Source organism: Cygnus atratus, chromosome 5 (assembly GCF_013377495.2).
Source record: "Cygnus atratus isolate AKBS03 ecotype Queensland, Australia chromosome 5, CAtr_DNAZoo_HiC_assembly, whole genome shotgun sequence".
In the NCBI taxonomy this organism is placed as follows: domain Eukaryota; kingdom Metazoa; phylum Chordata; class Aves; order Anseriformes; family Anatidae; genus Cygnus; species Cygnus atratus.
Genome location: NC_066366.1, coordinates 56,843,809 through 56,961,054, shown reverse-complemented (window position 1 = coordinate 56,961,054; position 117,246 = coordinate 56,843,809). Strand labels below are relative to the sequence as shown.

General features: G+C 44.5%; 2 protein-coding genes across 3 annotated transcripts; one reads left to right on the top strand and one right to left on the bottom strand.

Moving 5' to 3' along the window:
• Positions 1 to 29,940: 29,940 nt before the first annotated feature.
• AHNAK2 (AHNAK nucleoprotein 2) lies at positions 29,941 to 94,640 on the top strand. Its single transcript, XM_050710804.1, is given in 25 exon segments — positions 29,941 to 30,123; positions 76,376 to 76,446; positions 77,235 to 77,324; positions 78,054 to 78,110; positions 78,704 to 78,845; positions 79,603 to 79,784; positions 80,532 to 84,071; positions 86,268 to 86,381; positions 86,383 to 87,412; positions 87,415 to 88,175; positions 88,177 to 88,368; positions 88,370 to 88,502; positions 88,505 to 88,666; positions 88,669 to 88,970; positions 88,972 to 89,244; positions 89,246 to 89,494; positions 89,496 to 89,924; positions 89,926 to 89,988; positions 89,991 to 90,050; positions 90,052 to 90,090; positions 90,092 to 90,359; positions 90,362 to 90,478; positions 90,481 to 91,209; positions 91,212 to 93,218; positions 93,221 to 94,640. Coding segments are annotated over 25 exon segments (11,463 nt in total). The 5' UTR covers positions 29,941 to 30,068; the 3' UTR covers positions 93,619 to 94,640.
• Positions 94,641 to 97,811: 3,171 nt separating this feature from the next.
• On the bottom strand, positions 97,812 to 115,107 carry PLD4 (phospholipase D family member 4). 2 transcript variants are annotated; one of them, XM_035551222.2, is made up of 12 exons: positions 114,623 to 115,107; positions 112,310 to 112,479; positions 109,560 to 109,649; positions 107,522 to 107,727; positions 106,651 to 106,834; positions 105,740 to 105,860; positions 105,229 to 105,356; positions 104,853 to 105,053; positions 104,329 to 104,468; positions 102,546 to 102,711; positions 100,377 to 100,473; positions 97,812 to 98,940 (listed from the first exon to the last, which is right to left on the bottom strand). In XM_035551222.2, the coding sequence occupies exons 2-12, from the start codon at positions 112,370 to 112,372 to the stop codon at positions 98,738 to 98,740; spliced, it is 1,599 nt and encodes a 532-aa protein (XP_035407115.1). In that variant the 5' UTR covers positions 112,373 to 112,479; positions 114,623 to 115,107; the 3' UTR covers positions 97,812 to 98,737. The 2 variants fall into 2 exon arrangements, with proteins under 2 accessions (XP_035407115.1, XP_035407116.1); XM_035551223.2 differs by having other exon boundaries at positions 98,091 to 98,940; positions 112,310 to 112,439.
• Between the last annotated feature and the right edge of the window lie 2,139 nt (positions 115,108 to 117,246).

Sequence of the window (117,246 nt, the reverse complement as noted above, 5' to 3'; positions counted from 1 at the left end):
ATCTGAAAAGAGTATGAGTCATGGCACTGACCCCATTGGACTTGTATAAGCTAAAGGTTATCCCAAAGGAATATGAAGGTACAGAAAAAATGTCTGCCCCCTATGTCCACCATGTATGTGCCCCCACGAGGCAAAACAAAAGTTGGGATATTTTCAGGTTTATTAATATTACAGCCAGGCAGATGAAGGCACATGTATAAGAATATGAAAATATTAAAAAGTTACGAATACTGATAGCTGTAGATGAGCCCTTAAAATGGTGTTAGAGGTCTGGCAGCATAACTGACCCTGATGGCCAATGACAGAAAGACTTCAGGCCTGAAGTTTGATATAGGAATTTGTTCTCCAGAAATGATGGATCGAGGTTACAGTGAGATAACTAACTACAAGGGAATCTGTTACTCATCATAGATATAATCTCTGGGTTGCAGTGTTGCTGCCCCTAATTTGTGCCAGTGCAACGGTGTGCTGAAGGAGTTCTCTGATGCACGACTGGTTGTGTAAACAAAATGTGATGTGTCACACCAGCTATGTCAACACTGAGCTCCTCCTTTATTAGGTCAGATGTTCCCCAGGAGGGAAAGTTGGGAACAAGGTCAGAAGGGCTCCGTGGTGCCCACACAGGTCTCCAGCTCCGAACAACGTGGGTTATGGTGGTGGAGAGCCACTGACCCAGCTACGGCACAGCCTGGGCACAGCCCTCGTCCCAGAGCTCCCGGCCCCGATCTCTGAGGAGCTGTCACCACCACCACACAGCTAACACCCGTAGGTGGTTTTTACCTTAATCAGCAAGCTGCTGCTGAAATCCTCGATAGGGAGGATTTCATCTCAGAGCGAAACAGAGTGACTGGGGTAGAGAGGGGAGCTAGGGGCAGTGCTCAGATGGCTTATTCTATGGGATGGTGAGGCTGTTCTCAGAAACACATTGATTTTTGCACTTCATACTGTCTAGACTTAGTTTTTCTGAGCCTTTCTATGCACTGTCAGCGTGTGGCTCTGGGCAGAGGGAGAGGAACTTCTTTAGTTTTCCAAAAAGCAAGACCAAACTCTGCCCAGTGCTGGGACCTGAGCATATTGGTCACGATCATGCTCCTGGTAGTCAGTGGAGCAGAGCTAAGGCCTGTCAAGCAAGGTATGTCCAACAAAAGCAGGGTGACTGAAATAGTCTCTGCTCTGCACTGAACTAGAGATGGGAGATAAAAACTGTGACTCCACAGCTTAAGCTGTAGAGCCGGCAATGAGAAATCGGCAATGGGCTCACAACTCCCACTCTTCAGGAAGGGGGAAAGATGCCATGCTGATGTTTGCCATAGAGAGATTTCTTATTTCACTGCTCTGACAAACAGCTGCCAGCATTTTTTAAATTTTTCTCCCCTCTGCTTTATTTTTCTCCTCCCTGAGTTTGGAAATTTCTGGCCTTTGACCTCCAGCTGCACACAGAGCCATTCAGAGTCAGCTCCTGGGTGAGTAAGGGGTCAAGGCAAGGGATATCAGGAGGCTGGCTCTGGAGAGCATCACTGCAAGCATTTTTGAAGGATGCTGAAAAACCATTCCTGCTACCTCTTGTGTGGAGCCACTGCAGCCAGTGATAGATGAGTTTTCCTATCTGCTAGAGCCTGGGTATGGCAGGGAGCCGTCAGATAACTGCTGTACAGACACAAGCCCTTGTGCTTTTAGCGAAAAAGGCTTCTCCCTTTATTCCTCCTTTCTGCTCTGCTGGGCTGTCTCTCCTCATTCACTGAGATTAAATGCTAGAGAGAGGAGGAGAGGGAAAAGCAGCAATCCCTTCCACCTCCCCCTGCACTCCCACACCTCCTCCAGCTCCTCCTGGGGGGTCTCAGCATCTCCATCTCACTGCCAGAGGGACCTCTCCTGGCAGCACAGTGGAGTGGGAGAGCGTCCTGTGCCTCTGACTTGCTGGGGCCGTGAGCGGCCCTGCATGAAGAAGATGATTTGGAGAGGCTTAGTTTTAAGTCTCCTCTGGGATCGTCACAGCTCTTATCTAAATACAGCAGATGCTGGCTGAAAGTCCTGCTCCACCTGGGGGCTGAACTAGGTGGGGTCGAAAAGCGTTCATCCATCTACACTGAGAATAATTTCTTGCTTGTGAACAGCTGCTCGTTCGTGCAATCTTGCTGATGGTGCCATGGGAAGAAGGGCTGTCTGGAAGGAGAAATCTCTGACAAACCGGCCCTGAATGCTCAGCACAGGCTGTTGTACAGCTGAGGAGCACCTCAGTTGGGTTTTTGGACCCTCCACAAGCACCTGGACCTATCTGTATGGTGCAAGGTGGCGTGGAGGGGTTGTAGTGTGATGGCTTTTCAGAGGTGCTCTGGGAGGCAGGTTTTGCTTTCTGGTCTTGCTCAGGCAGCATCTCCTGTGTGAACACGGGTTGTCCTCATGCTGTCTCCCAGCAGCAGCCATGCACAGGCCGCCATAGGGTTGCACTGGCCTGAGCATGAAGTCTGGAGAGCACAGTGGGGATGTGAACAAGCAGGCAGTCCTTGGCCTACCTGGGGATTTGAGGGCTGCAGGTTCAGACCTTCCAGGAGTTAGACGCGTCCTGGGTGCTCCAGATATTACCAGTAGGACTGAATATATGAATATATGTATACAGTAGGGCTGTAGTTGCCAGCTGTGGAAGACACCTTCACAGGTGTGAAGACCCATGTGTGGTGAGAAGCTCCCTGTGGACCCAGAAGGAGCGAGCATTAGGAATTTGTACACCTCCGTAGGTAATTGCCGGAGGGATGGAGGGTTGCAGAGCTCCCTGCTGGGGCTGAGGTCTGTGGGAGACACCAGGGTGTGGGTGCCCCAGAGGGACCTGGTGTCTCCACGGAGAGCACCTGCAATCGGGGCCAGGCTGGGGAGAAGTAGGACATGGCCTCATCTCCAGCTAGGGCTGCTCAGACAGGCTGGCCCCAGTGCTACCCACACCACTCGTGGTGCCTTCCCCTGCACAGAGAGACACCTGCCTTCCCGCAAGATCAGAATCAGTCCCTTCAGCCTTACACCCTCCTCCTGTTTTCTTGCTTAACCTTTCCCCATACACTCCATAAATGGTGCATGCAAACATGTTTTGGGGGAGCAGCCATGACTATGTGTTTCTGAGCAAGCTGAATTGTTCCAGCCTGAGTTTTCACCATCCTAATGGCTTCAGGTTTAATCATAAAAGACTGCTATAAATAATGAATTGTGAGAGACCACGTCTTCCAGTAAGCCCTGCTGTGTCTGTGTGTGTTTGGATCACCGCATTATGCTAAAGTCAGCTTCTCAGGAGCTATTCACATGGGGAAGCATGGAGAGGATGAGGGGGAAAGGGAGAAGTGCATTAATCTGCCTGGCTGTGGGATGATTAAGGGGCAGCGGGGGGGTGACTGGACTGGTGCTCTGAATGGTCTGACTCTGCTCCAGGAAAAAACACTGGCATGGCCAAGCTAGGTCCAGCAGGAGCTGGATCAGACTGTGCTTGGTTTATGGTATAAGGGGGATGCAAACCATTGATGGGCTTGCCCAGGACCTCTGGCAAAGGGCTCAGCACCAGGTGAGGGATGGCTGAGCAACCAGGGATGTCTGCCTCTGCTTTTACAACGGGTCCATATGGATTTCAGGAGGAATCTGCTAACCTCTCCGTTTATATTTCTTGTAGAGCTGGAACAAAACACTCCTCAGGACCAGGATACATAGGGGTTAGTGGTAGGAGCTTGTCCTCACTAGGAAATGTTTTACAACACGCTGGCTTTTCTCTGAAAACAACATCATGGTTACACAAGGCCTGAATCGCATTAAACATAATTCAGAAGCTATGGGTGGGATTTACAAGGCCTCCTTTGAGCAGTACCCAGAGTTTTGATAGATTTATCCTCAAAACTCCTTGCAGGGTAGATACCCCACAGCTTCCAGTGGGGAGCTGCAACACAAGGAGCCCAGGCACTGCCCGGCTCAGCTCTACTGAGAGCAGATCCGTCCATGCAACAGAGAGACCCTGAATTGGCAGCAGTTTGCAGGCTGTGGGATCAGGACCTGGGTCCCAGCACTGCTGCACAGAGGGAAGCAGCCCTGGGCGATGGATGTTTGTGTGCCCGGGCTGCCTGCTGCTCTCTGCACAGCACGTGCCGTGCGCTACCCGCCTGCCAGGCTTGCTCACGTCTCACTGCACACAAAAGCCCCAAATCTCCTCTCCAAAAGCCACTCGGTGCAGGTCCCTTCCTCCCCAGGCTCGCTTTTACGCCACCCCCACGCAGCTAGCCATGGATAATTAATGCTGCGGGAAACAAAGGGCTGCACAAGCCTACCAAGAAATGGACTGATCCAAGCCTCCTGCTGCTCACCGGTGGTTTTTAATGAAAGTAAAAGGCTCTAAAGAAATAACGAGATCACGTGCTCGCCCCAGACTGACTCAGCACAGTTCCTGGCACCCGAAGGCAGCATCACCCCTGTCAGCCTTGGGTCCAGCTCACCCTTCATTCTGTGGACGTGCACCCTTGGCTGCTGCTCGGCCACCGCCACCAAAAGGTCAGTACATGCTGACCCTGCTGAAGCCCCAGGTAATGCTCTGTTCAAAGCAGGAATGTGTATTTCCAAATATCCCATATCCCCCCATCACCCTCTCTTTGGCTCAAGCCACCCCCAGGGACCTTCTGTGCCGCAGGAATCAGGATGGAAATTTGGATAAGAGGCACTCGAATGGAAGCTGAAATATTGTCAGTGAGCAGCGGTCTTGAAATAAGAGATTATTTTTAAAATAGCATGAGAGCTCCTATTTATCTACGTGTTCTGCACTCACAGTTTTTAAGCAAAACTGTATTTTGCTTTGATTTTGTAAAATGAAAATTTTCCTCGTGTTTCAAGATCATTTGCATTTTTCACTCATTTAGGTTCTGTGTAGCTGTTTCTCTTTCCTTTCTGCTCTTCCATCCCAGATTCCCCTATCTGGCAATAACGGAACTGGGAAGAAAAGGAGAAGGAGGAAAAAATAAAGAATGACAACTGTGACCCATTTTGTGTTTTTATTCACATCGAGGCGAAATGAAAAACGCACTTTTATTGCAGTTTTGAAAAATTCCATTGGGGGGAAATAAAAAAAGGGAAACAGAAATTGTTCAGTTCACCTTCAGAAGTAAAGCTGCTCCTGTTTCCACCAGCGTTCAGCTCTGAGTATGCAGTCCCCATGCCTGCAGCCGGCTGCTGCAGAGCGTTTGCCTTTCGCTCCTGCCTGCAGCGTGTCAGCCTCCAGCCAAGACAGAGAGCCACAGACCCCGGCGTTTAACCTTTCAAAGGGCTCCTCTGGCTCGGAGACACGGTGTGCAAATCTTCCCTACTTAATGCGAGTTCTTGGCCCAGCCCTGAAATATTGAGTGGCAGAAAAAGAGTCTGTGATGGGTGATCAATTTAAGATGGTAAACAGGCTGTCAAGGACTGTTCCAGGAAATACTTTTTTTTTTTTGAGTCATTTTTATGTGAGAACATGAGGAGGGTAAGCAGGGAAAGCTGACAAGTGCATTCGCTTGGAATTAATAACGTCTGAGCGAGATGCGCAGGCTTCCTATTAGCTAGCAAAAGCACCGAGACATCCCGGAACCTAGATTTTAGGAATGAATGAAGAATACAAATGCAAATGGTGTAACTTCTGCAGAAGCATCAGCTTTTCTGAGACAGCTTTCACCTGTTGGGCTGCTTATTTCTTTCTGATCACCCTGGTACACCCCAGTTTGGGATGGCATTTCCTTCTCAGGCCAAACCACTCTGGGCTCATAGAAGCCAGATCCTCAGATGGCTTAGATCAGCGATCCCCTTCACTCCCAAAGCCAGGGGGTTATGACATTTACACCTGTGGAACGTCCCTCGGGAGGTTTGCTGTTCAGGTCTGTGGACGGGCAGAGAGCTGAGAAAGAGCTGAGCAACAACAAGGAGTTTCTGACCTTCTGTCCTGACCCTGAAAGTCACACCTGGGAAATACTGAGTGGTTTTGTTGTTGTTTTCTTTCTCTCTCTCTCTCTTTCTCGCTCTCTTTCTCTCTCTCTTTCTCCCTCTCTTTCTCTCGTTCTCTCTCTCTCTCTCTCTCTCTCTTTCTCTCTTTCTTTCTCCTCAATGCAGCATCACCATGACAGGTCCCCATGTCATTCCTCGCTCCTATCTCTGTTTTATGCTGTGTTTCTTCTGCACCTTTCCCCCTCTTTCCCTAGCCCATCCTATCTTATCCTACCCTACCCTACCCTACCCTACCCTACCCTACCCTACCCTACCCTATCCTATCCTATCCTATCCTATCCTATCCTATCCTATCCTATCCTATCCTATCCCATCCTATCCCATCCTATCCCATCCCATCCCATCCCATCCCATCCCATCCTACTCATGCTATGCTACCACATCATAACTTAAATATATTCCTCTTGGATAAGAGCTTGACATCTGCTGGACTTGACCCACCCATTGCACACACAGAAATCTTGGAATGATCCACAAAAATGTCCAGACAGTCTCTTCTTTATGAGAAGGAAGCAGAGATACCAAGTGGTAAATTAATTTATTTATTTGTTGTCCAAATCCACCCAGCAAGCTGATATCAAGCCAGGATTGAAAGCTGAGGATCCCACACTTCCGTGCAATGCTCTGTGTTGAAGGTCTTCAAGCAAAATGGCACAAAACACCTCTCCCCCCACCTTCTCACCTCCCAGGGCTAATGGAAGTTACCTCAAGGACCCAGGTCACGTTTCACACATTGCCTGCTGTGACTGTGAGCCTGTGTTCACCCACCCCTCTGGACTGGGACCCTGAGGATCATTCAAAGCAGCAGAGGAGAATATTGCATGGACAAAATCATCTGGCATGGACACACAAGGGTTGTTGCAGGTTCAAAAGCCACGTGTGAGTTTTGCTGTCACAATCTGGGCAGGAAAATTTAAAAATATGCCAACCTTCCTGTATAAATTCATCTTTCCCAGCAGTGCATGCATGATTCATTCAGATACATTTTTACTCCATACTTTTCCCATTCATTTTCAATTTATTTGAACTATGTTTTTATCTTCTCTTTTCCAGAGAATGTGCTGTCATTTCACCATTGCAGAGGAAAAAAAAAAGAGAAATTGTTAAAAAGTAATGAAAAAGAATCATAGTTCAACCTTTTGCTAATATTGAGATGACAGAAATCATCATTAATCACTCACAAGTCATGAAGGTCAGTTACTGCCACAGTCAAACCCTTCATTTCTGCTTTTTCTTTTTTTATATCCTTATCTGTTCTTGTACATCCTTTTATAACTTTATTTTCTTTAATAAACACCTTTTTTATACCTTTTGGATCCCATTGTGGCTCAGCTATGTAGTTCTGCTTTCATAAGATCTGAAAATGTATTCAGTCAAATGCTTGGCGCAGAGCCATGTCACAGCGAGTGGGTTATCAACAGCAAATTAAGCCAGGATGAATTCTTCGCCCATGCATTTCTTGCAGCAATACTGACCTGCTTATCTCTTTGGTATGATGATCTGGCAAAAAAATACCATCAGCTCTTGGCATGTCTGCATGGATAAGCAGCTGCTGTAGGTGCAGGGATCACGGGAGGTGGCCCAGTAGCAAAATGCTTACAGGTGGGACAGTGGTTTGTACAGGGGAAGCCTCAAGATGTCTAAAGAGGGTTAGTCACTTCAATGATGTTGTTTTTTAACAGCTAGAGAGGTAACTAAAGGTGTATAATGCTTCCATGACAATGTCTTGCGTCACTGATTGCTGAAGAAAGAAAGTTTCGCCACAATAGTAATTAGCACGCATCGCCAAAGTTTTATTTATTTATTTTAGGGTGGGTGATGTCTAGGACTTTGCAGGGTAGAAGAAGGTTTGGAAAATAAGGCTGCAGGTTCCAAATCCACAACCTAGCTTATCCTGCCAGAAGGGTGCAAGAGCATCCAAACGTCCCTTGGTTCTGAGCAAGGCGCTGCACTCAGAGGACTAAGATGTGGTTGGTACCTGGTGCTAACAGTTTGTCTTCTTCTGGACAAGTCAGCTCCTGACTCAGTTTCCCTATTTGTAAAGCGGTGCTAATTACATGTTTACTCCCTTTGAAGTCTACTCATAGTAAATGTTACCTAAAGGGCTGGTAATAGCTATTATAATGAAATTATAATCAAATTATATATGTAATTTCTACATACATTATCATGAAATTATAATTAAAATTCCTATTAAAATTTAATTTTTGCATGGCTTGAGACAACATACACAGCAGATCCCCAAAAAACAGAAGATCCCAAGTTCTTTTAGTACATAGCAAATTGCCCTTAATTTTAAACTAGATTTTTAGTGTAAGCAAACCAACAAAAGAAACCCTAAATGAAAGAAAAGTATCAAGGGATTCCAGGACTGTTAGTATTCCACTAATTATTTAAGTTACTTAAGTAGAAGTGATTTTCAACATTGTTTTGATGAACATAAAAGTAGGAGTAACAGATACCAGTCCTCTGCATCACAAGTTAAGATCCAGATATAATTTGTCCATATTTTTGGTCTAAACTTTGCATCCCTAATTCATGACTCAGACAGATGTGTTGACTTTTTCAAAGCTGGCAAAAGGTTTGATTCTTCCTTAATTTAAGTGGCTTTTGGCTGCCAGTCAGAAAGAACTTTACTCCTTCCCACTGGTTTGCAGAAGAAGAATAATTCAAGCTTCACATTAATTTGAAAGCACTCTTCTAAAACTCTGACTTCCAGTAGTTGTTCAATTTAATAATAACAATAAAAAAATTGAAATGTAAACCTGGTTGATTTATACATGGCTCAAATTCCCCAAGAGCACGATGTTCAAAAACAGAAAAACATTGATATAATGCAACCAATGTCAGATGCAGGACACAGTTCTCTAACTGAAGACAGAATGAATTGCTTTTCCAATTTACCAACTCATCAGTCACCTTTGCTTCAGAGGCTTTGTGGCATTTAAAGAGTTTGTCTTCTTAATGGGGCACTGGACGCATTACAGAATTAGGGCCAGAGCCAGAAATGCATTTAGCTGCTTAATGCCTAATTCCCATTAATTTCAGTAACAGTGAGTTGCAAAAATATCTCTGTAGATAGATCCCTTTGCAGTTAGCTGCAGTGGCTTTATATGTTAGAGAAGCAGGGAACAAAATGTGACCATTTGCTGAAAGTGCTTAATTCCACTTCTGTTGCATTGCTCAGGCAAATTCACCAGATCCCCTCCCCTGCAGTCCTCCTGGGTGGGAGACTTCCCTTCAGCCCTCCTGCTCCCCAGCTTCTTACCAAGCAGCAGGGCAGGGATAAGGATCAAGGCCAGTAGGTAAATCTGTCCCCAGAGAGACGTCCCATGTGGGACCAGGAGACTCCCCCAGGCGCTCCCCAGCATCTCTGCTGGCCAGGCCATAACAAGGCATCCCTCCACCTTACAGGCCCGGGATGTCTGTGGAAAATGGGCATGGTGGATGGGAGAAGAATGACCACACACGGTCTTGCTTTGGAAGAGAAGTCCATGCTGTATGCCACAGCCCACCCAAAGCCCAGGGCTGACCCCATCCCATCGGTTGGGCGTTACCCAAAGGATCTGGGCAGCAGGCACGGTGCACACAGAGCCCTCTCAGACTGCAGGCAGCAGAAAGAGCTCAGCAGGACTTGGCTGCAGCTCTTGGGAGCTGTTTGTAACACACTTGGGGTGTTTAGAAAGCTGGCCTCTGCTCGCCTGCCTTCAAAAGCCTCTCGTTTTGCACACAAGTGGTGCTGTGAAATCACGCCAGTTCTCCTGAGTTCTTGGTGATGGCAACGTGGTTCCCACAGTCACAGCCCAGACGTTGCTCCTACTTCAGGAGAAACTCTTGACGTGTTTATCTCTTTGTGCTGAGCCAGCTATCAACATGGCTCTGCTCTACGGCTACATGATTAGATAAATTGCTGTTTTGTGAAAACTACGCCTGGCGCACACTTCTAGCTCAATATCTGGAGGAAAACTAAGGCTTTATTTAGGTTATCTACTACGGGAGGATAAAGTGCTCTGTGCACTTCTTGCTTAGACATGAAAGTGTTGCCACCATCTATACTTTATGACTACTGTGCTGTGGTGCTGAAGACTAATTGGAGGCCTAAATCGAAACTGGAGCTCTCCTTTGGTGGATGCTGCAGAGGAGACAGGCTCTGCCACCCAGTACCAGCGTGTCTAAATCAGCAAGTGTCATCAGGAGAAAGGAAAGGTTGTACAGGTTAGGTCCTGAGGAAGAGCTTGACCACTGTAGAGGTCCTTTCATGCATGCTGGCTTAACTCAGTGGGAATTGGGAACCTCAGTATTTGAGAGGGAGATGGGTCTAAGGGACTTGTTGGAGGTTGCACAGGTAAGCTGGGGTACAGTTAGGAACTGAAAGAAATTCCCAAATTGTTGGTCAGTGCTTTGACTATGAAGACTTTATCTGGTATCTTGGGCTACAAAGAAATAACTCTTCACTGTGCTTTCAGAACAATTACACATTTGCCCAAGAAAGACAGGCAGAGGGCTCAGTCAGGCGTAACTCCACTCTCGCTGGTTTTGCTTTGTGAGAATTTGCCCTCTAGGACCTATAAGCTTCTTTCATTTTCTTATCTCTGTGGGTATCTTGGCAGCCATTAAGCCTGAGTAAGCATTTCCCAGCTGTAATTTCTAGAAATATAGGTAATTATTTTTGCCCTGAGTTGCTTTTGTCAGCAACAGGTGCTGTTGGAGTGTTTCACAATGGCTCAGCTGGGAGAGTTTTTGACTGGGGAGGAAGAAGGCAAGGAGACTCTTTGGAGACCTGAAGGGCCGTTGGGCTGAAAGAGCAGCTTTTAAAGAAGGTACAGAGAAAAATTTTTCCATAGGGAAGGAACACGAGCAGGCCAGAGCCATACTGTGTCAAGACACGATGGGTAACAAGAGTTGGGAAAGGCACCTCACTCTGTTGAAACCCAGTTTATTTAGTTAAAACTGAGTTAGGAAATATGACTGTGGGTCTGAGCTTCTCTTTTTCCTGTACAACTCTGACTGAGCCCTTCATGGTGCCAGAAGGCTAGTCAGGATGAATACTTTCAAGGCTCATGGATGCATCAGGTGCACCTTTAAAATGGAGAGGGGTTTTGAAAGAACTGGAAGAAATCGAGATTTAGCATGTGAGATAAAGGTGGAAGCTGCTTTAATTATAGATTCAGTGCACATTGCATTAAGGATTACTTGATAATGTGATGACCACTCAGTCCTCACATAACCTCATTAAAGACTGATAGGTTTGTCTTTTAAACATTTGCTCTTCACTGTGCCAGATCTTAAATGGTTCCCTCCCGGTAATGCAGCAATATCTATTCAGCAGACCTAGCTTTTTTTAGGTTATTGAAGATGTATAAAAGAAACGGATCTGCAATGCTTCAAAGCTGACTGCGTAGCCTCTCAGAGGACCTGTGGGGAAGCTGCTGGACTTCTAACGGTTAAATGCTGCAACCGAATTCCATTAAGTTTTTAGCAACATCATCCGAGTCTGGCTGGCTCAGTTACCGGCCTGATGAGCGCTGCGTTGGCAGCCGTGCATGGTCAAGGGCTTGGATCGTGCCTCACGTCTGCATTTCAGTTTGCGATTGCTTTCCCTGGATCTCCCAAGTTCTATAGCATCGTTCTTGGTGGTTGCGAAAGGACTGCAGTGGACGTGAACCCATCGGGACGCCAGGAAAATCTCCAGGGGTGGGGAGGAGAAGGGCTGGAGACCCCCCACCAAACAACAGCTGAGTGTTTCTGGCAAATTCTCACTCATCCTGAAGTGAGCTCAGACAGTTTCTGACAGGAGGAAAAAAGGCCTATGCAATTAGTACACTGTAGCTGGAGTCAATGCCATCTTTTCCATAGATTACTCCTGCGGCTTTAGACGAGTAGCTTACCTTTTCCTTGCTCCGTTCTCATATAAAGTGAGGATACCAATAACATTTTCCTCTGGCTTATCCCCGTTCAAAGTTAAGGAAAGTCAGGAGCATCTTAACAGGAGTCAATGGATTTGCAAGAATGTAAAAGCAGGTGAAACAACCAGTGGTTGTTTATGAGTCTACTTCGAGGTAAGGTGTCCTTGGCTGTGCTTGCAGCTCCCCATGTGACATGTGTACAACACTTGGCACACCATGTCACGGTCTCAGCTGGGGTCATTAGACGATCCTACCCTATAATTAATAAACGACACTGTGTTCATTGTTGTCTAAATACGGCACGCAACGCTTCTAACAACAGTGTATTTTTCACCTGATAGTCTGAAAGTGTTCTCAGAGCAACACTGATTTCTCCTTTAAAAATCTGCACTTTCCTCTGGTCTGGTGGAGAGCAAACACCCCTCCCCCTTGCCTCTCGGGGTAGAGAAGGAATGGAAAAAAGCATTTACATGTCTTTGCATTCCTGCCAAAGTGATTATCAGTCTTTAACATTTACAGCACTCTGAAGTGAATCACCAGCCTACACCTCAACTCAGCATCTATTTTTTCTCCATAATCTGCTTTTAGAGGGGCTTTTAACTGCATCAGACTTTTCTCTCCCATTAAAATGCTGTCTGGATGATTGGAAAATAGAATACCCAGTCCTCATTGCTTAGTTTCCATAGTGAATGTCTGGAGCAAAGGTCCGTGGGATTATTCAATTACTGCAATAATGGCCTTTGACCTGGTAAAACAATCCAAAAGGCGGAATTCATCTATTGGATTATTTTGAACATTAATCATATTCTATTTAGAAATCGCAGTAGAACAGCTAGGGTTCAAGACAGGCTGCAAACTATTTGTGTGTACTTTATTGAAGTGGCTTAAATTTTTATGTATATAGTTACACAAGTGATGTCTTTAGAGTTTTTTTTCCCCCCCTCACATTTATACACTTTGCTAAATTTGCTCTGGACTGCAAAGACTCCTCTCTTAGCTGCATGTTACCAGCACTAACTACATCGACCGATCTGAGTGCTCTGTGTTGATATTAAATTGCAGATAAACAAACATCCTGGATCCTGAAACTGCAGAAGTGAGGGAGAGCAACACCACCTTTTGCTTGTGCCTGAACTGCTTGATTCATGCATTAAGCGAAGACCAAACAGCCTCCAGCAGCTGACCTGCCTTAGATCGCCCTGTGCCCACTTGTCACAACCTTCCCCACGACTCCACTTCTTTGCAAGGTGTGACTTCAGAAAAGAGTGGATCCCTCCTCAGGGAAGCCCTGTCCCAGGGCACAGCCCAGGGAGACACCCATGGGTGGCTGCAGCAGGAGGAAGACAGCATTCCCCCTCCCAGTGAGAGCACTTGCCCTCTCAAAGCCCGGGTCCAGAGCTCCCCAGGAAGGAGGAAAGATACAGGGCTAGTGTGGGAGGTCTGTGGGGCTGTAGAGAGAAAGAACAAGAGTCAATCATGAGTACTTTTTAAGTTCAAATACCAGATGAAAAATGCTCACCGTTCCTGGAAGCTAGTACAGGGTCATATGCCCTCAATGAAATTTATTGATTTTTTTTTTTTTTTTGGCACCATGCTGTGCCCATAGCACAGATGCATTAAGGACACTACCAAAAAAAAAATAAAAATAAAAATCTGAAAAATGGGTTCTTGATGGGTTCTTGCAGCAGTAATGTTAGCAGCCCATGGCTTCCCACCCAGATGATTTAGAAACTACAAAACACATCTGCTTGGGAACCTGATGTCTGTAATGAAGATAGGTACCTGATCAGTGCACAGGTTTAAACACCTTCACCCCACTTTGGGAAGGAGGAGGAGTGGTTAAGCTTTGGCCACAGAGACACTGGTACACAGGACCCCAAATTCTCTGTAGAGGTCCCCACAGTTGACACAAGGACCTGGCTGCCCACAGCAGGCTGACACCCTTTGCAAAGACCTGTAGTTTTGCCCGATGTACTTGCTTGGTACCTCTTGCTGTTGGTATAACCACGCTGCAGCATCTCCAGTACTGAAAAGTCAGCAGTCCTGCTGGGCTGATGGCGATGAAGGGGTGAGAGCATCCACAGTGAGACTTCCCCTGCGCCACCTCCGCTCCTCCAGCAGCCTCTGTGCTGGCTGCACCCGCTGTTCCTCACCACTGAGACTGCCGGGGCTCTGCATCAGCTCCAAGTGATTGTTTTGGTTGTTTCCTTTGTGCTGCCTGGTGCCAACAAACTGATTTCTTGTGAAAGCCCCACTAGGAGTAGGTTTGAGGGAGGTGCATCTGCTCTCGGGCACACCTCAGCCTCAAAATTAAACTTTCGTGGGTGCAGAGGGACAGAGGTCTGCCCTCGAGCTGCCTGAAATATTAGATGAGGAGAGTCCTGCAAATCGCCTACTACAGAGCAGCTGTTACACCACAATGCTGTGTGTGGCTCTGTCCCTGCAGCCCGGCCAAGTAAAGTCCAAAGGGATTTTAGACGCTTGGTCTGTCCTGGCTCTATCCCAGGGCTGGATGACTTTCAGATGTCCCTTTCAGCCCTTTTTTTCGATGATGCTGTGATAAAATTTGAAAGAATGAGGAAAAAGTATCACTTCTTTTCCCCTGAATGAAAATGAGTAATTTCTTAGCAGAGGCACACCCAGTAAATCATCGGTGCTCACTCCAACTCCGGGATGTATGGCGCCCTGTGGCAGGTCAGGTGTAAATGGACCAACAGAGAATCTGCTTTATGCTGGGTGAAATCAGAAGTAATTCAGTTGGAGAGGATGATGTGGCTTTGCCGAGGGGAACATGAGATGTCAGAAACGGGGAGCTGCTACCTGCTGGAGGCCGCTGAGCCAAAGGGGTTCCTAAAAGCCCAGTTCTTCACCGAGAGCCCTCTGGGTCCCTGTGTCTGAGATGGGGGCTTTCTGTCCTGAGCTGCTGAGGGGCCTTTGGTCAACCTGCTCCTATCCCAGAAGCTCCAGCCTGTCTTGGTTCCTGCTCTTGTTCCCCCCCAAAAGCAGCAGAACAGGAAGGGTGCAATGATGTCCCTGGAGCAGGTCCCAGTCCACGAGACCTGTGGGATCAAATGCTTAAGACAAGGACCTCAGCAAGTCTGGCCTTTTTGGGTCTGTCATTTACACCTCTGTCTTCCTAGGAGCACTGATCCCTGCCTGAGGGCTTTTTTTATTTTATTTTTTAAACTTATTTGTTCCTGAGCATATTTGCTGCCCCAAGAGCTCACAGCACCCCAGCTGTACAGGAGTTTCTATCAGGCTCAGGGCTAACTGGATATTTCCAGTGATGGTAACCCACCAATCATGGGTAAAATCTCTTCATTTGTGGATTGGGAATTTCCAAAAAAGAACATTTCCAGAATGACTTTGCAACACCTCTACCCAACTGCCCAGCACTTTTGGCCATCCAGCTATTCAAAGCGGTATGCTGGTGGAAAGAAATCAATGACTTCAGGAGAGGAGACGTGCAGACATTATAAAAAAGCCAAGTAAGCACACACTAACACAGGCTTCTCTAAAAACAGTGAGAGCTAACACATCTTGCTGCGTAAGTGCTGCTTTTGATATGGCTGTAATTGGGAATTTTTATTCAGCGTTGACTCTTTTATCAAGTACTTGTCTGCATGAGGTTCTCCTAGGCACAGTAGAATTAGATTCATATTACCACATTTCTGCTCCTCCAGGCATATTGTCGCTTTTCCCCTCTGCAGATGAAATGCAACGCAGTAATAAGCAGCATTTCTGCAGAATATACTGCCTCCAGACACAACCTGCATCCCTAATTACATCTCCCTGTGGGGAAAATAAGACAACTGAAGACATGATGATAACAGCACCCTACCTTTGCTAGGCTGTTTTGATCCTGAAAGATCTCACAGAATTCCAGAAAGTCTGATCCCGAAGCAATAAACTGAGGGAACCGGGCCCAGTGTTTACAGGATTATTTATTTGTTTATTTATTTAAACAACTGTTGTACGTGGACAAAGCCCAAGAGGTTCTGACTGTCATGTTTTCCATGCAACATTTGCACAAAAATGGTGAGAGGCTATGAATAACACCCATGGATTTCCATACACCCAGACAGTGTTGATTTTCCTTAAAAATTCAGTCCCTTACGTGCATTTTCTGAGTTGTGGCAATCTGCTGTTGACTAGCAAGAGATGTGCAGGTGGGGAGTGCAGCCACTATGTGGGTGTGGCTGTGACTCAGGCAAGCAGAGCCCAGCTATTACCTGGCCCACCAAGAGAGAAGGACCAGCAACAATTAATTTAGGGAACGATGTGACAAATCGTGAGGGCTGGAGCCTGTGGGGGTCTCTGGTGCTGATCCAGCCAAGCACTTGGAATAAAACCCTGTTGCTGTTCTTTTCCTCCTTGGCTCTGAGGGACTGGTGTGAGATCCAGCTAGCTATGGGGAGACCTGGGTGCCCATCTCTGCTCCTGGAAAACCATTATCCCAAGTATCTTGTAGCCTGGGGGTTAGGGAACTGCACTGCTAGAGAGATGTTTGTGTTGTGCCATGAGGAGAAGGGATTTGGGCATGTGCCTTCCCTATCTGTGAGTACATGGTTTCCTAGAGTGGCTGGAGCCCCATCGCCCTAACTTCTTGTTTTCAGGGCACACGTAGTCCTGCACAAATGCAGAAAGAAATGCATGTGACCATGGGGATCAGGTTAGGTGACAGATGAATGCCAGTGGCATTATGCTTTTGAATGTCAGGTTCTCCATTTCCTTAATTACTCTAGCTTAGAGACAGGTGATATCAAACAGGTGCCTTGCAGTCAGATAACACAAGCCTAGTGCGTGGGATATTGCCTGGAGAGTAGTTTTGGCTGTCGTAATTCAGGGAATGTATCTTAGGCTGAACTTCCCACAGCCCTTACCATGACACTGACCATATCTAGCACTTTTAAGAGTAAACTGTAAAATACAGTAGCAAATTTTAAGAAAAAAAAATGTTTGGGGTCTGGCTCTGTTTATGTAATAAAACAAATACAGAGAGCCTGTGTGTGAACAATATATTTCACGCCCAACAGGAGCTTCTGGCCACTGACTGACTTGTGAAAGGGTGAGCTAGCAGAGGTGAAGAGATGCTGCACACAAATCCTGCTTTTGGCAGAGCCATAAGCCCTGGGAGCTCCTTTGCTCTTACACTGTGTTGGTGGAAAAAAGTTACTTCCAGTGCCTAGTTCTCAGCCAGATTTCTTTTTTTGACTTGGTTTTAAACAGCCACCAGACCATTCCTTAGGTGGCTTCGATTGCTGCAGCTTGGCTTCCTGAGCTGCCTGGACCAGGGTAGCTCTCTTTTCCTTGGACACTGGGAAAGGAAAAACAAAAAGTAAGGCAGGATGGTTTTGCTTATCAGCTGCAAGTGGATGGTTTCACTGGCCCGCCTAGGAAAATCTTCCCAAAATCTGCTTTCCTAAGCTCTCCAATCTGCCCTCCGCTGGCTGGCTCACAGATACTTTGCTGGCTCCGTAACGAGCTGTTATAAGAGAGACTCCTGTAAATCAGATGACTCCGTGGTCATTTGATGCTTATATTTGGCGTGCTGAGTCATAAGAACAGGCTTGCATCACGGCAAACAAACCCTGCAGGACGGATGGCAGACAGAACCGCCAGCAGCGGGCTGGGAAGGTGCGGGAGCTGGACAGATGCAGTCCTGCCACTGCCCAGCCGTGTCCCACTGTCACCTGGGTCTTCTCCCCACCACTGCTCCCGGCACAGCTCTTCTTTCTCGGGTGGGAACAGCTGCTGCAGACAATACCTAAAACAAGCGGCTCCAAGGCTGCCACACGCCCAGGTTCAGAGCAGGGTCGGACAGGGCGTCCCCAGCACAGGGCTTACACAGAGGACGCTGTATTTTTCTTTGAAACAACAACAAAAAAGCCAAATTATGTTATTTTCCAAGCAGTGTTCCTTCTGAGCAGCCTGTCCCTAACCCCTCCTGTTGGCTGTACACTTGCCTCCTTGAACTATGGCTTCACCCCTGCGACCCCTCCTTTTCTCCACCTTCCCTGTGTCCTCTGCCTCCTTGGCCACACGCTGACTCTTACCCTGTGATAACTGCAGGGCGATCTTCTGAATCCCTAAGGACAGCAATCTTCATTGAAGGTCCAAAAGCAGCAAAGAGGCCATCGCAGCCTCTCTCAGAAGACCCCTCTGGATAATTACAGCCATGGTAAAATACTGCCCTGTGCTGTACCCACCTCTCACATCGAGCCGTGGGATGTCTTTGTGCTGTTGTCTGCTCAGAGGTCACCACGGAACCATGCAGACAGGCGGAGTGGAAAACAGCCACGTTATCGCCTTCATTCTCCACGTGGGTGGGGCAGCTTAGAAAAAAGAGCATTTCACTCATTTGTCTTAGAGTAGACTTGCATCGTAAAATAACTCGACAGCCAGCAAGCTGGAGCCAGACCGAGTCCTGTAAACCCGCTGAGAAGCAGTGATGCAATACTGCTATTCTGCTGTCCCCCAGTGAAATATTTTGCAGGTTGCCTCTGTCAGGACACCCCCAACTTTCAGTGTTTCCTTCTGATTCCAGAATGCAAAGAAATCTCAGAGCATCTGCAACAGGGGAAAAAATGATGACTTTGATGGTTTAGCAGTCAAACTGCTTACCCAGGAGAAGGGGCACACTGCTCTAGAAAACCATTTCCTTATTTTATCTGTTAAATATTTAATGTGAAATGCACAGCAGGGTTTGGCAGCCATCTGCATACCCTGACCACTAAGTCATAGTCATGTTTGCTCTATCTGATCTGAGTTTGAGTTCTTTGCTGCACAGCAGACCTGTCTTCAGCAGGAGTGATGGGAAGTCCCACCAGCCCACACTGGGCTAACTGGTTAGCAAGCAGGGATTTGAATCCCTTCACTCACCAAACCTGCGTCCTGGGTGTTTCCACTTGTAAAGAAAAGAAGATCTTAGGAGATCTGTGAAAGATGTTGTGTCTACACATGTCTTCAGCAAGCCTCCTGGGTGGTGTAGGTGTCCCAGCTGGGTGTAGGTGTCTCCTCACAATCCCGAAAAGGATGCTGGTCCCAGAGAGGGGCACGTTTTGGGGTATAATTCAAGCTGGATGGTAATATTATATTGGCAATGTCAGCCAGTGATGATCAATGTTAAGAAACTAATGTGCTTAATGGGACACTGCAGATGGACACCAGAAGGGCAAAGAGCAGATGGTCAGCAGCCCCTTGCCAGATGCTGGAGAGGGCTCTGCTCAATCACGCAGTTGACAAGAGTATGTCCAAAAGGCTCAGAAATCTCTGCAAGGCACAATCCTGTGCCTTCAGGAGCTGGATTCAATGATCCTTGTGTGTCCCCTCCAACTCAGGATATTCCACGATTCTATGGTTCTGTACTGGGCATAGAGCAGAGACACTTAGGAAGGCAGAAAATCCCCGGTTACCTCCCAGGGTACAGGAGTTACCTTCCCCCTCCCTCCTCCAGCCACGTACATATTTCAGCTACGTGACCACTTTAGTGTTTGGGATCACCATTTTGCTCACACACACAGTGTTTTCCCAAGGAGATCAGCACAAGAGCATCACGTCTGATTTTTTGTCTCTATTCTCTGGAAAACAGCATCGGGCCAACCAAGGAGGCAAAAAGCCATCTCTGTGAGCCTTCCTGGCTGGCTTGTGCCTGGAGGCGGTGCTGTGCAGGGCAGGGGCGATGGCTCCTGCTACCAGCAGTGCAGGATCCGGTCCCAGGCTCTTACAGCAGCGACGAGCAGTGGCTGCAGCGGGTGATGTGTCTGTGTGCTGGCAGCACGGCTGCTCCTGGAGCCTTTGCTGTGGTGGCTGAGTCACTGTCATGCTTTCCTTTCACAGAGGTAAGCACGTAGGAGATAAATAAACAACAGCAGCCCTGATGAAAGGCTCCCACCTTACTGGGGACCAGGTAAAACTCTGGTAAGCAGCAGGATCACCTTTTTTGTGCTCCCCACTCCTTATGGCCAAGAGGGGCAAAAATCCCACAGCCACAGCCAGTGCCCAGCCCGGTGGGATGGGACAACACACAGCTGCACTGGGCACTATGAGGGTTGCAACACCAAAACGATCCCACAGCACCTCTCTGCTATCTGGGTCTAATAACAGCCCCAGGCACTGTTCCTCCTCTCTTCCAGAGCTACTGTGCAATATGAAAGTGCTGGGCTTTTTTTTTGAGAAGAAACACCATGCGCAAGTCGATCTCCCGAGGATAAGTAATTATAATGTTGTCTGCTGGTGCCTGTGGGGAACAGCAATGCATTTCTTGGCAGCTCTCACATATTGTTTAAGGCAGATTTCCTGCATAGATCCAGGCACTGGCTGCCAGCCACAAGTGGGACGGAGACGAATGCGCCTGCTCAGGAAATGATAAAGGAACTGAGTGAATGTTTTTGTTTATGAAGCAGCGTCATCTGGAGAGCCATGAGACTCCCGTCCAGAGGCAAAGAGTGGAAATCACGAGCAGCTCCTAGCCCATGCCACATATCGGGTGCTGGCAGGGAGAGCAACATGTAAAGGTCCCAGCCCTGCCTGAGGTCCCATCCCAGCCTGGCCACCAGTGGGGATTTAGTGTCAGCCCAACTCAAATATGAACTTTCACCACCACTTGGTTCATTAGGGCACTTTTTATCTGGCCTACTGGGTACTTCTTGCCACCTGATAGTCACAGGCTGAGCGTAAAGCGCAAACACAGCAGAACGAAGCCATCACCCTTCCCTGCCTGGTCACTGCGGAATGACCGCAGCTGCACGAAGCGTGCATTTGCCAAGCCAGTACCAGAGCACATCAGTCTGCTAACACTCCAAAGGCTCTTAATTCGTTGTCACCTCCTGAGTGGCCCCCTTGGGAGCCCAACTGATGGGGGAAGGAGATGGCCAGAAGGATTGTCAGCCACTTGTTATGAAGTCATCTCCATAAAAGTAAAAGGCTTTTATCCACAAAGCCAACCTCGGGAAATCAGGGGAATGATCTTGGCATGGACGAGGCTGATAGAAAGAAAGAGCAGATGCAACAAAAGCCAAGCGTTACACATAAATCTGCAGTAGACAGAGAAGACCTGTTAGCAAAGATGTACTGGGCAGATTTCAGCAACACACGAGACCCTGGGGTTAAAAGGCTTTTCTCATGTGGTAGATGAGTTTGCAGAGATGAGTCACGATGAGCTTTACAAAGCAAGCATCCTCCAAGCCAGCAAGCTCTGGAGCAGGGCCTCTGGCAACACACAGAATAAGAAGAGGTACCCACCAGTTAATGAATTTTCCCAGATACGCTAGAGACCAGTTTGAACATTTTTATGTAGGGCAATGCATCTCTTCTCTACTGCAGCAGTTCTCCGTGGCATAGACAATGCTCACAAAAGGCTCTTGTACAGTGAGAGAAGCCACTTTCAGGTGCCCTCTTCCAGGAAATGGAGGGAATTGCTCTTCAGCTTCTTGCCTACCTGAAGAGTCCTCCAAACACCGAGCTATTGCATGCAAAGAAAGAAGGGCATCTCCCTAGCTGTGTTTTGTGACAAAAAGGTGACTTGGACACGATCTCCAAGGGTTTCATGTACATGTTGTCCATGGTTGCATGTCGAACTTTCAACGTCTACAAAACCAAGGTGTAAGCCAGTACGTCTACAGCTCAGAGCGAAGTGTCTGTAACTTTTTGGATGTCCCTGCTACTCCCATTGCCATTTTCTGCAGGATAACTTAGATGATTGATCCTTGTTTGCTTTGCTGAATCCCACTGTATATGCCTAGCTCTTCCTAGGCACAGGACTCAGATCAGAGCTGGATAGGGAAACACATGGCGTAACCCCCTGAAATACTCAACCCTGCAGCATTTAAATCCTTTGGCATTCCTACCTTTTTACCTATCTGGGTAATGCATGTTGCCCAGGTAGCTAACAGATCATTACTTTTTGGCTGGCTAATGGAGCAGCATTGATCCAACCACACTGGAGGAAGAGGTCTTTCTGCACTGATGTTTTCTCTTAAGCTAGGAAGAGGAGATTGGGAAATAGATCTAGAGAAAACTGGCAGGCTTTAGATTACCGTGGGCATTTTCCCAAGCTTACAATACCTCGTCATAGCCCACGGAAAATAACGATGAAAAATGTCTCTGTGTGGAAGAATTTTCTGTAATTGATTTTCTGGGACTCAAACACCTGAGACAGAAGGAGAAAAATGAGCTGTGCTCGTAACTGGACAAGTCAGAGTTTGATGGTAGATTCTTATAAAAATGAAAGGTTTGATATATTTGAGGTTGATAGATTTCACTCAGAAACATTCAGATATATCTTAATGAACCTTAGAACACTAACTAAAAGAGTTTTTCTGGGTTGCCTCAAAAAAAAAAAAAAAAGGCCTGAAAATGAATATATTTTATAAAGAATAACTGTACTGCACATTTGTGTTACTGTAGTTTGATGACAGTCCAGGAGAGTAAACTTGGCCTAGGTCTTTTCTGTTCTTTAAGGCAATGAAATATTTTCTGTCTAAGCTTCTGTCTAAGCCTTGATCTCTGCTTAGAGGCTTATCAGGAGGCTAAAGCTGACACCAGAAAGAGAACTCCTGCAAACGCATTGAATGCAATAATAGAAAATCTCCCGAAAACTGAGGCACAGACAGCCCATTTTTGTCAGCAGTAAAAGCCAGTCTTTACAAATAATAACCACAGACAGGGACAGCCTCTAAAAGTCTTGGTCAGACCTCTGTCAGTGTGCATCAGATGCTGAACTATATGGACTAGTCCAGTGTCTCCATGGCTTCAAACAGCTGGTCAGAGGAGCCTGGCCTTAAGGGGTGGCCAAGTCAGGACATCAAAACAGGACGCTACAGAGACTCACTGGACAGTGCATGTTTTCCTCCTCTCTTGCCCCAGGGATGCGCTAATACAAACTCACATGCATACATCAAACATGCACACATAAGGAAAAGGAAAAAAAAAGATCTTTAAAAATCAAGACCTGTATGTTAGATTCTTCAGTCAGTCCAGCAAAGTAGTGAGGCCCCAGCTAACTGAGACCTTAAAAAGATGTCAAGCTAGAGAGAACACAGCAGCTGGCCCACATTTTCTTAGAAAAGTTCAGGGTTTTTTTTCATGCATCTGGACTGTGCAGGCTAAAGACCAGTGCTCCTGGGCTGCTTTGGCATCAAAGGGGCTGCAGCAGGGACCACGTGGTGTCTCACAAGTGCACTTTGGATACTTCATGTGCACAGCTCCAGCAGCTGAACAAATCACAGGCATATTTCAAAAGGAGGGAAGGGGGAAATTGGGCAGGTCTTTTTATTTCAGGCATTTTTTTGTTGTCGTTGATATTTTGTATCTGTTTTTTCCGTGCACAGTTACTAGATTTGCATGCCTGGAGGTACTGTAGGCACAGTTTCAGGCAACTTCTAAACTTGCTTCTAAGTTCTCTGTTCTGTTCTTGAAGTATTGCTTAAAGCAGCAAGACTACGGGATGACAGAAATGAATAACACCCATTTGGCTCCTGAGAACTTTGTTGCCTTACTTTCACATTGCATTTGTGCCAGAAAAGGTTTGTGCATCTGAGATCAGAGCAGCTCCCTAAGCACATTTTTACCCTGGAGAAGTGACTCTCTGGATGTTACCAGCAGAGAATATTGTGTAACTCAGCAGATCCCACATCACAAAAGTCAGGTGTGAGAAGTCTACTTGTCCATGCCACATAGACTAAAACACCTTAGAGTCTAGAAAGATAAACAAACAAACAAACAAACAAAAACAAAACAGAAAATGCACAGAGGCTGATATGATTAATAAGATGACAGGTAATTCAGGAGAGATTGCAGCAAGCCATCTTGCAGCATCACAAATAGCTGAGCTGGCCAGACCATAAATCTAAGCAAAAGAGACCTAGCAATATGACTAGGTGCACTTCAGGAGGCCATTGATGAGGTGGGGGAGGCTGGGGCAGGACTTGCTGGGTTTTCTCTTGGGCATGGCAGACTGCACATCTCCCAGGACAATGCAGCTTCCTGCTAGCCCCAGTAGATCTCGGTGGAAAAACCTCATGCCAGCCATTTTCCATATTCACACATGCAATAGCAACACCTTCTGACCACCAAATAGCAATTGAGAAGCAGTGCTAAAGAGTGGAGGGACCCTCTCTTTGAAAGCGAGGAAGAAGGGAAGGAAGAGAGAGGGATTTGGGTTTTTGCAAGAGCAAGGGTATTAATTTGGCTGCTAGAGTGCAAATGCAGGTTGGAATGTCAGAACAGAGGCTGGCAGACAGTTGTGCAACCTGGGAAGTTAAAATTCAGAGTGACAGTGCCATCCGGTCCTGGGGAAACGAAGGAGCTTCTCCCACTTAAGAAACATGCCATTGGAGAGCAGCTGGAGCACTAAAGAAGACACTGCAAGTCTCACGCAGCCGGCCCTGCTGAGAACAGATGCCAGCGGCCGATCAGCCTTCCTCCAGCTCTAAGTTTCAAAGGACTAACTGTGATCCTCGTGTTTTCCCCACGTCTTCGAGGATCAGGGAGGCATTCGGCCCCATTAACCTTTCAGTGGTATGAAAGCTGCAAAGCAAGAGGACAGCTGGAGTTCCTTCCCCTGTACATACCGTCGCTGACCCATGGCAATGTCATTCAAACACATTAGCATTCAGATGTGGTGAGGGCTGACCCAGCCAAAACTTGGAGAAATTATATCAGGATACCTCCAGTAGATTTCCAGCCCAAATTCTCTTCTAGTCCTTTTATTTCTGAGGGAAGAATGGCCTCATTGTGCAGCTGCCCATGAACCAGCTGTGGGAGGAACTCAGGTGCGCTGCAGCCAGCCTGGCTGGTCCATACCCTGCTCTCACCCTGCCATTGTGCTCCTGTGTGGGCTGCCCTCCTTGAACAATGCAGAGGGAACATGGTGTGCCAGGTAAATAAATAAATCATGCTGGAAGAGCCTTACTCATGAAATGAGCTAAGTCATACAGCCAAAGAGGGAAGTTTCTAAGAGGAAGCCCCAATTGCCTTTGCTATCCAATAAACACATACAGAGAGAATAGAAACACAAGCTCCCTAGAAGAGCCACCTTTACAGGTGCTTCAGTATTTAGAAGAGCTGAATTGCAAGGGAAAGAGGAAATCAAGCCAAATAAATACGAATGTATGTAGAAAAATAAGTACTCAGCACAGAGCAATTCCAATCTACCAGTTATTCAGATGATCAAGATCCAGAACAGTTGTGTTGAGCTGGCTTTAACAATGTAAAGGTTAGACCTTCTTGGCTAGGTTCAGTTGGCCAAATTCAGGCATGTGATGCTTTCTGAGACGATTAGGGAGCCTGCCTTGCCTCAGGTGGCCACTCTGGAAGCATCCAGGTTTCCCCCAGGTCCTAGCTGGCTCTGCCAGCCCCACAAAGACATCTCAGAGACTCTGAGGTGTCTGGATCAGCACTGTGCACATGTACATATGCAATGAAATGGCACAACTGGACTGAACCTGCCCTCCATGCTCCCTGTGTAGTAATGTAGAGATGTGTGCATCTTCAAGGCCTGGCACTGAAGATGGGGGAGGAATCTCTCTTTGCAGATGCATTCTCATCACCATATAGTGAAAATGAACTTATACTGTACCTGTCCCTCTTAAAAAAAAATAAAATAAAGACACTTTAGTTGTTCCCGCTTTTATTCAGACAAATATACTACTCCAGTACCTCACTCTGAGGTCTTTTTAGACTTTGTGGGAAGCAGAGGGTCCAGAAGTATCACACCACTGACCTCCTTCTGGAACGTGATGACATTGCCTCACTCTGTGACATTGCTCCGCTGGTGGTCTGGTCTGGCCTTGCAGCTCTGTCATGCCATGGCCAAGGCAGCCTGGTCTCGTGAAGCAAAGTCATGACAAGCAGCAAAGGGACACAGAGCAGCAGATGGAAAAAGGCCCCAGGACAGGCAGTTTTCCCATCTACAACCCATGGGGTACTTGCACCAGGGGCTGTTCTTCCCCTGGTGCAACTCTTTTGGGTACAAAATGTCACAGGAAAGGCCTGCTATTGTCTTTTTTTATCTTGTACTCATTCACAGCCCCTGAGGGGAGTGTTAGCACATTGCAATTGCTTTTCCCTATTCTTCTGTCATCTGTGGATATTTCCATGACACATTTGCCATCAGACCCAGCTGCCAGCCCTGAGGGCATCTCCACCTGGTTAGACATAATGAACAATGGAGGGAGGACATCTTCAGAGGCTGAGGCATTTGGGTTTTACAGAGGAAGGACATGCTCAGGAAAATGTAGCCTCAGCTGTATTTACAGGTTGAGAATACTTGTGGGGACCAGCAGGAAGGCTGGGGAGGGCTGAGGAGGATGGGCTCTATTGGGTTTACACGGCAAGGTTTTGGTAGCGGGGGTTGCAGGGGTGGTCTCTGTGAGAAGAATCCAGAAGCTGCCCAATGTTAGATAAGGGCCAGTTTCAGACTGCTCAAAAGGGACCCACTGCTGGCCAGAGCCGAGCCAATAAGTGATGTTGTTTGCACCTCTGTGAGAGCAGATTTCAGAAAGGGAAGAAAAAAATAAAAAATCCTGCTGCACCACAGCAGCTGGGAGAGTGAGGAGTGAGAAAATGTGAGGGAACCATCCCTGAAGGCCCCAAGGGCAGTGCAACAGGAGGGCAGGAGGTGCTCCAGGCATGCAGCAGCAGTTCCCCTGCAGCCTGTGGAGAGGCCCCTGGTGGAGCAGGCTGTCCCCCTGCAGCCCATGGGTCCCACATGGAGCAGATCTCCACGCTGCAGCCCGTGGAGGAGCCCCCGGTGGAGCAGGTGGATGTGGCCTGGAGGAGGCTGCGGCCCACGGAGAGCCCCTGCAGGAACAGGCCCCAACAGACAATGCTTTCCAGACTGCCCTTTATTCATTTATCTGGTTCTTCTAAGCTAAGGAAGGTGTGGATCCAAAACCTCGCAAAACAGAGAGGGAGTTGGGCCTGGACCATCAGCATTCCAGGAGAGTGCCCCATACACTGGAGTGCTATTTTAAAATCCGGCACCACCCTAAACCACAACAGGCTGAGAAACCCAGATCTGCTAGTGTGGATTACGCATGCTCCAAGGACACCTAACATCTCTGGAGATCCAGCAGAGATCCAGGGCTGAGGAGGCGCAGGAGTCCAGGAAGACTGAGCTTCTCCCACCAGACAGCTGTGGGTACATGTCAGAGTAGATCCAACCTCTTGGGCAACAAAAATGAGGTGCCTCCGGAGTGTGTGTGTGCTCAGCATTAGACAGCAGCACAAGCAGAGAGTTGGAGTGTATGGTAGCACAGTGCTAGAATAATTTCTGAACATGTCATACTTTAAGCCCCGGAACTTCATTTCAATCTAGTTCCCAGCTATGGATCTCTTCCTGGTCCTGCCTTGCTGCTTCCTGGGCCGGATAGTGACATATCATGGCATTTCTTATATTGCAAAGTTTCTGCTTTCTATGGGAATTCAGTACTGATATTACAGGCAAAAATAAAACTAACCAAAAAAGGACCTGCTCCAAGAAGTATTTTGGCTTTGTAGGTGAAATCTCATGGCTGAAATGAGTAAATAAGGGTAATCTTCCAGCTGAGCTGCTCTACTTTCTGTGTGTGTGCATGGGCGCGCATGCCTGCATGTGCATTTTTACTGGAACTGTTCTCATCTTCACTGAATATTTTACTATGTTCAAAAGCATAATTTGTAAAGGCCTGTCAACAGTAGGAAACAACACATGTATTTTTAATTCCTGTGCTGCACTAAGAATAATTCACTTGTCAGATGCCACACCACTCTCCTGATCAGCTGGTTCTGTAAATACAGAGAAAGTTCATCCTATGCGCACAGAAAATCCCTGAGTCATTTCTCTCTATGTTCTCATTCATCTGCCCCATGCTCGATCTGTGACAAGTGGTAGGGCTTTGTACTAGCTCTGCCATCCAGGGATTTATGCCATCAGGCATAGGTAGCAGAATATAAATTCTCTAGCAAAATATTTATTAATTTATCATAGAATCATAAAATCATAGAATCATAGAATATCCCGAGTTGGAAGGGACCCATAAGGATCATTGAGTCCAACTCCTGGCACCACACAGGTCTACCCAAAATATTAGACCATGTGACTAAGTGCACAGCCCAAATGCTTCTTAAACTCCAACAGGCTTGGTGCAGTGACTACTTCCCTGGGGAGCCTGTTCCAGTGAATTATTTTATTATGTGAAAAGTAAAATATTTTATTAACTGCTACTACCACTCCTACCCACATGGTGCCTCGATAGACTGTGCTGAGATGGTAAATATCCTCTTCTCAAGCCCTCTTGAGGTCCAGGTAGGTGTGAGGGACACGCAGAGGCAGAGCGTTGTTGACCCACACAAGCAAGAGTTGTGACCTTGCACTCCCTTCCTACAGCAGAGGCTGTGCCTGGCACAGGCCCTGGCCCTGCACTGTGACAGCTTGTTCATCTGGGCTGGTATATTTAACACAAACTTCAGTCCTGTCTTTCGATCTCCTGCATCAGGCATCTACAGTCCAACAAACACCTTGGGTGGAATTCCTCTCACCTAACTGCAAGTACCTGCAGTGTAGGTACATCCATTTTGGCATTTGGGCCCTCTGGGCAGGTCAAGGAGTTCAGGTTTTACAGCCATGGAGTCGAGACTGTAGGCTCTGAGGTCTGTACAGACAATAAAGTCAAGAATAGTCTCTTAACACCAACATAAGGTTGAATGACTATAGTCCTTTGGCTGCAGCAGGACACAGGGTGCAGACATTTATTCTGTAGATGTCTAGAGTCATGGGAGTTGAACCCTACCCTCAGAAGTCCACATATCCCACTTCTGGTGGGAGTCAGCACGCCTGTGCTCTTTGAGGCACTCAATCCCCCCAGTCCTGGCTGGGACCAGCAAACTGGTGTCATGGGGATTATGCCCATTAAGATGACTTGAGGACTGGGTATGAGCTAACCTGAGTGCCAGAAGCACTGCAGTCACATGTGCACCGTCCTGGCCCTGAAATGCCTGTGATAGGGGCACTCCCTACCATCCAGCTCTATCAGGAAGATTTGAAGCCCCTTCCTGTCCCATTTTCCTTACCAATACCACTGTAATAGTCAATAACAGGAAACAGGGGTGCCAGTACACGCACATTCCCTGCCTCTAGCAATACCCACTTCTTGGCTTGCACTGGTTGCTGACTTTTATCCTCAGCTCCCACCAGGATCAGGAAGGCTGGTCTCACTAATCTCAGTGGGCACTGGATCAGACCTAGTGCACATTCTTGCACAGCAGCTGTTTCTGGCCCTGGGCTGGTTACATGTGGAATGGACAGCACAATTTCCATGTTTTATAAAAATTACTAATGAAAAGCATGGAGGGGTTTAGGGATTTCTTTGCCTGATTTGCATTTGCATAAATGACTGAGCATTTTAATAAGTGCAGCACTAAAGAGTTTCATATAACTTATATCTTGCTCTTTTCCATCCTTGGAAATTCGGGTTGGAAAATGAGATGAATCTCATTCTCAGGCTGGGTCCCAAGCCCCTTCCTTCGCTGGGAGAACAGACTTAAAGCGTATGATTTTTAAGCATTAGCAGATGAATGGGATCCCTTCTGCTGGCTTTGGGGGGCTTTGGATCTGGCCCTGCCTCGCAGGAGGGAAAAATCCAGGGGTCCACTCCCCTTCCTTGCCCACCTCCCTGCTTTCTCCCAGGGAAGCGTGCAGAAACTCGCCCTGCCATTTCTGGCTCCTGTCCCCCCGGGGCTCTCCTGACTCTCTCCGTCCCTGGGAGGCTGCTGCACTCTCTCTGTTTGCCCTCTCAACTCGAGCTCGGGGAGCGCAGCAGCCAATCGGGCAGCCCGGGTATCCTTCATCAATCTCCCTGAGTGTCTTCGGGCTCGGCTAGGAACATCCACATCACTCCTTTTCTCTCTCCGCAATGACCTGAAGCTCCAGCTCTGCAAGCAGTGATCAGTCAGGCATAATGCAATGCAGGGCAGCCCGGAATAATCTGGTTGGCATCCGAGGATGTATATTCACGGAGAGGCTAAGGAGTGTGTCAGCATTTAGTTTCAGTTTAGCTGCACTTTTTCTGCAGCACAGAGTCACAAAGTCTCCGTCTCCTCCTCTGGATTGGGACTGATTCTGCACTGGGATCCTCTGCAAAGACAAAGTTTTCCTCTCTTGTTATTGCTGTACCACCATAATCTACCAAGATGTGTGACTGCTTTCATCTAGTTCTTCCTAACTGGCCAGGATCTCCAGCCAGTGGTGGGCTTACATTTTCTATACTTTTCTGTATTCTGCTTCTGCTTTTCTGTGCTCTGCTAGCTGCGAATCAACCGCCGAGGCAAACCCTGCAGCTTCTAGGGTGTGGCTTTCTCTGATGCTGCATGAATCAGATAAGGAAAAATAGTGTTAAGAAAAGCCTCCTCTAAACTTTCCTCGGTGCCTACATTATGCTGAAGCTAAGCTTGGGGAAGCCTTTGACTTTGTATACAAATTAAATTCAGTTGTGCCTAAATTAACTGTTTCAGATTGCATGCCTTAATTCACATGCTTGCCCTTCATTTCTCGTAGCGATTAGGAAGTGACTGGCAGGATATGGTGCATGATACAATCTACCTGGCATTTTCAATAGCTAAAAGCTGTGCTGCATAGTGTGTGTTTGCAAATTCAATGTGTCCTATGCTCTGTATTCAATCTGTTGGCTGAACAATACAGCACTCTGGAAGAAGGGCATTTTTTTTTCTTGTGTTTCCCTACTGCAGAGCAGAAGGAAATTAGAAATCTAACCCCTCTTTTAAAGGGGAAAATATATACATTTGAATGTAAAATATTGCTGTGTCAGAACAGTGATGACTGCAGTAATGAGTCAAAAGAGTAATGAAAACCAGTTCTTAGCTGGCAGAAGCATATCAATAAATTAAAACTCTGTTCTTTAGTTTATGCACAGATTATCCTGTTTTAAAATAAGCAACTAGTAGTCTTAATGTTGTCTACAAAAATGCCAAGAATCTGAAATTTCTACAGTATCTTTTTTTTTTTTCTTTTTTCCTAAAACATACCAAATCTGTGTTTATTTACATTCTGCAATAAATTTACTCGCTATTTATTCCGGTAGAAGAAGTTGTTATCTACAAAAAACAGTCTGTAAACATTTTGATAGACAAAAAGTGGAGAGTATTTTTTTAAATATGCCTGATTATTTCTGCTTTTCTGTAGTAAATAATTTAGGATTATATTTTCCACAACAATGGAAAGTCATAGATTGCTTGCCAGACTCCCAGTAGACAAAGTAACATCTTACTGCTTGAATTGCCTTGTTGACATGAAGGAGCCAACTCAAGGAATAAGTCATTTCTCTCCACCCATCGGAAAGGTACAACACAACCCTCTGGTGCTTACCTGGTGTTTAGATTAGGTAATTGAATTGGTGCAAGATCATAGCAAATGTTTTAGGGCTACACCCAGACAGTAATTTCATTTGATTTTCTCAAAATATACTCAATGTAAGTTTTGGGGGAAAGATTTTCTTTCAGCATCATTTTCCTATTGATTCTCTGCCTGCACAGGTTTATTTATTTAGAAAATAAACTAGTTTAATGGGTTTTACTATATTCCACATCAGAGATGTGTTGTTGGGACTTCTAGGTGCTACCTGATAGAAACAAATAAAAGCTTAACACTAGCAGAGTGCTCCACATCGCCACCCTCCAGGCTTTCCCCAGCAATTAGCAAAAAGCTTTGGGTATTTGTTGCTCAGGAAACAGCATGCTCCCATGCCACAAACATGGGTTGGGATCTCTCTGGTACCAGTTTTCCAGCAGTGTGAAAGGATGCTGTGGTGGGTCATGGGCAAGGGGAGCATCCCGGTGGCCATTGAGGGCCACGCTGGGAAGGGAGGCGGCAGGGAAAGCCAGTTGCATGCGAAACTTGACAGGCGTCTGTTTTCCAAACAGTTATTGCTGATATTTCTTGCCAGCGGGTTATCATCCTCAGAGGTCAGGGTGTGGCAGGGAAAAGCAGGTCTGTTTTTCTCAGGTAGACTGGCTGGCTGCCTGGAGCATGTGATGTGAGTTTGGGAAAGCCTGCCAAGTCCAGGAGAAAGACAGAAGGGGTTTTAGCCTGGCGATGAGGCAGACTCATCTGAACAAGGGTGGGGAAAAACCACACAGTGAATCCCACATCAAGAAGCGCATACTAAATCCCTTGTTTCCTCCGCAGCGTGGAAGGGAAGCTTGTTAAAAATAGGCTTGTTTCGTAAGCTGCTGTCTCTGCTGGCTACGTTCATCTGCCCTTGCATTAGCTGACTGTCATGATAATACAGGTGGGAAACAGATAAACAAAAATTTGCTAGTTTTCCTTATTAGCCAGGCAAGCACAAGCTTGCACTCAGACCTGACATCTGGAGGATGCCGGGAGCATTCTGCAGTTGTTGATGAACGCCGAGACAATGTTTTCCATGGATAATTTTTGAGTCAGAACAACAAATAAGTAGGAGAAGAAAATGTCTGCATCAGCAAACTGTGATAATTGGCCTAATCCCAAAATATAAAGGTTTTAGCACAAATGTTTTCTACGCTTGCTCTTTTTCTTGTTTGGGGCCTGGCCTAAATTCCCAGAAAGTAATGGCAGTCTTTAAAAGACTCAGCTCAGTGTCTCACTTGAGAAGGTTTGTATGACCTCCTGATGGCCTCCTCATGGCCACAGGAGTGGAGCATAGGGTCAAAACAAGATACATACTTTTGGAGTTTGCTGAATGGGCATTTGGACCACAACATTGCTGTTTCTCAGGTGCCAGATTCATCTTTGCACTGTGTGAGAACAGCACATATGTGCTCTCATGATATAGGTCAGAGCTGTGAAAATCCATGGGCAGGACTCCATTGCAAGCTGAGACATTCAAAAAACATTAACAGCTCAAATAAATCCCTTCTTCTCTGCTATTATATCTGTGATGGTAAAGACACTTTGAGGGCTGGGTGTCCACTCTGTCTTAAGAGCTGCTGAATGCGGCACACAAATTTAAAGGACCCAAGACAAAATGCCAGCGGAGCTGCAATTTTTCTTAGAAATTTTCTCAAGATGTTTGTCTACGAGCTGCAACAGCATCTACTCCAGCCCCATTAAAAGAGAGAGATAAACAAAACCTGCAGGAGCCAGGCTCCCAGCATGGGCAAGGAGCAACCTCCCTGGCTCTCAGGAGAGGCTCCGACCTGACATCCCACCCTATTTTATTTTCCCCACTTTTTCACTTATTTCAGCCAGTGTAACGTTAGAATGACTCAGGCCGTTTCAGTTTCAGGGCATACGTCAATGTGTCTAAACTCACTGTCTGTCTAAAAAAGCTTCCCAAATATAAGCTCCTTCTATCCATGGTGACACCAAAATAACTGCGGTACCAGCAGGGACTGAAAGAGGATCTGATTCACTTGGCTCTGGCGGAGAGAGCCCTGCCAGCACAGTGAATCAGGCGCAGTAAATTGCATCCCTCTGGCTTCTCTCTGTTCTCCCTCCCTAGAGCCATCTCACGAGTTTTTATTTCTGGTTATTAATTTCTCACTTCTATGTCCAATGGGTGCACACCAGCTCTTTTGGTGACATAGAAGCGTCAAGTGGAAAAGAAACATCAGCATGACAGAGTCCCACAGGGAACAAGGCTCTCTTTGTCCATCCACAGGGCAATAAACCATGCTGCTGTTCTCCATCTAACAGAAAGGAATGGGGATGGTATGTACCCGATAGAGGCACAGCACGTTGTGTTTGCCACCGCTTCTGATTCACGAGAGGAACGGACATGCCCTGGGAGCAAACCAAAACCGTCTGAAAAACATGATTTTTCTTGACTGCTGCATTTCAAAACTACAAGGAAGAGACAGAGAATTGGCAGAGGTCTCTTCTGCAGGACCCTTGTTATTGTGTGAGAGGTGGAGGAATGTGAAGCAAAGGCCAGAGAGAGCCCCCTGCCAGCTCTTGCTGCTCGCTCTGGTGAGGGCTGTCGATGCTGGGGATAAATGACACCCTCGGTTCGATGTGGGGACTTGCTGCCAAGACAAACAGCCAGCAAACAGCCGGGATGCACTTGTCCATACAAAGGAGCGGCTGCACAAGAAGCCTGGATACCGTGTCCCATTATCCCCATCAATACCCCATCCCTACCACAGTCACCTCTGGTAGCCTGAATCCCTGGGATGCTCGGGGCTGTGATATTTAGTGGTGTGGTATCCCCATGGGTTTTTGGCAGTGAGGTTGCCAGAGGGCTATTTTCACCCTGCTCCCACTTGGAGAGCACCTTTGGGGATAAGGTGGTGGTCAGGAGGGGCAGGGGAGGGGATAACTGCCAGTGTTGCTGCCACAGAAAAAGCACCTGGAGCTGTTCCTCCTTACAAGGGAGCTTCATCCACCCTGTCCAACCCACGCTGGAGCCCATTCATCCTGGAAAACGAACGACACCAATCTATCAAATACCAAAGGAATAGCCATCTCTCAAGGTTACATCCCTGTCTCTACGTCAGCACAGGCAATTACATAACTTTACTTGGTTACAAGATACAGATGAATTTTAAAATGACTTCAAGATCCTCATTTTTCTAGGCTTAACCCTATGGGCTTACTAAATAGTAGTATCTATGGACCCAAACTTACTGGCATAACATCTTCGTTGTATGTTGAAGTAACTTTGGGGCCATAAAGGTTGCACAAGTCTAGCCTTTCATTCCTGTTTCTCCATTAGTTTCTTCCTCTACAAACTCTGCTAGTCCATGTGCCGGCACAGAGCCTCGTCGTGTGGACAGCAGCCAGGTCTGAGGTTAGAGTAATTAGTCCTGGCTGTGCTTGCAGGGTTTTCTTTAGTACAATTGCACCATCAGATTTCTATCTGTGTGAGTTCCTCTGCCAGAACAGGCTGGAAAAAAAATATGTGTCCAGTTGGTAAAATTATTGTGGGTGAAATATTAGTAAATTTATGCTGGCAAAGTCATTGTAAATTATAGCATGTACTCAATGCTGCACATAGAATACATAAAAGAAAAGACACAAAGCTGCTTCACCTCCCTTTCACCACCATAGAGTTTTCCATCTCACCTCAACATGGAATTTTTCCTATGAAATGCACAGGTGGGATGGACCAGTGTATTAGCTCACTGTGAGAGCACACCTAGGCACCAAAAAGAAATAAAGGGAACAGCCTTATATGCTTCATCATTTTCTTAGGGTGCAGAAGGCAGATGCACTGAATAACCTGGGAATTTTTTCCAAACTCATTCTGTATTCCTTTTTTTTAAAGTTCGTGACATGCAGCACGAAGCAGCATGCTTTAACATACTGCAGGAGATGTGCTATGAATGTGCATGAATACAGAACAGACCAGGTTCCCTACGCTTTTGTTTTCAAGGTCTGGTCACACTGAAGCAGCGCTCTCATTGGACTGATGATCAACGTCAGTAACTCCCACTGAGACTCAGCAATAGTATGAAAGGGGTGAAACCACTCCAGACTCCTCGGGTATTGCAAATCTTGCTGTCACTGCCTGGAAGAGGAAATGTGAGAGCCCTCAGTGAAACCAGTGCTACTACATGGGGTGGTTTGCCCCAGAAATTCTCATTTGAGAGTACAGTTTCCATTCTGTGAAGGTCTCTACTGCCACATTAACATAATAACAAGAAAGGATTCTTCTACTGACCCCAAATTCGATACAGCTTATCAAATTTTATTCTGTATTACACAGAGAAAACTTAGCATTTTTATGGTACCCATTTTCCCAGGGGATCAGTGTTCTGGCAGCACAGAGACAAGATATGGGTGCTGTTCTGTTGACTCCTATTGCTGACTGTGAGGTAATATAATCGATGGGGGACTTCACCACAAAGCGAGGCTGGACCCTTGATATGTGCCTTTGAGAACATTGCTTCCTTCTCAGTGCCTCACCCTGAAAATGAATACCCTCCTCTTTATTGAGCTCCTATATTTAATTAACGGCTGTAAAGTATCTGGAGATGGTAGAAGTAGGGACATTGTGCAAGTCTGATGATTCATATCATCATTCCCAGGCTACGGTCTCTCTTTGATATTAGGAACAACAGCAACAAAGATGCTGACGGTGGTGGCATTGGTTTTGGCTCCAGCTGTTGGAATGTATAGTCATCTCCTATCTTACAATCCCAATTACACCTGCAGATTTACCCTAGATTCACGCTAGCCTAACTGGAAGAGGTAGTTGGGCCACAAAAAGCCTTAGTAAGTGGGGGATAAAGCAAAGATTAGGAAAACAAAAAGGACTAGAACAGAAGGTATGGAAAAAGATGAAAAAAGGTGAGTCTCAGCAGCCAAGTGTGAAGGAGCTGGAACCCAAACTGTTTTAAAATGCAGAGCAATTGGGGATCTGGACCAACAGTCAGAGTTTTTGAGCCTTCAGCAGCTGCTGTCTGTATTACAGAGAAAGGCCAGGAATCCTAATGAGAAGAGAGAAGCAGTGTTGGGCTCCAGTCCCTACACAGATGAGGAGGAGCAGGAGAAAATATGAGACTTGGAGTGCTGCACAGGTCCCGCATCACCACAAAGGCAGCAGTAGCATTAAAGGGAGGAGGACAAAAACATCCTAGAAAAGCTTTTCCATGAAAAATCATGAAATTATATGTCAAACAACCTATAAAACATCTCAGGAAGAGGCTAAATAACAAGATTTTCTTGTCACCCTCCCTTCCTCTTTGTGTCTGCTCTTACTCCAGAGTGACCTTACTGAAACAGCACAAGAGCAGCTGAACTCCACCTAACTCAGGCTAAGAATAACTTATCTCCCTTCTACACTGTTCCCATTTCTTTGTTCGACCTGTGCCGTGCTTGTCTCATACACTCTAATCCCTGCTCTGTCCCACAGCGGGAGTGAGTAGAGGAAGGAGAAATGCCAACCTGCTCCTCGATGAGCAGAACGTGCCCACTATGAGGGCGAACACGATGCCTTTTCCTGCTCACTGGACTTGGCATGCAGAGGAAAAGCTGTCACTTGCGTGTCACTGCCCTGATTTCCAAAGGGGAAGAAGTTGTAAAGGAGAATCTGATCCTCGCCATCACCAGCCCCGCAATGTAACTGAACTTTAGCAGAATATTTGCTGGGTTATGTAATAGAGATGGATTACAACAGCCTGCCACATGGTTGAAAACTGCAGTTTTAACCCCCGGACAGACTGCACTGTGATAGGTAAAGATAAGCAAGTCATGGGGATGTGAGAATAGTCCAGCTCACTCAGACCTCTAAAACACATCTTGGAGGTCCATCTGATGGAATTGCTCCAAATATCTGAGGCCACTTTTCTTTCTGACCTACCTGCCTGTGAACGACCTTTCTGTCTTTCTCCTCACCTCTCCTCCCCAGTCATCCCAGAGGGCTTCCTCCCGTTCCCCAGCTGCCTTTTTCTCAGGCTTCCCACCCTTCCTGGCTGCTGAGGACCCCTTGGAGGCATTCCCTTGTCTGCAGTGTCATCCTCCCTTTGTGCCCTTGCCACCACTCCTGCAACTGCAGGTATTGTTAAGATGTTTCCTCAATTCAGAGAACAAAAACATGGTAGTGTGGGCTGCAGGGCACTGCAAGACCGAGGCACCAGCCCTACTCTAGTCATTAACCCCAAACCACCACGTCTTCCCTACTGCTTTTTTCAGGTTTATCACCGTTGGGATGAACCCGTCACACTCAGCGGGGACAGGCAGAGTGGCACCTTCCCTGTCCAGCACAGCCATACTGAAGTCTCTCTACATCTGGCTGGCTGTTGTTTAGGCACTGCTTAAAAACGGGAGAAGCTGAGCATTGTAGCTAATTAAGCGAGGCAGGGAGACACAAGGAATGTTTTGAACAGAAGAGAAAACAAACAAAGCCCTGGCGAAGGCTCAAAGGCGAGGCGGGCTGGCTGCCGTTTTCCGCCCGGCACGCGGAGAAGCTCACGAAGGCTTGCAGGAACACGGGCAAAGGGAGTTGGCTTTGGGAAGCCCTGGCCACGAGCGGCTCACATGATGCGAGGCGGGGTTTGGGGCCAAAACCGCCCCACCCCGGGGACCGGGGCCCATGAATGACCCGAAGCACCTCATTCATCACAGCGGGGACGGCTGTCGGCGGTGAGACAGGGACGGAGAGCTGCCCGCAGCACCCAGGTAGGCGCTGGCTTTTCTCCTCGCCATTGCGCAGGGCTCCGGTGCCCTCTGAGGATGCAGCTCCTTGCTCCTCCGAGCACACACTGCATCCAGCGCTTCCACCTGTGCCTTACATCTCTTCGCTTTCGTTTCCCCCAGCCTCTGGGGCTGGATGCGTGCTAAGATGATAAGCTGGTTTTATTTTCCTTCTCCTGTCACTGCTGTTATGACAAACGGCGGAAAGTCAGATCCCCCCCATCCCAACAGAGCAACCTACATGCTGCTGTGGCATGTATGTTTGCTTTCTTTACAAATGTCTGCAAAATAGAGTGGCAAGGAGCTTCTTGAAATGGTTATGAATCATTGGACTTAACTGGCACCCACCCAGGCCCCCAGATGGGAGAAGAGGAGCTTTTTCTAAGCCCTTCCCACATTCTTGTGCAAATAGAAGGGATGAATGATCACCAGCCCCAGTGCCAGACAGTTTTCTGGGCCAAATTCACACACGAGTCGAAGGAAGCCAAGGGGAAGTGAAACTGGTGTAGCTCTCCCTTCCTTCCGCTCATCGCAATGACTATATTTCACATGCTCAAATCCTTCTGGGATTGCTTAGACTGACTCTGTGTAATTATTTTCATCCTTGGATTAAGCAGGCCAAATATGTAAGCTGGATCTCAGCTTGCTGAGATCTTATTTTACACCATATTTTGTCCCTCTGGCATATACATTACACAGCAGCAGATTGGATTTAAGTAGTTTTTTCAGAATAAAAGTCTGTCCTTGCTTGAGGGTGTCAAATCTCTAGTAGTTTGTGCCGCTCATCATGTATGGGTACTTCCAAGGACCATGGAAAAGTCCTAATCCAGGCATCTGCCCACACTGGCTCTCAGCAAACAGCCTGACACCCTCCAGGCTTGGAGCACGCACAGCTCACGCAGCCTGCAGGTTACAGGAAAGGTGTGACTTAGTGCATAAGTTGTAACTGCAACCTCATTCCTGCCAGCTGCACTCTGTCCTTCATTGCTTGTGATCGCTGATGAGATGTGCAGAGCTTTAAACTTCACGGGTGAGCCTAAACCTGCGGGACATCCTTATTCTCAAATTAAATAGAAAGAATGCTGATTTAAACTAAAGATAAAAGGATACAAAGGCTGTGGGATCCCCAGAAAGGAGCAATGGGTTCGAAATCATCTTTCATCTGCCTTGTCAGATGTGTAGGTATAGGAGAAGAGGTGGACTTGCAGTGAATTGTGCTGTGGACAGTCCTGTGGTCCGTCCTGCGCGGAGTCACACACTATTTAGGCGTTATGAAATGCATGACATGTTCCATCTGCCACAGGGTCAGGGTCAACAGGTGCAGTCAAAATTAGCAATATTTTTGATGTGCACCACCTTGCTTTCTACTGGCAGAGTGCCACCTAAAAGCGGAAAGCTCCCATGGCTGAAAATTATTTGCTGAGCAGCTTTGATGAGCAGCCATAGATTTCCATGCTTTCCAGGGAAATAACAGTAGTTTTGATAGCTCCAGCTGTGGCTCCTCTGTACTTTGGTCTGTCTTAATTTGTGCTATGAGCACTCACGGTCTAAAATGGAATTGCGTTGTTTGACCATCATGAGATTTTACAGTCCAATTTCTATACTTACTATTAATACGTGTTCAAAATCTTCATCCAGACTCTTCTCTATAAAGTTGTGTGCTAGACAATTTGTGGAAATGCAAGTGTTGTGGACAGAAAATGCATGAGGAGCTAATCTTAGCCACACACCTGAGAGGACTGTTTCCCACCAGACCCAGCTCTCCTCGACTTCTTCCCTCCTTGCTCCACACAATAAATTCCAGCTTCTTCTGCACTCCAAGGGCTCAGGAGGTTTCCACCTTGCTCCTCACTCAGTCCAGGTGAAGATGTGCTCTTCTCAGCCAATCCTTATCTAGGTCCCACCTGCATCTATTCCTCATCTCTCCAGCAGCTATTGCCGTGACATCTGCCATGGCTTTTGACCACTGTCTCCTCTCTCCAGCTCAGCAATCTGCAGGATTGTTCCCAAGCAGGGGCTGACTTGCTGCCAACCTGTTCTGCCCCAGGAGATGGGCGTTCTCTGCAGGGACATGTTCTGGCCAGAATCAGAGAATTTTTAAGTGGAAAAAAAAAAAAAAAAAAAAAGAAAGAAAAAAAAAGAAACAGGCCCATTGCACTAAGGTAGATAGGTAAGAGAATCTTACAGTGGCCGGGAAGGAAAGGCTGCATCAGGCTGCTGTGTATCACGGTGCTGTTATCAGGAGCACATACTCCAGCATTGTCACCATCACTACTCTCCTGCTCTGCCTGTTGCCTGGTCAGCTTGGTTTTCATAAAATGTCTGTTTCTTAAAATTCATGGGTTGTTTGGCTATTAAGGCTCTAGGTAACTTCTGGCAGGGTGACTTTTCCCTTTTTGCATATCACTGGGTGATGACAGTGGGGCTATGCTGCTGATTCCCAAACCTGTTCTGCTTTGTAGACACCCCAAGGGCTGTTCTGCAGCACTGCTCTGTTATAACTTGTTCTGTCGCTAGAAGTCAAAAGCTCCCCTGGATTAAAAAAATGTAAACTAAGAAAATGAGAAATTAACGCTGTACCTGAATCTAATCTCTTTTCTAAGCTGTCTTGTAAGATCTCCCAAAGGCTTCTCTTCCATGCAGTTGCCCAAGACCATTTCAGCCATGGTCTTGCTCTTCCATCTCACAGCCCTTGGTCCCCCTCCCTCCAAGTTTACAGAAATGTTGGGTGGGTGCAATGAAGTGCAAGTAAATCTTCAAAGCTGTCATTGGCACCTCCTTCCTCCAAATCAGCATAGAGTTAGATCTGCAGCTCTGCTGAGATTTAGGCATTTGTGAGACTGTAAATAAAACATTGTTCAAACTTGTCTTCAAAATCCATGGTTGCCTGGATTCGCTGATTTTGCACTAGGCTCCTGCTCCTTTTTAACAATGAATTGACTGCTCTGTCTCATATCTTCCTGGATAGCGTGACTCACATTAGGAACCTCCTTATGGGTTTCTAATAACCTGATTACCGAGTGTACACATGCAGCATCTTTTTAATGGTCTCTGAGTTTGCAAGATGTGGCTAGATTTTCACAGAGACCACACGTGATATGATAATAAAGCTGGCTAATTGGGCATTCGGGATGTTTCACTCCTTTGATCCTTGCCAGTTCTGAATTTTCAGGTAGTTGACTTCCCATTGCCTCCAAAGGGTTCTGGGGAGAAGATCCGTCTGCCATCAGGGAGGGCTGAAGGGCACGAGGGAACAGAGCAGGAGGACCAAGTCTCACAGAGGCTCTGTGTGCTGTTTTTACTCGTGCATTTTTCAGGACTGAGAGGGAGACAAATGTTGCTGTGAATGAGCTAAATTATTAGCCCCTGGTGCAGGACTTACTTCAACAGCACCACCGACCTACACCCAGTGAGGCCCATTTTCCACACAGCATGAATCACTCGCTCATTTTTTTGTGCTCGCTAGTTTCGCATTTTAATTTTCCATTCCTCTGGCTTTCCTCATGCGGATGAATAATGGACCATTTATAATACATTAACAATATCAGAGCATACGATTATGGCTTCAGTCAGTGTAATCCCTTCAGACGGCTCGCAGAGCAGGAGCACACTTCTTTTGTCGGGGCAGATAAAACACCATGTCGTGCGAAGCCACATCCTATTTCCACCCAGCCAGCAGAAGGGGATGCCAGCCTGGCAGCTTGTCTCCTCTGCCACTCAAAATAGCTCTCAGGAGCTGAGTCATGAAGCAGAGCCCAGAATAACGGGTGGTTTCGTGAACCGAGGGACAATCATCAGCTGTGCTAACAATTACAGATGGAAATGGGCTTCAGGCAGCAGTTTATCACCAGGCGCTGAGCCCTTCTATTGCTGTAAGTAAATGCCTGGGTAAACTTTCGTTGAATCCAAACAAATAAGGCAGCATCACTGAGCTCTGTCGGTGCTGTGTTAGGGGCTGAGGCTGCTCCTGCTGCACCCGTTGTGGTGACCCAGCTGTGCTTTGTGCACAGGCAGCCCCGGGGACTGAGTCCCCGCTGCTTTGCCTGAGGGACCTGTGCTGGATGCAGGCACATTCAGCATCCTTATCTTGTGTGGATGCTGCTTGAAGGCTGACGTGCCTCTCTCCATGCATCCAAAGACCTTCATTAAGGAGTGACAGATCAGACTTAAGCACAGGACCGATGCTAATTACAGTTCGGCCCTTCTATTTCCTTATCGCACACCTTCCTCTGTTGTGTATTTGCTGAATATCTGGAAAACAATAGTTTCCTGAAACCAGGATTTGGAGTTTGGAAATCTATAGGGTGAGAACCTCTCCATGTACAGGATGCTATCAGCAGAGGATGAATCGTGTTGATTTAGCATGAAGTGGGAACAGAGCTGCTGGTTCCCCGAGTCACCCCCACCGCTCACAAACCCAGCCAGGGAGCATGCGGGGCTGCTCCGTGCAGGATGCTGCAGCTGCCAGCAGGGCCACGGGCACCTGTTTTAGTTCCTTGAGCAAGATCATAGCAGTGGCTGAAAAATACATTTTAAAAAAATCCCCCAATAATTTCTGTCTCACCTGTTTATGCATAGGAGTACTCATTTTAAGTAAAAAAAATTTTAAGAAGACTTTTTCATGTTTTAAAGAAAGATGTTTAAACAAAGCAACCATGTAATTAAGCTGACTCAACACAATGTAGAAGACAGCAAAGCAACATCCCCTCTCCCTTCCTTTTTGCTGTTCTATTTTTTCACTGGCCAACGTAGGTATCTCTTGGCATTCTTTTAATTAATACAATAATTTTAGATAAATAACAAATCGAAGAAAAAAATATATAGAAAAAGATAAGCTATCAGTACTTTTTGATTTGGTTTTCCATATATTTTAATGAACATTTTGGAAAAATCATTAAAAATCAATTATCCTCCTATTCCCCAAATACTTAGAAATATATATATATTTTAATTTTAAAAATAAAACAATTTTCTTCACAAGTAAAGAAATACCAGAAAAATGAGCACTCGTGTGAGATGGCAGTTGGTGGAAGGGCCCGGCTCACTGCTGGCCACTCCTGGTTTGGCAAGCTCCCAGAGAAAGTGCTCTTCACTTCCCATCTCTGGGCCATCTCAGGCTTTGCAGCCTTTCTTCTTAGTCTATGTTCACTCTGTTTGCATCAGAAAATGAGAGCACTTTTGCTGCCTAAGCTCCGCAATATATATATAAATTTTTCTAAAACACTGCGAGTTATTTGCTCTCATTTTGGCAATTCCTACCTAGGGACAAATGCAGCCAGAACCAACAGCCCTGCGTGCTGTGCAGGGCTGAACTGTAACTTTGTTTGCCATTAGCATCGTTATCAAATTAGGGGGAATTAATTATTGCACATAAGGTTTGTTCGTTCAAGCAAGTGCTTGGCAGCTGAACTCAAAGGCACCAGTGCAGTGGTGGGGAAAGGTTTTCACAGCATATCAGCAGTACCAGGGCTGCTTTATGTAGCGTACAGCCCCAGGGAGGAGGATGCCTTTCAGAGGGGAACCCTTCAACAGCTTCAGCGACACTGAATGTGGAGTAAAAAGGCCTGGAGCTACAAAGCACCAGGATGCTAAGAGGAATTGAATGCCTTTAATGCCCAAAGAGTTGACCGCAAACTTGTGGGAGCTAAGAAACACAGGGGGTGAAGCCATCAGGGAACCAGCAGTCTTGTCCTTGTGCCCTCCTAGCTCCACATCCCACAGGTTTCCCTTCTGGGGCACCTGCAAGCCAGTTCAGCTGAAAAAAGATGAAGTAGTGGTGTCAGATAAGTTTGCAAGTTACCTGATTTTATTTACCCTTCCGCCTTTTCCCCCTGTGAGGGAATTCTGTCTCCACCAGGGATGTTACTGGAATTATTTTGTTTAGCAGCAGAAATTCCGTGGGCCTGCCCAAGACCCGCGTACGATGGGATGTAGGGCTTTGAGGTGAATTTTCTGCTTTTTGGAAAATCATCTTCATCTCCGTAAGAACGCAGGAGACCTTGTAGCCTCACAATGAATTAGCCAAATGAATTTCCGTCTCCCGTGGATGTTGTTTACGCAGCGTAAGCCAGCGCAGCGCAGTGAGTGGTTTATTTAAAACAAGGCCCTCTAACGCTTGGATCTGCCCCATCACTCGACTTAACAAGCAGACACTTGATACCGGCTAAGCGGCTCACTTCATCGAGAAGTAAATCCCGCCACGCTGCCAACCTCCAACCTCGAACAGTGTCCCCATTGTCACCGCTGAGTCCCTCCTCTGTCGCAGCCGACGACGTGCACCGCAGCATGGCACCGCGGCAGCGCTGACCCTCGTTTTCCACAGAGGTTGGTGCCAGCCACTGGCACACTGCAGCCCCCTGTGTCCATTAAACCCTCATTCAACACCGGCAGCGGCAAGGCGAAATGGCCTGGAGGTGGACAGATTGTGTTATTAAGAAGGGAGCTGGCGCTGGGCAGTTTGAGGCAGTTTCTCCTGGTTTTGCCATTCACCTGGGCATCCTCAGGGCCAGCTCATGTCCACAGATCGGGGCATGAAGTTGGGCACAAGTGATCCAAGAAGAGACAGGATCTGTGCAAGCACCTGGGTTAAAACAATCTCAGAAAGAATTAACGGGAAGAAACGTGCCACCCCACACACAGCCCTTCCCAAGCAAGATGAAAGGGGCACCACAGGACCCTTAGTGGACATTTTCACCCCTCCAGCACCTAGGGCATGCTTCATGGGGAGCCCACAGCCGGGGGGGATTGTTCCAGTCCAGCTCCCAGTTACTGCTTTATCTGCTCCACTTCAGCAAATGTACTCATCCGTGGTTGCTCGCTAAATGCCATGGAAGCCCCAGGGCACACAATGAGATCATTTGCCAGTTCTGTTTTATTTTAAGATTTTTTTTTTGTTTAAGCACTTTTTTAAGGCTTAGGAAAAAAAAAGAAAAACAAAAAGAAAAAAAAAACACAAGGGAGGATTCACTCAGAATCATTTCCACAGCTGCAAACAGCCTTTGTCATAAGTCCTGACCGTACAACCCCCAACAAAAAGTGAGTTTATACCCTTCAATAGAGTGCCTGGTAAAAACGAAAGGAGCCAAAAAACAGCATAGTGAAGCAACCAAAATGTGTTTTGTTACAACAGCTGAAATTTTTGCTTTTCCAATAGCATGTGAACTATCGCATGAAATGTTTACACTTTATTTTTATCAGTGTCTGCTTCTTACTCCAGATCTAGAAACATCAGTGCAACCTCCTTTTAACTTCCAATCTGATAGAAAAAGGTGTCTTGATTGAATACAACAAATGTCCCACAAAGATTTTTTAGTACCTTTCTCTTCAGAAATACCTGACTCGGTACATTGTCACTTGAAAATACAGAACTTGTTAATGTTGTATTTACAGTTTGGCAGGTTTTAGTCCCTCTCCCCTTATTTCTGAGCTGAAGAAAAATGACCGATTTAAGCTGGTGATAAAAGAAAAGGGCTTAAGGCAGTCTAATGACATTGCAGAAAAAGAAATAATTCATTTTAAATCATTCCTTTTTCAGATTCTTGAGCATTGCCACCTGGTGCAATCAGGTTATTTGTAGGTAATAACACCTCTCTCTCCAGCTAGTAAAGATGCTTTTGTTCGCATGTTGTCAGCTGTTTGTCACTAATTTTCACTTTTCAGGGACACTCCTGGTTCTGCCTTCTGTCCGATATTGCAAGTTTCAAAATAGTAAAATAATAAAGACCCAGGGTCAGCCAGTTCTGAACCCTGGTTGAGAGGGGACTTAAACGCAACGGAGAGGAGGGAATGAGATGGCTGGGGGGAACACAGAGTAAATAACCTTTAATTAAAACCCTCCACAGCATGCAGTCTGGAGACAGATCTCCACTGGTAGAGAGGAACACGGTCTGTTGGGTGACCCACCAGCCCAGGCTGGGCGAGGAGCTCTGCAGGGGACGGCTCTGCTCCGCTCCATATGAGCAAACACGCAGCTGATGGGGGCAGGAAGGCAGCAAATCCACAAGGACCATGGTTTTCGTCAATTCCTGCACAGGCCTTGCTAATTATAGCAGTTTTTCCCCCAGGTCCATGGCTGCATTGGCCCTTGGTGTGCTTGGCTCCTTTTTTCTGGTTCGTTCTGCCCAGGCTATTTTGGCTGCACAAGGTCAATGTCAGCACTGTCAGGGCCGATGGAAATGCATTTGGAGGACAAAGGGAGATGGAGCATATGCCTCAGGACAAAGTAAAAGAAGTCCAAAGTGAATTGGTTTCCTTTTTTTTCTCCTCCTGTTCATGAAAGGATTGTTCTTGGAAATGTCTCATTTTGTTTCATTTCTAAATAATGCTTTCTTTGTTGGTGGTGAGGTTTTTTATTTATGCTGGTTGCAGATCAGCATTTTTATTTAGCTTTTTTATTTTTTTTTTCTAATAAGCAAGAATATTAACCACTAAAGTGAAAAAATGTGTATTTAGGAATCCCAGAACAGTACATTTGACTTTCTGAAAATGCACAATTCTTCTTCTTCTTCTTCTTTTTTTTTTTTTTTTTCTTTTTTTGGCCTTTAGCCCAAATTTGGCTTTTCCTTCTCCCTCACTAGATACTGTGGAGTTCACATTTGTTTATCTTCACAAAGGAGAAACCTATCACTACATGAAATGGTAAAGTTTCCAGATTGCTGTCAGTGCAACATGCGGGTAGTGCTGGTAGAGCCCACCAAGAGCAGGTAGACACTGAAGCCTCTTTTAAGCAAATTCTGAGATGAAAAGGACGTAAAGAACACAAGACTAACCTGTTTGGAGGACAGATTCCAGTTAGGTTACAAAATATGTGAATGACACCCATTCACTTTTTTTGGGGGCGGAATTCATTTGAATTGACCAGCTTCAGAATGAGGCCCTTGAGTCCAACTCTAAGGCTTCTTAAAAGGGGCAGTGATGAAACCTCATTTCCATACCTGGCTCTCTTTCAGTTTTTGAGGTTATATGCCCACCTGCAGCTAGATGAGTTTTATGCAAAGAAGTGTTGAAGCAAATCAATCAAATTAATAGCTTATGTATCGCAGAAGAGAAGAAATTCAGAGGAAGTCTGTGTGGCTAGCTAACATTCCTTTTTAGTTCAAACTACAAGATTATAAAATATATAAATTTCTTTGTCTTAACAAAATGTAGAGTTATGGGAGACAAAGCATAGGGGATGTCTGCAAATTGGTGACAGATGTGATATTTATCTTCCTCTGGGATTGATCTGAGAGTTGGTGGCCAGATCCCTCCACAGCTGGCTATTCATTCCTCTTATGGCTGGTCTGACATTTGCTTCCATCTGCTCCTCTACACCTTCTGTTTATGCTGAGCTTGGTTTTCCTTTCTTTTTTCTTTCTTTGGTGCTTCTTCCTTCTGGCAGCCCATTTCTCTTTAAGCCTGAAGTCCACAATTTTTTAGCTTATTTCTGAGCTGGGCTGACAAGATCGCTTCCAGTAGCTGATCTCTGTCACCCAGTCTTATCTGCATGTGGAAATTTGTGACTTTTCCCCCAAATCTCTAAATATTTACAATTGTTAAAAAGGAAAAATAATAGAAACGGTCAGCCTTACATCCTCCACAATAAAGTACATGAATTTGTGTTTCAGAGCATGCTTTACTAAAGTCTCGTCAAACATTTCATCTCCCTCTCTTTGGACCAAAGAAAACAGAATAAAATTCCTGTTGTTTTTCCTCTTTTTTTTTTTCTCAATTACTAGTAAAGCAGCACACCCTTATGCGCAGGCCTAATACCAGTCTATTCACAGTTCAGGATGTCAATAACAATAATAACAGCAAGCTTGTGTCATTCCATTGTGTACTCTTAGCCTTACCTCTGAACCGAGGAAAGAAAACAAAGTTTTAATACAGGGAGCTAGGAAAGGGTGGGAGAGGTGAAACAGAGAAATGCAAGATATAATCCTACTGTCTGGCAAGGCAATAGAGCTGAGAGGAACTTTCAGTATTGCCTCACCAAACTCAGAGAGTTTCTTAATATTTAGATATCTGTCAAGAAGAGGAAACAAGAAGGGTTACCTGGAGTATACCCACTGAATTAGTCAGCTCTGTTGTCCTGGAATCGTTTGGAGAATTGCAAATAACCATCTAGGTGTAGTATTTTTAATAGCTTAGTAGACGATGATTTTTAATAGCTTAGATGATATGGTTTAGTGGAGGTCTTGTTAGTGTTAGGACAGAGGTTGGACTAGATGATCTTGGAGGTCTCTTCCAACCTAGACGATTCTGTGATTCTGTGATTTGATAAACATTGTGCTATCCCACTGATTTTTTTAAAGATAAATCAAGTGAGTATCGTGCATTCATGTCAGGCAAATAGTGTTAAAGTACTTTGATAGTCACAGAACTCTACCAAATGGATCTTCAATTGATTGGCAAGAGGGAAGATTTTAGGCTTTGAGTTATGTGGGTATACATCTCCCCTATATCAGCTGCACTCAGCAGTTATAGCAGCGTGGCACTGCTCAGATGTCAGGGCTTATGCATTCAGTTCTGAGCTAAAACTGGAAAAAAGCCAGGGACAATGAATGTAGATTTCCCAATACCTTAAAAAAGAACATAATAACTTCTTCCACATTTACGGAAAAAATAGTTGGCTTCCCTCAATTTAGCCATGGGTTTGTCTCATGCGGGCTTTAAAAATTCTGGAAAGATCGAAGCAACACCCATCAATATATTCAGCAAAGTGTTTAAATAAAGCATAGGTTGAGGACAGAGCACACTGCTGCCATTATACAGGGTCTGCGCCTGGCTGGAGTGCTGCTGGTCACAGTGCCGGTTCTCGAGGTGGCAGCCAGATTTCTGCATCCAAACGGGCTGTCTCTGCGTGGAACCGTGGTGTCAGGCTGGGCTCCTTGTTTTGCACATCTGTTTCTAAAAATACATATTGTTTGTCAGGATGATGTTGAAAGATAGTTCAGAAAGGCTGAACCTCGGTGTAGTCCCAAGAACTGAGAATAGAAATGGGGATGGCTGCAGAGCAAGCCAAAATAATGATCTAAGCATTGGAGACGCCTTGATCCATTTCCCACCTGACACAGTTTGCTGCCTTTCCTGCTGCCGGCTGCAGCTCAGGAGGCCTCCAGTCCTCTGTCATGAGTGTGGGTGCCACCCTCACAAGAAGAAACTGTTTGTGTAGTGGGTAGTGAACTGGGCAGTGCCTCACATAATATTTGTATTAATTATACATGATTATATATACTATATACAATTGCATATTGTAAATTATACTTTATATATGATATAATTGTGTAATTGATATGCACATTATAGGAGGCACTATTCACAGGCAAATTGTGTATATTAATTAGGTATAATTATATGTAGTATTTATTAATTATACTATATATGTGACTTATAAAATTAATATATAATTAGATAGAGTAGTCTCCATTACTTACACAAAATTCATTCCAGAGTTGGCTTTAATACAAATACTGTTGTTCTGTTAAGACCCACTTTTGCAAAGCGCCTGCGTTAAGCACACACCCAGGATGGAAGCAGAACCATACCCTCAGATTTCACTGCCAAATTTCCACATGCCCGCTGTAGAAACAGGGTGCTCCCATTCTGAAATTGGGTCCTAATACAGGGAATCCACAGAAGTTGAGAGCCTGGAACATACCCAGAGCCCATAGCAGAGAAATCCCCAGCACATCTGCCGTGTCATGGTGGGACGCTGTTGTGTGCACACAGGGGTCCCTTTGGCTGGCCTGGATTTTACCTGCTCATGTTCTGCTCTGGTGCATTGGCAAAGCAGCTGGAGCAATTGCGGGGCGCTCCCAGGGCTGCTTGTGTTTTGCACCCTTGCTCACCTCTCACCTGTCTGACAGCATGCAAACAAGCAGGCAAATGCTTTTGCAAAACAAGGAAGCCCCGACTGAGGTCTCTTGCTGTGATTTTTTTTGAAACGTCAGGGAAGAGGGATCAGAGGACCGGAGGAATTCCTCAGGGAGGGAAGAATTGGCTGTATTATGAATTTCTTTCCTTAGCAGGGGGTGGAGAAATAGCGACAGGTGAGAGGAGGGGCCGTGAGTTTTAGCCAAAGCATTTCTGCAGGCACTAAGCAGCTTTCTCCTTGTGTTGGTATCAGGACATGCTGCAAAGGCAGTGCTAAGCTGCCAGCCACCATAGCGCTTAACGTGGTGCAAGGTCTGTCAGCGCAGAGTTCAGGCTTTTTTGGAAAGAATCAAGCTGTTGGCAAAAAGTGACACCAAAAAAAATGAACTTAAAGAGGCCACCAGAGCAGCCTCGAAACCCACTTGAACCATGCTGTTGTGACAGACTGCATCCTGTCTGTGTGCATGCTTGCCTGAGAATTTACTAATACATATAATGTTAATTGCCTGCTTATGTCCTGAAGCAGGGCTGGGAATGAATTTCAGGAAAAGAGATGTTTGTTTTGCACGGGCGCCCACATCCCATATACTTTCGGTCATGAGGAAATTGCCCCGTACCTCCACCCTGCGTGTGCTCGTGCCTGCGGCTGTAGGCACCGAGCAGGGAGAAGCCACGGAGCCTGCAGAAACCCTTGCACCCCCGTTCATCTGCCTCCCCCAGCATGGAAAACCCGATCAGGAACAAGCCCAGGGTCTACGCGCTGCTCCTGCCTCAGCTGAAGCTGTACAGCTGTTGCCTGAGTAGAGAAAGGGATTGGATTTCATGGGCTGTGTAATCTGCGACAGCGCTCTTTGGCTTGGGGATAGCAACAAGCCTCACCCAGGCTTAGCCATCCCCTTTCTGCCCGTAGAGGAACGCCCCGGTCGACATAGAAGGAAAATTGTTTGCTGAATTTCTGCACAGCCCTCCTTCCAATTGCTGGAGAGAGAGGGGGGAGTGGGAAAGAGAGAGAGAGTTTAAGGCAGGCTCTGCACTGGTGTTCTGGGCTATTTCAACTTCAGGGCAACTTTAGAGAACTTCAGTTATTTTTGGTAAGTCTTTTTTTTTTATTTTTTATTTTTTTTTCCAAATCTCTCTCTTTCTTTCTTTTTTATCTTTGATGCAGCCTGCACAAGTTTGCAGTAGATGGGCTTTAAAAATTGCAATGGGATGTGGGTGTGTGCACTTGGTGTCCTTTGATGTAGAAGCTGGGCATTTTGCTAATAAAGTTGTAATGCTTCCTGCTGCTGTACCTAATAAGCAAAACCTGCAGATGCAGCGGGTTAAGCATTACCACTGGGGAGAAGCACGGTGAGAACTTCAGCCAAGGTGCATCCCACCTGGTGTGCAGTTTTGCCTCTTTCTTGCATACGGTCAGGGATGAACGAATGTGTGCAGTCTGCCCAAAGTTTCTGCTCAACTTTTTTAATGCAGGGGTTTCAAACTTGGGCACGACGCCTCCCGAAGCTTTCAGAGGCATGTTGATTCTCAGTCCTATACACACCCCTCCATTCAGTAATCTCTATTCCAGATCACGCACGTTGTTTTTCTGACTTCCTCCCTCTGTATACTTAACCCATCGTATGATCTCAAACATAGGTAAACTCTTTGTAGTACAAAGAGCCATAGTTCCAATTGCTGCAATGAATTGCAAGGTGCAAACTGTTGAAGCAAAGTTGGTTTCTGATGCATGTGAGTTTTCTATGTGCTTTCCGCATAGTTATATTCAGATTTTTATAGTATCCGTGCTTCTTCAAGAGGATATAATATTGTGTGGATATCATATCTCGATAAATACCATTTGCAATATATATATTTATATCATCATAATATACTCACTTGATATTAGGATCTCTGTATGTTAGTGGTATCTGAGACTAAGATCAGCCTCGAAGAATTAAATGACAGAGATCCATAAACCTGTCAGTAGAAGTGGGATCCTGTATGTCTTCGCTGCAAGGCTGCTGAGGTTAATCGACAAAACGCTGGGAAATAGGCTGGCTAAAATCTTTCTCTCCACCTGTCTAGGTTCTCTGCCCCATCTTAATAAGTTTCTGAAAACAGTAATTCAGATTATCTGAGGTAGGATTTGTATCTGTAGCCACCTGTAGAAAGACCAAAAAAAAAAGTGTGTATTCTTAAATCTTTGAGAGAAGAGGAAAAGTGTTATTCACATGACAAAATACCAAAGGTCTACCCCTCTACAACAAAATAACCATTCTTACTTACAAGTTACGAAACAAGAAACACAGAAAGTTGAAAGGTGGCTCTTAAAGAGATACAGGACTTTGCTTATGATCACCTGTTGCATGCACAAGGGAAAACTTCTAAGCATTGCCTTGCTACGTGTTTTACTACAGTAAAGCAAAACTGAAAGGAATTTTGTGGATCCAAGCAAATTACAGGAAAATAAGCTTATGACAATTTATTTCCAAAATCTATCCTAACGTAGGTCAAAAGTCCAGCATGAAAATGTTTCAGATGCTTAGCAGGACAGGAAAACACATCTCAGAGTGCATTGGGTTTTATTACTTATGGTTAAAATGATGTGTGACTGGAGCTTTTAATTACAGTAAGCCTATAACAATGGAGTTAACAATAACTCTTCAACCATAAACTGAAAACTATAAATCTGTGTGAGGCCCTCAGCAGTGCTGACATGTTCCGTGATGGCTGGAGCTTTTCTGTGGAAGCATGTAGATTTGTTAGCTAAAATTGCATTTTACTATCTTTGGTGTGGCACTCTCATAAAGTAAACTCTACTATTAGATTACGAGGCTTGTGTAAATCTCCAACTCTGACTCTAGTCAAAGCTTGTAAGTAATTCATTGGGGATGGCTGCCTTCCAACCTCCTATGCAGCGAGTGTTAAAGTCTTCTCAGGCAGACAGGGCAGTGGTAACTTCTAGCACTGATTTGCCAGGGATTTGGAGATGGCGCGTGTTTTATGCTTTTAATTGTCTTGGACGCTCAGTCTGCATTCACAGCTATGAGGTCAACGTGCCTCTGTTCACTTTTGGCTGTACTTGAAGCTCATCGCTGAAACAAAATCCAACTGTCTGTAATACATGGTCAGGGGAGTAGCTGTGATCTGAGTTAACCTCCTGCTGCCTTCAGTGGGTTCAGTGCCCAGAGCTTGGTGCGAGGAGGCCGGGCTGGAGGCACCCTTCTCCAGGAGCAATGCTGGGAACTTCACTGGGGCTTTCCTTATCGTTCCCGGTGTCGTAGCAGGGGTAGGACCTATGGCATTGGGACCATGCTGAGGTATCGTGTCTGTTGTAACACCACAGTTCCTTGGTGTGAAATTCTATAGTTACACCGAGGGTTGGTTTTAATTTTCCTTCAGCTTTCTACTAGGAAGCCAGTTCGTCCTATGGAAGTGTAAAACAACAAGGGATATACGTAAGGTTTTTTCTACGATCAGGAGACCTAAATAATCAGAATATAAGCTAGTTTATTACAAAGGTGTGACATTTACTGGCTTATATTCTGGATAAATATTTGGGGAAATAGATTTAATCTGTTTTCTACATCTAGCTATTGTTACATTCCAAAATGTTCCCAGCATCAGGGAGTAGAAAAATCAGGTTTCCACGTCTGGAAGAACACCTTGCCACATGTCTGAGCTCTGTGCTGCATGTTCCGTCAATCCAGACCAGCCAGATACAAAAGGCCTCCCCACCAGCCCCTCTGTGCCGCCACACTAAGACTAAGCAGGGGCAGGCAGGCTTTTACTTGCGGGCACTTTACCACGTCCCTGAGCCCTTGTACACTAAAAAACTTTTCCTGACAACATCACCTTACAGCTGCTGCCTTTCCTGCTTCCCTTAGCTGCAACTAGCAATCAACCAGCAGGCGATGCCCTCCAACGCCAAGCGGTGGAGCAGTGCCCTGAGCTCATTTCTGAGCTAAGATCAGACCCTGCCAGGAAGAGGCTGCCATCTCCACGCAGTTGACAGAGATCAGGACAACATTCTTGTTTCAAGAAGGAATCTTCAGATGACCTGCAGCTAGGGAAACTTGCTAAATCCATGTGTTCACTAATGCGCTTGGGATTTTAAGGTTGAGGCAGGAATTCATTATTTCATAGTGGGGAACAAAGCTTCATGCTAGGAGAGGACCTTTCACATGCTAAATACTTCTTGCTAACATTTTTATATTCTGAAAGGAGGCTGTAGGTAGCTAAATATCTGGAAGCAACTGCTGCCTTACTGCAGAGCATATAGTTTGCTGTCAGATAAGGGAAGGCCACAGGTTCACCATCTAAATTTGGCCAAACACACAGTCCAAAGAATCTGGAACGAGTTAAAATACTTAAAGGTTCTTGTGGCACAGAAGTAATAAGCCAAGGTGGCCATGGGAGGAGCCATCTGCTCCCACGGCATGGGGACAGCAACTCTGCAGGGAGCCAGTCCCAGGTTGTGGGAACAGCCCAAATCCCAGCGAAATTCCATGGAGCAGGAATGCAAGCGCCTGAAGAAGAGCAGGCACCAAGCCTGTCCACTTCATCTGCCCAATAAAGATAGCAGAGCCTTCAGAGGGCAAAGTTATCTGTTTTTCAAAAACACAAACAAGGAGATAAGGTTTATATGATTTCCAAGCCCACTGATAATTTTTGAGACTCCAAAGTCATAGTAACTGTTCTTCACTGCTGGGCAAATGTTATTTCTGCTCTGTAGTTAAGAGAACAAACACCACTTGATTTTGATAGCAGTGGACTGTGTCTGCTATTTGCAGAGTCAGGGGAGCAGCTGTTATCCTCGCAGCCATCTGATTTTAAATACCTTTCTACCTGCCCAGTGACCTCTCAGCTCCCCCTCCTTGACAAGTGCTATGTTTGCAGCTCAGCCTCCCAGCACCAAAAAGCAAAGGTGCAAACTGCATGCCTTTCTTCCCATTTCTGCAGCAAGTCCTAGCTAACTAGCCTTATAAACTACTATTGGTGCAAAATCTTCCACTGTGCAGTGAGTCCTGGATGCTCACACATTTTACCAGCCCAATCATCCCTGTTTTTCCTAAGTATCCTCATACTTCAGCCCTAGAAAGCTAATGCCATCCAGCTTTCCACACGTCACCTCTCCCCTTGCTTGCTGTGTGGTTTGCCCCAGCACTCAGACTTTTGATTCTCAGTCAGTCATAACTCTACTTGTCCCTCAAAATAAGTACACGCAAGAACTTTTCTTTTCCCTGACTCACGTCATTCTCATTTTAGTCCAAAGATCCACCTTTAGCAGAATTATTTGTGGGAGTGAATTCAACAATTGAAATTTTAGCTTGAAGGAGAAGCTCAAAGGACATGCTTGCAAGAGTGAAAACTAGGATTAGGTGGAAAATGGGGTAGTAACTCCTCTACATAGCAAGAATTACTTTAACTGTTGTTGGCATTATATTCTGAAGGGAAAAAAGGTCTAAGTGGTATTAGTCATTTTTATTTTGAAAAATAGTTACAAAACAGCATTTGATGAACCTCAAAGAGGTTAACAGCTCACCCTCAGGTCAAAAAAGTGTCGAAAAGTTTGGTTTTTTGACTGTTTGTTTGAAATGTCCGTGTGCTTGTCAGAAGGCGTATGAGTTGGAGAGCTGTGAAAGTATCACGAGAAAGCTAGTGGTTTTGATCACTGATATTTCCTGGTGTGAGCTGAGCTTTCCCTATTCCTGCTTCTAAAATCAGCTGAAAGGAGAAAACGTACAAGAATGCAAAAATGTCATAAAACGTTCCTCAAATATTTTCATATACGCCAGAGTGGATCTGATTTATGTTTTAGTGATTTTTACATGAACTGTGTTCTCGCACTCCGTAAGGTTGACTTTTTCACATAATGGGCTTGATTATGAGAAAAAATTACTTGCACAACACACAGCTTGGACAACTCAGTGGCTAATTAAAGCAACCAGTTAGTCAGAGCCCGTTTAGGAGGCAAACTGGGCATTTCCCCATGAGAATGACTACATGTAGGTTTTATACTCATGGTGATGGATGACTACAAAGGTAAATAATGCATGCAGTTGTGAGGATAACTTACTCATCATGCTTCCTGTGAACAGACTGCTGGAATGGTTGTGAAGGGCAATATTTTCATAGGCTTTGCTATTGCTCCCTGCTTTTGGGGCAAGTGTTGGACTAGAAAATTATTGACTAAGTGGTGTAAAACAGACTTTTGAAAGTATTTACAAGGGGACATTTCAGTTACTTCAGTGATTTACAGAGCTGGATGGAAGCAGAACCCCCACAGACCTGTTATGAAAGGAACACATTTATTAATGGTACCGTGATCTAAATCTATATTTGGATTGTATGTCCTCAGTGGATTTAACAACCGCTTCAGTCAGCCTAGCAGGAATCTGTGAATGAAACGGGTTGGGTAGAGATAGCAGGAGAAATCATATTTTTCTTTTTAAAAATATCCTTCCTCAGAGATTAAAGAGAAGCCTTTGTATAACTGTACTGCATTATGCCAGGAAAGTTCATCACAGAGATTAAGGCATTAATTGCATAATTATAATGTATACACGGTATGCTTCGCCAACAAAGATATAAGCCTTACTCTTTCCAAATAAACCTTAGAGTCCAGAGAATAAACACAGCACTTGCAAATTACCCCAAGAATTAATGTAATCTCCTAAATATACCAGCTTGTTTCTTAGAAAGAAAACAGGGTGCTCGGTCCATGTGATAACAGATTATCCCCGAGTCTCGTGGTGAGGAGATCACAAGCAAACTTTCCACAGCACGCTTGCCCTGGATCTCTCCCTTGTGCTTCCCCCTCAAAAAAAATCCGACCTTTTTTTTTTTTCCTACTCTGTTTCTGGACCTTTTTCAGATTATTCAGAAAATTCATATAGCACCAACAAAGGAAGCTTGTGACAGGCACACCTTAAGGTCCTTTGCAGGCAGACATCTACAGAGTCAGTCTGCCTGGCGGAGGCAACAATGAGAGAAGATAGCCCAGCAAAAAGACACAGCCCACCACCAGTGCCCCAGCACGACCAGCTAAGGGTGCCTGCAAACCTTTCATGCTGTAGGGATGGAGGCAATGACAACTCCGGAGCAGGGACAGAAGCAAAAGGCAGGGAAAGAAACCCAGCAATTTTGGAGAAGAGGTATAAAAAGCCACGAAAATGAGCATTTTGTCCTTCCCATGAATCCTTCTCTTTTAAATGCCTGATAAGTGATGGAGAGGGAAGGAAAGCCATCATCCTCTAATCCAAAACAGGAGCTGGCTGTCACCCCAGCACAAGCAGACCGTGCTAACTCCTCTGCTAGGTCTGTTCCTGTGAGGGGACAGAGATGGACTGTGATAAGGTTTGGGCTCTCGGACACAGTTGAAAATACGTGCTTGGCCAGCCAGGGCCTGCACGCTCCGGCGAAGGGAGCTGGGAATTGCCAAGCTGGAGCAGTTCCTTAACCTGGCTGCAGGAGCTTTGAGGAGGGAGGACTGACACTTCTCTGCAGAGGCCTTGCAAGGAAACACCTCTGGGATGAAGGCAGAGCCAAATCTGACAAACTTGCTATTGTTTCACAAAAATGCCACAAATCCAGCCTCATTTGTCAAGATTTATTCCTCTCTTTTGTTGTTGCTGCAGCCTGACAGCAGGTTAAGGTCCACGCCACGTTAAGTTACGCATAGCCACCCACCAGGACGTGCCCCTTGCAAGCTTTGTGTCAAGCTGGTCAGGCGAAACAGGGGTGGCAGGAATGAGGAAATAGTGGAAGAACAGTCTTACAGAGAAAGAAGGCAGGCTCTTTTGGGCTGTGTTTTGGTCTGTCTCATTGTCTAGAAGATCCCAGAAATTCTGCCGTAATAAATCCCTGCTGGTTGGAGCAAAGCTGTGGATGCAGTTATCCAGCAAGTGGGTGCATGCAAAGTGCTCGAGGCAGCAGCACACTGTACGTCTGAGCGTGAGCAAGGGGATCTTGGTACGTGTGGGCAATCCTGCCGCTGTCCTGCAGAGGGGCAGAGACCTGTGCTTGCAGACCCAAATGCAAAATCCTGCTGTGAAAACGTGGATTTGCTTTCTAGTCAGGAAAAAAAGAGGGAGTTCTGCATAGAGAAGTTTAGCATTTTAGGCAACCTGCAGCTGCTAATGTTTTTCTTCCCACTGTCATACCCCTCGGTGTTTGGAAGAGAGGTGGACACAACTTATAACGCCCCATTTCTGTGCAGCTCCTCCACCGGTGGAGTTACGGCAACAGCAGCATAACACCTACAGCTCCCAGCAGAAGTTTTACGATGACAGGCAGGAAAACGGAGTGGCTTTTGCCTTAGGGGTGAAAAAAAACAAGTAAGAGTGAGTTCACCTGCTCAGAGACCTGGACTCATGTAGGGCTGACAGCAGTAAGGATGTTCTGCTGACAGGACGTGACTTATTCCCATGGAAAAGAGATTCCATTGCTTTTGGAAAATACATGGAAGCGGCCCTCCACAGACACCATAGATAGTTCAATGAGCAAATATTATATATTTGGAAACTGTTAAAAAAAAAATGACAGAAAATTAATACAAATTAACCGCCAGTCTTTAGGCAGAGCTCAGTGGGTTCAGTGCAAGAATCATCCTGTCAGACCCTCCTACCTTTCAATGCAGTACAGAGGTACAGAGCCTTGTTTTAAAATTATACTTAGAAAAATCATGATGCAGCTTTTTTTTTTTTTATTTTATTTTTTTTTAGTGGTAGACCAGTCTATCCACTGGCTGAGTTGCAACAATAGCATTTTTGCAATTAGTGGTTCTTTGCAAAACCATGAAATATATACATATATACGATGCATATCTGTATCAAAGTAATATGTGCTTAGATGAGTTTTGCACTGATAGGCTAGTTGGCAGAGAAATCACTTTTAGTTGTCCATTAGGACTGGATTCAATAGAAATGTTGGCTAACTTCACCGCAAGCCTTGGAAACCATCAGAGTATTCAAGACTTAGGCAGTCAGCTGCCTGCTTTAATTTCTATTGACAAAGGAAGAGGAGGGATGAGTAAATGTAAAACATTTCCTTTCAGCATTGAGCTGAGAGAGGCAGCGTGGTGCAGGGAGGAGGTGGAATCCAGGACATCTGGGTTGTGTTTACTGCTGGCCCTGCTGCCAGCTTGCTTTCTGACTTTTTTCAAGTTGCTTTTTTTGCTTTGCTACCTCACTTTCTGCGAGGCAGGGAGAGCTCGCCCGCTTTCACACAGTGCTCTGTGCAGGTGCAGGGACTTTCTGGGTGACCATGACCTGAGCTGGCACATCCACACACATATCAGGCAATGCTGTCTGCGTGACTGGTATTCCAAAATGTGCAGGAGGGGTAGCGATGCTCTTGGAGACCCCAAAGTGCTCACAGTGCTGCACCTGCATAAATACATACCCATAGGTACTAGAAACCAGTGCCTTTGTTACTACAGATGGGAAAGTCATTCAGGGAATGAGGTTTGCAGCCTCCTTCACGTACACTTATGATCCCTTATCTTATTTACTACACTGGTCCCAGGGAAGGGCACTTGCTTTTGGGATAAGGCACAGGAATTGGGGTAGCTGTTTTGAAACAGTCTCCATATGATGCTTCCAGTAGTGAAAACTGTTTCCAGGTTCCCAAGGTCATGGAAAGCCTGACAATTTTTTTTCTCTTCTATAAGGTGCATTTTCAGCTAAACGTTAAGAACTAAAAAAGCATGTGAAAGCAAAAAAGAGAGTCATATGTCCTGCTCCATATCACCAGCAGTTGCTGGTAGTCCAGAAGTGATACTTAGGCTATAGCTGAAATATTATTTGACTTGGTTTTTACTTTGTGCAATACTGATGTCTCATGCTACTTGCTGACTACATAGATTGAACTCATGGCTAAACTACAGAATGCTTGCATTTTTTTTCTGCAAGTATTTACTCTTACAAAGATGGAGTCTTGATTACTGTGTGCAACGCTGTGTACTCAGCTGGATAGCACGAGATGGGATCCAAGCTGATCTCGGGCTGTATTAGCCTGAATTACACGATGAACATGATGCAGCATGCCTTTTATCAGTTTCATTGAGGCCCGTGGATGTTGTGCTTGAGTATGCGCAGAACGAAATCTGAGTAATTCAAGACTTGATCCTGTGGTACTAAATGACCAGCAAGTATCATCTGAGTCCTACAGATTTTTGTAGGCTTCCATTTATGATACTATCCTGTTTACCCTACTGACTGGTCCAGACGGCTTTCATGAACACCCTCTTGGAAACAGCTGGAACTCCAGAGCTTGGTCAGGCCACCCTCCCCATAAAGCTATATGTGATCTTACAACTCTCCACTGAGTGTTGGGAGAGATGACGGAAGGACTTGCCATGAATTGTGATAATCATGTCTTTACTCACAGCAAAATCTGTGAATAAATATGCAATATGCAGTCTAGAGCTAGTGTAACTCAAACCAATAGAAAACACTCATCGTTTCTGTCTCTATTCACTATACAGCAATACTTCCCTTTATTTATTTATTTATTTATTTTTACCCATTAAAGAGGGAGGTTATTACGAATAATACAGAACACTAATACAAACTTTGCCTGCCGTAGCGTAGCTTTGTTGTAAACTATCCTAGATTAGGAATCACTTTAACTATTGATTTTCCTTCCTCTGCAGGGTAGATAGGAGTTATTCTTCCCACGGTAACATTCTTGGCAACCTGAACCAGACAAGTCAGCTGGGGTGCAAGACCCCTGGGTTCAGCCCGTGGTTTGGTGGGCGGTGCAGTCCCATTGCCTCTGTCAGTGCTTCCCACTCCCCCTCTGTCCGCCCTCCTCTCCCTTCGGCTCTCCCCATTCGTTTGCCAAAAAGCGTGTTGGGATGGCATTGCTCTTCACTGTGTGTTTGTACAGCGTAATGAGGTGTCAGTCTTGGGACAGGTTCTTGGAAACTCCTGAAGCATAAATCGTAATAGAAATTAATTACGTGAATACCAGTGTCTTAGTTGTCAAGGCAGAGCGTAAAAATGATTTTGAGTAAGGTGATCTGAATGTTTTGCAGTGTGATCCAAAGCTTCCCCAGACTTCAGAGGCTTAGATCCATCCCTTAACACCCAGCCAGGTCTTTCTGCAATGTACTCTAGTGCTGCACAGACAACTCTGCAATGTGAAATAAAAGCTGCATTTGAATCGCTGTGGGTTAAAGCCGGTTATTCCCACAGTTCCCATTTCCTAATGTTTTCCACTCTTGATGTTCTTCACTTTAAATGTTCAGAGTAACTTGTGCCAAAAAAGGTGTTTCCTATCATGTTCTCCTCACATTGTGTTGTGAGTTTTTTTTTTGATTCCATATTTTCAATCCCCAGAGAGCTAAGGTTAGTCATAAACATGCTTTTGGCTATCAGATTCATGTGTGGTTTGCTATAGCAACAAACAAAAGCATTAGTCAGAAACTGGCATGAAGCTATAAACACATATTTTTTTGTGATATTACCCAGAGTTAGCTTAATTTATGTGGTACACTGCTGCCACACAACTGCATCCCAGTTAAACCATTATTGCTGAATATAAGCTTTATAGAAAATACAAATATATATATATATATTACAGCGAATTAAGCAAATCTGTTAATTGATGTTGACATTTGAAGATCGCAGGCCCAGTTCTGGTATTGCACTGGGGTGAATCCAGCTGCACTCCTTCAGAACGTGCATTTAGATCAGAGGACAAAATCTGAACCTAAATCTATTGAATCCGAGGAAAATTATCATCAAGCAAATAAACAGCCGCTTTGCCATTTCTGCTCTCACCTCCATAATTTTACTGCAGCAAAACGATTAGAGGTAAGCATTATCAGATTGCGGGAGATGGTTTCAGCTCACTGCCAACACACTTGGAAATCATTATCTGCAGCATGGCAGGGAGAGCCAGGCTCAGCTGAAGATAATCTCCCTCCAGATGTGCCGATGCAGCATGGGGAAGGTGCAGTTTGTGCAGAGCCAGAGTCTATCCAGCCGGTGTGGGGATGGGGAGGAGCTGGGGAGTTGGCTGGGTTTGTACAGCAGTCCCTGAAATCCCGCAGCCAGACAGCTACTAGTCCCCGAGCCAGCTTGTTTAAAGGTTGCCCCGAAGGGTCTGTAGGAGTGGTGATTATTGCCTAGGCAAAGCAGGCACATTCTTGTTAAGGCTTTATTCCAACCATTTGTCTTCTCTCTGCCGCACCTTTTCAGGAACATGAGCCCTCCTCTTTTCTGACAGCTGTATTTAATGCAAAACACATGCATGAAAAATGTGTTTTCCAGTATCCCTGGGCTGGCACTGCTCAGCAAGGAGAGCTGAAACTTCCTTAGAAACTGTTCAGATACTTTTTCAGACCCCTCTCCTCAGGCATGTGGCTGTAGAAGCGATTGTGACCCTCCCTGCTGCAGATGTCTGCAGAGTAACTAACTCATGAATAATATCCGCTTGTGTCCAAGCGATAAGAGTAACAAACCCCCCAGAGTCCTCTTGTACTTACACACAATGCTAATACCAGTCCAGAAGTTTTTAACTGGGCCAGTGATTCCAGCTGCAGAGGGTAAGCCTGCAGCAATGTGTACTTTGCATGTGCACATACACAGGCCCTCTGAGAATGGCCCTTCAAAGTCCAGGGATCAAGAACAAGATCTAGCACAAAGTGTTGCCCAAGCTCTGTTCCAAAAAGGAAAGAGCTCTTTTCCCTAACTGAACCCATCAGCAGCAGAACACCTCCCAGAAAACACAAAATTTTAGCCCTGGCCCTGTTCACTGTGCTTGGCTTAGCATTGCTTGTCCTGGGTTCTGAGCACTTGAGATGCATGCCCTGGTGTCTTTCCAAAACCTTTTGAGATGATCTTACCACAGTAGATTTACCTGGTGTAGAAGTGTAAAAGGAATTTATTTATTTATTTTCAGTTAGCAGCTCCTGAAGTAGGACTGACTCTGGGCAATACATGGATTGTCTTTGCCCTTCTCCCATCCATGCACAGTTGCATCATGCCGTGCATTGAAAGATGCCAAACACTTCGTTTCTTTCAAAACAGGAGTGCTCTGGCTGCTTGTCTTCTTCAAAGATCAGCCCAAACACTTTACTATTTCCTTTTCTCCTAGTCAAAAAGGGACAGACTAACATCAAAAGAGTGTTTAAAGGGTGATTAAGTGGTGTTCAGAGTACTTCTAATGAAACAAAAAAAAAACAAAAACAAAAAACACAACATAAATTCTGCACTCAGAGTAGCAGTTGCAGAGCGCTGTCATATCCAACTCCAACAGCACAATATAAAGAAAATATTTCATTCATTGCTAAAATGTTATTAACATCCCTGTTTACAGAGGACTTTGGTACTGCAGTCTTTAAAAATGCTGGAGTAAGATAGTGATGAAATTTTTGTTTGTTTACAGTAAAGTGAAAATTATTCCACTTTGTGGTTTCAAGGCAGGAATCATTCTCCTTTTCTGGCATCACTGACTGTAAGCTGTATATGGTGATGGCGAGAGGATGACAAATGCGACTTTCTGGGGGAGAGCAGCATCCTCTCTGTCATACATGATCAACTGCAGCTCACAGAAGGCAGAGAGTCCTCACGGGGGCTATTGGATGAGGCAGACTGCAAGAGAGTATAAGTAGTAAAACACCTGAATTTAAAATATGATTTGAAAGGTTGTGCAGAAAAACCTAGTGAGGGACTGAGGGTCATCTTCAGATGCCTCCCATTCTAACATCCTGTACCCAAACTCTCCACAACTTTGCAAATCGGAGTGGTCATTGGCATTCTGCAAAGTGAGGACAAGCCACTGGATTGTCCTCTTGTTGCACAGATGTAAAAGACTCCAAAGAATCCAAGTGAGAGAAGAATCAACTCCACCTACTTGCAGTAGATCTCAAAGGCTGTAACCAAAGCTCTAGGGTCTTCCTTTTCCTTATACCAGCTTTGTATTGGTGCAAGGCTGCTGGTTCAATTACATTCAAAATGTAATTTAATCTCCTTTATAATGTTAGTCTGAATCTAGAAAAGCTATTCATCAAAAAAAATAATAACAATTAACATGTGCCTTCAAAAAGAACACATCCTGTTTTAACTCAAAATATATTTAACCTATGCATAAGTAGACCATTATGATAAAGAAACAATTACTCATTTCCATAAGATATCATTATTTTCTTATTACAGAAGGTCTCTGAATGTTTGCAACTGTTATGAATCAGCCGTAGGGGTGATAATCAAACTCAAGAAATAGTTTTCTTAGTGCTTTCAAACAGCTCCACCCTTCTCAGTTAATTCACCAAATACTACATGGATGAACCAAAGTACAGTTACTCTCTCACTATTTGAGTCTTAATCAAAAAGAAATCCAGAACTGTAGCAGTGAGCCTTTAAAAAATGTTTTCTCCCTGTCATTTTAACTAACCTCTGTGAAACATGAAACTGAAATCTACTTCCTTAACTAAATTGTGTTTTCCTCTAATCTATTAGGCAAGCATACTAATTTGTTATTTTTGGGCATCTCACTGGCTGGCTCGATGGTGCTGAGGGGAAAAGTGAGCACTGAATCATTTAAAAATCATGCACAAAGATTCACTTTTTTTTTTTTCAACAATATAATGCAAAGAAAGCTTGTCATTTTCAGCTTCACCTTCTATAACTTGACACACTTACAATTCTGATGTTTTTCACCCTCATATATTTGATTATTTCTAATTTCAAAGAGTACAGATTAAGTTCACAAATTTAAGTTGTAAATGAGGACAGTTATCAAACTGAAGCTTAGAATATACCGGGGCAAGATGAGATTCTGGTATACCTCTGCTAGGGAAACTCTTTCAAAAAAGAGGTGAATACCAAAGAACCAAAACAAGGGGATAACATTTTTACAAAGAATTTGGTAGGTCACCTGTTTAATTCTGTTGAAATCTGACCTCTTTGGGCTGAAAACCCAGTCTGTAGTTGATTTTTTTTGACTTGAACTACATTGATGTGAACAGAACTATACTAATTAATTTATTAAATTGAATCAATGGATTAATTTATCTGTAAATGAGCTTTTGTGCTTTTGTAAACCCACAGTTTGCATCCAGAAATTCTCCTTAATTTTTGAAGGGACTCTCTTGCACTACATAAAAACAAGAGAAATTGAGCAGTGCCAAATACTATTTTGCTACCATCACTGTTTATTGACAGAAAAGATTTTTATCTTGACAAAATGAAGGAACTGCTAACTTTATCTTTGATGTAAAGTATTTTCCCATAAGAATTTTCTGTCACCTTTTTCCCATATCTCTGGTATTACATATACATTAAGGAATTTTAAAGCTTAAAAGATATTTTTTCTGTGGTGATTTACAACCAAACAAGTTGCCCAGGGAACTTTCTCTCAAACTGAAAACCTGTTTCCAAGGGCAGTTATTTATATTAAAGCCCCCATAAAAGGTTGTGGAAAAGCTACGAGGTTTTTTCTTCATTCCTGTTTTGAGAGGGGCTATACCCAGCATACCAGAGAGACATGCACAGTAACATCACTCCATTAATATTGCTACATCTGGGCACTTAATTTTGCACTGAATTTTATCAGTGGAGTAAAGAGAAATAAAAGTCTTCCTAGACCATAAGAATCTTTAGCCTGAACTATGTATTAATATAAATTATATATTTTCTGCACATTGATTATGGTGAGGATTTTTTTTAAACTGTTTTGAAGAGCGGCTTGGGCTGAAAAAATCTGTTTCTGATTTGGAGTGGTAAGTGGCATTTATATAAAGTCCGTATCAGTTGCTTTGGGCTTTTCACATAGTGTTAGTAGATTTTCTCAGCACCAAAAATTAACACCCTCCTTTAATGTAGCAGCAAAGAAGACAGTCAGCTTACATTGCTACCCATTGAAACCTCTCCGGGTCAGCACTGGGCTGCCTTAAGAGACAGCTTGGGGTTACAGCCACTCCTTCTCAAGAAATACTTACTCTGAAGCCAGAGAAATTCAGTCTCCAGGGCTGTCAATCAAGACAGAATGATGATTTTTGATAAATATTTGTTTGATCATTTCTAAGCCTGGCCAGGGCTGTGCTTTGGCAATGGAGCAGGCAATCTGCTCTGGGAGAAGCCTGGATTCTTGGGGGGATGAATCAGCGAGGAGAAGGAATGTGGGAAAGTTAATTTGTGTGAGCTTTATGGGCCTTATCTGCAATAGGCACCCACCTGCCTCCGCTTCTAGGCAGCTCATGATAAGAGCTGAATTCACAGCTATCTGTCTAGCAGGGAGGACAGTAAGAAGAGAGCCGCCTGCGAGAAGAAGGCAGCTTTGCATTCACTTTCACAGAGTAAGTTTGTTATATAGGTGGAGGAGTTTATTTCAGAGGGAAAAAAGCTTCAACATACCTAATCAGTATATTGGATAACCAAATACCTGCAGAGTAGTTCCTACAAGGGTTTCTGAAGTGGGTAAGCCAGTGAGAGCATTTCACTTGCACCATGTCCCTGAAATCCCTCCTGAAATCCAGACAGTGACACCCTGGCAGATTTTAGCTGGGTAGCCGTATGAGTATTTACAGCACTGGTAATGACTCAGTTGCAAGTCAAAGCAGTATATCCCAAGAGATAAAATTGTTGAGAGTCCCAGGAGATAAAACTGTTGAGGATCTCAGTGGATTAAACCAGTCTTTATTGCTTTATTTGGCTATGAATCTCTAAACCACACTTGCCCCTTTCACAAGGGTCATAAGCAATTTTTGTTCAGCCCAGGAGCTGGGACATATATAATGACTGCTAAGAAATGATGCCCCTCCCTTATTGACACTGTGAGAATAAAGGCACTGTAGTCCTGGAGAAAGGTCCTAACTGATAATTATCAGACAGGCCTCTAATGTCATATTAGCATCACAATAATTACACACCAGAACACCATGAGAATTCCTGCAGGAAGTAAAACACACATTGAAAATCCCTTCTGTAACGTAAAACCTGAGAGAGAGGAAAATTCCGGCCTACAACAAGTAAACACACAGACACAGACCAGGACATTATACCTACCCTCCAGGCAATCATTAGACTAAAACTACAGAGATAATGCAAAACGTTTACTTCTGAGACAGAATGTTTGGTCAGGGAGAAACAGCACTGACCCTCTGGTTATCTGGGTGGTGCCATGAGCATTTTCCATCTGCCTTTTTAACCCTGCCATTTGTAGCCGTATTTTAGCCAGCACAACAAAGGATGAATCAGGAGGGACAAATTCAGATGTAAGCCACTGCTGCCTGCTTTTGCCATCTTTTTTGAACATCATTCTAGTGGTGTTGTCACAATAAACTTTGGTAGAGAGCTTATTTTCAAATACTGTGTTACTCCTATAGAACATTGCTCTTTTTCAGTACTACGTGAAATATCGGACTATTAAAATATTTTACTAAATATTTTATTCTAGTACCAGAAGATTTGTGTGGATCTGGCTAGATTACATTTCCTATATAGATCACAAGAACTACTGTAAATGTGTTGCAGTAATTTTCAGCCAAGTACTTGAAAAATGGTGATAGTTGGATGAAACTCATTAACTCAGGATCTGGAAAACTTCAATTTGGCAATTCAAAAAAAAAAAAAAAAAAGAAAGAAAGAAAAAAGGCTTGGAAGTAAAAATCCCCTGTGATTTTATTGCTTAAATATGACTTAAGCTGAGAAAGTCTGTGTGGAGCCCCACCAGGGTGCTTTTATTCTGATGGTCTGAAATGCCGTATGGATTCTATTAAGTTTACCTTTACCATCAGAGGAAAGATGCACGACTGTAAAAATAAAGAGCTCCTTTCTGATCGGTATCATGAAAGGCTTTACTCTTGTTGCAAAGTGTGAGCAGGCATGCTTTCAATAGTTTTAAATCTGTGGACAGAGCTTATCAATAAACACACACTCACGGGAAAGCCATTCGCTCCCCTTTTCATCTGGGGGCTGCTAGTTTCTCTTTTTATGGTAGTGTTTATATCTGTTCTTAGATGCCAGTGCTCTTCCACATCTTCCCTGATATTAGTTAACCTGTAGAAAATGCTGTGTAAAATCCTACAGAGCCCAGTCTGGGGTGTAAGAAACCTTAACTCCCTAAATGTTTCTCTACTTGGACGTACGTCGCAGAGCAGAGACGCCTGCTCCCTTTGATAAAAGCAGGAGCTAAGTTCACAAACAGCTCTCTGGCCAGGAGAGGAGATGGATGATTGTAACTTACATATATTTTCTGGTTTCAGAGGGTTTTGAGATGAAATGATTTGAAGGCTTTTAATGAAGTACTCTAACTGCCGACAAGGGCAGCTTAACATACCAAGGCATTGAATCAAAACATCTTGTTCATGCCTTGAATGGAAGGAAACTATTCACACATTGGTTATTTGGGAGTAGCCGCTCCTCCGGCTCCGCTGTGCTACGGGGCCCGGCTTTCGCCTCGAAGGCCGCGTTACATTCATCACGACACAAGTATGCAGCCAAGTGACAGAGTGCAGCCAGGGGGCATTACCAAACCAGATACAAAACAAAGGCGGGAGTAGAGCTCAGACACAGGCCTAACTGGTTCTGATAGCATCCTGCAGACAGCAAGGCCTGTTAAACCCCTCTAGCTGCATGCAGCCTCTGTATTGCCATTCCACAGGCTAGGCCCTTTGTCTTCACCCCACAGAAGCAGTTAGGGAGACAAGAATTTCAGGGCTTGGTGGGGAGGGTCTCACTCCCAGCCCAGGGCAGAGGGGAAACACAAAAGCAGGGGGGCGATATTCCTCACTTTTAACACTTTTTCTGAGGCAGAACGGCTGCTTTTTCCACTGTGGCAATAGTTCATTTTGGAGCTGACAAGCTAGTTTGTCTAGGTGGAGCGAGCGGGTGCCCCCGCTGTCTCGCTGGCAGGGGTCCAAGTGAAGTAACATTACATTCCTGCGCCCCAGGGCTGGGAGAGGCAGTCTCCTCCGTGACACTGCGCCCGCATCTCCCCACTGCCACGGATCCTGCCCGGATAGAGTGACAGCCGCGGCATTCCCGCTGCGGTCCTGCCGTGCCCCGGGTCCCTGCCCAGCAGTTGCTGTAACTCTCGCCCCGGGGGATCTCGCAGGACAATGGAATGAAACCAGTCCTCTGAAATGCACTAGGAAATTTCTGTAGAAAATGGACCTCTCAGTTTTCAGCTGATGCTTTTCCCCAGCATTGTTGGGGCTGCTTACTGGTAATGCCTTGTGGCAGCTTCCTTCAGGAGCATGGCGCATGCATAAAGGAGCTTTCAGATTCTGATCTTCACCAAGTGATGCTTGCAGGGTTGTTTCCCTCACAGACAGCATTGCTTGCTTGGAAGAACGTGACTCTTCCTCCAAATTGCCCAGGAGGATTTGGATGGTGGGGTTGGTTGCTCTGAACAGACCTAGCCAAGCCCCTCACACTGAGCAGCCCCTGCCTGTGGTGAGAGAACACAAACATCAGCTTTTGAGCTCAGAGATCTTTAACACAGCAAATTTTGGAAAATGATGAAAATATTTTTTTAAAGTGCCAAAAAATCGTGTTCATATGCAGAAAATGGCAGCTGAGATGGAAAAGATGGTCTTTTTGTGATCATTATAATTTTCATTATAATTTTGTCTGTGATGGCTTTAAAAAAAAAAAAAAACTGATTTAGGCTATTTTTCAGCCATGAGAGCTTTAAGGAAACTAAACCAAGAATGCAATAGCTTATATGCTTGATGACATTGCCTCGTTGAAATGACATCTTAATCAGGTGGTTGATCTACATTTGTTCATCAGTCTTCAGTCTCCTGGGATATCCTCGGAAACCCAAAGAACTCAGTGCAAGACGTATGCATTAATTAAATAAACCATCAGAATAATTGAGGCTGTGGATGGGGATGGACATAAAATAGAACCAGATGTGGAAAGCACTGAGAAGGCCAAAGAAAAAGTAAAATGTTTGAATTGCTGCCTTTTTGCCTATTACCTCAAAGTGAAAATTTTCTCTTAGTAAACTAAAGTCGGGTGAACTTACCTATCAGAAAAATTGCTCTTGAGAGGCCAAGTTAAATGCCAAGCATGTGCATAGTGTTCCTGTTATCAAGTGCTTTCCTGAGCTGGGACCTACAATTCTGAATATTCTAAATATTCTAAATATTCCCTATTTCAAATATGAGAAGTGAATCAGAAGGGGTTATGGGGCTTCAGCACTGCTCAGGAGGCTGTGAGAGCTCTGAGGGAAGAGAAGGAATCCAAGAAATTGTGATACCTACAAGAGAGTAAGAACAAGCAATAGGAAATAAAACAAATAAATAAATAAATAAATAAGGAAGAAAGGGCACACTAGCCATGTGTAGAAAGGGATTCAATTTAAAAAACAGGAACAATTCTGGAGCGGTGCATTAGCAGTGACCAGCAGCGTATGCATGAGAGGCAACAAGCCTGGGACGGGGTGGCTGAGGGCACAGGGACAGACAGGTCTCCAGGTGTGGGCACCCAGTGGCTAGGGGTACTGCCCTGGCAGAGGGGTCTTGATGCCAGCTGAAGGTCTGAATGATGGCAGTGATGCATAACATTATTTATAACAAGATGTGATATTAAGCACGAGGGAGCCCCATGAAACTGCTGACCCACATGTATAAATTATTTGCTGGGTCAAACAGAGTGCCAACAATGATAATGATAGTAAATTATTATTGTTGTTGTTTGTCACATAATTATTCACTCCTCCTTGTTGATAATGCAAATAAAGTTCTGTGCCCAGGGTGTGCTTTGCGTTGTCAGAAAAGACCTGATCTAAAGATGTCTCAGCCTTGTGCGTGTCTAAGCATGAGTCCTCTAACTCACTATGGACTCAAAGCTATTAATTTCCACATGACCAGATCAATAGCGGACAAACAGAACTCTTTGTTTCTTGTTGCAGCTAAGAAATGGTAATTAACAAAATCCTAGTAAAGAAAAGGCACAATTTTGTGGCTCTCATATGTTAACAAACAATAATAAATGAGTGAGCAAAGCATAAAAGTTTTCTCCTAAAGATTTATGTTTACCACGGCTCAGGTTTCTGTCTGTTTAAGAGAAATCCAGTGTTGAATTGAAGCTGGATAATTCATGCCAGTTGGTACATGGCAAGAGGAAACCTCTTCTGGTGACGATCCTACCTGAGAATAAGCAGCATTCAATCTTTGTCAAAAATATGTGCATTGCAACAATTGCTACTCCTCTTGGTTTTAACCAATCTATATTAAAATCCCAGGGAAAACAAGACAACAGCATTATAGTTCTCTTCCACAGAAATAAATAAATAAAACAAAACAAAGCCACTTTTGGTAGGAAATCTAATGCTTAAGGATTTGATGCAAAGAAAAACTTCATATTTAAAAAGTATGAGCAGACTTCTTAAATTCACTACATTCATATGCAAACATATCTGTACTATGAAATCTTAAGAGGCAGAAAGCCCAAATCTAAGAACTGCAGAGAAAGGAATATAATCTGTAAGCAAGGAAGCTGGAATGATCAGCAAAATACTATAGTGTTGTGGTTTTTTTTAACAACATATCCGGTATTGTCATTTGCTGTTTTATTCCTAATTTGATTTTAAAGCACTCAGATTATGGTAAATTTATACACCAGTGGCACAGTTAAAGCTAGGTTTCTGTTCAGTTTATACAATACATTAATACCCAGTTGACTTGAATTAGATTATACTGTCATATTTAAATTGATTATAATGTCTCAATTTTTTTTTGAAACTGTTACCCACAGAATGTGCACACCGAAGAAAGCATTGGTTTTATATTTTTGCAGTTTTACCCAAAACAGCACAGCTGGGTTGCTAGATTAAAGATAAAATAATAATAATTTTAAAATGTATTTTTAAAAGCAAACACAATTTCCAGTTATATGATATGAAAATGTTCCATTCTATATAACTCCTACTGCATACTTTCAAAAAATTCCCTTGTTCTGAAGTCAGTTCACTGGCTATTAGAAGTAGTCACTGATGTAAATTCCATCTTGTTTATGAAAACATTTTGAACAAAGCACTGGTTGTCCAGGATTTATATATAAAAAAGTTAAAACCTATAAAATGTTGGCATCGTTACTGTTTGGGGCATGAGAATGACATGCATATAAATTATAGTTTATTGGCACAGTCTTTTACAAACAAAAAGAAGGCTTTGCTGAAAATGGAATTCATCAATGTACTGTAATTCCCCTCTTTTATAGATATTGCTTTTAAGGAAAAAAATCTAAAGCAAATCTTAGACCCACTCTACAGTGGGAATGAGGGGTACAAGAAGTCTTTTATGACATAGGTTGACTATGGTAGAGAGGAGCACTAATAAACAAGCACACGGAGTCTGGGGAAATCAGGATGGTTGCAAAGGCCCTAATTGTGAAGCTTTGGGAAGGGAGGTCTGTCGTGTAGCTGATGTCTCTCCGTGTGATCTCAGCTGCATCTCTATTAACCCTGTAGATTGTTGTTCCTTTTTGCAGGAAAGCATCCTGCTATTACCATTTAGGAGAGGTAGGAGTTTACTAAGGGCTTTCACAGGAGGACTCTTTCCCTTCCTACACATCATGAGGTGGGTAAAAGAGGCTTTTTAGACTGACAAATTCACTCCTAAACAGCATATGACATTTCTGGTGATCTTCTGAGGTATCATCCAGGCCAGGTATACCTTTCTACATCCACACCGAACAAGACTTGGCAGTGTAATTTGTTGTTTTAAAACGGCATCCTGATGGGAAGTAAGTGTTCAGGTCTCATTGCAGGAAGTGATGTAATTCTTTTGGGTTTTAGGGATAGCGCAGTCTTAGCAACAGGAAGATTTTTAAGGTACTGGTCACCTAATCATTCTTTGTATCCTTTGTTTAAAGTAACTGGTTTTGAGAGTTTTATCTCTGTTAGAACCCGTAGGATATGCCTTACTGGATGGCAAGATAAATCAACTGTGCAAACTATACAGGGCCATTCAAGCTAGTGCTGACCATTAGGCTAGGTGCTGGGTCCTGCACTTGGGGCACAACAACCCCATGAAATGCTACGGGCTGGGGGAGGAGTGGTTGGAAATGTGTCTGGCGGAAATGGACCTGCGGGTATTGGTTGACAGCTGTCTGAATGTGAGCCAGCAGTGTGCTCAGGTGGCCAATAAGGCCAACAGCATCCTGGCTTGTATCAGAAACAGCATGGCCAGCAGCACTAGGGAAGTGATTGTCCCTCTGTATTCGGCTCTGGTGAGGCCATACCTCGAGTACTGTGTTCAGTTTGGGGCCCCCTCACTACAAGGACATCGAGGTGCTGATATATGTCCAGAGAAGGGCTATGAAGCTGGTGAAGGGTCTAGCAAACAAGTCTTATGAGGACCAGCTGAGGGAGCTGCAGTTGTTTAGCCTGGAAAAAAGGCATCTCAGGGGAGACCTACAAAGGAGATCTACAAAGGAGACCTATGCACTCTACTATGACCTTAAAGGAGGCAATAGCGAGGTGGGGATCGGGCTCTTCTCCCAAGCACCAAGTGATAAGATGAGGGGAAATGGCCTCAAGTTGCTCCAGGGGAGGTTTGGGTCAGCTACTAGGAGAAATTTCTTTACTGAAAGGGTTGTGAAGTATTGGAACAGGCTGCCGAGGGAAGTAGTTGAGTCAACATCCCTGGAGGACTTCAAAACGTATAGATGTAGTGCTTAGTGACACAGTTTAATGGTGGACTTGGCAGAGCTAGGTTAATGTTTGGACTGGATGATCTTAGAGGTCTGTTCCAACCTAAATGATTCTATAAGCCCCTAGCATGGAGAACCTCATACTTGCATTGCTCCAGTTCTAGACAACTAAAATGTCACTAAGGTTACACCAGAGTAAAACAAGAGAAACAGCAGTGAACCAGTCCAAGAATCCTCCCAGATAATTCTTTCCTTTTAGTTTTCCAGTAGCAAATCATTGGCAGCCACCAGGGATCAATGCTGTAACTAGCCTAAAGTGCTGCACTAAAGTGCAAACACTCTAGCAATCCAAGTACTATTCTTTTAAGTCATTCTACTGGACTTCAAAGCTCGTGGGTGGGATTTTCCCAAGTGAAAAATACGGCAATGCCACAAGCCTAAGTCCTTACAATTTCTTGGAATTTTAGTAATAGCCATAAAATTTGCTGTTGGCACCTGAATATTTAGAAGCACTAAGCAAATTAAACAATCAAACCTCAGTCCTGCAGCTCTTCTCCCCATATGATACTCATTAAAATAAATGTGGTGAAGAGTTTCATGAATGAATTCCAGAAATTTCAAGCAGAAATGCCTAAAACCAGGTTTATATAAATACACGTATAAATGCTCATTTTCCAATTTTATCGAGTTTCTGAAAATTGCATATGCTAGAGCTTTTGGGAGAAAAAAATCAAAACAATATATTTAGGTCTTTAATCTGAATTAGGACCTGCATTAAGACCATTTTCTGGAATTGTCCTTCGTAGGGGTCATGACTAGGCCTCTGGAATTGTCCTTCGTATGGGTCATGACTAGGCCTGTGAATGCTAAAGGAGGCAAGGTCTGGCAGTCCCATTATGTTCTAAGTTGATCCTAGTTCTCTGGAGCTAAAATACCATAGGAGAGATGATTAAGATGATGTACACATGGCTAAGGTGTCCTCTGTTCAGTCAAGTTTGGAAATTTGGCCCCCAGACTGACATGGGACATTCCCACTGGAAGCACATTATCACCATTCATCTTATTGAAGTGGTCCATCACTGATCGCATAGTACAGATCTTTTATGACCCTGCCTATAGTAAATAATTTCATATGCAGAAAAAAAAAAAAAGTCAAGAAAAAAAAGAAATGTAGGAGATCAGTAAACTATGTAAAAAGGCTATCAAAATCACAGCCATTTTAACAAGAGCTTGGCAACTTGTAGAGTGATTGCATGCATACAGAAGACATGCCAGCTTGTCTGCACACACAGCATGCAATATCCACAGTCAAAAATGTCATTTTCCAGCCAAGAATTCTTCATTTAAAGTAGACAATGAACAAATCACATAATTTTGCTTGTGGCTGTCTTCTCTAGTGTTCAAGCATATTTTTAAGCCAGGGGATATGTTTAGGAGAGCCAAAACTATGCAGAATTGGTCCTGAGAGAGAGAGAGACAGCCTGATGCCTTGAAAACAATGTGTCATGGAGACAGGAAAGAGGTATAATCATCAGGACAAGACTTATGTATGTATTAGAATATCCTGTGCATCAGGGAATGTGTAACTCGGCCACACTGTCATCTACTGGCTAAACCCAGATCACTAAAAAAGATAATATATTCATGCTGTTTTCATTCTTTGTTGCTCAACTTCAGGCATTTCAAAAGAATCATATTTTCAAACAGCCCTTCTCCTTCATTCCTTCTCCTCTCTGCCCTGGATTCTTTTAAAAACCATAAAAGCAGAGTCTTTATGACTATCAAAACTTCATGATGCTTACTCCCATAAGACCTCTATCACAGTCAACGAAGAGTTTCTAGGTGGGGAATTTCAATCACTTTAATTTATTGCCAATCAGCAAACTTTTAAACTTTTAATCGCCAATTCTGATATTAAAAAGAAAAAAGAAAAACAAAACAAAACAAAAAACAAAACACACACACCAAACAAACAAACAAACAAACAAAAACCACCATCAACAAACAAACACGCACTTGGGAGAAACACCTCAGCTCCCCTCCAGACGAATTCTGGTCTCCAGTCCCCTCAGCTCAGGGAGGCCAGGGGCTGTGTGGGTGGCAGGGGTCAGCAGATTGGGGCTGTTTTTCTTTTTCAGCTCCTTGTTTCACACTCAGCTGCTCCATTGTGGGTTCCTCCACCTGTCAGAGTCAAACCTACTCTCCATGCCTGCTCAGACAGCTTTTTACTTCAGCTCCTACTCAAGCTAAAACTTTGCTTCAGTGTTTCTCCTGCTCCACTTTCTCTCCTCTCTCTTCCTGCTCTGGTGTGTTTTTCTTCTTCCTCCTCCTCTAACACTGTTCCCTCTTTCTGTGTTTACTGCTGTTTCTTAAACCCATTTCCACAGAGGTGCCAGAAACTCCCCTGGTTGGGTCAGCATTGCAGGCAGTGGATATGTCCTGTGCCTTACCAAGCCATCTGGAACCAGCTGGAACCGGCTGGAACCAGCTGGCACTGACTGGAACCAGCTGGAACCAGCTGCATCTGTCATAGGACAGTCGCACTCTTCTCTCACAGAGACCACCCTGCAGCCCCACCACTGCCAAAACCCTGCCAGGCCTACCTTAAGCCCCCTTGGTAATCAATAAAAAAAAAGTCAGGCCATCTTCTAGTTCTACTTTTTCTTCTTTTTTTTTTTTTAATTTTATTTTACAAAAGCCTTTATGTTTCTGGATATGAATACGTCTGGTATTTTTGGAAAGATCATGCTAATGAGATCTGAGATAAGGAATTTGAACGAAAGCAGGCCTTCCTACCGCTGGCTAAGCGCTTTTTGCAGGAGTGCTGCTCAGGGTTGCTTTGGCTTGGAAGCTCACTGCTCTGTGCTTTGCGAGGCTCACACAGACACCCATAACCTGCGTGCTGCTTTCAGGTTCTGGACGACAGCTGAGACCGGCAGAGCCTCCGGGAGATGCTGACGCTGATGCGGAAGATGAAGATTCTGTGAGTTGTTGGTTTGTTGTTGTTTTAAATTACCTTATGAAATTGGGATCTTAATTTTTTTATTTTTTATTTTTATTATTATTTTTTTTATAGCGGGGTCTTGGTGGTGATTCTTTTCTGCATCAGAAATATTGTAGCTTGTAGTATTTCTGCTTGGCATTAGTCTGCCAGCTCAAAAGCCAGAATGATGCTTTAACATAGTGTGATCTGCTTTTTACCATGATTCACCAGCATGAGTTTAATACCAAGACCTAGCAAAATAGGACATGACTGTTCGCTACAATTACATTTCTTTAAAGCTTTTGCTGGTTTAGGTTTCCCACAGTCTGACGACTGTCAGCAGAGCTCGTTTGATGACTCTCCCATAGTTTGCTTGTTTATAGATTGCAGCAAAGTTTGAAGTTGCAAGATGCAAAGTTTAACCATGCAAATAAAGCAGGGGATGGCAGTGTTATAGCCTTTTTCAATTGTCACTAACTGATCTGTTAGTATTTTCAGTCTGTTCAGCCCATAGATGCATACAGTTTGTAAAGAAAACCACAGTCACTGTACCAGCACTTTTGTTGCTCTGGAGTCTGTCCCTTGTGTTCTTGAATAACATCCTTAAATGAGCATTATGTTTGTTGTTGACCAAAGGAAAGAGTTATTCATTATTCTGCATTCACCGTTGCTAATAAAAGATATGTACACAGAAAGAGACTGTGCCTAAGTTGAAAATCTCTCCTAAAAAAATGGGTCACTGTTTAACCATGGTTGTGCCTTCTCCACCACTCATTTCTTTTCCTCAGGTTAATGAAGTGGCAGTAGAAGACATCCGTCCAAGGCCACAGGGTTCCTCTCCAGTTTATGAATATTCCATAGAAGAAGAATATTTAAAGGCAAGACACTGAAGTTTCATGGGGACATGGCTTTATCAGATTGATTGAAAGGACTTCAGCCCCTACAACAAGCCAAGACCCATATGCCATATACAATGATGTGTTGTCTCCCTCCCTGCCATGTTCATTAAGGGTCATGTTCATTGATTTCTTTTGTTGTTGTTGTTTTATTTGATTTGTCGTTGGTCGTGTTCTTGTTTCTTGGCAAAAAAATGCTTTTGACTTCATTTTTAAGGGACCTGGGGCACAAGGTGTCAAGAAATGATAACACTTTTCCGAGTTAAAATATTTAACTTACTTTAATACATATTTCAAAAGTACCTGTATCTATTCATTATTCAAAAGTAAAAAATTAATTAGCACACTCGTGTTAAGTAGTCAATGTTTTGAAATTCATGCTGAAATCAAATAAATGAAAAACGTGTGCTGTTCACAAAGATGAAAGCATGAGAAATATGCTACTTGAGAAAAGCTCTCCATGTCTTGATGCAACTGCTCTCTGGCATTCATTCCTTCAAATTTTGGTACAAGTCAGGGAGGCCCTGCATCTAATTTACTACTGGGGATTATGTAGTTAAATCATTAACACTGTACATTTTACTTGTATATCCCAGTTTTGACTATGTTGCCAGTAAAGTCAGCCTCAGTTCTTGGTCTAAATCAAGCATTTTGTTGAACTTTAGAACAGAACTAATTATTAACACTAAACAATTGAAATTTATTTTTCAGCTTCAAGAAGAAAACAAAAAATATTCTACAGACAAATCAAAACAGAGTCATCCACAGGTCAGTCTAAAAACACTCAATAGTTTTAGGTGTATGGTTTGCAAAACAGTAAAGTCTGTTACGCAGATGTGGATGGGTAGACAGAAAGGACAAATGGGAAAAGAATCACTTCAGACTTGTTTGGCCAGGAACTTCACAAATTGTTCATTGGTGCACGAGCAGGTATGAACACTTACTTGCCATATTTGGGGTCCTTCTGTTATTCTTTTCAACATTCTTTAGTCTTCTCTGGTTTCAGTATAGTACAGTACTGACTCTTATTCTGACTCCTCTGGCCCATTGACTCTAATTCAGGTGCCTAACATCTTCACAGAAAATGCAGACTTTCAGCCCTAAAAAAAATCCGTATGTTTCACATTTTCAAATTATAATCTATTTTCCCTGTGGCCCTGATGCAGCAAGGACCTAACACATGTGCTTAATTTAATTTAGAACAGACTCGACCCACACTGAACAAGTACATTCTCTGCTTTAGATAAACTTTCTTAAGCTACTGAAAATACACCGCAGAATTCTCACTTTTCTTATTGTACAATCTTAAATACTTTAATACAAATGAGTAATCATAAATTCAAAACTTTTTCTACATCTAGGAGACAATGGAAGTGACCTTGAGAACAGAAGTGGAAGCTGGTGCTAGTGGTTTTAGCGTGACAGGTGGAGGAGATGAAGGAATATTTATTAAAAAAGTACTTAAGGAGTCTCCTGCTTCAAAAGTATTTAGTCTGAGAGAAGGTACAGTCTGATTTTCTAATTTTTTTTTAGTTTTATAATAATCAGGCATATATCTCTTTGTGTATAGATACCTGCCTGATCTGTCATCTGTTTAGATAATAGAAATAGAAGATGCCAAGCCAACTAATATTATAACCTTTCCATATTAATAATTTCCAAGATAAGTTTCTTAAATATTAACAATATGTGAATTGTTTTGTATACCATTAAAAAAAATCAAGTTTTCACTGGAATGGTGAAAAGGATATATAGAAAGTAGTATATACACAATGAAAATGGAAAGAAAAAACAACTCATTATTACATTCACAAAGAACCTGCCTTTAATTCTTCTACAAAATACTCTGCCACAAAACTCCAGTAAATAGTGATTTAATCAAGAACAGAAGTCCAAAGTCTAAATAGTGAAAAATATAAGAAAAAAATGTTACTGTCAGGGTGGTCAGACCCTGAAACAGGTTGTCCAGAGAAGTTATGGAGTCACCACCCTTGGAAATATTCAAAACCTGACTGCGCACAGACTGAAGCAAGCTGCTGTCATTAACCCTGCCCTAAGCAGAATGGTTGGACTAGATGATCTCCAGTGGTCCCTTCCAACCTTTACTATTCTGTAATTCTAGTCTGTGAACATAATTTTATATTGTAAATCAATGATAGGTGTTAATTATTTTTCTCTTGTATGAACATTAATTCAGCAGATTCTGAAAAATCACAAGAAAATACAAACTAATTGAAATGATGTCTGATTCTTCTTGCAGGTGATCAGCTTCTAAGTGCTACAATATTTTTTGATAACATCAAATATGAAGATGCACTTAAAATTCTTCAATATTCTGAGCCATACAGAGTCCAATTCAGCCTCAAAAGAAAAATTGCTGGGAAAGAAGAGCTGGAACATATTCACTCTACAGCCCAGTACAAAAAGGAAAGATTAAGTCAGGTACTAGTTACTTGATTAGTTTACAAAGCTTGTATAACACTGTAGCAACATGCTATGTGGAAATATAGACTAGAAAATACAGTGACTTTTCTTCTTAAAACATCTTCTTACTAATATGAATATTCATTAGAATAAAAAAATCCCACACAATATTTGCATCCTTATAAACATTCTGGGCAAGACTATAGATTTTGGATAAAAGCACAGTCTTGATTTAGGGTAGAAAAACATTCTTCTCTAGTGAGTCAGAGCTGTTTCTGTTAAGTTCACTGATTGAATGAGCTCAGGTACACTCTAATATTTATATTCAATATTTTTCAAAGTGTAAGATACCAGTAAATATTTTTCTCAAAAGCTCAGCAATGAAATATTATCGTAAAAATATGTTTAATCCCTGATATCTCCATAGACAGGATCTGCTCACAGGTCTTCACAACATTCAAAATTATTTTTGCGTATTTTCTCTTCATATATACATATATTTATACAGCAATACAGAGATGTTTTGCAAAGATGGTAGACTTTCACAAGTCCACATATTACTGTCATATAATCTATTTATTTTATGTAATTTCTGCCTGAATTACATCCTCCATTTTCAGGATTTTTTAATTTAAGAAGTAGATAATGTGAATACAAAGCTCAATTCTCTACATATTTTATAGTATATATTTTATTGTATATATTTTATTTTGTCTTGCATCTATATTTAGTTTACTCTTAATCTAACTATATTTGTTCTTTCAGGAAAAAGAACTCAGTGAAAGCATTCCTGAAGAAACGCTGCGTATTTCAGGAAAAACTATTTCAGAAGAAGACAGGGAAACATTAATTGTAAACCAAAGGGTAGGAAGAAGCAAGAGACCTAAAAAAGATAGATTGTCATGGCCAAAATTCCAGTCAATTAAAAATAAAAAGATATTGGGACACAGAAGATCTCATAGTACATCTGATGCATATGAGCCTGCTATACAGGATATTTCCCCTACAAGCACAGACACAGAGTCTCAATTTCAACAAGATGTTCATATTAAAGAAAAAAAAGGAAGCCAAAAGAAACTGAAGTTCCCTAGTATTGGATTCAAAATGCACAGATCCAAAGCAGAATCTCAAGACAAGCAAAAAAAAGAAATAAAAGCTACACTGCTATCTGAAAGACAAAAGATACATAAAGAAGATATCAGCATGGAAAGTCCTGAAATACTGACTGTTGAATATACCACATCTCCTGCTTATGAAATGAAAACAGAGGAGTTACATGAAACTTTAACAAAAGACTTGAAAGATATGAAAAATGGTATTCCCACTCATGAAAAAAAATGCCCTGAAGTTGAAATAAGCATTAAAACAGAAAAGGAAAAGAAATCAGCATTGAAGTTTACTGTACCTGAAGGACCAGCTATAACAACACAGGTACTGAAGCCCAGTTCAGAAGCAGCAGATCTGAAAGAAAGCCCAACTAAACAACTACCACAAGCCTCATCAAAATCACGGAAAAAGAAACAGAAAGGAACAGCTGGTAAAACAGAAGGAGAAAGTGGAATTAACATAGACATAATGGATCATGCAGCAAAAGGATCCATACAGGTAAGAGGTCTAGAAATAGGCACTGCTAAAGCAGAATTACACACACCTGACATACTGGAAACAGAAGAAAAGCAAATGGAAGATGACACACAAATACTAAAAATTCAGAAAACAAAATCTGAGATTTCAGTGCCCAAAAGAAAAGAGCCAGAGACTGAGAACACTTTAACCAAACCAGAAAGTGATGTTCCACGTTCTGTACCAGAAACAACAGCTGATGAAATTACAGAGGTAGGCAGGAAGTTAGAAGTGAAAACTCACATACCTGATGCAGAATCAGAAGAATCTACTTTGAAAATGCAAATACCATCATTCAAGATTGCCAAAATACCTAAAGCTGACATTAAAATATCAAGAGAAGACAGCACAGTTGAATCAGATGATATTGTTAAAAAGGCACAGACAGAGGATGATATGCCCACGAGTGATAAAGACTTGAAGATGGACATTGGCATGAAGACAGGTGAAAAGGATACAGAAGGAAAAGAAAGCAAATTCAGACTACCAAAGTTTAAACTGCCTACATTTACCTGGGCAACTGCAAAGGATGAGACAGGGGAAACTTACAATCAGTTAAGCGACAAAGAAGCAAAGGTGCCATCCCTAAAAGAAGGTGCAAAAATGGAAATGAGCATATCAGGAGAAGATATGAATGTTCCAAGTGCTGAAATGGAAATAGGAATATCCAAAGAAAAAATAAGTGAAAAAAATATTGAACAGAGAGGAGATGAATTATCAACATTAAAAAAGCAACATATAAAAAAGTCATCACCAGACATGCATTTGGAAAAAATAACTGGACAAATACTGCCTACAAAACCAGATAATGAAGTAAAAATGGGTGAACCCAGTACACAATCCAAGAAAACAGAAGAATCTATCTCTCAAATAGGAAAAACAAAAGATGAAAGAGAAATAAAAATGAAAGAAAAAAAGATAAAATTAACAAAAAAAGGATTATTTAAACAAGACACCGAGATTCCAAAAGAAAATATAGAAATAACAAAATACAAAACTGATGTAAAACATTCAGAAAATGAAATTTCAGAAGCAAAAAAAGGAAAAACCACTGTTACAATGACAGCACAGGAGATTATGGAGAAAAAAGCCTCCCTCAAAGCTGACATCAAAGCTCCCAAGGTGGACATCAGCCTGCCCTCCATCGACGTCACCCTTCCGAAGGCCAGCGTCGAGCTGCAGGCGCCCGAGGCGGCGCTCGCCCTCAAAGGGGAAGCAAAAGCCCCAGAGAAGGAGGCCACGAAGGCCAAGGACGGCAAGTTCAAAATGCCCAAGTTCGGCATGCCTTCCTTTGGCTGGTCCAGCAGCAGAGAGGCCAAGGGCACCGTGGCCGCCGATGTAGACATGAGCCTCAAGGAGCCCCAAGTGATGGCACCCTCGGGAACCGCCGAAGTTGAGGTGACCCTGCCCGAGGCCGAGATCCAAGCTCCCAGCGTCGAGGTGGCCATCGAGACAGCCACCAGCGGAAACGGGGAGAAAGGCTGGATCAAAATGCCCGACGTCAAGATTCCCAGTATCAAGGCTCCCAAAGTCGAGGCGGACGTCAGCCTGCCCAAAGTCGAGGCCAGCCTGCCAGAGGCAGAGGTCAAGGCTGGTGCCGTCGACATCAGCATCTCAGCGCCCGACATCAAGCTGCCCTCCGTGGAAGGCTCCCTTGACCTCCAGGCACCCGAGGTAGACGTGAAAGTACCCTCCGCCGAAGGCTCGCTCGACGGAGCCGAGCTGGAAGCCACTGGCCTCAAAGGGAAGTTTAAGATGCCCAAGTTCGACAAGCCCAAATTCGGAGTGTCGGTGCCCAAGGCGGAAGGGCCCGAAGGCGAGGTCAGCCTGCCTACCGCTGAGGTCGACCTGCCCTCTGGCACCGTGACGGTGGCAGGGGAAGGCCCTGCACTGGGCCTCAAAGCTGACGTTGCCGGTGCCAAGACCGAAGGGGCTGGCTGGAAGCTGGAAAAGCCCTCCCTCAAAATGCCCAAAGCTGACATCAAAGCTCCCAAGGTGGACATCAGCCTGCCCTCCGTCGACGTCACCCTTCCGAAGGCCAGCGTCGAGCTGCAGGCGCCCGAGGCGGCGCTCGCCCTCGAAGGGGAAGCAAAAGCCCCAGAGAAGGAGGCCACGAAGGCCAAGGACGGCAAGTTCAAAATGCCCAAGTTCGGCATGCCTTCCTTTGGCTGGTCCAGCAGCAGAGAGGCCAAGGGCACCGTGGCCGCCGATGTGGACGTGAGCCTCAAGGAGCCCCAAGTGACGGCACCCTCGGGAACCGCCGACGTTGAGGTGACCCTGCCCGGGGCCGAGATCCAAGCTCCCGGCGTCGAGGTGACCATTGAGACAGCCGCTGGCGGAGACGGGGAGAAAGGACGGTTCAAAATGCCCGACGTCAAGATGCCCAGCGTCAAGCTGCCCAAAGTCAAAGCGCCCCACGTGCAGGTCAGCCTGCCAGAGGGCGAGATCTCCGTGCCCAAAGCCCAGGCCGAAATCCCGGAGGGCGAGCTCACCCTGCACGGTCCCGACGCCGAAGGCAGCCTGGACGTGCCTGCCGGCAAAGTGGAGGGCAGCGGCATGAAAATACACATGCCAAAAGTCAAGGTGCCCAGCGTGGCCTTCTCCAAGCCGACCGTCAAGGCTCCCAAAGTCGAGGCGGACGTCAGCCTGCCCAAAGTCGAGGCCAGCCTGCCAGAGGCAGAGGTCAAGGCTGGCGCCGTCGACATCAGCATCTCGGCGCCCGACATCCAGCTGCCCTCCGTGGAAGGCTCCCTTGACCTCCAGGCACCCGAGGTAGACGTGAAAGTGCCCTCCGCCGAAGGCTCGCTCGACGGAGCCGAGCTGGAAGCCACGGGCCTCAAAGGGAAGTTTAAGATGCCCAAGTTCGACAAGCCCAAATTCGGAGTGTCGGCGCCCAAGGCGGAAGGGCCCGAAGGCGAGGTCAGCCTGCCCACCGCTGAGGTCGACCTGCCCTCTGGCACCGTGACGGTGGCAGGGGAAGGCCCTGCACTGGGCCTCAAAGCTGACGTTGCCGGTGCCAAGACCGAAGGGGCTGGCTGGAAGCTGGAAAAGCCCTCCCTCAAAATGCCCAAAGCTGACATCAAAGCTCCCAAGGTGGACATCAGCCTGCCCTCCGTCGACGTCACCCTTCCGAAGGCCAGCGTCGAGCTGCAGGCGCCCGAGGCGGCGCTCGCCCTCGAAGGGGAAGCAAAAGCCCCAGAGAAGGAGGCCACGAAGGCCAAGGATGGCAAGTTCAAAATGCCCAAGTTCAGCATGCCTTCCTTTGGCTGGTCCAGCAGCAGAGAGGCCAAGGGCACCGTGGCCGCCGATGTGGACGTGAGCCTCAAGGAGCCCCAAGTGACGGCACCCTCGGGAACCGCCGACGTTGAGGTGACCCTGCCCGGGGCCGAGATCCAAGCTCCCGGCGTCGAGGTGACCATTGAGACAGCCGCTGGCGGAGACGGGGAGAAAGGACGGTTCAAAATGCCCGACGTCAAGATGCCCAGCGTCAAGCTGCCCAAAGTCAAAGCGCCCCACGTGCAGGTCAGCCTGCCAAAGGGCGAGATCTCCGTGCCCAAAGCCCAGGCCGAAATCCCGGAGGGCGAGCTCACCCTGCACGGCCCCGACGCCGAAGGCAGCCTGGACGTGCCTGCCGGCAAAGTGGAGGGCAGCGGCATGAAAATACACATGCCAAAAGTCAAGGTGCCCAGCGTGGCCTTCTCCAAGCCGACCGTCAAGGCTCCCAAAGTCGAGGTGGACGTCAGCCTGCCCAAAGTCGAGGCCAGCCTGCCAGAGGCAGAGGTCAAGGCTGGCGCCGTCGACATCAGCATCTCGGCGCCCGACATCAAGCTGCCCTCCGTGGAAGGCTCCCTTGACCTCCAGGCACCCGAGGTAGACGTGAAAGTGCCCTCCGCCGAAGGCTCGCTCGACGGAGCCGAGCTGGAAGCCACGGGCCTCACAGGGAAGTTTAAGATGCCCAAGTTCGACAAGCCCAAATTCGGAGTGTCGGCGCCCAAGGCGGAAGGGCCCGAAGGCGAGGTCAGCCTGCCCACCGCTGAGGTCGACCTGCCCTCTGGCACCGTGACGGTGGCAGGGGAAGGCCCTGCACTGGGCCTCAAAGCTGACGTTGCCGGTGCCAAGACCGAAGGGGCTGGCTGGAAGCTGGAAAAGCCCTCCCTCAAAATGCCCAAAGCTGACATCAAAGCTCCCAAGGTGGACATCAGCCTGCCCTCCGTCGACGTCACCCTTCCGAAGGCCAGCGTCGAGCTGCAGGCGCCCGAGGCGGCGCTCGCCCTCGAAGGGGAAGCAAAAGCCCCAGAGAAGGAGGCCACGAAGGCCAAGGACGGCAAGTTCAAAATGCCCAAGTTCGGCATGCCTTCCTTTGGCTGGTCCAGCAGCAGAGAGGCCAAGGGCACCGTGGCCGCCGATGTGGACGTGAGCCTCAAGGAGCCCCAAGTGACGGTGCCCTCGGGAACCGCCGACGTTGAGGTGACCCTGCCCGGGGCTGAGATCCAAGCTCCCGGCGTCGAGGTGACCATTGAGACAGCCGCTGGCGGAGACGGGGAGAAAGGACGGTTCAAAATGCCCGACGTCAAGATGCCCAGCGTCAAGCTGCCCAAAGTCAAAGCGCCCCACGTGCAGGTCAGCCTGCCAAAGGGCGAGATCTCCGTGCCCAAAGCCCAGGCCGAAATCCCGGAGGGCGAGCTCACCCTGCACGGCCCCGACGCCGAAGGCAGCCTGGACATGCCTGCCGGCAAAGTGGAGGGCAGCAGCATGAAAATACACATGCCAAAAGTCAAGGTGCCCAGCGTGGCCTTCTCCAAGCCGACCGTCAAGGCTCCCAAAGTCGAGGCGGACATCAGCCTGCCCAAAGTCGAGGCCAGCCTGCCAGAGGCAGAGGTCAAGGCTGGCGCCGTCGACATCAGCATCTCGGCGCCCGACATCAAGCTGCCCTCCGTGGAAGGCTCCCTTGACCTCCAGGCACCCGAGGTAGACGTGAAAGTGCCCTCCGCCCGAAGGCTCGCTCGACGGAGCCGAGCTGGAAGCCACGGGCCTCAAAGGGAAGTTTAAGATGCCCAAGTTCGACAAGCCCAAATTCGGAGTGTCGGCGCCCAAGGCGGAAGGGCCCGAAGGCGAGGTCAGCCTGCCCACCGCTGAGGTCGACCTGCCCTCTGGCACCGTGACGGTGGCAGGGGAAGGCCCTGCACTGGGCCTCAAAGCTGACGTTGCCGGTGCCAAGACCGAAGGGGCTGGCTGGAAGCTGGAAAAGCCCTCCCTCAAAATGCCCAAAGCTGACATCAAAGCTCCCAAGGTGGACATCAGCCTGCCCTCCGTCGACGTCACCCTTCCGAAGGCCAGCGTCGAGCTGCAGGCGCCCGAGGCGGCGCTCGCCCTCGAAGGGGAAGCAAAAGCCCCAGAGAAGGAGGCCACGAAGGCCAAGGACGGCAAGTTCAAAATGCCCAAGTTCGGCATGCCTTCCTTTGGCTGGTCCAGCAGCAGAGAGGCCAAGGGCACCGTGGCCGCCGATGTGGACGTGAGCCTCAAGGAGCCCCAAGTGACGGCGCCCTCGGGAACCGCCGACGTTGAGGTGACCCTGCCCGGGGCCGAGATCCAAGCTCCCGGCGTCGAGGTGACCATTGAGACAGCCGCTGGCGGAGACGGGGAGAAAGGACGGTTCAAAATGCCCGACGTCAAGATGCCCAGCGTCAAGCTGCCCAAAGTCAAAGCGCCCCACGTGCAGGTCAGCCTGCCAAAGGGCGAGATCTCCGTGCCCAAAGCCCAGGCCGAAATCCCAGAGGGCGAGCTCACCCTGCACGGCCCCGACGCCGAAGGCAGCCTGGACGTGCCTGCCGGCAAAGTGGAGGGCAGCGGCATGAAAATACACATGCCAAAAGTCAAGGTGCCCAGCGTGGCCTTCTCCAAGCCGACCGTCAAGGCTCCCAAAGTCGAGGCGGACGTCAGCCTGCCCAAAGTCGAGGCCAGCCTGCCAGAGGCAGAGGTCAAGGCTGGCGCCGTCGACATCAGCATCTCGGCGCCCGACATCAGCTGCCCTCCGTGGAAGGCTCCCTTGACCTCCAGGCACCCGAGGTAGACGTGAAAGTGCCCTCCGCCGAAGGCTCGCTCGACGGAGCCGAGCTGGAAGCCACGGGCCTCAAAGGGAAGTTTAAGATGCCCAAGTTCGACAAGCCCAAATTCGGAGTGTCGGCGCCCAAGGCGGAAGGGCCCGAAGGCGAGGTCAGCCTGCCCACCGCTGAGGTCGACCTGCCCTCTGGCACCGTGACGGTGGCAGGGGAAGGCCCTGCACTGGGCCTCAAAGCTGACGTTGCCGGTGCCAAGACCGAAGGGGCTGGCTGGAAGCTGGAAAAGCCCTCCCTCAAAATGCCCAAAGCTGACATCAAAGCTCCCAAGGTGGACATCAGCCTGCCCTCCGTCGACGTCACCCTTCCGAAGGCCAGCGTCGAGCTGCAGGCGCCCGAGGCGGCGCTCGCCCTCGAAGGGGAAGCAAAAGCCCCAGAGAAGGAGGCCACGAAGGCCAAGGACGGCAAGTTCAAAATGCCCAAGTTCGGCATGCCTTCCTTTGGCTGGTCCAGCAGCAGAGAGGCCAAGGGCACCGTGGCCGCCGATGTGGACGTGAGCCTCAAGGAGCCCCAAGTGACGGCGCCCTCGGGAACCGCCGACGTTGAGGTGACCCTGCCCGGGGCCGAGATCCAAGCGGCTGGTATTGATGTTGGTCTTGGTACATCCTCCGTGAAGGAGGAGGCTGTTGCTAAAACTAAGACTTCTTTATTTAGAATTCCTAAGGTTTTCACTTCCTAAAAGTTCTAAGCAGCATCTACAGAGTAAGTCTGTTATGGAAGTTTCTGAATCAGAATCTAGTTGTTATTCTGTAACAGAGGCATCTCCTGCTGTGATTTCTGGCAGTCTTGATTCTAATGTATTTCCTGATATTAAGGGAGATAATGCTCCTAAAAGTAGTAAGTTTAGAATTCCTAGCTTGGGTTTTCTCAAAGGTTGATATTAGTTCTTCTAAATTTGAGCAGGATTCACCCTTATCAAAGGGGGATGTAACTCTTACTAAGTATCAAATGAATATTGAAGAATCTGAATCAAAAATATCATCTCTTGCTGATATGAATGTTCAGTAACAGATTTTGAAATTTTGAATGAAGATGGTTCTTGGGAGGAAGGAATTATCAAGCCAGAAATGAAAACAGCAACTGCTGAAATATGTCTTGGACACACAGAATATACAGTTAAAATACCTAAGTTCCGAAAACCAAATTTTGGAATTTCTTGGTCTAAGGAAAGCCATCAGAAAGTGACATTGTTTCCAAAGTGGAATCTGAAATTGGCAAGGAAAAGATAACATCTGATATGTTTGATATTGATATTGAATATCCATCTCAGATTCCTGATGCAGAATTAGGTGTCAAGTTACAAAAGCCTTCACCTGAATGTGTTACGGATGCAGCAAAGTTGGATGTCAGTCTCCCATCAACAGAAGATACCATGCCAGAATTAGAAATGGAAATCCATGGCCCAAAGTGCAAGACAGAACAGGAATTAATTTCAGGAGAGAAGGACACTGAGGAGAAAGAAAGCAAAATTTAAAATGTCAAAATTCAAACTACCTTCATTTAGTTGGTCCCCAAAGAAAGAAGCTATTGCTCCTTCTGAAGCTGAGGGACATCTGGAAGAATCCAATGTGTCTATTTCATCCGGAGACACAGAATCTAAGTTAACACTAATTATCCCTGAGAATCAACACCTTCATATGGAATTGGATACAGCAACAGAAAAAGATGGTGAAAAGGGAAAAAACAAGAAGTCCCAATTTATCATGTCAAAGATCTCACTCCCTAAAGTGAAGGGTCAAAAAAGTCCAGGTCTCTCTGCCCATACTAGAAACTGATGTTTGTGATCCCAAACAAGAAAAAGATGGAGATGTTTCAGTACAGGAATCTGAGAAAGAGAGTAGTGGAGAAAGGGCAGAAATGGGTGTAAAAATGCCAAAAGTTAGAGTTCCAACTTTGGAATTTTCCAAATCAGAAGTCAAAGCTCCCAAAATAGAAGTGGATATTAGCATGTCTACAGGTGAGGTCATACTTCCTGTATGTGAACAAGATGGTTTTAACATTGAAATCAGCTGTTGATGATGCCAGCCTCTCTACCTCAGATACTAAGATGATAGCTAAAGGCTCCTTTGAGGTGAAGAGTTCTGAGACAAGTGCTGAAAGTGAAATTGATGTGGAGGGTGTAGAAATAAAAGCCGAAGGTTCTGAAGGGAAAACAAAATTGTCTAAATTCCAAATGCCAAAGTTTGGCATGACACATTCTAAAGGGAAAGGGTCAGAAAAGGAGGTCAGCCAATCCAAATCAGAAGCCATAGTTCCCCAACTAAAAGCAACAATAGAAATATCTGATGTTGCCATGGAAGCACCGAATTTGGAGGTAGAATGTGGTGCAGGAACAGAACATCCAGCCCTAAATTCAAAACAACCAAAAACTGACAATAAGGCACCAGAAGTTGATGTTCACCTCCCATCTGGTGACATTTTCTATCCCAAAGACAGACAGTGATATTCAGGATTCAGATACAGCACTAAAAATTAAAGAGGAAATAAAAAGCATGCAGATGGAGATGGAGAAGAGAAAGAAGGACATTTCAAAATGCCAAAAATTCAAACTTCCATCCTTCAATTGGTCCCCAAAGAAGGAAACAAACTGTTAAGCCGGATTCTGGAGCAATTTTGGAAGATAAACTTGCTGCAAAGTCAGGCAGAATAGACACAGAAGTGGGAGGAACTGCAACTGATGATCAAGGTCCTAAGACAGCCCTTGATCTGGAAATATCTGCAGGAAAAGATGAACAGAAAAGTCCAATTAAAAAGCCTCAGTTTGTCATGCCTAAAATTTCACTTTCCAAGATCAAGGTTCCCAAATCGCAGACACACTCACCAAAAGTTGAAGCTGGTGCTACTATTTCTAAAACACAAAAGATGGAGATGATTCAATACAGATACCTGATATAGAAAGAAGTCATTCCAAAAGGACAGAAGAAGGGGCACAAATCAGCATAAAACCAGCTGCAGTTAAGATCCCTACGTTGGAGTTTCCGAAACAGAAATTGGAGCCGCCCAGACTGACAAGGGAGTCATCTCAGCAAAGACTGATGCTGCTGTGCCTGCCTCAGAGAGGAGTTTTCAACAGGTTGTCCTAAAACCAAGTTCTGATGAGGATTTCATTCAAAAAACAGGTATTAAGTACTCCAAAGGAGAAACTGCAATTGAACTGAGGAGCCCTGAAACAGCAACTGAAGGATCATTAGTTATGGATGAAAGAAAGATGAAAGTGGAAGATCCTGATGGGAAGATTAAAATGCCCAAATTCCAGAAGCCAAAGTTTGGTATCTCCCTAACAAAAGGGAAAGGCCCAGAGTCAGAGATCAGCTCTCCAAAAATAGAAGCTGAGCTACCCCAGCTAAAAATGACAACAGAAATTGCTGACATTGCTGTGGGAGTGCCAGCATCAGAATTTACATCTGATACACCAGATCTTGGATTAGGGATTTATGCTTGTAAAGCAAAAACACCTCAAGTTCTGACAGCTGGCATTGAAGCTCCAAAGGTAGACATAAGCCCCAAGTCAGTGTCTAAACCAATGACAGAGGAAGATACTGAGAGCCCTGAGGAGAAAGAAGTCAAATTAAAAGAACATGAAATTAAAGCTGAAGAAGCTCAGACTGAAGAACAACAGGGATGGTTTAAAATGCCAAAATTCAGAATACCTGCATTTGGCCGGACATCCTTAAAGGAAAAAAAAGGTGATGCTGATGTTGAAAGAGTCTGGAAAAAACTCAGGCAGGCATTCCCTCTGCCAAAGTACATACTGAAACAACTATTCCTGAAGATACCTTCTCATTACCACATGCGGTTGCTGAAATTACTATTGGAAAAGAAGGGATTCAAAAATCAGGAGAATCTGTGAAGGGTTCTGGTGTTAGCTTGCCAAAGATGGAAGGAGATATTTCATTATCTGCAGAAAGAACAGATAGTAGAGTGAATATTCCAAAAACTGAAACATATGCAGACATAGTTAAGCGTGGTGCTGAAGGACAAAAAATGCACACTTCAGAATTCATAGTGTCTTCAACAGAATTATCTAAACCAGAAATAAGTGCTTCAAAAATTGACAGAGACAGCAGTTCACCAAGTAAGCTCCCTATATGTACTCTGTCTCTTCAAGAGCATAAAGTCAAATCACAGGATACAGAGATCCCAAAGGTTGAAAGTACCACTGAACTAGAGGCTTCAAGTGCAGAATTTAAAACATCATCAGCTGAAATTGCTCTGGACGGAACACAGGACAGAGCAGATGTTAGTCTTTCAAAGGGAGAGATAGACATTCAAAATCAAGGGGCAGTGATTAATACAGGAAAGATAAAGACAGGTGAGATGAAAATTATAGGAAAAGACAGTGAGTTAAAATGGCCCATGTGTGAATGGTCTACAGCAAATGTTGTCGCTAAGCTGGAAGATACAAAGGTAGAAGTTCCAGGTGTGAAAATGGATGTTAAAATTGCCAGAGTAGATCCTGAAATGAAATTTCAAGTGAAAAAAAGTGTTGAAAAGGACATGTCTGCAAATGTGGAAGAGCAAGTAGAAGACAGAGCAGAAACAAGTAAAATTAAAGCATACAAGTTTAAGATTCCAAAGTTTGGAATGTTGCACTCAGAAGTAAAGGGTTTAGAAGATGATATCAATTTGCCAACGTCAGAAGCTATTTCAGTGTCTGAAACTGAAATAGGCACAGCAGAAATGCAGTTTCAAAAATTGGAAGGATCCATTGGCCTGACAAGTCCAACTCAAGATCATATGGACTCATCTGCTAGAATAACAGGGGAAACAATGGACAAATCACAAGATGGCCCGGAAGTAAATATAAAAATTCCCAAGCTAAAAATACCAAGATTCACTTTCAAAGCTCTCCCAACTGAAGCTGATGTTTCAGTGTCAAAAGTAGTACTGGATCAAAAAAGAACTATTTCTGACATTGAAGTGGTGCATCTGCAAACAAGTTCTGCTGTCCCTGAAGAAACACCAGAGATTCTAGAGGGCAATATTCAAAAAGCAAAAAGCAAAATTCTAACTCTGACCGAACCTGACATTAAAACAGCACAGATGACTGCTACCATAGATTCCTCCCTTCCAAATGTGGGGCAAGACATTCATTGGTCATACGTAGAAGGCCAAGAAGTAAGTGAGATAGTAGAACCTGAACATGTTGCTATTGAAAGGTGTGAAATTTACACTACTGAGATAGTGAAAGAATCAGAGATTCTTTCATCTGAAGTTAAAACTGCTACTTTGGGATTCTCATTGCTCAAGGTGAAGTTGCCTGAATCACATAGTGACTTAGAAGTGCTAGTCCAGCAGCCATCTTCAGTGGAGGATGCATCAATGAAATGTTCTGGTGAAAGCTTTGGAGCAGATGTACAGAGGCCTGGCAGTCTTGAGATTAAACCATGTGATAAACCTCACAGTGAGACTGAAGAATCTAGTAGAGTGGTAGGTTTGCCAAAGTTAAAAACATTTACCGTTGAAGTAAAGCCCTCTGGTAAACCTGAGGAGAGTCATCCTGATAAGTCACCAAAGGAAATAACTGCAGCTCCTCTCTCTAAAGATGAGGATGTAGCTGAAGCACTAGAAGATGAGGAAAAATACATAACTAACGAAAAAGAAAAGACTGATAGTAAAAGATCTCCTGGAAGATTCAAATTTTGGCTTCCAAGTATTGGCTTTTCATCTTCTGGTGATGAAACAAGCTCAGATTCAAAAACAGAAGTAAAAAAATAGAAGAAATGAAACCAGAAGATATGAAACCAAGTGACACATCAGTTAGTGATTCTTCTAAGCAAACAGAAAAAACTGGATGGTTTAGATTTCCCAAGCTTGGTTTCTCGTCTCCTTCCAAAAAAGCTAAGACTGTTGACAAAGAAGAGATAGGTCATAAAGAGAGAAGAATCTCAGATGAAGATAGCCCATCAGATAAACCTGAAGTATTTTTTGATGCACAAGAAACCTTATCACCTAAAGAAGCAACAGAGGGTGAAAAAGTTGAAATTGATGGGACCTCATCTAATGTTCCAGTTTCTCGAACTATCGTTACATCTTCAGCAAGGACTGAACTAATCTTGTTGGAGGAAGAAAAAGATAGTCAATCTAATATTTCTGGAGATACAACCAAATGAAGATTGTCTTCTCTCAACACCCTCAGTGAAAATAAAATAATCTATACAGAAATCAAAAAAAAGAGAGAGAAAAAGAGAAAAAATGTTTTCCTGATTTTCCAGTAGTCAAAAATTGAACAAAACTCAAAGTTGATATTTATGAAAACTGTTGACTGAACAGGATTTACCACATCTAAATTTTCATACACATGAATGTGCTGTACTGTGCAGTAATAAAAATACTATTTTATCCAAATCTGCCCCAAAGGCAACAACTACTACAGATACAGGGAAGTTCATAGTTTTAATAAAGTCTGAGGAGATACCTGAACCATGAAAGTAAACTATTGAAAAGACTCAATGACAACATAAGAACTTGTTAAATTTGCTTCTCAAAACAATGCCAGTTATGATTAGATTATAGATTATTTGCAAACAGAGTATAAACTAGTACTATGAGAATTATACTTACCTGTTTAGATTTTGGACACTTCTGACCTATTTTTGCTTTCTTACTAAACTATCTTTCTTTATTTCAGCTAAGGTAATGCATATATTCCACAGTCATTTAAAAATGCAAAGTGAAAACAAAATACTAGTGTAGAGAGACTAAGTCTTTACCCCTTCCTCTCTTCTCATTTTTTGGTTACTGTGGTGGGTCATATTTAGCCATAAAAGGTCAAAAATAAATCAATAAATTCAAGACCAAAAAAATTAATTCACATTTTTAAGGTACCAAAATAAAACATGGTGGTAAAGAATAATTATAAAAATTTGGATAAATAAATTTTTATGTGTATATTTACTGGATAGATAAATGCACATAATGATCTGCCACATTTTGGTGGAATTGTTTCAAAGATTTTCTGGGAAAGGAGATGTATATAATTATTTACCTCTTTGTTTATATTAATGCTTCTCTCAAGTGCACAGCCAAAACCAGAGTGCATATGTGACAGCCTTCATATGTATCATTAAAACACTGTCTGTATTCTTAATTCACAATAAACTCACCATATGAAAAATAAAACAAGTAACATGAATTACTGATAGTGCCACTAGCATTTTCTGGTTCTGAAAACTGCAGCTGAAAACCCCAGCTTAAATTTGCAAAAGGTTTGATTGTATCCCACTCTATGCTGAAGTGACTGCTTAATGGCAGTACAGTTTCTAAATATGATGGCAATGGTTACAAACTAATCTGAGACTTTTCACCATTACAATCCAGAGTTTTACAGATTTGCATGTGCAGTCATGCATCTTTATTTTTTTTCATCCTGTTTTTTCTCATCCTTTTTTCATCCTGTCCTGTCTATCTCTATATTCTACTTCGTACAGGGAATGCAGACATAGCAAAACAATTAGAAATTGAGTTATAATAGAAGTGTACTTGTTTGTGTAATCATTTGTGGCTCGAGGTATTCTCCATTTCTGCATCTTCATGGTAGTCTTCGATATTCTAGAGACCTTCTGGAAGTCTGTGTTCCTCATATTACCTCTGAGGTGACTGTTGACATAAGTACTAGGCCTGTTTCATTTATGTGGATCATGCAGCATTTCCCCAAAGTTTCCCTAAGTTTATGTGTCATTGTTGAAAAGACTCAAAGTTACCTCATCAGACAACATATACCAGGACTGAATGAAGAACACTGTGATCACGCCAGAAAAATTGAGACCAGAAAAAATGTAATATATGCAATAAAGGACATCCCATTGTAACAGCAGTTCTTGTCTGCCTGAAAGGCAGCCTTCACATAAAATGTTTCTCAGGTTGTGTCCCTTAACTTAGGTGCGCAGAAAGAAATCCACCTGGACAGCACCATGTGTAGGAGTCTGCCATGATGGTGAAAGAATGAGGTCAATTAAAATTGAGCTCTGAGACAGCAAAGACCACAGAGCAATACTCTCTATTATGTTATTAAAAGTTGAATGAAGTAGATGAGGAAAGAACAGTAGAGAAAAGAAGCAGCAATAAAACCTTTCTCCAACAGGCTACTGTCAGCTTTGGTGAAAGTGAAGGTTAGGAGAAAAACAACCTTGTTAACAAGGTATTACCCAAGGCTCTGACTGCAGGAATAGGTAAAGACAGAGCTCGAAAGAGTGCAAGGAGCACAGACATAAATCTGCAAAACACTGACACTTTGTCAACAGGCTCCTGTGTTTCTGACCCCACCTGCCTATGTTTTGACTTTCAGGTTGTTTTTTTAACTGTGGTAGGTTTCTTGGGATACTGCTGCTTATTTTTTAATGATAGAAAATTGGGCTGTTCAGCTAAACATCTATGTGCAGTCTCCAGCCACACAAACCTACAACTACAATTTGACATGGAAAGGGAGCTATACATACATGAAGAAGAAGGACACGTGTGTTGTGTGTCGTCTCATCCCCCTCCCCCCCTCTCCCCCCAGCCTTTATTGTTTAGACATAAATACATGACTATTGGCTAGCTTTTTTGTGGTTATATTTCCTACAAACAGCATCACAGAATGGTTTGGGTTGGAAGGGACCTTAAAGATCCCCAGTTCCAACTCCCTGCCATGGGCAGGGACACCTCCCAACAGACCAGGCTGCCCACAGCCCCATCCAGCCTGGCCTTGAACTCTTCCAGGGATGGGGCATCCACAGCTTCTCTGGGCAGGTCTGTACCAGGGCCTCACCGCCCCCTAAGTGAAGAATTTCCTCCTAACATCTAGTCTAAATTTCCCCACTTTTAGTTTAAAACCCCTCCCCCTTTTCCTATCACTATCTGCCCATGTAAAAATTCATTCTGCATCTTTTTTATGTCTCCTATTTGAAGTATGACCTCTGATATCCCAAAGGCAAGACAGCCAAAGTTAATCCTGAATGAGATAATACAGAGGCCCAGGAGCAGTGCCCCTGATGGAAGAGCCAGGGGTTGTGGAAAAATTTGTAACTATCAAAAAATTAGGATAAAAAACAGAAAATACAAAAGCTTTTGGATCAAGCTGACATCTAATGCATGAGCCCAGGTGACTTCGTTGTCTTGTCCAAACACACAAAACTATGGAGCCAGCTAGGTTCTGCCTTGCTATCATCTGCATGGCTGTCAGCAGTGCTATAGCCACAAGGCCTTGCACTGAGCCAAGCGTACTCAGAAAGAATACTTGCTGGGACAGCAGTGCGGAAGTTCTGCATGAAATGCACTCAGGTAAAGCAAGGTGAGTTAGCTAAAGATGTACTCCATCACAGGTAGGTGAGAGGAGCTGGGCCTAGCAGACTACCATGCTCAAGACCGAAGCCAGTAATTTTGTCTAGGCCCACCCAAGTAGACAAGTATTAAGAAATATCTGAACTGTCTGTGGCCAGGGCTTAGGTGACCTCCAAACTAGAAAAATCCATAACAGGCTAACACATGCTAATTAAAAGTAATAATGAATTACACTTGGGAAAATCCTTACCTTGAAGAAATCACAATCTAAATGAAAGAGACTTGCAATAGGTGGGTGAATAAGGACTATTATTAACCCTTTTTCACAAATGGAAAAGGAAAATACTGAGAGATACAAGGCCTGGATATAATTTACACCATATTCTACCTTTGTAATAGAGAACAAATAATGTGTAGCTACCAAGAGGCCCAAAAAGTCTTATAAAAAACCAGGAAACTAAACTCAAGTTCCTTTGAAATACAGTTCATTGTCTTAATTGCAAAGCCCTCCTTTGTATGTGGAGAAAAAAACAAACAAACAAAACAAACAAAAAAACACAGATGATGACAGTAAAGAAAATAAAATAGCACTCTTGAAGGCATCAATTTTTCCTTTATAAGTTGAACCTTATCCCAGAGGATTCTTGTGTTACCAAGATACAAGCCTCATAACCTGCCCAGAAACTTTGCCCCACTAAACAACTTACCCAATACTGTCCAACTGGAGCTCAGAAGGGGAAGAAAAAGTTTTCTTCCTTTTCCTGCTAAACTTGCCTTGGAAAAAAAAGTGAAAACGTAGCTTCGAGTGCCATCTAGAGGAGAGCACTGCTCTACAGAAAGTAGTTTCGTCGATGAAACACGTAACTTCTCAAAAAGATTTTCAAATTCTCCCACCATTCACATGTGCTGCTTGCATTGGGAAAAATCTGTCCAGATGTTTTTCCTGCACACAATTATTAATACAGTGTGTGGCCAGATGTATTTCTTGGTATAGGATGAGAAAGCTGTGAAGCATAGTTAATGAAAACCAGAACTGGGAAATTCTACTGTGCAAGAAATTTTAATTAGTGAATGGAAATCTCAAAATTTTAAGCAGATTCTAGAAAAGAAATGGGAGAGGAGAGCATTGCAAGCAACTGTATCTCCTCAGTATGTTAACATGTATGTGGATATACAGTGTGATCAGTAGATATAACTACATGTCTTAAAAAATATGCCTTATTAACGACAAACAGTGGCTTGCAGTGATGGATAAAACAGTTCAAGGAATCTCAGTCCTAGTTCAGCTCCACCTCTCATCACAACTTGGCCCCCATCTTGCTTGCTACAGGAGGCCAATGCACAGATATCCAAGCATACCAGACACACAGTTCAGGGCAGCTGAGCTGGAAGCTGATCCCAAGATTTAAATCCTGGGTATTTAACTCCAGTGATTAGCCTCAACATTTAAATACAGGTGCTTCCTTGTACCTCTAATGCCAAAATGCTTTTAAATATCTTCCCTTGCTGCTGTAGGTGATTACTTGCAGTACCCAAACCTTATAGTGACCAGAGCTTTATTTTTAAAATGCTTAAACACATGTAAGAAAACACTGTTAGTGGAATATTAGGGTTGAATACATAGCTTCCTAAGACAGCACAGCAATAACGACCTGCTTCTCCGATGTATTCAGATCTGGTTATGCCTTCCATGTTTGCTTTAGTATCAGACAGCTTGTCTTATCATACTGTATGCATTTCATTAACTCTGAGATGGGGTAATCATATACAGCAAAGAAAATGTCACACGCTGACTAATAAGTAGGCAGGTAGACTCAACTATGAGAAGTTCTAACATCATCAGACAGCATGGATACCACAAAGAAGAAATTTCTCTGACAAAGACATAATACAGAATGCTCCTTGTTTTGCGCAGGGAACAAGATTAATATATATTTTTCTTTCTATTTTAAATGCATACTTCAGTTCACTTCAGAGTCTGTCTCTCCAGTTACAGTCTTTCTGTCCTTGCACATCTTCTAGATTCACTGAATATTTGGAATTCCAGTCACGCTCAAAAAGGGCTTTTAATTGTTTCTGGATAGGCCTTCTTCGCAGGTTGGTTGAATTCTGCTTGATAATTAGTCCCACGCCAGCTGTGTTAGTGAAGTAATCTTCTGACCAATTGGAAGTCCCTGTGCAGTGGAAAAGGAGCTAATTAGAAAACATTCATTTTCCAATGTTTTGTTTGATCTCCAGACTTGTTAAGTATCCATTGCCTTGCTTTGCTGATTTGCTGTACAATTGCAAATCTCATTAGGGCTAACTGAGCAACAAAAATCAGGTCACCTCTTTCTTATTCCAGACCTCAAGTTTTGGAAAGACAGTGTTAACTGCTACTCTGAAGCTTCATAGCAATCTGATTTCTTAGTGTGTGGCAGAGATGTGTACATCTGCTTGAATAAATACGGGAATGGAGTGCAGCATTTGGGTATTAAGAGGGGCTAAACCTGGTGTTTGATATGGGTTTCTGCATAAAGAAGAGGAGGAGAGGAGAGGAGAGGAGAATCATCAATGTACTTAATTCTCTCTTTATCTGTGGGGCAGTCTGCTGCCAGTAAAATAACCTCAAGCACTTTGTATACAATCAGGAGCAAAGGAGCAACAAATGAGCTTCAGAGTGGATCTTTACTTGTTAAAGGAAAATAAGAGGAGAAACTGGATCCTTGATCAATAAATCCTCAGGAGCTGTTCTGAGCTCAAAATGCAAAGCCTGCTTTCAAACCAGGCAAAGCTGGGAATCTGGCTGTAAATGTGGCCTAGGGCTCTCCCCAAAGCCACCAGCATTCAGAAAAACAAACATTACAAAAAAAATGCATATTTTAGCACTTAGCATTTTTTTTTGGTGCTTGCCTTAGCCAGAAAAATCTACTATCAATTACAGAAGATGCTTAGTCATGAAAACAACTTATCTGCATACCTATCTTCAAAAGACAAGGTGGTAAAAAACGGGTTCTATTAAAAGCCATTGGAGCTGCAAGTCATCAGCCCTTTGGAAGGTCAGGATATTTGCTGGTTTGCATTGCTTGGAGGATGAAGTGACTGGAATGACAGGACCCTTTTACATTCCTTTTTAGAGGGATCCTCGTAAAAGAGCAAGAAAAATAAACACCATCCTGACTTTCAGGAATTGAGCAGCAATTGACACTAGAGTTTTCTTATTTCCATTCCTAGAATTCTGTTCAACAAACTGTGTGGAATTAAATCCTCCCAGCAATTTCTTTTTATTAAAGCATGATAATGTTCTGTACTAGAGCATTAGCTATCACTGCATCCATCGTTCTGAGCACACAGTCTGTGAAATTCCCACTGTGCTTGTCACAAACTGTGCACTCTGACTTGTCACACTCCATTCTTAATGGTTCACAATCATATGAGATAATCTCCTACTGAACTTGACCTACATTATTTTCTCCCCTTTGCATCTCTGCTTCTATGTATTTTGATATGTTTATCTACTTTACATGGCAAAATTAGCTTTTTTTTTTTTGATATTGCTGCCTATCCTATCTCAGTTTCAGCCCTATAGATCTGAAGATACTAAAAATGTTTGTAATAATGGAATACGTACCAATATAGGCTGCTTTATCTGTGACCATATATTTGTTGTGATTCACTCTCCCATAAGGAATATTTGTGTGGTTAAAAACTGGAACAATGAAGAGTTTCTGGACGGGAGAAATTAAAACATAGATAGAAATACCAGGTGAGGATCAGACTGAATAATTTGACAATGCAGATTTTCTATATTTTCAAACAGTATAATACTACAGAAAGAATAGATCAGAATATTCCACACACTGCTATTAAGTGTACCATAAAAGAGATTTTACTCTTATCCAAGAAAACTAACAAATAGTACTTATACTATACATAAAATTGGATAAGCAATTGAAATCAGATAAGGATGTTTGCTTCACAATGTTCCATTAGTGACACAGCTATTATCATTACAGGGCAGACAATTAAATGCAGTTTTAGGCAGCTGTTTAATAGATCTGCATTTACCACTGATTGCTGCTCTTATTTTGCGCTAAAATGGGCTGATCACAGACACAAGGAGTACTGCAGACAACAATAATGCCTAACTTTTTGTGTCAAATCTTACTAAATCTACATTTCTGATCCTTTTTTTCCTTTTCCCCAGTAAAAACCATTCCACCTTACATCTGTTACTGCCTTTTGTCCTTGTAACTGCATCATGTTGGGAGCTTCCACACCATCCACTACTCACTCTGTGTTTTCCATTCTATTGTCTGTGACCTGTGTGTAACATTCATTGCTGAAAAAATGGATCATTTATATAGGCCAATAGAAAAGCTCTCAATTGTAAAAAATAAAAATAAAAAAATTATAGTGGGTCAGTTTAACTCCATTTAACATGGAGTTAAATGCAGCTGGCAACTAGTCACAAGTGGTGTTCCCCAGGAGTTGGTGTTGGGGCCAATCCTCCTTAATATCTTAATTGATGACTTGGATGAGGGAATTGAGTGTACCCTCAGTAAGTTTGCAGATGACACCAAGATGGGGGGTAGTGTCGATCTGCTGGAGGGTAGGAAGGCCCTGCAGAGGGACCTGAACAGGTTGGGTAAATGGGCAGAAGCCAATGGGATGAGGCTCAACATGGCTAAATGCCACTTTGGCCACAACAACCCCATGCAGCGCTACAGGCTTGGGGCAGAGTGGCTGGAAAGCTGTGCAGAGGAAAAGGATCTGGGGGTGCTGGTTGATGCTCGCCTGAACACAAGCTGGCAGTGTGCCCAGGTGGCCAAGAAGGCCAACAGCATCCTGGTTGTATCAGGAATAGTGTAACCAGCAGGACCGTGGAGGTGATCGTCCCCCTGTGCTCTGCTCTGGTGAGGCCGCACCTCAAATACTGTGTTCAGCTTTGGGCCCCTCACTGCAAGAAGGACATCGAGGCCCTAGGGCATGTCCAGAGAAGGGCTGTGAAGCTGGTGAAGGACCTGGAGCACAAGTCCTATGAGGAGCAGTTGAGGGAACTGGGGTTGTTTAGTCTGGAGAAGAGGCGGCTCAGGGGAGACCTCATTGCTCTCTACAACTGCCTGAAAGGAAGGTGTGGGGAGCTGGGGGTCAGCCTCTTCTCACAGGTAACTAGTGATAGGACCAGAGGGAATGGCTTCAAGTTGCAACAGAGGTGGTTCAGGTTGGAAATTAGGAGACATTTCTTCTTAGGAAGAGTGGTTAGGCATTGGAACAGGTTGCCCAGGGAGGTGGTGGAGTCACCGTCCCTGAGGGTGTTCAAGGAAAGGTTGGATGTGGTGCTTAGGGAAATGGTTTAGTGGGTGATATTGGTAGCAGGGTGATGGTTGGACTAGATGATCTTGGCGGTCTTTTCAAACCTTAATGATTCTGTGATTCTGATAATTCTAGATAGACCCATCTGAGATACTGCATACAGAAAAGGGTCATAAGAAGAGCACTAAGTCGTAATTTGAACTGTTACTGTCATGGTGCTCAGCAAAAATGATTGCATTGCCAATGTCACAAGTGCTGCAGCTAGGCACATCCCTTGATATCACCAGTGGTTTGCATTAACCTTCCTCAAAGGTTGTCTTTTGGACCTTATTTTCTGAAGGACCTGAAACTCAGCACACCAGTGGAAACAATCTGCTTCTCTAAAACCTTATATTTGCACATGCAACTGACAGCTTAGACACAAAAATCAGTCTGGAGCCCATATCCTCAAGCTGTCTTTTCAAAATCAGGTTTCTTATCATACCACGTTGACACTAATGTGGGTATGTGGGTTGTCGAGAGCACTCAGGGACCTCAGGTAGTGGAGCATGGCTGGGTCAGAGTGGGTCCAGCAGCTGACCAGAAGCCGGATTTGTACTCTGTAGTTGAAAGCCACGCGTCTCAGAGCATTGTCAATGGTTGGCCAATATCTAGAGAAAATGAAGTGGGTGGAGAGAAGAGAATTTTTGAAACGACTCTCTAGAAAGCTCTGAAAATATACTGAGAACACAAGTGATGCTGTGCACAAATGGGATCTCTAATGACTACTAGGACCAGCACTCATGCCTTCACTGAAGGTATGCATAAGATGTCTGCCTTCGACTCAGCCAGGTCTCTTTACAACGTGTTTAGAGAGATCCAGTCTCTCAAATTTAGTTGGAATTGATATATTAAAAAAAAAATATAAACTTGTTAAAGTGCATGTATACGCTTACACACATAGAATGTGTGTACATCGTGCTCATTTCCTTAGGAATCTAAACATGACAATAGGAACTCCAATGTAAAGCAAGATCATACAGCACACATAAAAAGGACAGGGCAGAGCCCAGAGGAAAGCCTAAGAGACGTTTTGCAGAATGTGGCCATTTCAGGGACTTGAAGGCTATTTCTAGGGTCCACAATGGTCCTGTGCCATCAGCCAGCATGGTCTCTCTGCTGCCCCATCCCTTCTTGCTCTCTTCAGTACACTGTGTGCCCCTAAGATAATCATAGCTGTGCTCTCTCCAACACAGAGCCTGTCAGTTTTCTTGACATTTGTGTTGGCAGTAGCTTAGGGAAGAGTATTTAACATCCTGCACCTAACTACACAACACAAAGAGCTGGGCAATGTGCAGCCCAGGACTAGTAACTCCAAACTCTCATGTGGCTTTCGTTCTATAGACATAACAACTGCTGCACAGAGGAAGGCAAGTGTCACTTATACAGACAGGATGGCTGATGCAGAGAGGTCCAGCACTCACTCACAGTCCCGTGAGGAATGATGAATTCATTTCCCTAACTTATTCCTTTTGATCCAGTGTACAAAGGCCTGAATTCTCAAATCCTCCCTCGCACATCTTCCTATCATGACCAGAGCAGCTGTGTGCTTTCAGACTTAGGCTGACTGTCTGCAACTTACTTGTAGATCCTGAAAAGCTTGGAAAAACATGCTATTTAGGAATGCTGTTTTTGAACAGTTTCCATGTTTTCAATGTATCGGTTTCTAGTTGATTAACACTGGGGCATTAAAACAGCCGCTTTGTTCCCCGTGTCTCAGCTGCTGGAAGAACTTAACCTGAACTAATCAGCCCCAATTCATCGCCCTACAGCTGATTGCTGTGGAGATAGCCTGAGGCCTAGTGCTGCTTCCCCTTGCCTTTAAAACTCCTGCTTGCATCAGATCAGGCCCTAGATGTCACAAATGGAGGATTAAGGCTTCAGATGAAGAATGAGGAGAATTAGCACTTCCATTCCTAAGGGGGGGGGAGAGACTTTCTGTGAACATATTCTTAGTAAAGAGCAGGAGATGAGAAACCCAGAGGTTCAACTGTACTACACAGAAACTGAAAATCCTCTGAGCTGTTTGATTTAGTCAGTAGTTGCACAGTCAATGAGGCAGTCATGATTGTGGAGCAAAGCCTCAGTTCTTGGTACTCAAGAAAGCTGAATGTTTTCATTTCTGGTTGGAGCAGGGGAGGAAATATTACATTTTCCCTTTAAATAGCCCAAGTTGATACAGAAGCAACCTAGACAGTCAACTGATTTAGTCAGGATTAAAATCATACCTTTTTGGGTGAACAAAACGGCTGGTAGGGAAATATTCCATAACAGAAATATAGACAAATTTATCTGCCGCACTGATAACACTGATGATAGCAAAGAGGTCATGAGTGCGGCCTTCTGGACAAAATGCAGGAGGAGAAGCCTGTCAGAAGCAAGCATGCAGGTCAGTGATTTCATCCTTCTTTTATCAGACTGAGATTCATTCACATTCAAGTGTAATCAGTTTTAATCGCAGCAGGACAAAGCATATGAGGTGGAGCACTATCATTTCTCAAGCCTCCCATGTCCCAGTGGGTCAGATACTTCTTGATATATAAGCCCACAGGAGACCTGCGCCCAGTCCTTGCCATACAACCTGATAGCCCAAGCCATGGTGACTCTTATTCCTTGAGTAGTTCCAGAGAAACCCATTGAATTAATTATTATCTAGCTAGAGTGGAAGTAGGTAACAAGCACTGAAGAAACTTTTCTGGTCAAAGCTTAAACATAGTTTATAGTCTATCTTTTTATTTTAAAACTTACTTACAGAAAAGTAGGCTTTTGTCAAAGTCCCATTAAATTCTACTTCCAGAGGCCGATTGTGGTTTATGTGGGTAGAATAGTTACGAGGCCAAGGGAATGGGATGGTAGCATTAGCATGTCCAAGATCCCAGTAAGTACTAAATGTTTTCCATAGGTCTTTGGCTAAGCAGCTGCAGTTGTATATCACAGCACCAAACTCTTTCACCTGCAAAGAGAGCACACTATGTCACAGCCCCAGAAAGAGACACCTCTGACATCAGGGGGTTCTTTGCTCTTTGTCCCTTTCAGTCGATATTTTTGCATCGTTGGGATTTTTCTCTGTTATGTGCTTGGACATGAATTTTACCCAAGGTGTTTGAATACACAACAGCAGGGCTTACCTGAGATAAAGATCTCCAGTCCATATTTGCACTACCAATATATATGTGTTTCATGTCTACAATCCAGAATTTGCTATGCAGCACTCCTCCTGTCAAATGTTCAAAATCAATTTTTTTTACATGGGCCCCTAAAGAAAGACAGGGAGAGGAGAAATAAGTTTAGATACACCGTGGAGGTGGTATAGTGGACTGTTCCCCTGACAGCCAGAGCATGGCTGGATGTCTAATGCTTGCGGCCAATAATGGCTACCAAACTCACAAGCACTGGTTCCTGGGAATACAATAATTTGCAAAAATATACAAAACATGAACTTGAAGAAAAATCCTTGAGGGCATGACAAAATACACAGAAATTGTGAAGTAGTGAATATTCAGTGCTTATCCTATGAACAGTATGACTTCGAGCTCAGGACCATGTAAGCACCATGCCAGAATAGGCCTCAGAGGCCAATTTATCTTGCCTTTAAGCAATACCAAAGTTCAGAGAACAACACTGAGGTGAGATAATTACCTTTTTTTTCTAAAAGCTCAAGGTCAGTTGAATTCGTAGCCAAAGTTGGCATACTTGTTGCAATGTACACAGAGACATTCTCCGCAAGTAATCTTTCAAACCTCTTCAGAATATCTTCACCCTATGTGATATATTTTTTGTTATTTATCATGTTTTATTATATGATTAACAGAGACTTAGACTGGGCTGTCCCTTTAACCGAGGCAGGGCTCAGCCTCACATCTGCCACTTTTACTTCCTCTTATGCTGAGGACTGAGTCAACTCACGCCAGCACCTGGGAGGAAGGGACAGGGAGCCCCTGAGGAGGATGAGGAAGGTGCCTCAGGAGGGAGGCAGTGGCTATGCCCAAAGTAAAAAACAGTTCAGTGTCAGCTCTTTGGCCCAGATCTCAAACAGCACCATTCCTGATATATGGCTAAACTCTCTACCTGCCTGAAGCAGGGTGGCCTTGTCCATTTTTGCCTTTATCAGAGCAGTCCCCAGCCTGAACTGTCCCCCAGTTTGCTTGGGAGATTGCCAGCTGCCATAGGCCAAAACTGCACCAAGGAGCAATTAAACATGACGGACATTCTCAAGGTGAGCCTGTGCCCCAGCCTGTGTTATCTGCTCTTAGCAGTGGAGCCAGGGAGACCCCACAGGTCACACAGGGTGACAGGTCACACCTTGAGACTGACCTCAAGGCTGCTCTTAAAACACGGCATGGAAGTATTCAGAGACATGGACAGAGCCCACGTGGAGTCTAGCTTGACTGGAGGAGGAAAACTGCTCTGCTGCTTCAGACCAGCATAAAAAACTTTTCTGGGTTTACAGGAGTCAAGCAATGCTGCTGAGAGACAGGCCATACAGTCAATCTCTCCCATGGACGTGAGATGTACAACCACAGATGTGCTTGTCATTGATTGTCTCCTACCTGCTCTGAAGAGGAATCATTGACGTTGATATCTTTCCCAGTAAGAGACCAATAATAAGAAGCCACGTGAATATTTTCCTGGGCTATATCAAGGAGACTTATCCAGGCTTGGTACAAGGGTTTGGCTGCAGTGGTATTTACCTCAAAAGGTAAGTCATAAGGAACGTTTTCCACAAGTTCAAATCTGCAACAGCAATTGTATATTGTGAAGCAAGCAACTGCGACCCAGCGGGAAACCAAGCACCTGTCACACTACACAGTTGATCGTTCTGAATGTCAGTGCAAAAAGCAAACAAGCTGAGTTGGAAAAACGAGCTGGGAGTACTCTCTATCCCCAGCTTTTATAGCCAAGAATATATGTAAAGTTTCCTCCCATATCCAGTAGAATGGCTTCTCCATAACCATTCTGAGCTTTGATTTTTACCATCCTAAAGATGAGGACAAAACTACCCCCTGGGGCTGGGTGGCACTTTGGTACCCTCTCTGAGCTTTCCAGAGACCAAAACCCACTGCCCCCTGTGGCATCTGAAAGAGGTGAGTTCAATGTAGGGATGCTTTGTCTGCTGCTCACCCTGCTGCCTCCCATTCTGCTGCCAAGGGCGTGCTTGGAGGTGCTGGAGCATCCAGAGTTGTGCTGAACCTTCCAGCACAGGACAGTAGTGGAGCTGTGATATTGCCCCTATCACCCCTCCTACTAGGAAACTACCAATGATCCTGTGCCCAAACAACACCCCTACTCTTCCCCAATTAGTGGTACTTTATCAGCTGTTATACAATGAGAAGGCAGCAAAATCCATGTTGATGTTGTCAGCATTGTAGCTATTTCTCCACCTGGTGATTAGTTCCCCATGAGCCATCAGGCCTGGCTCACCTGCAGGAATCGTTAGATCTGTTGGTGCCCTCCTCAGTTATTGTGGCTCTCTGGAAGTCTCCATGAAGTTCTTCTTCCTCTTCCACCTCTTGGTAAATGCTGACGACAGTTTGTCCCTTAGGATCAACTATGCTGGATGTTCTCATGAAGTAAACAGCCATCAGGGCAACAAAACCAAGTATCAAAATTGCCCCTGAGATTTGAAACTAGAACGGAATCCAACAGGTTAAGATTAAAGCACTCGCCAAGTCACTGATATATCAGCTAATGGATAACTACCTGTTGCAGGTAAATCAAAGCCATTCAACATTAGTTCTGCTTTCTGCTACTGGCAGTCAGTATTCTTAGATACATCACTTAAAGTGAGGACCATGATCCAAATAGGGGTTGGCTTATGTGAGGACCACGATTTTAGTGTTTTTTTTTTTTTTCAAGGAAAAAAATTGTTTTTTCCACAAAAACTTCTGATTAGTTTGACATTGATTATTATTATTATTTTAGCACTGGAGAAATAAATGTTCAACAAAATTTCCACTAAAAACAAAGAAAGAAAGCCCACAACACAAAATTAGCTGTGGTATCAAGCCTAGCAGTACCATAAGGAGAAACAGAAAGACATTTTGTGACATGTTAATGTGGTGAATTGGCTTAATTTCCCTTTTTCTGTACTTCTTCTTTTTTTTTTTCTTTTTTTTTCTTTTTTTTTTCTTTTTTTCTTTTTTTTCTTTTTTTTTTTCCTGAAGGTGGATTGGAAAAGAAAAAAAAAAAAGAAAAAAATCCACAGCCTGGCTACCTCATATACCCAGCTCTGTAGTCCAGCCACTCACATGCTGAAACATACAGCACCAGGCTATATATATTGTACTCTTAAGGAGGGGAAGATGGACACCAGAGCAAATCGATGTTCCCCCAGCAGTGAGAAAGTCTGGCTGGCTCCCTCTGGCGGTTTTGGGAGCTGGGAGCACCCACCACCCCATGGCAAGCAAGCAATGTGCAATTCAGAGCTGAGCTTTTGGACCTCCAGGCAGGATAAGCGAGTCTGGCAGCAGTCGAGTGGCTGTAGCTATAAATGTGAACTCCCAAAATGGTACATATGAAAATTGAGTGGAAGCCAGTTTCTTCTGAAAGCATCTATTTCGGTTTCTATGTGGATAAAGTCTCTTACTTTTCATTTTCTATGCTTTTCTCAAGATCTACAGTGCTGCTATCAATTTCAGAGTGATTTGACCTAGAATGAGAAGAATGCTTTTAAACTGACTATCTACATAAAATTTTGCCCACTGGCTTGTTCTCACTCTCATTAATGACAAAGAAAATCCTACCAATTTTTAACAATTCTGAATTTCATCCTGGGAACATGCCTGCAAGGCTTAAACATTACACAGGTTTTAGAAGGCATTTCTCAGGTAAAAAGTCTATTTCCAAGTCACATTGTGGCTGTCACCATGCTGTGATGCTGTGATGCCAGGTGCTCCAAGCATGCTGAATAAATCAAGTGATTCCAGAAGCTTGTTATGGTGAGACTAAGCGTGAATGACAGTCAGCCCAGTGTCAGACAACACACACAAAACCTCACAAAGTAAGGTGAAAGTGGTGAGTTCTTAGAAAGAATTTCACCATGTTATATGGACCAAACTCCTCTTGCATTATATGGAATATAGTATGTCCATAGAAGCTGACTTTAATCAGTGCTGATTTACATCAGCAGAAGAAATACAAATTCCATTTACTTATTTGCCTCTGGGCTACTGAAAGAAGTGAGGCTATTTGCATGAGCAAGATTCACTGTCCTGAGTGAAGGCTGCAGGATTAGGCTCCACGTTACGGCTCCACGTTACTCCCTCTCGGCAAGGTTTTATCAGCCTACTGGTTAAATCAATGAGGGTTTTGTCATCCACTTGCTTACAAATAGGAATAAAACCTACACAGGTTTCTAAAGGAGGCAATAAAATCATTCCTCTTAATCTGTTACATCTTTTCAGAAATGTCAGTGTAATCTCAGCTCTTGCAAGCAAATGCAGTGTATCCCAATAATTACCATTTTGACGTCTTTTTGATTGTTCATGCGTAATTTTGTGTTGAAAGACTTGTTAACCATCAGGGATGTTCCTAATGCTTTTTTCACAATCTGAAAAAAACAGAAATGTATGCAAGAGGGAAAATAAAGCTTTGTGGCAACATTAGTAGAACGCCAGTAACAGAGTAAAAAAGCAAGTCAGTGCCGCTGCTTTATATAGTGCTCTGAGATTTAAGTACGGATCTGTGCAACATTCTCTCTGTATTATGGATCTTGAGTGACATTAACAGATTCCGGCATGTGAGAGAGAGAGACAGTCCCCTGCAGTTTTTCCCTGGTGCTGTCTACACACAAAAATCACTGCAGTAATTAATGTGTAAGCAACTGCATCACCACCTCCTCAAGTTATCCTCCAGCCCCCACTTTTGTCCTGTTGCAGGCTAGCACATTTGCCATCAAGCAATAACTAAGTGCAGAAACCACGGGTGAGAGAGTACAGCACCAATGTCATCACGTGCATGACTCTGTTAGGCCCTTGCTCTCTCCCTATGCATTTGAGCCGTTTTCAGTGCTGGTGTCTCTTCCAGAAAGGACTCTGTTTATAGGACTTGGACCAGATTAGGCCAAAATCTAGATGCCTCTCCTCCCTTATTGCAGTCATGATGCTATGATCTAAGTTAACTTCTTTTCCTCTTCAGACAGTTTTCTCTGTCTTATCACCAGCAGAGGCAACCACAAGAGCAAATACCAAAATACATCCAAACTCAAAGCAGATGGTGGGGCAGGGATAAGCTGGCCACTTGCCTAGTCTGCCTTCTCGAATGCCCAAACCAAACACTTCACACATGCCTAATGAGTTATGAATCATCCCTGCATGGTATCACTGCACTGACACCAGAGGTGAACTTGCCCTTAGGAATCAGCTGTCATGTTTCATTCTCAGAAGCAAGAAGCACATCCTGGGGTACGGTGGATTTCAAAAAGTGATACCAGATGATATCACCACCTGTCCAGTCCCCAAACTACTTCTTCCTATCCCTGAGCCACTGGGCATTTGTAGCCTGATGGATGGACATGCTGTTATGATATCAGATACTCAGTTGCTCTGCGGGTGGTCATACTCAAGCTAGTTTTAGGCAGAAAGGATCCTGCCAGGCTTGTCCCATCCATATTGCCATATGTTCACAGCTATTGTTACCTGAACTGCAGGAGCTGATGCTTTCTGTCCTCCCACACCAGTATGGCAGCATGTCCACGCATGGCCATGCTGCATCCAGCTCCTGCACCCTGCTACACACATGCTGTGGCAACATGGTGCTAGCAGGACTTGGATGCAGCATGGCCATAGCCCCCAAAAGCTTCTTGTGGGACCCAACTCACACGTGGGAGTGAACAAACTAGATGGAGGGTGTCGTGGGAGACAAGGGAGGTGAGTATGAAATGCTGATTTGGAGAATGCAGTGAGGGTCACATGCTGAATGGCAGGTCCTCGTGATCTTGAAATCCCAGTTCGTGTTTTCAGCCCAGTACAAAGGCATGGTGGCTTACCCTAAAGAGCTTACAGTCCAAGCAGTGAGGGGGATATAACACACCAAGCAGAGAAAGCTGTGTGACACCAACACAAGTCTGGGCTGAACGCTGAGCCAGGAAACTCAGTAGGAAGGAAATGAAGAGAGATTGAGGCAGAAGAGGCTAAGGAGTCTGGGAGGAAACTGAGGCAAAATGATTTTAAAGGAGGACGAGAAAGGTAACAGAAAAACAACAGCAGCAGCCCTTCAGCCTCAGCCAGGGAAAGCCCACTGAGGTTGCAGGCCCCGCTGCACATCTCCCTGCTTCGGCAGCAGCTGTCCCGACCTGCTGGGCTGTCTGGTAACAAACAGGACCCTCTGGATGCCCAGGTGGTTCTCATCACAGACCCTGAGCACAGGACATGCCATCTTGTCCGTCTGACCCCCAGAGCTAAAGTGCTCCCCACGACAGCATGGGTCAGGCAGCATCTTGGTAGGAAACTGCAGCTGTAGGTGCGCTGACAGTCGTGTGATGGCTTCAGAAGGATGGAGCTTGTGAGAAACAATTTGTTTCACTTCTCTTTTTCAGCTACAGAAACAAAATGGCTTCAAAAAGCAACATTTCTCTTAAAATAAGAGTGACCATAACTCATATGTGCCATGATAGCCATCTGCCATTTGGTTCAAATGAAGTCCTTCTTGATATTTGTGACTAATACTGCGATTCCCAGCTGCTATAGAGAGGTCATGAGAAGTGTATTAAAATATATAGGCACAGAGTGGGAGGAAGGGCACCACTTTGAGGTTCATTTCAGCAAGAAAGAAAACATCACAGGCAAGCAGATTTCTTAATAATAATAGTGTAGCTGGTCAGTAATTAGCTATGGTTTCCTCTAAGCTTTCAGTGCTTTACCAGTTGCCAATTTCAATGACTAATGTTCATCCAAGAGTAATAAATGCAAGCACTTAGCATTGCTTCGCAGACTGGATCACAAGCTAATACCCCAATCTGCACAGTACATGCAGGAGACTGTTGTTTATTGCATCGGGTTGCCTTCTCCCTGCACCCCAAAATAATACTTGTTACTTCTTTTCTCCCTCAGGATCAAACGGTTTCAGATCTTGGATTTCATATACATGTATGAGACTTTTCAGTCTAGAAAATCTTCCCCACAAGATGTTTGAAGGGTCTTAAATGAACAAAGTGCATTCACCTCTCTGTTACTACCCCCAGCACCCTCAAGAGCTCATCAGTGTACTTACCATCCTGGGAGACCTCCTGTGTGGATGTGCTTCTGTAGTCTGATGTAACTCCCAACTACACATAGAGGAGATGGTGCACACGCTTTTCACCAGTAGATTTATTTCAGGTTCTGTTTTCTTCCTCCTCCTGCTGATTACTTCCTCTTAAGCACTGAGTTCCACAATGAATACTACCGAGACAAGTTGCCATCTAGCTGTTGCTACTCAATTCTTAGCTTCCAGATCCTGATCTGCACCTATTTGGCATAACTTCCCACAATTCAAACTCTGTTGAATGACTAAATTCTCATGGGTGTTCACTGATGTAAGTTTAGAGCCTAGCTCAGCACAAGAAGACACTGTGTGAAAGAACTACTCAGCTTTTGGTGCTTTTTGTGCCTCGGACATGGCAGAAATCTCACTGCTTCATTGTCAGCCCATCAGAAACTTCATTTCAAACTGAGGAGCAAACCCTCCAGAACTACCTCTCTACCCAGCTCCTCGTGCTTAACAAACTCTCCTGCTCAATTGTCCTTGGATATATGTAAAAGACCAAGCTAGCTCCTTTGAAATATTACATCTTAGAGCTTTCATCTTAAATAAAACATATTTGGAATTTGCTGAGAAATTGTTGAAGGTGAAGGTTACGTGCAATGTTGAGTTTGAGGCAGCTTCTAAGAAATCATATCTTCTGCAAAAATCCGAAGGTTTTACGAAGTCAATACAACTCAGTGTAGCTACTTTGCTGTCATTCTCCAGGCAGTCCCTCGATCCTGTTGAACTGAAGAATGCAATTCCCTGCTTTGGCATCTGAGGGAGGTCACTCTACAGTGAATGTAGATGGAAAAACTAGGAGGAGCCAGAGGATAGGTCAGGTATAGCAGAAAGAGGCCTTTCACTGGGAAGATAATGGTATTGCGAATCCTCTGCTTTCCCTGGGACCAACCCATCAGTAACTCAAGGGAGGCCAAACGTGATAAAAAAAGGTCATGGAGCTGATATGCAGCCTGTCTGACCAGACAGCTCTCTCCTGAATCTACTGCTCTACACAGGTTACCCATCACCAGGAGCATCTTAAATCTCCATTAAAACAGGGCTGGGTCCAGGTGAAGGCTACTGCCACCCCTTTAGCCTCAAGTTACCAGAAAGCTGAAAACAACACCCTGCGTGACCTTGTCTGCACTCAGGGAAAAGAGGCAACTCCAGTGAACAACCATGCTAAAGGTCCAAATCGCTCTGGAGGTGCCCCTGTTCCTCCACAGACTTCAGAGACTGAGCATCCAAATTACACATCACAGCAGCCAAGTGTGTGATGGGTTCAAGTCGGTGTGTGCGATGCACGTGTGAGCAAGCTTAGCAACAAGCTGCCTCGCTCTGTTTGTACGCGGGACTGAAACGCTGGCATAAGCAACGCTGACATAAATAACCAAAGCTCCCACTGATTTCATGGGCTTCAGGATTTTACCTCACAAGAAGCAGCATATTTGTATGAGGTTCGGGACTTATCTCTGGTCACTTCCAGCTTTAACACTAAGGTAATGCTACGTCATGTGTGTTTATGACTATTCCCTTGATGTATTAAAGAAAAGTCTTTAAAAGCAGGAGCTAACAACAACCTTCTGGCTCCATGTGACTAAGGAGTCACTGCTCCAGTATCACCAGTTTAGTTCAGACTAGGAGAGGCTGGGCTGCATCACAGGACCAGCAACGCTCCAGCAGCACAAGCTCAACCTCTGCACACACGCGGCTCTCCTCTGCAGACCACCCCGTGCCTACTCTCCTTTACGCTTCGGACTTGGAAGCCCACAGCGCAGTCTCAAGCTGGGGTTCTCTGAAACAACTTCTGCTGTGCTAGAGGTTGTGAGCAGTCAACTCGAGGTGGTTCAAAGACACTGGTTTCCGGAGACCGCTGGGGAACGGCAGTTCCCAAAGGATGCTTCCAGAAAATGGAATAGTTTTTCTCCTCCCCCTTGGCAGCTCTCTAACCACTTACAGCTCTGATTTATCTCCTCGTCCTCCTCCTTTCCAGCCTGCAAAGGGCTGGTTTCCTTTTGCTTATCTGATCCCACACAGCAGCCCAGCATCGATCACGCATTTCTGCTCTTACCGGCAGTGTTGTAGTGGTGGTGATCGTCTAAGGATGGAAGGGGGTTTGTGGGGAGAAGGAAAATGGTTTGTTTGACCCACTCACACAATGGGGAGGGGAAGACTGGCAAGTTTCAGGGCAAACAAAAATCTACTTCATTCCTCCACTTCTCTGTTTCTCAGACAAGGCTCCTTCTGCCAGATGCTGACTTGCTGCCTTCCCCCACACAGAGTAAGTAAATCTCTCACCTTACAGTTGGATGCCACACTCTGGTTAGCACACTCTCTTTACAGCCATGGTTAGTCTCCAGTTTGTTAGAAATGTGTATTAAAAGATAGAGTGAAAGATCTTTAAATGTCTACGTGGGAGGTTTGCTAAGAAGAAACTGTCGGTTTAACATGTTCTCGTCTCTGAGAGCTAATAATAGACATGAGCGTCACTGTCACTGCAGAGATTACTACAGAATTGCACTTTCGTTTTCACGAGGACCAAGCCGCTGGGCTCCGGATGCCAACAGTCAGCAGAAGGATGGGAAACACAAACAGCCAGGGGCCTTATGCTCGAGAAGGAAAATGCTCGATTTATACTTTGTGCCAGAAGACTGTGACACTCAAATTAGCTGAAAGAAAATGTCATTTCAGGTCAAGAATGGGGAACTGATTCAGCTGACAAGCCTAGAGAAAATTTCTGTCTAAATCAAAGTTTGGCTTTCTGTTTGAAAATGTTTTTAAAGATTTACTCCATTTCAACTGTTTAAAAAGTTCAGTAAATACATTGAAGTACGAACCTTAGACTTGGAACATTTCATCTCTAACATATTTGGAATATGTATTTTTTTTCAGTCTAAAACTCAGTGCTAGTTAGCTGTGTTTTGATTGGAAGAAATGTTTCTTTCAAATAAAAAGAAACCAGTGATTTGCATAGCTCTATATTTGTTCTTTCAGGGAGGGCTTTTCTGTCTCAGTTTGGTCACTTCTCTTTCATGGCACATGCTCTCCAGTTGCACCTAGGACATATGACCTACAAGGATTAGGAACAACTTCAGTACTTTCTGTCTTTATCTAGCTTCTTATTACAAAAATTACATTCTTATTTGTTTTACAAAGCACCCGCTGACCTAGGAAACCACTGGCCTGATGCGACCACTGCTCTCACCTCCTGCAGATACAGAACATTTTTCTTGCTTACAGAGGTTGCTTTCCCTGCGGTGCAGGTGTGTTACAGGCTGTGTTACAGCCCACACTCTTTGTGCCTGCCTGGCTATCAGCAGGCAAAAGAGACCCATTCATTCCCTGTGAGAAGCCACATGCGACAGCCAGTCCCTGTCTGTGATTACTGCTGTGCTCAAGCCTCACATCTCTCAGTGTAACCAGATTTCACCACAACCTCAGGATCTTTCATTGCTTACCAAGTGTTCCCAGGTGCCACATGGATGTAACTTTTTTTTTCCTTCTCTTTTACTCCTGGAAGTTGGTTGTTGACACATGTAATAGAGTTACTGCTGGACAAGCCTTTTCTGGCACTAATTCTTTTGTAAGTACAGTTGTTTCAGTAATTTTAGTTAAGAGGAAGAAAAAAAATCACGGAGAGAATCCTAGTGCACATTATTTTCTGATTTTTATTTCTTTTTTGTCTTCCCTTGCTCATCCCTCATCATTCAGAGACCTAAGCAGGGGATGCACTAACACACTACACCTAGGTAACTGCATCCAGCATGCTCCTGTCTCCGCAGGGTAGCACCCAAATCACTGCAGCCCTCCCGAGGAAAACACCACAGCCCCCAGCCAACCTGCCCACTGCTGCCCCAAGCCAACTCCCCCCTAACCAGAAGGGGCTGAGGCCAGCAGCCTTGCCCTTTTGGTCCACAAAAGCCCCTGTTGAAACAGCACGGTCCTCCCACACTACGGTGGGAGGCTCGAGGGTCTGGGGGTAGACCTCCGCATGAAGCCATCACATCAGAACCTGTCTCTGGTCGCTTCAGAAACTTTGGCTCTAATAAAGGATCCTGCAAACCCTGCTCCTAGGAAGACTTTGGTATTCCTTTCTATGCACATGTGGAAAAATGAAGCTCTGTATTTCCCAGCAGAGATGAGGACGTTAAAGGGCCAAGCGGGATTTCAGCTGAACGCACAGCAGGAAGATGCACAGAGATCGGTACTTTTGCCTTCTATCACTTATTTTTAAATTGTGCCAGATAGCAGCTTTCATCATGACACAAATAGGTTTGGCCACAGTTCCACTACCTCTGATTTCTGTTCAGCCAGTGTTAAAAAATTAATGAAGTGGATGCGCTACTGATTTCCAAAGGGCACTTTGCATGGCATCCACCCTCAGATAGCACTCAGTCCTGTTGGGGAAGCCTGCGGAGAGGTAATACTGTGTGCGACTCAGCCCTGTGTTTCAGAGAACAGGGAAAGCCTTCTCTGCCGACACAGGGGACAGAATTAAATAGAAAAGCTTGAGAAAGCTTCTTATAAGGCAGATTTTCATTTTTATTTAAATAACCCCCCCTTCCCTAAAACTCTTAACTCTAAGTACAAAGGTGTCATAAGTGTTCAAGGATCTAATGCAAAAGTCTTCAGGGAATGGGAAGTCACTCAGCGATCCTGGTTGGGTACTAATTTTTTTAAAAATCCTTTCTCTGTGCTTTAGTTCTTGTTGAAACCACGCAATGTTCTTATCTGCTATTGTACTGTTATGCTAGTGTTGTACTTCCTAGAGAAGCTGTGCTAATGCAGAGGATGTGGAGCCAAAGTCCAGCTTAGCACCGAGCAGGGCAGGTGAAGCTGCAGACACCTGAAGGCTGTGCAGAAGGAAGGAAGGAATTAATACTGTTTCTAAAGTGCCAAGAAAGATGCAAAAGTCAGACAAA

Coding starts and splice junctions, on each gene's coding strand:
- PLD4 (XM_035551222.2), bottom strand. CDS start 112,372: ATGTGTAGTTGGGAGTTACATCAGACTACAGAAGCACATCCACACAGG. Junction 107,728..109,559: donor ATCAAAAAGACGTCAAAATG/GTAATTATTGGG, acceptor ATTCCGTTCTAG/TTTCAAATCTCAGGGGCAAT. Junction 98,941..100,376: donor AGATAAAGCAGCCTATATTG/GTACGTATTCCA, acceptor TCCACTGCACAG/GGACTTCCAATTGGTCAGAA.